Raw genomic sequence first — 144179 nt, 5'->3', positions numbered from 1 at the left:
TTCTATAGGTTTTGACAAATGTAGTATGTCATGCATCCATCATTACAATATCATACAGAATAGTTTCACTGCTCTAAAAATCTCATGATCCCCCTACTCATCCCTTTCTACCTCTCCCCCTAAAATCCTGGCAACCACTGACTGGTCTTGTACTTACAGTTTTGACTTTTCCAGAATGTCATAGAGTTGGAATTATACAGTAGGTAGCCTTTCAGATTGGCTACATTCACTGAGTAATATGCATTTAAATTTCCTCCATGTCTTTTCATGGCTTGATAGCTCATTTATTTTATTTAAAAATATATTTTTATATGTGTTTTTTTTTTTATTAATTTCAGAGAGAGGAAGGGAGAGGGAGAGAGAGAGAAACATCAATGATGAGAGAGAATCATCATTGATTGGCTGCCTCCTGCACGCCCTCTACTGGGGATGGAGCCCACAATCCAGGCATGTGCCTTGACCAGGAATTGAACCATGACCTCCTTGTTCATAGGTCAACACTCAACCATTGAGCCACACTGGCTGGGTGGTAGCTCATTTCTTTTAAATCAGTGAATAGTATTCCATTGGCTGGTTGTACCTACTGAAGGACATCTTGGTTGCTTCCATATGTTGGTAATTATGCCACAAACATTCTCGTGCAGGTTTTTGTGCAGACATAATTTTTCAACTCATTTGGATAAATATCAAGGAGCACAATCACTGGATCATACGATAAGAGCATATTTAGCTTTGGAAGAAACTGACAAACTGTGTTTCAGAGTGGCTGCCCCATTTTGCACTCCCACCAGCAATGAATGGAGTTCCTATTGCTCCACATCCTTGCCAGCATTTGGTGGTGTCAGTGCCCTTGGGGACATGTGTGCTGTTTCCTAGAAAGGTGTTTGTTTTGTTTTTAAATATATTTTTATTGACTTCAGAGAGGAAGGGAAAGGAGGAGAAAGAGATAGAAACATCAATGATGAGAGAAAATCATTGATTAGCTGCCTCCTGCACGCCCCACACTGGGGATTGAGTCCACAACCTGGGCATGTTCCCCTGACTGGAACTGAACCTGGGACCCTTCAATCCGCAGGCCGACGCTCTATCCACTGAGCAAAAACAGGTAGGGCTCCTAGAGAGGTTTTATCTTGCAACTAACCCATGCTATTCCCCCATCCTATTTTTACTTATTTATTTTTTAAAGAAACACCAAGATGAGTGGTTTTAAGCCTCTAAATTTAGGAGAAATTTGTTATGCAGCAGTAGGTAGCTGATACAAGAGCCATAGGTCAACCATAAGCCATCAGCCGACACTAACTTGTCAGGCATGTGAGTCAGCCATGCTTGATCCTCCAGCCTCAGTCAGGCCTTCAGATGGCGGCAGTCCTAGCTGAGATGTGACTGCAATTGCATCAGAGACGCCAAGTACGTACTGCCCAACCAAGACATGCTTGAATTCCAGACCTAAAGAAACCATTCATTTCCTAGACTTCATTACGACTATGAATAGACGTTCAGGACTCTTAGGTTCCCCTCATTTAGTAGAATTGGATAGAAAAAAGGAACAACCCTGAGTTCCAACCTTGGCTTGCTGCTTGTTGAGTACACATCAGTACAAGGCCCATCACTTTCTGGGCCTCAGTTTCCTGTTAGAAATGCAATAGCACCACCAGCTCTGCCCACCTGTCAGGGTTGACATGAGAATAATTGTGGCAATAAAGTGTCATTTGTTGAATGAATTTCAAATGTTATGCTAGTGGAGGGGACCAGTAGTGAACGTTTCAAAGAGATGTCCATCTGACTTTGGACCATTGTGTAGGATTTCCTTTCTTAGCAGAGACACCACCCTAACTACATGGGGCTCTCCTGCAGCTGAGACTGGGTCCTCTGGGTGTACTCCTAATGGCCTGGTGAGAGGTCAGCCAAAACCTTTAAATTTGCAACATAATCCACGATGTGTATAATGTACTTGAACATAACTGCCCTCAACAAAATAGAATTTCGATATAATCCTTAACCAACCAGTTTGGGTCTACCTTAGACCAGTAAAAAGTAAAACAATAACCATAGTACTAACAATTTATTGGGCACATATGTACTAGGTACTGTGTGCTGGGTATTTTACATGCATTATCTCAATTATTTCCCAATCCCATAGGTAAATATTTTTTATTCCTTTAAAAAAATATATTTTACTTTATTTTTTTCAATTACTATTTACATTTAATACTATTTTGTATTAGTGTCAAGTGTACAGGATAGTGGTTAGAGCATCATATACTTTACAAAGTGGCCCCCCTGATATTTCCAGCACCCACCTGGCACCATCCATAGTTATTACACTACTTGAAGCCCGATGCGCAAAATCGTGCAAGAGTAGGCCTTCCTTCCCCCAGCTGCTGGCACCAGCTTCCCTCTGGCACGTGGGACCTGGGCTTCCCTCACAGCCCTGGCTTCATCCGGAAGGACATTCGGTCTAATTAGCATATTATGCTTTTATTATAGACTAGAGGCCTGGTGCATGAAAATCCATGCACTGGAGGTGGATCCCTCAGCCCGGCCTGCCCCCTCTCACAGTCCGGGAGCCCTCAGGGGCAGAAGGCGACCCAGCAATCAGGGGAAGGCAACACCCCATCACACCTCTGCTGCTGCCACTGCCGGCAGCACAAGCCTCTGCCGGCCCTGGTTACCTGAGCCTCGGGCAGCCCTGGGCGGCTGGGCAGCCACCACCTGAGGCTTGCCTGCACCTTGGGCTGGCCCTGGGCGGCTGGGGGCTGAGGGGACTGGGGGACTTCGGAGGCAGGTGCACGGAGTGGCTGGGTTCGCCTGGGGGCAGGCCCAGCTTTGCCGCACACCTGCCACCCTGGTGGGGCTGCGGGTACTGGGCGCTGCCATCTTGTGGCTGTGGGTGCTGCCATCTTTGAGGGTGTGGCAGTCAATTAGCATATTCCCTCCTTATTGGCTGTTGGCACAGCCACCTTTGTGATGGCGTGAGGGTCAATTAGCATATTCCCTCTTTATTTAGATAGGATTATTGACTATATTCCCTATGCTGTACTCTATATCCCTATGAATATTTTGTAACTAATAATCTGTACTTCTCAATCCCTTCACCTTTTTATTATTCCCTTTTTAACTGATAAAGAGAGAGAAAGAGAGAGAGATTTTGACTTCCAGGTAAGGATGGAAGGTTGAGTATATGTAAATGTGTTTGCTCCTATCCAAAACTCCATTATAAGAGTAAATTGATGTTTTAAAAAGCCAAACAATGGTACATAGTGCAGGCTCATAAATATTTGTTTAATATGAACATAAAGCAATGAATGAAAAAATTAATAAGGCTACAAGATAAAGAAAGTAGATATTGAACTCACACCAACAAAATTTGGGACACTAGAATGAATATTACCGGACTTTGCAGACCTGAGAAAGCTGAATCCTAAGTTATCTGTGAGGAAAGCCAAGGAGCAGCTGGATTATAGCTCAGGCGACCTCCAAGGGCTTGGGATAGGGAGCAGTTATTTCCGAACGTGGGGCTGGGTGGAGCTGAAAACAGGGCCTGGTTAAAACTTCATTTAAGAACTGGTGGTCCCCACTCCAGTCAGTCATAGTATTCCCTCTTCCTCATCCCAGCGAGGATGAGGGTACCACGGGAAAACAGGAATCAAGTAACATTGGCATACTGAATGCTGAGACCCCCCCAGCCCTCTTTCCTACCTTGGTTCCCAGAATGTGGGCAGCCAGCTGTCCTCTCCTGGCAGGAGACTTGAAATCCCTTCTCTGGGGTATTTGACTGCCTAAGAGGAAAGATATAGAATACTAAAATCAGGAGTTTCCCAATGGAGGAGCTGGCCAGATCAACATACAGCAAAAATCACCGTCAATAAGCCCCACATAACTCAGAGCTTTCCAAAGGTGCCTCCTTTTAAAATATGAATAAACAAGGGTCATTTAAACATTTGAGGAAAGCCAATGGAAAGGCAGAGGCTGAAACAAACGTAACAAAGCATTTTGGAGGAAGCAGAAATAGTGCATGAAGAAGAAATATCTTTTAAAAACCCATTTCTATTTCCAGAGATTTTTGCATCTGTGAAAAAAGAACAGTATTCTACAAAAAAGGAATACTCAGAGAATAAAAAAACAACTTCTAGAAGTTCTAAATAGGTAGCATAAATTATAAACTCTATAGAACTGTTGACAGGTAAAACTGAGTAATTCTCCTAGAAAGTAGAATAAAAAGACAAAGAGGGGGGAAATAAGAGAGAAATGATAAAAGTCCAGGAGGTCAATCTTCAGTTAACAGGGTTGCCAGAAGGAAAGAATAGAGAAAGTGTCCCTGGCCCATGTGGTTCAGTTGGTTGAGTGTCCTCCTGTGCACCAAAAGGTTGCAGGTTTGATTCCCGGTCAGGGCACATACCCAGGTAAATGATAAAGCTGAGTTTTGAGCCCAGGTTCATCTGAGTGTCTAACATTGGCTATAAACCACTACATAACATCACGTGGGTCCCTCAAGGTCTTCTTTTGGTCTATACTGGGCCCAAATGTCTGGTGGGTGCTAAGGTACCTCAGGCAGATAGAGGGGAGAAGGGCACAGTTACTGAAAGGCTGTAGAGACATAGGTGGTCTGGTAAACCAATGGTTAATCAGAGAAACATGAGGGTGTCTCCTGAACTGAGCCGGGCACTGGGGGAGTTCAGAGGGGTGGCCTGCGTGGGTGAGGGTTGGGAGCACAGGGAAAGAGGCGCCCAAAGGACAGAAGTTTGGACTCCCTCTGCAGATGCCGGGAGGAGAGGAAGGAAGGGCGGACCGAGGAGGAAAGGGACGCTCCTTGGACAGGAATGGGAGCACAGCCCAGGACAAAGCCCAGGGCAGCTGCAGGTTTTCATTCTTGATGAGTGCTTCCAGAGAGAGCAAACAGCAGGAGCTCAGGAATATCTGCTGGACGCATGACTGCATGAGCAAGAGTCAGGGGCTCTTCAGTGGTTCGGAGTCACCTTCCTGAACCCTAAGCAGCGGGAAGCTGGATGTTTCTGAGTCTCTTATTAGGCAAAGAATGCTCGAGTCTCAGGTCTCTTACCAAGACCTACGTGGAGTGGTGTGCTGGACCCGCTCCTACCAGCTCTCAAGAGCAGAATGCTACATTTTCAGGAAATTTGTAAGCCAGTTGTCATCATGCTCGTAGCTTGAAATTGGCCATGGTGGGAGTAGTAACACCACAGAAATCAGTAAAAACTAGGACTTAGGGCTTTGTTTTAATTTTAGAAAGCTAGCTGTCGAACATTTACCAGCACGCCACTGCCTACAATGTGTTAAAGAGGGGAAAAATAGACACAGATTGAGTGAGTAGGGAAAATATAGTGATCGTGTTAATTACAAGAGATAACATTTATGGAGTAGTACTATATACACACACTGTATTAGGTGCTTTCATAAGCTTTTCATATACTGTCTCGCTTAATCTTGCAAAAGACCTCTAAGGGTAGGTATTTATTTTTACCCATTTTACACGCACTGGGATTGAGATCCAAAGAGAATGGGGGCTTTGTAGGAATAGCCAGTGAAGTAGAATCAAGCCTCCAGATTTAACGCCCAAGCTCTGAACAACACCACAGGGAGGCAACCTTGCAAAGTGGTTAAGTGAGAGATGCAGAAGCCAGTGTGTCTGGATTCAAACCTCGTTCCAGCACTCACAGTCATGTGACCTGGAGTGAGATATTCAGTCACTTTGTCTCTGTTTCCTCATCTATACAATGGGGTGAATAACAATATCTTCCACGAGAAGTGCGTGGTACTAACAAGGAAGTTAGATATCATTACCTTATTGACAAAGTTTGATGGTTTCTATCTTATTCTGTATTTGGTGAGACTAACTCAAAAAATGCACTTGATCGCTGAAGGATACACAAGAAACTGGCTCGTTGGGAGCCTCCAGGGAGAAGTGGGAAGGAGGCTGAATCAGCCAAGGTCTACCCAGAAGGCAGCAACCATAGTAGTCATATGACCAGAGAAAACGTAACATACCGAAGTGTTAATGCAATGTAAAATCGTTAAGCAGGGAACTGAAGGGATCAACACTCCAAGGTTTCATGGAAGTCATAATTACAGGAAGCTGCTACCACCTGTTGGGGTGGGGAAAACACAGGGAAGCAGGGCTGGAGTGGCTCAGTGGTTGAGTGTCAACCTATGAACCAGGGGGGTGGTCACAGTTCAATTCCGGTCAAGGGCACATGCCCAGGTTACAGGCTTGATCCCCAGTGTAGGGTGTGCAGGAGGCAACCAATCAATGATTCTCTCTCATCACTGATGTTTCTCTCTTCCTCTTTGAAATCAATGAAAAATATATTTAGGGGAGAGTCGCCATGAAATTAATTATTAAAACTTAGTGTTCGAGGACAGGGGACCTCTGAGGAAGTGGGCACCGATGGCTGGAGCTGGTGTCTTGAGGGGGTGCACTGAAGCTGTAGTGTTAGAGGAAGTACACACTGAACTTAGCGGCTGCTTCAGGAGGCGGGATGAAGAAGCGATGCTCGGGTGGTGTCCATACCACAGCCCTCAGAAGAGCCAGTTTCTCTTCCTCCCCTGGCTTCACTATCCCCCTGCCACTGTTATGGGGAATCGTCTCACAGGAGGCAGCTGACAAAGCAGAAACGTACTCTGCAGAGCCCCAGGTGCAGCATCCAAAAGCTGAGTGAAAAGGATGGGTTTGGACCTGCCAGACAATAACTTAATAACTGGCACAGAGTCTTCAACTGAGTAGCTGGATTACCTTTGGAATTGTGTTCCATTGAAAGCATTACCTAATTTTTAAAATACATAAAGTTTAAGTTTAAAAGAAAAGAAAACCTGATATTTGTCACTGAGCGTGACTGTGTTATATATTTGGCACAAAAAAATAAGTGCTTAATATGCATTTATTGAGTGGCTGAGTGAACGGAAAGAAGCAATTTATGCACGGGTGCCTTTACAATCATTTCTCAAGAGGAAACAGTGGGAGACAAAACAAGTCCAGTCCCTACTTCCATGGTGAGGGGAGGGAACAGGCTTACAAGTTAACAAATGAGTGAATTGCAAACTGTGACAGAGGGTATGAAGGGAACAAACCGGTGAGAGTATGGTTAGTACAAGGGTGTGGTTGGAGAGCCTTTTAGATGGGGCAGGGAGTCCTTTCTGTGATGGTAACATTTAAACTGAGACCTAAAGGATGATAAATGACCAACCCCACAAGATTTGAGGGGAAAGAACCTTAGGCAGAGAGAATGGCACTTACAAAGACCCCGAGGCAGGAGAGAGCTTGGTGTGCTTCAGACTGTGGCTGATGGCCTGGGGACAGGAGTGTGCTAACTGAGGGAGAGGGCTGTATGAACAGGGGTCAGGGCTGAGAGGCAGCAGGGGCTGGCTCCTCTGGGCTTTGTAGGGTATGGAAAGGGGGTTGTTTCTTATTCTAAATCCAATTTTTAAAATAAATGTAGTATTTAACCTGGCTGGTGTGGCTCAGATGGTTGGGCGTGGTCCTGTGCACCAAAGGGTTGCTGGTTCGATTCCCAGTCAGGGCACATGCTGAGGTTGCGGGCTTGATGTATACAGGAAGCAGCCAATTGATGTTGCACTCTCACATCAATGTTTCTCTCTCTCTCTCTCCCTCTCCCTTCCTCTCTCTCTAAAAGTCAATAAAAATATATTATTTAAAATTATAGTATTTTAGTGGACATTATCATCGGGCTTGTATTACTTAAAGACCACTGTGCCTGGTAGAGAATGGGTCGCAGTGGTCAAGAGGGGAAGGAGGGGTCTGTATTGGTTTCCCGAGGCTGCCAACTTGGTGGCCTAAAACAACAGATACTGATTTTCTCACAGTGCTGGAGGGCAAAAGTCCAAAACCAAAGTGTCAGTAAGGCCATACTTCCTCTGGCGTCTCCAGGGAAGAACCTCGTTTCTTCAGCATCTGGTGGCTCCAGGTAGGTGTTCCTTGGCTGGTGGTAGCATAAAGCCAATCTCTGCTTCTGTCTTCACATGGTCTCCTTTCTGTGTCTTCTCCCCGTGTGTCTCTGTTTCTCCTTTTCTTATCATGGCACTTGTTGGATTTAGGGCCCATCCAGTTAGTCTAGGATGATCTCAAGATGAGATCCTTAACTTAATTACATCTGCAAAGACCTGTTTTCCAAATAAGGTGACAATCAGGGGGGCGGGGGCACAATTCAACCCACCACAGAGATCAATGAGGAGATTAAAGCGATTATTATGCAGGTGAGGGGCAATGGTGGCTTAGGGTAGGGAGGTGACTACAGAGATGGAGAAAAGTGGATGGGTTGGATGGGTGGTGTACTTGTCAGCGTTCTCCAGAGAAGCAGAATCCATGGGATGTATATACTATATAGAGAAAGAGATTTAATATAAGGGATTGGTTCACATGAGAAGTCCCAAGATCTGTAGTCACTAAGCTGGTGATCAGGAGAGTAACTGTGCAGTTCCAGTATGAGGGTGAAGGCCTGAGAACCAGACTGATCATGTAAATTCCAGGCCCAAAGCTGGCAGGCTTGAGACTCAAGAAGAGCCAGTGTTTTTTCCAAGTCTGAGACTGAAAAAGAGCAATATCCCAGCCCAGCAGTCAGGCAGGAGTAGTTCTTTCTTACAACACTTCTTTGTTCTACTTAGGTCTTCAACGGACTAGATGAAGCTCATCCACATTAAGGAAGACAATCTGTTTTACTCTATGGATTGAAATGTTAATCTCGTTCAGAAACTTCATCATAGACAAGCCCTGAATAATGCTTGGCCAATGTCTGGTAATACCATAGCCCAGTCAAGTTGACACATAAAATTTGCCATCCCTGATGGGAAGTAAGGGATGAAGGAAGGGAATGAGGGGGTGTCTCATGTTCCAGGAAGAGCTATATACTGAGTAGCTTAATTCAGGGCCAAATGGCAGAGGTGGAGAGGAGAGACGGTGGAGAAATCAGAGGCTGGTGGACAATGTCGTGTTGGAGAAGAAAGCTGAGCCACCGCCTCAGCACTGATCACTCTCCTGCAGCTTTTACCATCCCCCATCCCTAGAAAAGTATTTTCCTACCAACTATTGAGGCAAATTGCTTCCTTTATGAAGGAGTCCTTTGGCTGTGATGGCAATATCACCAAGCACATGGATCAGTGCAAAGCTGGATTACACTGAGCGCCATCTTCTGACATGGATATGGAATCTTTTAAAACCTTTCCTCTAAATCTCCAGCTCATTCAGGACTGCTCAGGAATATACAATTAATATCAATCTACTGTGCTGCACAAATTCCATACATTCTGGTTTCAATTTGAGTGGATGATTCCCATACCAGTGAAATTATGAGACCCATGGCCACACTCAGCAGCTTCCAGCATTTTGTACCTTACTGTTTTTTCCTTATATTAAGATAGAAATCCACTGAGATTTTAACATATAAATAACTCTACAGCCTGGCTCAGTGGCTGAGTGTCGACCTATGAACCAGGAGGTCACGATTCGATTCCTGGCCCAGCATGGAGCTGCCCACCTCCCCTCAGTCAGGAACCTATCCCTGGATCCCTATCAGTGACCAGGGGGCACTGTCACAAGGAGCAGAATGTGTTGTCCACCAGCAGGGGCTACAGACACAGAACCCTCCTTTAGAAGAGAGTGCAGCAGGGCAGGAGCCAGACTTAGCTAAATCAACAACTTGCAAGGGACCCGATCTTTTCTTAATGTCAAAGAGAATTCATATAGCTCCTATCCACAACATTGATCAGAAAGCCAAAATCTGAATGACCAACATGGCGCCTCGAAGAAGAGCCCAACTGGAGTTGGCGGATGATATAAGTCAGCTGAGGACCAAACTGAGATGAGAGGATCAACCATAGCAGTTGGTGAGATGTCAGGAGCCACGGCCTGGCCTCTCTGGATGGGCAGGAGAAGAAGGGGCAGAAAGACATTCAGCCTGGCGGGCCTGGTCTTGGTTCTACCACAAGCGAAGTGAGGGATGATGAGTGAGGATGAGCATATTACTTTCCTTCCTCCCAGCACCCCCTAGGCCTCAGTTTACCCACCAATCAAATGACTGGGTTTATTAGACCAGTGGTTCAAACTGTACCCTGCATTAGAATAACCTGGAGGACTTGGAGAAAACAGGCGCCTAGATTCCATCCCCAGGGTATCTGAGTCAGCAGGTCTGGGATGGGGTCGGAGAATTTGCACTTCTAACAAGTTCCCAGATGATGCTGTGGCTACTGACCTCGGACCACACTCTGAGAACCGCTGGTCCAGGCCATCACTAAGACTCCTTCCACAGCTAACACGCAGGAGTCTAGTCTACTCCTACGTCAGGTTGGATGGACAGCTTGGACGGCGAGCCAGGGAAACCTCTTGCTTGGGGAAGGAGGTCGTTCCTAAGCCTCGCTGAGATCAGACAGTGCCCCCCTCCACCACCACCACCTTTTCTGCTTCTCATCACCACAAGGACCATTTTTCCAGGGAGTCCTGGGCTCCAGAAATACCCAGCCGCTTCCAGCCTGCTGGAAAATGTTGACTTTTTATTTCTTTCTTGGCCAAATTCTGTGGGTAGCATGGCTCCCTGACACGTAGGCCACACAATCGGCTCTCACAACCCACTTCCTCAAGGTGATCCCATGTCATTCTGCTGTCCATGATAAACAGCTCCAGACTGGGCAGCCCAAACCCAGGGGAAGTCGGCCTGCTGTGGATCTGGAAAGTTCCCCACAGGCAGATAGATGGCAGCTGCTTCTCTGGCCCAGGCTGAGGCCAAGCCACAAGCTGGGAGAACAACTTGGGCCCAGGACTCCAACCAGTGATGCAAATTGCTCCTGCAGGGCCTGGCCAGGTCGGAAGGGGCCAGGGGAGCTGGAACTCGGAGCAACAGCTGAGCGGGAGACACCCTTCATCATCCTGCTAAGTCACTAAGAGGTTTCTGAAACAGGTGGCTCAAATTTCCTTGAAAACCCAGAATAATCCCCCATTTGAAGTGTGCGCGAATCTTGTTGTCACCACCTAGTATTAATGGGCAGGCACCGCAGAAGGAAAAAGGGGTTTTCGGCTGCATTTTTGCACACTGACTTGCCTGACAAGCTCAATAAAAGCTTAAGCAAATATTAAAAAACACACAGAGAGTCAGGCTGGTTTAAATTAACTTCCCAAGCACTTCACCTACTGTAGGAAGAAATTATAATAAAATGTCAGAGCAAAAATAAACCGTGCGTGGAAATAAAAATAAAACATAAAATGACCTCTTACAACCAACTGCTCAGTACGATTTAGTTCATAACAGCCTATCATTGTACATGAAGTTTTCATAGTCCTGACGTGTATTTGGGCATGAGGAACGTTGACTCTGAAAAATTCGTAGTTCACATGTTGGGAAACTGTCCCTTTCCCAGAAATCTTATGGATATAAGCCACTCAAACACTCACACACAACTTTTCTGCTAACTCTGACACAGTAATTCTTCCAAACGGAATATGCCGCGAGGCAGATGACCCCAAATTCCATTTCTCTCAGGCATCCCCATCCTTGGGCTGCTGCTGGGGCTCCCAGATGCCCTGTCATCACTGCCGGAGAAGGGAAGAGTTGGAGGCTGAGATAGGACAGGTTCAACTCCGGCCGCCCTGAAGGCTCCCCAGAGGTGGAGTCTGTGAGGGGAAAGACTTGGTAATCTTTGGGTCCAAGGCCTGGGGCTCCTCACATCCTCCTACCTGGTGCTCACACTGAGCCAGATGTGCTGAGAGATTAAAGGGGGGTGTGTTTGGTCCTCTCTCTCCAGGAGAAGGAGAGAGAAAGGAGAAAGGGAAGGGGGAGGAGGAAGGGGGGGAGGAAGGAGGGGAGGGAAGGAGAAAGCCTGGCAAGTGAGTACCTCCTGCTCAATGCGTTCATCTTGTAAAATTCCTTTCTTTTCCAAGTTACCAGCCGGTTCCTCCCCCTCGGGCTGTTCAGCCAAGCTGATATACCCTCACTTTCCAACCAGAGCGAGTGCGGGGGCTGAGAAGGCCTTGTGGGCCGCCGCCCCTCCTTCCCCTCCCGGCCAGGTTTCTGTCACACCTTGGAGGTGATTTTCTGGGAAAGGGTTTTCCTGGCAGGGCCTGGGTGGAGCTGCCTGGTACAGCCCTCGGTGTCTGGCTCCCAGGGAGACTTTCCAGGGGGGACCCGTGCTGGCCTCCCCTTCCTCCAGGTCCCGGCCAGGACTCCCACAGAGCCCTCCTGCCTCGGAGAGTGAGCCAGAGGCCACGGGGCAGCTATGGAAGGGAAACAAGTGGCTGCCTGACAGGCTCAGTTGCACACACACGTGTACGTCTGTAAGTGGGTATCTCCATATGTACACATGTGTAGGGATGCATGTACATCTTTCCCAATGCGTTAATTACGCCCTTCCCATGAGAAGGGGAGGTGACTCAGCAGCTGGCAGAGGTGGGACAGCCACGCAGGGACATCAGAGTGGACTGGTGGCCGTGGAGGGCCACCCCGATGGAGCGTGGTAAGGTCCTGTCCAGAGGGCGAGCGCAGACGCAAAAAAAAAATGCAACTTATTTCTCTAATCTGCTGGTGCTGATTGTGCCAGAAACAAATACCAGCAGGCCTGGAAAAATGTTTTCTGTTCGTTCGCCTCGGCTCTGAGCCATCTGCCTCACAGTGGAAGGAAAAAGAGGCGGAACAGATTCCGGGGCTGTTTTGTCTGGCTCATTGGACCCCCTGCCCCCTTCACCTCTGGCAGAGAGGGATGGGGGTGATCTGGAGCCCCCCACCTTGAGGACCTGAAACAGCCCCTTCGGTTTCCCACAAACAAGCTTCAGAAGCGGAAACTGGGCCTTGGCTCCCCAGGGCAGAAATTGAGAGCTCAACTCCGAGACACTTCCTTTGCCTGGTAACAATGCGCGGAGGAATTTCCACAAATCCCCTTAGCTGTCAGGGCTTCCGTTCCCCAACTTGGGAAAAGACAGCCTGGGACATTCCAGTCCCCCACCCCCACCTTCACCTCGTTTGATCTGTTTGGCTGCTAGACAGGGTTGGGAGAACCACGACATACATTTCCCTTCCCGATTTTTCCTCTCGGAGATGAGAAACATCCAAGCCTGACCAGGCTGTGGGAAGAGGCCCGGCCCGCCCAGCAGCATCACCAAGAGGCTGTGCCCTGGCCTCGGGGAAGAGAGGAGCTCAAAGGGAGGGCCTGGGAGGGCCAGGCAGTGGAGCACAGCGTCAGGGAGTGGATTTTGGAGCCAAACAGTTCTAGCCTGTACCTGGGCCCCCCCACCTCTTAGCCGTGTCTCTTACATAAGCTCCTGTTTCCGGCGGTGGTCATGGGGGTCCTGCCATGTAGGTTTGTAAAGGTTGATAAATGCTTTATCAAGTCACCAGGTGGCAAGAACTTGATAGATGTGGGCTGCTATAGCCAATCCAAAGGCCTGCTACCTTGAGACTCCCCTGCCTTACAATCGCAGGACCTCAGGGCCCCGCTGCACCCCCAGCGTTCCCTAATCCCACGTGCACAGACTGCTGTCACCACGCGGGGTCTGCTCAGCTCTGTGCTCTAGCTCACAGTGTTGGAAAAAATGCCCAACATTCATGCCAGTGTCTAGGCCAGCAGTGCTTCCCACAGGTGCTTCTGGAGCTTCCCACCTATCTCGGGCCACAGATGGAGTGGTGGGTCCTAAGCAGAGGCCCGGAGGCCCTTGCCAAGCCCTGGACCTCACTCAGCCACTGAGTCACCAGAGCAGCTGAGCTTGTGACCAGAACTGCACAGAGTCTCTGGTCCAACCTCAGATCCTAATTTTCAAAGTGTGCTGGGAAGAATCTTCTACCTTTGAGGAGCCTCCGTTTCTCTGTCTGGAAAATGCGAGGGTGTTATGAACTCAATTTATTCCCCCAAAATTCTATGTTGAAGCCCTAACCACCAATTTGACTGTTTTTGGAGACAGGGCCTATATGGAGATAACTAATAAAGGTTAAGTGAGTTCACATGGGTGGGGCCTTGCTTCAGTAAAATTAGGGTCCTTATAAGAAGAGACACCAGAGCTCAATCATTCTTTGCACACACACAAAGAGGAGACCATGTGAAGACACAGCAAGAAGGCAGCTATCTACAAGCCAGAGAGAGAGGCTTCACCAGAAACCAACCCTGCTGGCATCTTGATCTTGGACTTCCAGCCTCTGGAACTGAGAAAAAGTCTGTTATTTCAGCCACCCAGTCCATGGTATTTTGTAATGCAGCCTGAGCAGACTAATACAGAGGTGGTGGACAGAGCAGGGCTCTGTGGAGTCAGGGGGGACAGTAGAAGTGGCTCAGACGCTGGGAGTTGTGTGAGGTAAGGCAAGAGGGAGGGTGGGCAAAAGGAGGTTGGGGAGATGAGGCTCCTGATCCTTCATACCTCACTTCACTGGAAAAGCTCCTATTTTAGCTGTTTTTTTAAAATTTGATTCAGAGAGGAAGGGAGAGGGAGAGAGAGACAGAAACATCAATGATGAGAGAGAATCATTGATTGGCTGCCTTCTGCATGCCCCCTACTGGGGATAGAGCCCACAGCCCAGGCATGTGCCCTTGACCAGAACCGAACCCAGGACCCTTCAGTCTGCAGGCCAACTGAGCCAAACCAGCTAGGGCTAAGTGCTTTTTTATATATATTTTTTATTTTAAGAAAGTTTCCTTAATGAACAGTTTAGAAATCTCAAGACGAAAGGATTTCTGAAAGCCCATGCCTGCCATCCTAATACTAGTCTATGAGCTGTGCTGAAGGATTAAGAAGTCCCAGGTACGGAGGACCTGCCCGGCTTGATGGGTCCATGTTTGATTGCTAACATTAAAGGTACATTTACTAGGTACCAGATTGTCTACCATACTTTACATTGATTAACCCATTTGATCCTCCCCAAACCCCTATGAGGGATGCTTATCATTACCAGTTTATGAATGAGAAAATGATGGTTCAGACAGGTTAAGCCACTTGCTCAGGGCCACACAGAGTGATCTGTTTGATTCCAAACCCCATGCCCATCCTCCACCGTCCTAGAAGGAAGGAGAAGTTTTGAGGTAGTCATTCTGTCAGCAAGTGTCACCCCAAGCTCAGGACAGCAGAGACCTGTCATATATAGTGAGGAATCTGTCCCTACAACCGCAGCACCTAAGTCAACGGGCCATTTCATAATTCTCAGAATCCTGTGGACCTCATTAACTGGCATGCAGATCTGCTGCTTCAACTGATTCTTGCATCGTATACCACAAGTTAGATTAGGACCTCTTAAACACTGAGGTGAATCTTATAAAATAGGCAAATGATCATTTTGAATTCAGTAAGTATTACTTAATGTGCTCTTACTGGACCTGCAGGACTAACAATGTCTCATTAAATATTCCAGACATTTAAGAAAGGATGAGTGGAGTAAAACTGTTATTATTTGCAGGTGAATAATTGGCTACCTAGAAACCTCAAAATAGTATTCAGCTACAGTTTGAACTAATAAGAAAGGTCTGCAAGATTGGTGGATATAAAAATCATTTGCATTTCTATACAGCAGTTAGAAAATGTAATTTTCTTAAAAAGATACCCATTTCTAAAGGCCACCAAAAATTTTAAAGTACCTAGGAATAAATCTAGAAAAGATATGTAAATCCTTTGTGGAAATGATCAAACTTTAAATGACACTTAAAAAGATCTAAATAATGAAATACATTATTCTTAGATAAGAAAATTCAAAATCATAATCACATCAATTCTAGCAAAATTTATTCTACACCTTTAATGCAATGCCTATAAAAATCTCAACAGATGTTTTCAAGGGACTTTGAAAACTGTTTCAAAAATGTTTATGATAGAGCAACTATCCAAGAAAGCCAGGACACTTCTGAAAAAGAATAAGTTGGAGTGAACCTACCCAAACAGATACCATGACTTACTGTGAAAGCTGGAGTAATAAAGAAGACAGTGTTCATTGGAACAAGGACAGACAAATGGACCAATGGAACAGAAGAGAACCTAGAACAATATCCATGTACATGTGGAAGCTTTGTGACCAAATGGACCTTTCAGATAGTGGATAAAGCCTGGACTATTTAACAAGTGGTACCGAGACAATTAGTTAATTAAATACAAATAAATGAAATTGCATCCCTGCCTCACGCCATGTACCAAAAGACCCATTCCAGGATTTGAATAGAAAGATAAAACTATAAAATCTTAAAAAGTAACACAGGAAACTATTTTTATACGCTTAAGGGTAGAAAGGAAGTCTTAATCAAGAACAAAAAGCCCAAATGACAAGGAAACAATAAATTCAACTACATTTTTAAAAGGAGAGAGTAGAAAGGCAACTTTCTGTGAACAGATATGTGGAACACATTTAACTAACCAAGGATTAAGTTAGAGAATATATGAAACACTCCTATAAATCAAAAAGGAGAAGCAATAAAAAAATTGTAAACACATGCAAAAGCCTTAAGAAAGCATTTCACAAAAGAGGAAACACAAATGGCCCGTTAACATGTGAAAATATGCTTGACCCTCATGAGTCACCAGAAATGTACAGAACAATCTTGCTGAGAAACTCGTTCACACCTAGTCTTTCGGCACCTACTCCTTCACACCGCCCAGACTGACTATGATTAGAAAGTTGGTCAGCCCAGGTCCTAGAGAAGAAATGGAGCATCAGGAACTGCCACTCGCTACTGGTGGTAGCAGAAATGGGTACAATCGCTTTGAAAACAGTTTGGCCTGCCCAGCCGGTGTGGCTCAGTGGTTGAGCATCGACCTATGAACCAGGAGGCCATGGTTCGATTCCCGGTCAGAGCATATGCTCAGGTGGCGGGCTCGATCCCCAATGTGGGGCGTGCAGGAGGCAGCCAGTCAATGATTCTCTTTCATCATTGATGTTTCTATCTCTCTCTCCCTCTCCCTTCCTCTCTGAAATCAATAAAAATATAATTTAAAAAAATAAAATATAAAAAATAAGAAAAAAGTTTGGCCTTACCTAATAAAGATTAATATGCATTTTCTACCCCCCAGCAGTTCCACTCCTGTGCTATGTACTTTAGACAAACTCCTGTCCAAGGGCTCCAGGCGACATGCACAGATGCTCATAGCAGGGCCAAGGGAAGAAGAGAGGCTCCTGGGCACCAAAGGGACGGTGCCCCTGTCACCCCCACCCCTGAAGAGAAGTGCATGTCCCGAAACCTGTGGATGTGACCTTATTTGAAAAAGGGGTCTTCAAGGACGTAATTAAGTTCAGGATCTGGAGATGAGATCATTCAGGATATTCTAGGTGGGCCCGAAATTCAATGGCAAGTGTCCTTACATGAGACGCACAGAGGAGAGACACAGGGAGAAGAGGGGAAGGTCCTGTGGAGATGGAGACAGGGATTGGAGCTATGCTGCCACAAGCCGTAAACCAGGCAAACCTTGGAGTCACCAGGAGCTAGAAGAGGCTTGGAAGGGTTCTCTCCTAGGCCCTCTAAAGGGAGCAGGGCCCTGCCCACTCCTGATTGCAGACTTCTGCCCTCCAGAACTGGGAGAGAATCAATTCCCGTTGTTTTAAGCCACCACTTGTATGGTCGTTTGTTCCAGCAGCCGCAAGAAACTTAATCAGGGTCTCTCTTTCTTCACCGTAGTCCCAGCTTTGTGGTTCAGAAGAGTGAAAAAAGGAAACAATCCTAGTGTTCATCACCAATAGGAGACACAAATAGATTGTGGTGTCAGGTCATAATGGAACATTATAGCTGAATGAACAAACTGTAGCTACCTGGGCCAATTTGAATGAATCTCATAAAAAAAAGTGTTGAGTAAAAGAAGAAAATCAGAGAAAACTACAAGTATATGATACCATTCATATAAATTTCAAAAATAGATAAAAGGAATGCATGTATTGTTTAGGTTTCCATGGCCAGGGAGTAAAGCGCCGAAGAAAATCAGTGACTGATTACCACAGAGTAGTGATGGGGAGGAGGCACTCAGGGCTCGGAAGGTGGTGGGGGGTAAGCTGGATGCTCAGGACAGCGGCATCTCTTCTATTACATAATCTCTTTTATGGACTTTTGTGATATCTTCAATATCATTTAAAATAAAAAGTAACAAAGAAAGTATAGGCTTATGGAATATAACCTTGCCACAGTGCCAGTGTCTCTTCTCAGATGAAAGATTCCGTAAGACATGGACCAGCTAGGGTGCAAGTCATTCAGTGAGTCACCCAGCACATATGCAGGAAGCTCTGAGGAACATTTGTGGGGAAAGATGGTGGGAGCTGAGAGAAGAGAAAGAATACACACTGATTTATCTGCAAAGTTAATTTGAAAATTGAAATGTGCTTAAGGGCCATGACTTACAACGTTTTTTGATACCCAAAGCCTGAAAGCTTTAAGTGATCGATAAAGGGATGAACCAAGTGACTGGCTACAATTCCATCCAGTTAAAGATGGAAGATTAAGCACATACATTTAACATTTCAAAGCCCACTAAAATGAGATGAAGGGATTTCTTCCCCTTCTCCCCTCGAAAGACATAAACCCAGAAGGACAACATGAGCAGGAGAAGAGACAGCAGCAAAAAACAAAACAAATAAAAACCCAGCAACAACAAGAGAAAGAAAGCTGGAGAGCAGATGGACGAGTGGTCACCAATTAGCAGGCCTTGCAAAGCTGACTCCTGAGCCAGCTGCTGGGCAGCAGCCATGTGATTTGTGCATGATCCCTGCAAAGGGCTCGGGGAGGACAGCACCAAGTAGTTCTAGAAGTAGGGGTGGGGGGGGGGGTTGGGGGTTGGGGGTTGGAGCCTAAGAGCCGAGATGGGTTGACAGCCTATTTAAAATGTGGCCAGCCCTAGTCGATTTTGCTCTGTGGATAGAGCATCATCCTGCAGGCTGAAGGGTCCTGGGTTCGATTCTGGTCAAGGGCATGTGCCTTGGTTGCAGACTCAATTCCAGGCCCTGGTCAGTTTGCGTGCGGGAGGCAACCAGTCTATGTGTCTCTCTCACATCTATGTTTCTCTCTCTCTCTCTCTCCCTCTCTCTCTCTCTCTCTCTCTCTCTCTCCATCTCTTCCACTCTCTAAAAAATAAAATAAAATAAAATATCTGGCCAGACATTAACTCCCTGTCTCCATGCAGTATCGGTTGCCCCACCCTGATGCTGGTGGACACGGGAGCTTTAGTCTCTGAAGAGGGGAACTCGGAGGGTCCTTTCCTGGGGGCAGCAGCTCAGTTGATAACAGTGGGTTACGTGACTATTTATACACTGTGTGCGGAGACACCCCCAGCCCTCTGCCCCACCATGTTCCCCAGAAGGGTGGCAACAGGTGAGCTAAGTATGGTGATTAGGTCCCTAAAGAGCTCACTACTCTCAGGTCTCATCACTGAGTCATTAGCGTGTCTCCTTCCTCTGGTTCCACAGCTGAGCGGCTGGACTGGAACCCAGACATCCACCCAGGCCTTCCAAGCCCATGTTCTTTTATACTTTTCCACTGGCTCCCCCACCTCCACTCCCACCCCACTGTCCCCAATTCCAACCCCATACTGGCCACCTTCCCTGCCCTTGGTAAGCTCAACACTCAGACTCCCACACCCATGCTACTCTGAGCCACCATGGATTTCTCCTTCACCTTCTTCTAGCCTTAGAGATCAGTAGGGGGAAGCTTTCTGAAAGTCTGAAGATCTAAAAAGTTCCCAAGGGTCTTCAGCCCAGGAGTAAGGTGTATCAGAGAGCGGAATCTGGTCCTCCGATGGATGGGCTGTTTTTGAGAGCTTCCACCCCATAGCTTGTGGGTGAATGGAGGCCCTCTCCCAGGCAAGTGTGTGTGGGGATGGGGGCGGGGGCGGGGGTCAGGGCCATGGGGCAGGAAGGGAGGTGTTAAACATCTGCTTTGAGACCATCACATGTGGGGAAAGAGGAGAAGCAGCAGTTTGAGTGTCTTCCAAACCTGAAATGAAAATCCCAATTTCCCCCCTCTGCCACCCCATTGGTGCCAACACCGGCAGAGATTAGGGGTACACCATGTCTGCCTAAGGGCCTCTGAGAGGTGTGGCAATGAAGCCATTTCCATACAAAATGCAGTGGCCTCTGGACTATTGGGAGGCCAGGAGTAAAGAGCTCAGCCGATTTGTATCTCCGCCCAGGGTGGGAGGCACCCAGGCACAGCTAACCTGTGTCAAAGGGCATGGCTGGGGCTGTTGGCCCTGACCCTCTGACTCACAGACCCACCTGAGTGGTCTGCTTCAGAAGTCAGCCAAGGTCTCACAACACAGACCCCATAATAAGTCCGGAAAAAAGAGCAGAAGTACTTGCTAGAAACCCAAGAAGAATTTTGAAAAGATCCTCCACACCCACCCCCTCCCTGCTCCAACCCCAATTGTCATCAGCTCAAGCCACAAAGCCTTCCATCCCTGGGGAGCCTCTAGCGCCATTCTTCCCTGTGGGTACCACACAGCCAGGACAAGAAAGCATTCCTTTCAGTGGAGCAAGGAGGAAGTGGGCCCGGCCCTGCCAAGCGGGAGGAGAAGAAGGATTCCATTCCCATTGTTCTCACTCAGACAGCTGGACAATGGGAGAAGGAGTAGGAGGAAGGAGGTGCTTTAGAGTTTGTCTGACCTCTTGGGGCAGTAATAACGGGGGCCTTCCAACCGCCCTACTGCTCTTGTGCTTTCTCCCTCCCCCCTAGATTCCTCGCACCCGTTCTTTTTCCTCCTCCCCACCCCAGTGTCTTGTCTGCTGGAAGCTCAGGGCAGAGGGGGCTAAGCCCAGATGCCTGTCACCTGCTGCCAGCCCTACTTGTCTTGTAGAGCTCTCTGCGGCATTCCTTCTTGAATACCTTAGTCACCATCCACAGTTAAAATCCAACACGTCTCCAGTCCGTGGACCCCATCCCACAACTCCCAAAGCCACAGCCACGTTGGGTAGAGTTTGCTAATCAAAATCGGTTTTTCCATTGTAAGTTATCACCCACACACTCACAGGCTAGGAATGTGATGGCTAAGGTTAGGTGACAAATTTCTGATGATAATTTGTTCTTTCATTGCTTTGAACAAACATTTGCCAGGCACTGTTCTAGGTGCTAAGAATATGACAGTGAACTAGACAAAGATTCCTGTCCTTGTGAAGCTTATTTCCTAACAGGCGGGTCTCTCCTTGTTTTCTGCTCTCACCTGTATGCCAGGTCTATGTGGCAAGAAAATGCCTCTCGGTAACACGGCCAGGAGGTTGGCAGTGTGACAGCGGTTAGGAGTAGGTTTTTGAAACTAACAGACCTGGGTTCAAGGCCTGCTCCTACCCATTTACAAATTCTATAAGCTTAGGAGAATTTTTCTTAGCCTCCTAAGTCTGTTTCATTACTGAGATAAAGCATTGTTGTTAAGGGTAACAATTATCACAGGGGTTGTTGTGAGGATCCAACGAGAAGATGCATGTCAAGGGCTTGGCCCAGTGTCAGGCATGTAATAAATACATGCTCAGTAGACACTAGGTGTCCTCCTGGAAGCTCTCCTGCTGGGGACGCTGTCGGCAGGGAGGAATCTTCTCTGGCTTACTGTGTGCTTTCAAAACGTCCCCTTGTCCTGACTGCTCCCTTTTCTGCAACAACTTATCGTGAACCGGCTCCCAAGCCAGAAATTCCTTGGGCCGCTGGTTTTCCATTTGTCCGTCTGCTCACCACAGCCTCAGAAAAGTCGCTGGGCAAGGCTTCTACTTAGGAGCTGTAATCGCAACCTTGCAGCCAACGCATGGAGCAGGGGATGGGACCCAAGTGCAAGCAGACTCTCCATATGGTTCAGCTTTCTGGGGTCCTCGAGAAGCACAGCCCAGGGAGGTTTTTCATTATGTCATTGGGCTACACGAGAGAAAACCCCTCCCTCTGAGAGCACCCTTTATGAGCTACCAAAACAGACGATGACTCAAGTCTCAATAGCTCTCTCCTTGGTGTTTGGACAAAAAGTCAGGTCCCATCGTGAGGACCTTCCCGACAGAGAGAAAAGGGGTGTCATTGAGTGAACACAGCAGGGACATGGCCAGGGTGGGGCCTGTTTACCATATTGCTGCAAAGAAACTTGCCCACAAATGATGTGCACCTCTTCGTGTTTGCAGTGGGAGTGGGAAAACCATTCTCGGATGAGATATAAAAACAAGGCCCCAAGTTCATAAATCCCAACTTCCCCAAAGATGTTAAGGCCTCGTTTCATTTCGGGGGCATTTATACAGATATTGAAAGACTCAAGGAAACATCTGAGGAGAACATAATCCAATCCTATTGTTTTAGACAAATGTGCTTTCTGAGTTCTCACCATGAACTTGATTGAATTAAAGCCTCACGCTGCACACAGCATCCTGCTGAGTGTTACCACATTTGTTTGCCTGGTGTCATTTAATGAGGTTCCACTGAGCTCTTCGGCTCCTAGACAAACAGTGTAGAGAGAAAGGGGGTGCAGCCAACCTTTCTCTCTGTTAGTTGATCTAAAGATGTGGGCCGGGCCAAGATACCCCGGGACACAAGCCGGATTTCTCTGTCTGTGTGCTGGGGGTGGAGGCAGGGAAGGGCACTGGCTTGTGTAAGCTAGTCCATTGGATCAGGGAACTCAGTCCCAGCTCGGAAATCCCCAGGGGCACAGGCCTGGTGTGAAGACAAATAAGCCCCAGAAGGAATAGGACTCCCTCTGTTTACTAATGGTGATATCCCTCGGGGCCTGGCAAAATGGTTAGCTCATGGCAGCCCCTGCGTCTGTCAGAGTTCTGGTGGCAGGAAATAGGGGGTATACTCCAACTGGATCAATGGTCAGTTTAACAAAGGTTCTAGTTACAAACTTGCAGAAAAGCCACAGGGACCGTGCAGTGTCCCCAGGAGAGCCACAGTGAGCGGTGTGTGTGTGTGTGTGTGTGTGTGTGTGTGTGTGTGTGTGTGTTGAAGGGGGTGGGGTGGGGAGTGGAGGGGCAGTAGAGGAACTTCCTAATACTAGGTCTGAAAGGAGAAAATGGTGCCCACCCAAGGCAGCCTACTTCACTTTCCTTCCTCCCTCCAGTCTCCGGCTGGTGCTTCCCATTGGCCAAACCCAACCAGAAACCGGAGGAAAGTGAGCCCAAGGTACACTCCACCCCGGTCTGCCCGCCAGGTCATAGAGCAGGGTAGAGAAGGGAAATATTAGATCTGGAGGAGCAAGCAGCAGACAGCCACGCCAGCCTTCATAAAGATTTGCTGGCTGACCAAGGAAGAAGCTAACAGGGCAGGAAGCCACATGGCATTCCTCTGTGTTGTTTCTGGATAAAGTGAACTCACTAACACACTATGGGCCAAGCACGGTGTTAAAGGCATTACATACATGATCTTATTTCGTCTTCACAACAGCCCTATGAGGTAAGCACTATTATTATCCCCACTTTATTTTTTATTTTTTAAATATATTTTTATTGATTCAGAGAAGGGAGAGAGAGATAGAAATATCAATGATGAGAGAGAATCATTGATTGGCTGTCTCCTGCATGCCCCACACTAGGGATCAAGCCTGAAACCACCCGGGCATGTGCCCTGACCGGGAATCACCCCGTGACCTCCTGGTTCATAGGTCAACGCTCAACCACTGAGCCATGCCAGCTGGGCTATTATCCCCACTTTATAGGGAAGACAACTGAGTCCCAAAAGGCTTGTGTAATTGGCTCAAGGCCCACACTTAGTATATGGAGGAATCAGATTCAAGTCTAATCTTTCTCATTTCCCAGCTTTTCATTATGAAAAATTTTAAATGTAAGCAAAGTTTTTAAAAAAATTAAAACAATGAACATCCTTATAACAAACACCTAGATCCAACAATTGTAAATATTTGGTCTTATTTCCTCTTTCTATATGTATACACAAATATGTAGATTTTTATTAGAAGGAAATGTAAAATAAGGGGTAAATACTCCCTCATGCAATTTCCAAAATAATAATATTCTCCTCATAATCAGCTTACAACTATCACACCTAAGAGCATTAACACCCATTTTCCCAATATCAAGCAAACTAGAGTAAAATTTCTTAGTATTTCCTAAAACAGCTTTTTATTTATTAATTTAAACCAGGAGCCAATTAAAGTTTGTACACTACATGTACTTGTGTATTTTTAGCCTCTTTTAACCTAGACTGTTCCCCCAACTTTTTTTATTAAATGGCATTGGCTTTGTGAAGGGTCTTGGCCTGCTAACTTATTGAACACTCTATATTCTCTATTTGTCTGATTTTTGCTTCATAGTGTCATTTAAATTGTTCCCGTATTTCTCTCATTTCTGTAAACTACATCGAGGCTGGATTGCATTCAGGTTATACACTTTTGGTAAGGATGCTTTACAGGCGATGCTGTCCCTCCTGCTACATGTCCTCGGGAGGCTTTTGATGCCAAGAGCGCCTTGGATGGAACCTGCCCGTTCACCTGCCAATCAGGGGCCTGGTCCCAGCCAGGGAGGAAGGGAGGAGAAGGGCTGGAGATGAGCTTGCTGACCCTTAGAAAAGTCCAGACTGGGGAATTCCTTACTGAGAATTGTCTGGATGGGAGAATGGAAAATCCGTGGGAAAGAACAAGACAGAGGGGAGGACAGATGACCCACACAGTCACAGCACATCTCATTTTACAACCACTCTGAGAAGGACCACTCCCCGCTGTGAAGACCAACATACAGACTTGGGCCTCATTCAGGGGCAAACTGTGCCCCCCGCTCTACCCTCCAAACCCCAACAAGCCCCTATTCACAACCAAGGATGTTAGCCTTTTTTTATGTGGCCGCCTTTGCCCATCAAGTTATGTTCTTTTTTTGGTTAAGGATTGTCTTGTTATAAGAAATAAAAATCCACTCTAAGTCACTTACGTGAAAAAGGATATCTAATCTAATAATAGACAAATATGCAAATTGACCGCACCTTCGCTACACCTAAGCCACGCCCACCAGCCAGGCCACGCCCACCAGCCAATCAGGACGAGTATGCAAATTACCCCAACAAAGATGGTGGCTAATTTGCATATCAAGACAGCTTTGAAAGAAGCCAAGAGCTGCAGAAGGGAGTAAAGCTTCGAAGAAGCAAGCAAGCCCGGGAGGGGGGGGGGGGGGGAGGAGAAGGGAGGAGCGAAGTCAGGGCCGGGGGCGAAGGGGAAAGCAGGCGGGCTGGAGGAGAAGGCGGGGCAGGCGACAAGGGCGGAGCAGAGGCGGGGCCGGGGGCGAACGGAAAAGCAGGCGGGCTGGCAGAGAAGGCGGGGCGGGCGACAAGGGCGGAGCAGAGGCGGGGTAGAGTGCAGCAGGAAATCCTATTGCAGGATTTTTCCTGCAACGGGAACGCTAGTATATCATAAAGAAGCAGGTATATAAAGAAACAGATCATGGGGGTCACAAACCAAGAACTGTCTGGCTCCTCTCAAACTAGACCCAGATGAACACAGAAGACATCTTTTGGGGTGTCTGGCCAGCACACAGCCCCCCATGGGCCCTAACAGTTTTCAGGATGCCCTCCTTTGGCCATTGGATTAGCATTGGTGACCTGATCCACCCGCCTCCAGGAATTTGGAATTGAGCCTAAAAGAGGTAGGTCAGTCTCTTCTGGTTCCTGGAATTGAGGACGTGTCACTGTAGTAAAGCTGAGAAAGCCAGAGAGGGAACACAGGGTCCTGGAGAAAGGAGAGACCCACGTGCCTTACAACACATTTCCTTTTTGTCTTAAGCCCGTTTGTAATGAGTCTGGTAACCTGCCACTAAGTCGCCTTGACCAAACAGGAGCAGTCTGCCCCGATGGGAGGGATATCTGATGGCTGACATTGTTTAGAACTGCTCGTGTATGGCAAGCAGTCCTTTAGGTCGGTTAATTCTCACTTTTCATTCTCTGCAAACAATGTGCCTGCACAGGGGTCAGAAGGGTGGGGAGGAGGCACTCCCAACCAACCCCCTGCTCTTTGGAAACCACTATGACTAAGTCAGTGAGGACCAATCCGGAAGGATTTTGGAAATGGTTTTTAAAGCTTGTGTATGGCACGAGCTTTAATTTATTTCCCTCTGCCTGTGCAGCCCTCATTCAAATGTGCTTCTAGGAGGAGCCCCCAGAAAGAATTCCCAAGGGGCCTGAGTTCTCCTCTTGCCACCGTGAGGAGGGGCAGAGGACCGCGCCTGCCATTCTGCCATTGGGAACAGCCCTGGACTTGAGCAGGGCCAGGGCCCCAGTCTTCGGCCTGTCCCCAGCTCCAGCTAAAGTCACGAAAGAGGCTGGTGCCATCCTCCTCCCCTGAGGGTGGACACTCACTCTTCCGTTAACTCAGTATTTCCAGCTCTTCAAATAAGTGAGGGTCAAAGACGGGAGCCCAGAGGCTTTCTGGTGGAGAAGGCGAACTTGTACACGAGACCTCGAGACACAGCCAGGTGTTGCCCCTTCCCAGGAACACTCGAAGGACGCCTGCTCCTCCCGGCCTGTGTGAGCTTCCTCTGCCAGGCCGCCAGAGCGAGATAACAGTGAAGAATGTGGCGCTGCCTGGAATTCCGGCGGCACTATTTTTTTTTTTTTTCCAGAGAGGTAGAGAGAGAGGAAGAAAGAGATGGAAACATCAATGATGAGAGAGAACCATTGATCAGCTGCCTCTGCACGCCCCCTACTGGGGATCGAACCTGCACCCTGGCATGTGCCCTGAGCGGGAATCAAACCCTGACCTCCTGGTTCATTAGTCCACTATCAACCACTGAGCCACACCAGCTGGGCCTGGCTTCACTATTTAACAGCCATTCCCTTCAGGCAGGTTACGTGACTTAGCCTTGATTTTTTAAAAACAACTTTATTGAAGTATAACTTACATACGATAAAATTCACCAATGTTAAGTGTACAACTTTATACTTTTTTAGTTATGCAACCATCACCATAATCCGGTTTGAGAAGATTCCTGTGATCCCATAGATTGCTTCTGCCCATTTACAGTTAATCCTCATTCCTACCCTCAGCCCTAGGCAACCACAGATTTGCCTTTTCTGGATTTTTCATGTACATGGAATCATACAATGGGGCCTTTAGTGTCTGGCTTCTTTTACTCAGCATAAAATTTTTGAGGTTTACCCATATTATACAATGTATCAGTACAGCATTCCTTTTTTTAAAAAAAAAATATTATTTTTAAAATTGATTTCAGAGAGGAAGGGAGAGGGAGAGGGAGAAAGAGACAGAAACCTCAATGATGAGAATCACTGATCAGCTGTCTCCTGCATGCCCCCTACATGTGCCCTGACCAGGAATTGAACCATGACCTCCTGGTTCATAGGTTGACGTTCAAGCACTGAGCCACATCGGCTGGGCTGCATTCCTTTTTTATTCTTTTTATTGCTGAATTGTATGAATTTTATCCCTTTATCAGTTGATAGGCATTTGAATTGTTTCCAGTTTGGAGGTATTGTAAATAGTGCTGCTAGGAACATTTGTGTCTAAGTTTTTGTGTGGACATGTTTTTAATTCTCTTGGCTATATACCTGGGAGTAGGATGGTAAATTGATGTCTGTCTCTTTAAGACACTGCCACACTGTTTTCCAAAGTGGCTCAACCTTGATTTTATCGTCTGCAAACTTAATATATGTACCAAGTCCCTACCTCACCTGGGTGTAGTGAGGTCTGAATGAGTCAATGCAGGTTAAGCAAAGTGCCTGGCTCCTTGTAAGTGCTCAAAAAAAAAAAAAAAAAAAATGCCACTTCTGATAGCTGGTGATTTTGGCTCCTGATTACTTGACTAGCTTTTCCACCACACCGTAAGCTACTTGAAGGCAGGAACTGTGTCTGAGTTGAGTCTTTAGCCCCAAACCTAGCAGTCTCAGAAACTTGAATGCAGGACTGACTACAGAGCCCCAGGGGCACAACACTGTTGCAGAGGCTGAGATTCCAGCTGAGGGCCTCAGTCAGGCGGGACCTCATGGAGGCAGCAGCCCTTGAGCTGGACCCTGAAGGCTGCCTTCAGCAGGGTCACAGATTCATCCATAAAGAGAGACCCCACTCCTCAAGGTAAAGCATCCCAAATACTTCCCCTTGGACTGAATCCCAGGGCCTTTCCTCTGGCCCTGGGGAGTAATGATGGGGACACTTGCTGCCTACTTTCTTGGTTGCCTGGCAAAAGTTGGGAGAAAGATTTCCAAGGCCATCCAACCTGACAGCTCTGTCCAGCATCAAATACCTCCTTCCGGGGGATTACCATACTGGAGAGAAGATGGCGACCGGCAAGAAGGCAGGGAGGGAGAATGTGTGAGAGAGTGAGGGAGCGATAGAGGAGTGTGTGGACGTGTGTGGTGTGTGTGTGTGTGTGTGTGTGTGTGTGTGTGAGCTAGGGACAGTTAGCTCCTGCGGGTCTTCCAGGGAGCTGCCAGACCAGGCAGTCTTGAACTGCGAAACCCCACTGCCACCGCGGACACTCCGGGGCAGACAGGGCGGGCACAGAGACCATGCCATCGTGAAGAGCAGGACTGCTTGCGGCCAGGACCCTAGCCTTACCACCACCCAATCTGGTCTCAGACGCAAGCCGGGACCCTACAACCACTCGGGACAAAGACCTGCAGACCCACAGACACCTAGACTCCAGACAACCAGGCCGCAGATTACTGTGAGTCACGGAGCCCATCCCCCTCCCTGCCGGCCCGCTGCGGCAGCATAGGACCTGCCAGACCCGCTCCGCACAAGCAGGCTTCCTGCCGACACAGGATGGCTGTGCGACTTAACTTTGACACAGCGTGCACACACACAGGAGTCTGTTTCCCACGGTGCAGGAGTGGGCCTCCCGCCAACATAGGGCAGCTGTGCAACCTGGCCCCCCAAGCAGACCGGGGACCCTGATTCTTCGTGCCAGAGGCAGCACTGAGCACTAGTGATTTGACTCTCAGCGCACACATGTGGGGACTCTGTTTCTCATCCTGCATGCACGGGATCCCTGATTCTCAGTGCACGCACACTGAACGCCTGTGACTGCAATTCTCAGCTTGCGTACACACAGGGACCCTGATTCGTGGCACTGAGGCCTCACCAAGTGACAGAGACTCCGATACTCGATTCTAGGTGCATGCACACGGGGTCTCTGACTCCTGGCATGCACTAGGAAACTCTGATTTTTGACATACACCTGCGGGGACTTTTTTTCAGTGTGGCGCATGCGGGGTCCCTGATTCTAGGTACACTGGTGACTCTGATTCTTGGGGTGTGTGGCTCCCACTGACCCACGGCAGCCACACATCTCAGTGTCGGAGCTCTTCAGTGACACTCGGGTGGTGTGATGCTCCCATTGCACATGGCTCAGGCCCCTGCAACTCGGCGTTTGGACCTTCTGGTGATAGTTAGAATGGGGATACAGAGAAACAATCTCCAGAGGAAAGAAAAAGAGGAATCACCAAGAAAGAAAATAAGTGAAACTGAGGCATGCAACATGACAGAAAAAGAATTCAGCATAATGATCATACAGTTCATAAACCAGATGGATGAGAAAATCAACAACCTATGCAAAAATCAGGAAGAACTCAAAAGTGATATTGCTACAATCAAAAACACTATGGAAGGTTTCAACAGTAGACTAGAAGAAGCAGAGGACCGAATTAGTGAGTTAGAAGATAAGGTAGAGAAGCCCAATCTGAATACCAACTGGAGAAAAAAATTAAAAGGCAGGAGGAGAGCCTAACGGAGCTTTGGGACAACATGAAATGAAGTTACATACATATAATAGGAGTGCCAGAAGGACAAAAAGAGCAGCAAGGATTAGAGAATCTATTTGAAGAAATAATAACAAAACTTCCCTGATATGGGGAAGAAAAAAGTCCCACAAGTACAGAGAATCCCAAGCAAGATGAATCCCAAAAGACCCACACCAAGACACATGATAATTACAATGGCAAATGTTAACAACAAGGAGAGAATCTTAAAGGCTGCAAGAGAGAGACAGAGAGTTGCCTACAAAGGATCCCACACCAGATTATCAAATGATTTCTCAACAAAAACACACCAAGCTAGAAGGGAATGGAATGAAGTATACAAAGTGATGCAAAGCAAAGGATTGAATCCAAGAATACTCTATCCAGCAAGACTATCAATCAAAATTGAAGGGGAAATCAGGAGCTTCGCAAACAAAAAAATGCTAAGGGAATTTATCACTACCAAGCCAGCAATGCAAGAAATGCTAAAGGGAATGCTGTAAAAAAGAAGAAATAGAAAGGGAGGAAAGAACACAGGCATAAAGCACAGAAATGGCTACAAACAAGTTTCTATCAATAATAACATTAAACATAAATGGATTAAATGCTCCAATCAAAAGACATCGAGTGACTGAATGAATAAGAAAACATGACCCAGCCGAAACCGGTTTGGCTCAGTGGATAGAGCGTCGGCCTGCGGACTGAAGGGTCCCGGGTTCGATTCCAGTCAAGGGCATGTACCTTGGTTACGGGAACATCCCCAGTGGGGGTTGTGCAGGAGGCGGCTGATCGATGTTTCTCTCTCATCGATGTTTCTAGCTCTCTATCCCTCTCCCTTCCTCTCTGTAAAAAATCAATAAAATATTTTTTAAAAAAGAAAAGAAAAGAAAACATGACCCATATATATGCTGTCTACAGGAGACCCACCCCAGAACAAGGGACTCACACAGACTGAAAATGAAGGGATGGAAAAATATCTATCAGGCAAGTGGAAATTTAAAAAAAGCTGGGGTAGCAACACTTATATCTGACAAAACAGACCTCAAAGTGAAGACCATAACAAGAGACAAGGAAGGCCACTTCATAATTCTAAAGGGATCGATACAACAGAGGATATAACTCTGGTAAACATATATGCACCCAATGCAGGAGCACCCAAATACATAAAAAAAAACTTCTGGAAGATATCAGGGGAGAGATTGACAGCAATACAATCATAGTAGGAGACTTTAATATCCATTAACATCACTGGATAAATCCTCTAGACAAAAAAATGAGCAAAGAAATAGCAATCCAAAACGACTCACTAGATCAGATGGATTTAATCAACATCTTTAGAACATTCCACCCCAAAACTACAGAATATACATTCTTCTCAAGTGCACATGGGACATTTTCAAAGATAGACCACATATTGGGACACAGGCAAAGTCTCTTCAAATTCAAGAAGATTGAAATCATATCAAGCATCTTCTCAGACCACAATGGCATAAAATTAGAAATCAACTACAATAAAAACAATCACAAAAATTCAAACACTTGGAGGCTGAATAGCATACTATTAAACAATGAGTGGGTTACCAAAGAGATAAAAGAAGAAATAAAAAACATCCTGGAAACAAACAACAGTGAAAACACAACAATCCAAAATCTTTGGGACACAGTGAAAGCAGTCCTGAGAGGGAAGTTTATAGCATTACAGGCCTACCTCAAAAAACAAGAAAAACTGGTAATAAACCATCTAAATCTGCAACTTGAAGAATTAGTGAGAGAGAGAGCAACAAGAAAAGCTCAGAGTGAGCAGAAGGAAGGAAATAATAAAGATCAGAGCAGAAATAAATGACATAGAGACAAAAAAAAAACAAAAAACAAACAAAAAAACAACAATACAAAAGATCAATGAAACCAAGAACTGGTTCTTTGAAAGGATAAGCAAGATCAATGAACCTCTAGCCAGGCTCACCAAGAAGCAAAGAGAGAGGACCCAAATAAACAAAATCAGAAATGAAAGAGGCGAAATAACAACAGACCCTACAGAAATACGAAGAATCGTAAAAAAATACTATGAGAAACTCTATTCCAATAAACAGGTCAACCTAGAAGAAATGGACATATTCCTAGAAAAATACGACCTTCCAAAACTCAACAAGGAGGAATCAAAAAATCTGAATAGGCCGTATCTATGGAGGAAATTGAAGCAGTAATCAAAAAACTTCCAACAAACAAAAGCCCTGGACCAGATGGCTTCACAGCGGAGTTTTATCAAACATTCAAAGAAGAAATAAAATCTATTTTCCTCAGACTATTCCAAAAAATTCAAGAGGAAGAAACACTTCCAAGCTCTTTCTACGAAGCCAGCATTACCCTAATCCCAAAACCAGATAAAGACAATACAAAGAAAGAGAATTACAGGTCAATATCCCTCATGAACATAAACACCAAAATTCTCAACAAAATTCTAGCAAATCGAATCCAGCACTACATTAGAAAGATCATACACCATGACCAACTGGGATTTATTCCAGGGATGCAAGGATGGAACAATATCTGCAAATCAATAAACATGATACACCACATAAACAAACGAAGAGATAAAAACCATATAATCATATCCATTGATGCAGAAAGAGCATATGACAAAATCCAACACCCTTTCTTGATAAAAACTCTCAGCAAGGTGGGAATAGAAGGATCACACCTCAACATAATAAAAGCCATATATGACAAACCCACAGCCAACATCATACTCAATGGGCAAAAACGAAAACCATTTCCCCTAAGACAGGAACAAGACAGGGATGCCCACTCTCACAACTCCTGTTTGACATAGTACTGGAAGTACTAGCCATTGTGATCAGACAAGAAGAAGAAATAAAAGGCATCCAAATTGGAAAAGAAGTAAAACTATCCTTATTCGTTGATGACATGATATTGTACATAGAAAACCCCAAAGACTCCATCAAAAAACTACTAGACTTAATAAATGAATTTGGCAATGTAGCAGAATAAAAAATTAACACCCAGAAGTCTATGGCTTTTCTATACACCAATAATGAACTCACAGAAAGAGAAACTAAAAAAGCAGTCCCACTTACTATTGCAACAAAAACATTAAGATACCTAGGAATAAATTTAACCAAGGAGATAAAGGACCTATACTCAGAAAATTTCAGGTGCTGAAAAAAGAGATAGAAGAAGACATGAACAAATGAAAGAATATACAATGTTCATGGATTGGTAGAATCAAAATAATTAAAATGTCCATACTACCCAAAGCAATCTATAAATTCAATGCAATCCCCATTAAAATACCAATGGCATACTTCAAAGACCTAGAACAAACTTTCCAAAAATTCATCTGGAATAAAAAAAAAGACCCTGAATAGCTTCAGCAATCTTGAGAAAGAAGAACCATTTTGGAGGGATCACAATACCAGATATCAAGCTATACTACAAAGCCACTGTTCTCAGAACTGCCTGGTACTGGCACAAGAACAGACATATAGACCAGTGGAATAGAACAGAGAACACAGAAATCAACCCAAGCGATTATGCTCAATTAATATTTGACAAAGGAGGTACGAGCATACAATGGAGTCAAAACAGTCTCTTCAATAAATGGTGTTGGGAAAATTGAACAGATACATGCAAAAAAAAAAAAAAAAAAAAGAAGAAGAAGAAGAAGAAGAAAGAAACTAGACCACCAACTTACACCATACACAAAAATAAACTCAAAATGGATAAAGGACTTAAACATAAGATGGGAAACCATAAAAATCTTAGAAGAAGCCATAGGCACTAAAATAGCAGACATTTGTCATAGCAATATCTTTACCAATGCAGCTCCTAGGGCAATGGAAACTAAGGAGAAAATAAACAAATGGGACTTCATCAAAATAAAAAGCTTCTGCACAGCAAAAGAAAGCATCAACAAAACAACAAGAAAGCCTACTACATGGGAGAACATATTTGCCAATGTTATCTTCGATAAGGGTTTAATCTCCAACATTTACAGGGAACTCATACAACTTAACAAAAGGAAGATAAACAATCCAATAAAAAAATAGGCAAAGGACCTACACTAGCAGTCAGCAGCTGTGCGTCGATGCAGGTTGCCCAGGACCAAACCAGAGAGGGTCGGACCTGCATTGCCACCATCTGTCCATCATCCAGATATCATTGCTGACATGTACACATAAGGAACTATTTGACATTGAAACTGGGTCTCAGAACTGTTGGACATTGAAATTGGGACTCAAACATTTTTTTGTTATTATATGTTTATTTCTAGTCTGCAGTTGCAAGATTTTTTAAAGAAAAGAAATGGGGAAAAAATAGATATAGAGGTAAAGAACCATTGAACAGACTGTCAAACTACAGCGGGAAGGCAGAGGAGGTTGGGGGGTGGGGGGGCGGGCTGTAAGAGATCAACCGAAGGACTTGTATGCATGCATATAAACATAACCAATGGATACAAGACATTGGGCGGGGGGGGTGGCAGGCAGGTGAAAGCATATGCTGGGGGGTAGGGGAGGCTGGGAGGAGGTCAAGGGGGGAAAAAAGGAGACATATGTACTACTATTTGTAATACTTCAAAGAATTAAAAAAAATATATAGGCAAAGGACCTAAATAAATACTTTTCGAAAGAGAACATACAGAAAGCCAAGAGACATATGAAAACATGCTCAAAGTCACTAATCATCCAAGAAATGCAAACCAAAACAACAATGAGGTACCATCTCACACCTGTCAGAATGGCTATCATCAACAAATCAACAAATGACAAGTGCTGGCGAAGATGTGGAGAAAAAGGAACCCTACTTCACTGCTGGTGGGAATGCAGACTGGTGCAGCCACTGTGGAAAACAGTATGGCATTTCCTCAAAAAAATTAAAAACGGCCCTAACCGGTTTGGCTCAGTGGATAGAGCATCGGCCTGTGGACTGAAAGGTCCCAGGTTAAATTCCGGTCAAGGGCATGTACCTTGGTTGTGGGCACATCCCCAGTTGGAGGTGTGCAGGAGGCAACTAATCGATGTTTCTCTCTCATTGATGTTTCTGACTTTCTATCCCTCTCCCTTCCTCTCTGTAAAAAAATCAATAAAATATATATATATTTTTTTTAATTAAAAATGGAACTGCCATTTGACCCAGTAATATCACTTCTAGGAATATATTCCAAGAAAACAGAAACACCAATCAGAAAGGATATATGCACCCCTATGTTCATAGCAGCACAATTTACAATAGCTAAGATTTGGAAACAGCCTAAATGCCCATCAGCAGATGAGTGGATTAGAAAACTGTGGTACATCTACACAATGGAATACTAAGCTGCTATAAAAAAGAAGGAATTCTTACCATTTGCAACAGCATGATGGAACTGGAGAACATTATGCCAAGTGAAATAAGACAGGCAATGAAAGAAAAATACCACATGATCTCACTCATTTATGGAAAATAAAGAACATTATAACCTGATGAACAAAAAGATAGCTACAGAGGCAAAGAAGCATCGACAGACTGTCAAACTACAGCGGGAAGGCTGGGGAGGGTGGGGTCGGGAGCTAAGAGATCAACCAAAGGACTTGTATGCATGCATATAAGCATAACCAATGGACGCAAGACAGTGGAGGGGGGTGTGAGGGCATGTGTGTGGGGGGTAGGGGAGGCCGGGGGAAGGTCAATGGGGAAAAAAAGGAGACATATGTACTACTATTTGTAATACTTTAAACAATAAAATAAAATATTTTAAAAAAGAGAACAGATGGTGGGCCAGATTGTGCCAATAGGTACAGTTTGCTAACTCCTGCACTAAAGAAACACTTAGTCTTATACACAAAGATAAATGTACAAGAATGTTCATAACAGCATTGTGGTATTAAAAAATTAGAAACAACCTAAAGTCCATCAGTAGAAGAATGAATTGTTATATATATATGTGCAATATAATATTACAAGAGGACCGGTGCACGAAATTCGTGCACAGGGGGTTGGGAGGTGTCCCTCTGTCCAGCCTGCACCCTCTCTAATCTGGAACCCCTCGAGGGATCGGGCCTAAATGGGCAGTCGAACATCCCTCTCACAATCCAGGACTGCTGCCTCCCAACCGCTTGCCTGCCTGCCTGCCTGATTGCCCCTAACCACTTCTGCCTGCCAGCCTGATCACCCCCTAACCACTCTCCTGCCAGCCTGATCAACGCCTAACTACTCCCCTGCTGGCCTGATTGTCCCTAACTGCCCTCCCCTGCCAACCTGGTCGCCCCTAACTGCCCTCCCTTGACAGCCTGGTTGCCCCTAACTGCCCTCCTCTGCCGGCCCGGTCACCCCTAACTGCCCTCCCCTGCAGGCTTGATCACCCCCAACTGCCCTCCCTTGCAGGCCTGGTCCCTCCCAACTGCTCTCCCCTGCTGGCCATCTTGTGTGTTGGAGTGATGGTCAATTTGCATATTACCTCTTTATTATATAGAATAGCAGAATAAATGAATAAATGAGAAAAAAAAAATCTCCTTCCACCCTCTGCCCTTGACCACCAAGGCCTGGAACAGGTTCTGGGATGCCCCTCCCTGGGGCTGAGCCACAGAGCTCAGAACTCACTGCTCCCCCCTTAGGATACCCCTCCAGCTCGGCTGCCTGATCCTCCATGCCCCAGGCCCAGGCTCTGTCCCACTCATTTGTCTTCTGGTGAAGGCCCCCACAACCACCTCTGTCCCCAGGAATCCTTTTCTAACCAGGCCAGTATATGACAGAGAGCTGTGTGTGTGTGTGTGTGTGTGTGTGTGTGTGTGTGTGTGTGTGTGTTGGCAGAGCAGCCAGAAGCATCAGAGTTCACTGGGGTGCCTACTCTCTGCCAGCCACCCCTCCACTTTCCTCCCATGGAAAGAACAGAGGTAGAGCCAACGTTGATATGCGGAAGCCTGTGACCCTGGGGAAGCTCTCATGGAGGAGGGACACAGCAGCAGTCACACCAGCTGCTCACCTCCACTCTCATATCTTCTGGAAGGCCACTCCCCACCACCAGGAAGGCTGCTCTGACTGGGGGAGGGGGAGGGGGAGAGGGAACACTTCCCGTCCCAGAGGGCAATTTCAAAATTAACGCATTGCGGACCCAACAGCAAGCCGATTGCACGGTTAAGAAAATCAGTGGAATGTATGCAATTAATTAAAGGACATGTCTCAAGGCAGACTAAATACGAAAAATCAGGAACCGGAGTCCCTTCATGATCGGAAGGGGGAACTTCCCGATTTGATTGCAGAAGGCAATTTACTTCAATTAGCAGTGACATAAACAGGGTGATTGCTTAATAGGAGGACCAACTCTCTGAAAAATAAACAGCCTGGATTGCATCCCTTCCCATTATGTTAGCAGAATGGGACTGCTTTTCCCAAGACAGGTTTGATTAACCCTTTAGGAGCCACCCCACTCCCGAGGGCAGAGCTTCAAATCTCCTGCAAGGTCTCCACACGGTGGTCCTAACATTTGTTGTGCATTTTAATAAGTGTTCATCAATTTGCTTGTTGCTTTCATGTCTGTCATTTCCCCTCAGTAATCCTGGGAGATATGTTTTATTATGCCCATTTTAACAGATGGGGGAAATGAAGCTCAGGAAGTTTGAAACTTCTATGGGGGGTGATATTTTCAAATGCAAATCCAATCATGGCATTCCCCTGCCGAACTTAAAACCCACCCATGGCTTCCAAACTCTCTATCTTGGCCTGGAAAGCCCTGCAAGGCCTGTCTCCTGCCTCCCTCTCCCACCTCCACTCAAACCATTTTCCCACATGCTCCCTACATTTGCAGTCTGTGGCCATGGCCTGTTCCTCAGACATATCAAGATCATTCCTGCCAAAACCGGTTTGGCTCAGTGGATAGAGCGTCGGCCTGCGGACTGAAGGGTCCTGGGTTCGATTCTGGTCAAGGGCATGTACCTTGGTTGCAGGCACATCCTCAGTGGGGGGTGTGCAGGAGGCAGCTGGTCGATGTTTCTCTCTCATCAATATTTCTAACTCTCTGTCCCTCTCTCTTCCTCTCTGTAAAAAATCAATCAATCAATCAATCAATCAATCAATAAAAAGATCATTCCCACTTCGCCCTAGCCAGTTTGGCTCAGTGGATAGATCATTGGCCTGTGGACTGAATGGTCCCAGGTTTGATTCCAGGGAAGGGCACATGCCTGGGTTGTGGGCTCGATCCCCAGTAGGGGGCATGCAGGAGGCAGCCGATCAATGATTCTCTCTCATCATTGCTGATTCCATCTCTCTCTCCCTCTCCCTTCCTCTCTGAAATCAATCCTATCTAATAAAAGAGTAATATGCAAATTGACCATCACTCCAACACTAGATGGCTGCCCCCATGTGGTCAAAGATGGCTGCCCCCATGTGGACACAAGATAGCCACCACAACATGGCCAGCAGGGGAGGGCAGTTGGGAGGGACCAGGCCTGCAAGGGAGGGCAGTTGGGGGCAATCAAGCCAGCATGGGAGGGCAGTTAGGGGTTACCAGGCCGGCAGAGGAGGGAAGTTGGGGGTGATCGGGCCTGCAGGGAAGGGCAGTTGGGGAGGGGACCCAGGCCTGCAGGGGAGAGCAGTTGGGGGAGACCAGGTTTGCAGAGGAGGGCAGTTAGGGGTGACCAGGCCTTCAGGGGAGGGCAATTAGGGGTGACCAGGCCTGCAGGGGAGGACAGTTAGGGGTGACCAGGCCTGCAGGGGAGGACAGTTAGGGGCAATCAGGCTGGCAGGGGAGCGGTTAGGCATCAATCAGGCTGGCAGGGGAGTGGTTAGGGGGTGATCAGGCTGGCAGGCAGAAGTGGTTAGGGGCAATCAGGAAGGCAGGCAGGTGAGCAGTTGGGAGCCAGCAGTCCTGGATTGTGAGAGGGATGTCCGGCTGCCCGTTTAGGTCCGATCCTACCGGGATCGGGCTTAAACGGGCAGCCGGACATCCCTCGAGGGGTCCCAGATTGGAGAGGGTGCAGACTGGGCTGAGGGATACACCCCCCCATGCATGAATTTTGTGCACTGGGCCTCTAGTTAAAAAATAAGAAAAGATCATTCCTAGCTCAAAGCCTTTGCACTTGCTGTTCCCTCTGCCTGGAATGCTGTTCCTCCATTTCTGGTAGAACTGACTTCTTAACTCCAGATCTCAGGTCAAATATTGCCTCCTCAGAGAGGCCTTGCTCTCTCTGCCCCATCGTTCCTGACCCCTGTTGGCTTTTGACCTAAGACTTATCTTGTTTGCTTATTGTTGGTGTATTTCCTGTTTGTTCTCCTCTCCCCCCAAGTTCCATGAGAGCACAGATTCTGGCTTCTGTCTGTCTTGTTCACTGCACAGGGTCAAGCACACAGTAGGCAGACAGAAAATATTTTGCTTAATAAAGGAAGTATTATCCCTCCTTTTATATAGATGAGGAAACTGAGGTTCAGAGAAGTTAAGTCACTTCACAAGGTCAAACAGCCAGTAAACAGCAGAGCTGGGGTTCACATAGCTTCCTCCGTGTAGCCACACTACACAGCCCTCCATCCATCCCCACCCCCACCTTCTCACCATCCCCAGCCCAGCCCCAAGAAGCAGGCACCCATCCAACCAGCTGGGAGAGCATTAAAACCATACCCCAGAGCATAATCTCTTCTCCCTGATTCTCCCTCCATACTTGGTATCCTTGATATTGTTGTGTCTCAGCTGGGCAGGGTCCTCATTCCAAGAAGGCAAATTCCAGAAGTTAAAAGACCTTAACTTTCTCCCTCTGGCTCCTCACCTGGAAGGATTTAGGTACTGAACTGGGCTCCTCTTAGGAAATGCATCCTTGCCCTGGGAATGTGGAGGCCGTGGAAAAGCTGTTTGAAGAAACTTAAGCTGCCCTGTGACTCCCACCCAACCCACAGCCAGCCCCCCAACATACACAGCCCAGTGCGCGGGGGCTATCTGGGCCCTATCTCAGGTTGGCTGTAAACTGGGAAGGGAAGGATGGGGAAGCCAAGATCAGTGTCAGGGGAAGCAGCCTGGTGAAGATCAGGGAGAAGTGAGAGTTGTGAAATAATGGGCCTGAGAGCTCCAGGTATAGGAGAGGATGACTGAGAGAACACTAGAGATTGAAAACGCTTTGCAAAGGAGTAAAGCAAAAATCCGGAGCTTCCTTCTTGCTGGGGACATTTACAAGATTTAAGGAGATCCCAAATCTAGCAGATGAACATGGAGAAACTTTTGAAAACAATATCATGTATGCCCTCGGGGAACAGGGATGTATGGCACCTTTTAGCCAATTGGGGAGAGCCATTGCCTCTTTCTTTAATTAAGCACCTCTCCAACGCCCTTCACTGTGAGCTCCTGAGTGGGACAGGACCCTTACTCTCAAGATTCTGGCCCAGGGCCGTCTTCAGAAATGCCTTCATGTGGCTTTATTTAGCCTTTGGCCCCAGCTTGGGAGTCAGAGCTTCAAATTCCCCTGTGACAGTTGGGAGGAAGACCTGAGTCCCATTGGAGGTCATACACTGTCTTCAAAGGAGCTCAGATGTCCTCTCCTCCATGAGGCCTGCCCTGACTGCACTAAGATGGGAATTCTGCCTCTGTTATTCTCCAGCTCTGTTCCCAGGGCTCTTTTTTTTTTTTTTTTTTTGCATGTCACTAACCCAGAGCTCTTTTCATTCATAATGATTATCACAATTTATAATTAACCATGACTCATTTGATTACCTTCTGCCATCCTTTCCACACCAGGCTGGGCCCTCTCTGGGGACAGGGAACATCTCTCTCTTCAAGCTGCATCTGCAGCCCCCAAGCACACTGCAGGCACCTAGTAAGTGCTTTGTAAATAGTTACCCACTAAATTCAAGGCACTTGACCAGGGCTTTGAAAGCTCCCACCAAGCCTTCCCTCTTTGCTGTCTCCCTCAGGCCCTAGAGTGCTGACTGCCAAAGTCTGTCCCCAACACAGATTCCTCCTTTCTCCTCACCTGCCCCACTCTTTGTTCCCTGAGGACTAATCAGCCCAGTGGCTGCCACGTGCATCGTGTCACTGAGGTCAAAGAGGTTACTGACAACAGAAAGAGAAGCCAGTCTCCACTTGTTAAAAATGATGGTGCCCAAAGGATCATTGCAGGTGTAAGTTGTCCAGACAAGGACTCTGAGGGCTGGCCATATGCCAGGCACAGTGCTCAGAGCTGGGACATGGTGGACAAGACCAACATAGTCCCTAGCCCTCTTGGAGCTCAGGATCTAGTGGGTTCCTCAAGTCTTTTCCAAGAACCATTCGCCCCCAAGGCAGACGTCCATGGCAGGGAATCATGCTCTTCCCCACACCCAGCCTTGCATGCGGCAGCTTCCAAGTTCCCCAAGGAAAGAATCATGCAGTAAACCCCACCACCCCTGACTCCAGGCCCAGGGGACACCAGGAATGAAGCTTTCATATCCCAGCCCTTTGACTCATGAGCTACATGACCTTGAGCACGTGACCTCTCTAAGACTCATTTCTTCCCCCACAAAACAAGATCAAGAGTCCTCACCCCACAGGGTTTTTAGGAGGATTAGATTAGATGGTAATAATAATTGCTAACATTTTCTGAATTCTTTGCCAGACACTGTGCTAAGAGTTTTGTCCTCATTATCAAGTTTAATCTTCCCAACAACCCCATAAGGAGGGCTATTATCACCCTCGTTTTTTAAATGTTTTTATTGATTTTAGAGAGAGAGAGGAAGGGAGAGGGATAGAGAGATAGAAACATCAATGAGAGAGAATCAATGATCAGCTGCCTCCTGCACAATCCCTACTGGGGATCGAGCTCACAACCCAGGCATGTGCCTGACTGGAAATTGAACCAGCAACCTCATGGTTCATGGATCAATGTTCAACCACTGAGCCACACTGGCCAGGCCACCGCCACCTCGCTCCCACAGACAATGTCACCTAGGCAGCAAGTGGTAGAGCTGGGACACAGAGCCAGCCACTCTCACTACCATCTTCCCTCCAACCCGAAGCCTTAAGCACCTCCCTGTGAATGCAGGCAACGTGCTTAGCTTGGTCCTTGGTTTGCAGTGAGTGCTGGGTAAGTGGAACCTCTAATTCAACAGCTGGAGGCTCCCAGCACAAGGCTGCCCCAGCTCTGACAGTTCTTCAGGATTGGCCTGTGATCTCCCAGCAGTCAGAACCCCCAGACTCGCTCCTATTCCAAGGCCCCAATCTGCCTCCTTACAAACGCTCAGATTGGAGCAGACAGTGGCTAGAAGCTCTCCCAGCAGCCCAATCACGGTGGGCCACCCAGAGCCTCAGCCCTGGCTGAGCTGAAGACCCAGATCTGAGCCTCCTTGAAGAAGCTGAATGACCAAGATGCCTCTAGGGACTCATTTTTGCTCTCCTTGTCCCCTTCACCCCAGCCACAGGTACTGGCCTGAATCAAAATAGCAGGGGCCTGGGAGGTAGCTCCGGGTACCACTGGGACAAGTATGACTTGGTTCCAAAGAAAATGATAGTATGAGATCATTCATTATAATATTTAGCTCCCAGAAGAAACCGCTGCAAGCGCCATCCAAACCACAGACAGCTTTGGCAGCCTCAGTATCCTCTTACGGTTACATAAGCTTTGGAGAGAAATAAATACCAACTCATCTCGGAGGAATTTTAAGGGCTAATAAACCTTAACCAGTCTGTGCAGAGAGGGCTCCCTTCCGAGGGAGGGACTGCGGTTTCAGAGAGGAAGGACTGAGAGGGCTCTGGGGCAGGTCTGAGAGGGAGACCTTGCAGGCCTGGCTTCGGGGATGTTCCTCAGAGAGGCTCAATCCCGCAGCCTCGCCCATGGGTCAGGCATCTACAGGGCCGGCTGTGTCCCTGGCCACGCCCCCCTTGTACACCCAGCAGGCACTCTCCAGTTGACTCTGCTAGGTAGTGAGTTCTCCATCACTGGAGGTGTTCAAGCATATTCAAACAAAATGCATGGCTCTCAGGGGCATTCTGGTTTCAGGATTTTATTGTTATATTATGGTTTTGGGGTCTAGGAAATTACCTTTGGCATCAACAAAAGGCAGGATAATATAGGAGAAGCAATTTGCACCTAGAGACTGAAGACCTATACTTTGGTTCTATCTGGGTGACCTTGGGCAAGTTGCTTCACCTCTTTCAGCCTCAGGAAAATAGAAATAACAATTAGTCTTCTTCTGCCTGCCCCAACTGATGGCTGGAAGGGGCAGACAAATTGCAGGTGTGTGAAAAACACCTGGCAAATCACTTTGCAACAGTGAAATGCTGCAGGCACACCAGACATGAAGCAGAGATACCAGACATTAAGCAGAGATGGTGGCTTCCTGCCTAGGCTGATGGGAAAGCACTGAAAGCCCAGCCTGACCATCCTCCATGCATGTCTAAGGCGCACTCTCCCACTGCTCCAGGTTTTCCGGAGGAAGCAAATCCAGTGTGTCAAGGTTAAGACTGGAGATTCTGGAGCCAGACTCCCTGGGTCTGAATCCTGGATCTGCTACTCACTAGCTATGTACCCACATGCAAATCACTTGACCTTTCTGTGCCTTGATTTCCTCATTTTAAGTGGGTATAATAACAGCACCTATCCTAGAGATATGTTAGGAGGATTAAGTAAATAATATATATCAAGTGCTTAGAAAAGTGCCTGCCACAATGAAAGAGCTCTGAGGATTTACTGTTGCTATTATTATTAATATTTTAATCAGCTAATTAAGTTAATTCTCTACTAGCCACTGTCACTGAGCAGGAAGATCAGTCCTAAGGAGTAGAACACAAGATGGGTAAATTTTTTAAAAAATCTTCACCCAAGGATATTTTTCCATTGATTTTAGAGAGAGTGAAAGGGAGGGGGAGAAACAGAGAGAGAGAAACATTGATGTAAGAAAGACACATTAATTGGTTGCCTCCCACACACGCCCAGACCAGGGACGGGGAACAAGCCTGCAACCAAGGCACATGCCCCAGACTGGAATCGAACCCGGAACCCTTCTACAACACTCTATCCACTGAGCCAAACCAGCTAGAGCAGGTAATTTTTTAAAAATATGTGTTATTTGGGGGGTGGGATGAGGGGGTAGGGAAGGATGGGGGAAAGTCAACGGGGGGAAAAAAGGAGATATATGTACTACTATATGTAATACTTTAAACAATAAAAAAATAAAAAATAAATAAGCAAATAAAAAGAGAAAAAAAATTTAAAAAAATTATATGTGTTATTGCCCTAGCCTGTTTGGCTCAGTGGATAGAGCATTGGCCTGCGAACTGAAAGGTCCCGGGTTTGATTCAGTCAAGGGTACATGCCCAGGTTGCAGGCTTGATCCCCAGTGGGGGGCATGCAGGAGGCAGCTGATCAATGATTCTCTCATCATTGATGTTTCTATCTCTCTCTCCCTCTCCCTTCCTCTCTGATTAAAAAAATAATAATAAATTTAAAAAATGTGTTATTGATTTTTAGAGAAAGGAGAAGGAAGAAGGGGGGAGAGAGAGAGAGAATTATCAACGTGAGAGCAAACATTGATCAGTTGCCTCCTGGATGCCCCCCACTGGGGATCGAGCCCACAACCAGGGACTTGGAATCAAACCAGCAACCCCTTGGTGGATGGCATGATGCCTAACCAACTGAGCCATACCAACTGGGGCAAGATGGGTAAATTTTGAAAGGGATGACTACTATTTAATGAGCACTTACTATGTTCTAGACAATGTGCTAAGCATTTTACATTATTACCCTCTCTAATCTCCATAATAGTCCTTTGAAGTAGAAATGTGTTATTATCCCCATTATATAGGAGACTAAGCCTCAGCAAAGTCATGTGATTAGTCTAATATCAAAGATCAGGTAAGTAATGGCATCAGGGTTTGCACCCAGGCATCTGGCCCTATGGCCAATTCCCTTGAGCTTGGGGTGTTACCTAGCCCTCCGGGAGGTGCACCAGGGTCTCTGTAATGAGGGCCTAAAAGGAAATGGGTAGGTGATGTGTCATGAACACAATGGGTGACCTGTAGGCCACACCCTAGTCCCTGACCTTCCTCAGGGATCCTGGTGTCTGGTTTCCAGGGAGGAGAAGGGCCTGCCTTCAGAGCCAGACAAGATAGCCAGGTACTAGGGAACAAATATCAACTCCGAGGGAAGTGTCAAGTGCAATTAGAGACTGAGTCCCATCCCAGACCAAGTGACCAACCGCCCCTCTCCCCCCTCCCATTGGCTATGGGCAGAGTTGGGGACACACCCCCAGAGGAGTGAGTCTGACTGGGCAGACCAAATGCCAAGAGGCAAGGCTGCCTACTCATGTCAGGCCAAGCCCAGGGAGAGGTAATGAGTAACTGGGCTCACTGAGATTCAGCCTGTGTAACCAAGCAACCTCGGGGTTAAGTCATCCGGAGACCACGGAGCTGGAGTAGCAGCCCCAGCCCCAGGGCTGGCAGGCCACATTCTCAGAGTGCCAGGCCCACGGAGCTTGGACTCCATGTTCTCCCCCCACCAGCAATGGGAGGCCCCGCCAGGTCCTCCAGAAAGATCAGATCGCCCTCGGATATTAAAAGCAACATTTTCTGTCTCTGCCCAAAAGTTCTTACTGGCTGACAATGCCCATAGGAGGGGAAAAAAACAAACCTGCTCAGTCCGACCTCCCCACACTTCTGTTTCTCCCAAAACACATGTATGCTGAGAATGCCCTGGGAAGGTGCAGGCTCGCCCCTGTGTGCAGGCCTGCTAAATGCCGCCAGGCTTCTGGGGATCTGCGTGCTGAAGGGTAGGCCCAGGGAAAAGGAGACAGAGTGAAGGATGCAGAACTCGGAGGACCTCTGAGAATCCTGAGACACCCTGTGGAATCCTGTCTACTACTCCATCGCCAGAAGGCCCGAGGTGGCAGTTTGGGTCTCCCTCCCCGGCCTGGTGAAGCACTCCAGGGCTCACAGGCAGCTGTGCTGGGCCCCTCCAGCCCACTTCACTCTCAGAAAGGCGCTCATCCCGCAGAGCCTCACCCACGTGGCAGGCAGGCAGATGGCAGCTTGTTTTATGAACATCCAAAGTCCAAGGGAACCACAAAACCACACTGGGCTGTAGACACTGGGGATGCCCCTGTATCCTCCTCTGGGGCTGGGTTCTGCTGGGCCCTGCCTGATCCACCCGGCCCCACTGTCTCCTAGTCTAGCCATTCAGCTCCATGAGCTGGGAACACCTGAGTTCTCCCCAGGTAGCCCTGAGAATGGGGAGTGGGGGAAGGTGCAGGTGGGAGGTCTGTGACAGAGCTCAGAGGTTCGGTAACCAATAGAGACTACTAGGAACCCTCTCAAGTATCTGGAGCCTTATCACTCACTGCCCATTATAACTTCCGACCAAGGAGAAGAAATCAGGGGTTTGCAGAACTCTGGCGGCTAAAAGATGATATGGGGAGGGGCAGCAGGGAAAAGCGACAATTTCCTGAAACTGTCTTTTTTCACTGAGCAATATGTGGAGGATATATTTCCATGTCAGGAGGTATATTGTACTGTATTCATTTTTTATATTATTATGAAAAATGATAAATATTTTCGAGAGCCTTCTTCAGCTGTGAGAGTTGAAAGGTATAGAGATGGACAGATAACTGGACCAACAAAGAGTTAGGGCTTCTCCCCATCCCTCTTGCTTCCTGGCAGTCACAATGATATCACAGATCTTAAGACCTTAGCTTAGGCACAACCTTCTTCTCCCTAACCAGGTGGATGGTCCTCCCTGGCCATTGGTCTTTATCTCCGTAAGGTTTTCTTTTCCTTCTCAGCACTTCATCACAATGTTATCTTTTTTTTGTTTGTTTATTGTCTTTCTCCTCCACTAGGTTATTAGCTCCATGAGAACAGAAGTAATCTAAGCACCTAGCATCATTCTGGCACATAATGAGTAATCAATTACTATTTGTCAAATGAATGAATTCTAGGTTCAGAGGTAGATGCCAAGAAACATAAGCTGTGGTCCCTACTTTTGGTCTTACTATTTAAGTAGTGAAAAAAGTGACTGTGTTAAAAAAAAAAAAAGTAATGGATAAATGAGAGCATTCAACAAAGTCTTAGAATAATCATTTAAGGCATTCATAAGCAAAAAGATACTCATGCTACATCTCACACCTTATTAAAAAATAATTTAAAAAAGATCATTGAACTAAATGTAAAATATAAAGCTTTTAGAAGGAAACATGAGAGAAAATTCTTCATGAAGACTTTAGGTGAAGAGTTCTTAGACCTGACACCAAAAATCACAATCCATGACAGACAACTGATAAATTGGATTTCATCAAAACTTAAAATTTTTGCTTTGTGAAAGACTCTATTAAGAGATGAGAAGACAAGCCACAGATTGGGAGAAAATATTTGCAAAACACATTTCTAACAAAGGGCTTGTATCCAGCCAGAATATAAAAAGAACTCTTAAAACTCAACAGTAAAAATATAAACAATCCAATTAGAAAATAGGCAAAGACTTCAACAGACACTCCACCAAAGAGAACAGGAGGATGGAAATAAGCATATAAACATATGTTCAACATCATTAGCCGACTGGGAAATGCAAATTAAAATAATAATGACAAACACTACAGAAGTATTAGTACAGCTAAAAACCAAATACTGAGTCTACCAAGTGGATGGTCCGCCCTGGCCACTGGCTGTTTATCTAGTCATCCAAAACCCTCACCCATGAATGGTGGAAATGTAAAATGGCCCCGCCACTCTAGAAAACAGGTTAGCAGCTTCTCATAATATTAAACACACGTATCATGTGACCTAGCAATCACACTTCTGGGTATTTATCCTAGAGCAGTGGTCGGCAAACTGCGGCTCACGAGCCGCGCCGCGGTTTGCCGCTCTGTTGACTAATGAGTTTGCCAACCACAGTCCTAGAGAAATAAAAACTATGTTCACACAAAGACCTATCCATGAATGTTCAAAGTAGCTTTATTTGAACAGCAGGTTAAAGCAAAGTTAAAGTTAACCTGGAATTGTCAAAAAGCAGCAACAACCCAAATGTCCTTCAATGGATGACTAGATAAACAGCCTGTGGTATATCCATACACTGGAGTACCATTCAGCAATGAAAAGGAACAGATGCAATAACCTGGGTACAACTCAAGGGCATAACTCCATCCCTTCCTCAGGAATGATGTGCTACTGTCAGAGGCATGAGGAAGCTTGTGCTGGTTCCTTTGTGGGAGAGGACTTGTTGGACAATAAAGCAGAGCAATAAAGCATGTGACCCTGGGCTCTCTGCCAACCATGGAAATTGTTCTGTCCTGCAGACCCTCTCTTTGACTCTGGGACTACAGATTTTGTTCACAAGGAAACACTAAGATAATGAGTTCCTTGTTTTCCTCTACATGGTTCATCCTGGATCGGTACTTTCCAGAGAGAATTCCATACAACATTAATACCATGATATGCTCATTAAAAAATAAGTTTGGGCCCGGCTGATATGGCTGTGTGATTGAGTGTAGTCGATCTATGAATCAGGAGGTCACGGTTTGATTCTTGGTTCCGGGTTGTGGGCTCGATCCCCAGTAGGGGGTATGCAGGAGGCATCCGATCGATGATTCTCTTTTATCATTCATGTTTTTGTCTCTCTCTCCCTCTCCCTTCCTCTCTGAATTCAATAAAAATATATTTTTATAAAATAAGTTTGGGTAATACTATCCCCAGTAGCCCATCCTAGGATTAATGCAATGGTGTGAACTGTGAAGGGGGTGAGAAATCCAGTAGATAAGAAGCCTGGTTAACTTGAACTTTGCTTTAACCTGCTGCCCAAGCCTATTTGACCCTGGAACACGCACCTCCGGCCATTGCTCCTTCTTTAGTAACATCAGCTCTAAGGTCACATTTCAGGAAATGGCACTCCTGGCCAACTTGTCCAGGTGGTGTAGAATTCAGATTCACTACACAGGGCACCATAAAATGTTGGCATCTCTAGTCCCATCCATGAATCGGGAATATTTTGCTCCTGAAAATATAGCTCTCTTATATGTATGTGGCCTCTGCATCTCAATAAAGATGAATGTATAAGTATTTGAAAGATTAAATGAGTTGTTGTTTTTATGCTTTTCTTGATTTGAGAGGAAGAGAGAGGGATAGATAGAAACTTTGATGAGAGAGAAACATTGATTGGCTGCCTCCTGTACACCCCCTACTGGGGACTGAGCCCACAATCTGGGCATGTGCCCTGGCTAAGAATCAAACCATGACCTCCTGGTTCATGGGTCGACCCTCAACCACTGAGCCACACCAGCCAGGTGGGATTTACGACCACTTTAAAGGCCCGCTGTGTGGTGACTGGTTTGTAGGTGGCAATGACCCCAACACCCAGGACTTGGGTGGATTCTAATGAGGAAGTCAGGCCTGGCATCTGTGCAGTGTACCTGCCACAGGCACAGCCACCTTACCAGACTGATTCAGACGCCACTGAGATCAGGGGTGGGGAGTTGTTTAGAGAGAGAAGTGGGTTAGGCAGACCGGGTAGTTTTGCTTTGTGTTGAGTGAGGGTAATCTACTTTTGCTGCCAATCCCCTCCCAGCAGGAAAAATAAAGTTTTTAACAAAACACCCTCCCACCAACCACAACAAAACCCAAACTATATAGACCCCCACTGCTCAGGAGCCGAGGTCTTGTGAAAACAGTGAACCCCAACCTTCTTTTAAAGGTCATTTGAAGGTCTAACCCACCTAAAATGACTCTTACTTTTTAAGAGCATTGCTTTTTGTTTTAGCATCTTTCTGTGAGTTTTTTGATCATCCCCACCCCCACCCCAGGAGGGCGAGGGTCTAGGAGTTGGGTCCAGGCCACAGCTTCCTGCTCTGACTTCCTACCAGAACACCAGGCTGGCTTTGAAGGGCCTCAGGCAGAGGACTGCGGCCTCCTGAACGGCTGTGAGAATGGCCGCTGGTGCCCGTGCGGGAGGGCTTCCAGCTGGACATGGCCCACGTGGCCTGGGCGGGTACGTTTAGCATCAGAGTGGCAATGCCCGGGAAGCAGACTGGCCCTGGTGGCTCCCTGGGGGGAAGTCAGACTGGCCCCTTGCTCACTTTAGGGATGCATCAAAGGAAAAGACTGGAGCAGTTAGAACAATCCTTCTCTGGAGAAAATGATTGGTGTGCTGAGGCATCTCTCACTGCCGTTGGCCATTAGGACTTAACTATGAGGTTGGAGTTGGGAAAACAAACAGAATGTCGAGGAAGGAAAAGAGACCACCCTTCCTGTCCAAAAGAGGGTGGGGAACAGATGGCAAGCAGAAGAGTCGAGAAGTTGACATGCATGTGTGTAAGCCCCAGTTTTCTCTCAGAGAGGCACCAGGAGCTAGATCAGGTGAGGAGAACATGGTGATCAGAGAGGGTTCTAGCAACACAGCACAAGGCCGAGGAGGACAGTGGGCCCAGCAGCATGGCCAGGAGGAGAGGGTCTGGGCTGCCGGTGGAGACTTCTCCAGTTCCTGCGTGGTGGGCACACTGAGTTAGGAGCCAGAAGCTGAGGATGAAACTCCTGCCAGGGACCAAGATGGAGGGCCAGACAGAGACACGGTAGAATTCAAATCAGCAAGGATGATGTCCTACCAGGCACTGTCTGAGCTGGGAAGGAATGGACTCGGACATAGAGCAGACACTAGGATGGCCCAGGGACAGGACTAGTCCTCTCTGACACTGGTCAGCTCACACCCAAGGACAAGAACCAAGACAGAGGGACTCTCGCCCCAGATTGTGAATTCTCCCACACCCCTCCCCACACACCCTCTCAGATCAGGAAGAGACTGAGTGAAATCTCAAGAGACTGTTTAAAAAAATCAGATTCCATTATAAGTTGCCTTTTTTCCTGCTCCCCTTCCCACCCCCCCCCCCACCCCCCAGTACACAGAGGTGGGGTGGGGCTCCTACCAGTTATAGTTTTAAATAAAGACCTTATACTTTCTCTGCACATCTGAGAGTGGTGTGAACAAAATTCATGGAGCTGTTTCGTTTTGTTAAATAATGATGTTACCTCATGCTGGAACACAAATCCAGCTCAGTGGTACTAGTAAGAACCTGTCTACTGGGAATCAAGGATTTCTTCAAGAAATTGCTTACTTCAAAAAATACTTTCACTTCATCACAAATTGCCAAAGGCTGGGTGGGTGGCTTCCCAGTACCAGGTGGGCAGTGGTTTGCACAAGGCCTAAGGCATGGGCACAGGCTCAGAAGGATATGGCGTGAAGGCTGCTTCCACTGAGCCTGAACTTTGTGACCTGGAGCTGCCGACTTCCTCTCTCTGAGGCCAAGGGCTCCTGTGTGAAATGAGCTTAACACTCAGCCCACCTGAGGGCTCTCTTGAGATAAAGCTTAGAACAGTGGTTCTCAACCTTTCTAATGCCGCGACCCTTTAATACAGTTCCTCATGTTGTGGTGACCCCCAACCATAAAATTATTTTCCTTGCTACTTCATAACTGTAATTTTGCTACTGTTATGAATCGTAATGTAAATATCTGTGTTTTCCGATGGTCTCAGGCTCTACAGCAGCGGTTCTCAACCTGTGGGTCTCAACCCAAAGGTTGAGAACTGCTAGCAGGGTTGCCTAAGACCATCGGAAAACACAGATATTTACATTATGATTCATTAACAGTAGCAAAATTACAGTTATGAAGTAGCAACGAAAATAATTTTATGGTTGGGGGTCACCACAACATGAGGAACTGTATTAAAGGGTCGCTGCATTAGAAAGGTTGAGAACCACTGGCTTAGAAGAACTTGGGCCCTAGCCGGTTTGGCTCAGTGGATAGAGCATTGCCTGCAGACCAAAGGGTCCCAGGTTCAATTCCGGTCAAGGGTACATACCTGGATCCTCCCTGCTTCGGGCCCTGGTCAGGGCTCCTACAGGAGGCAACCAATCAGTGTGTTTCTCTCACATCAATGTTTCTCTCTGTCTTTCCCTCTCCCACACTCCCTAAAATCAATGGAAAAATATTCTCAGGTGAGGATTAAAAAAAACAAACAACAGAACAAAAAATAGAAGAATTTGGGATGGAGCCTGATCCCTGTGCACAGCAATTATTTCTGCTCATCAGTAAGTGAGGAGTATGACCAGTATTATTATTTCCACATCCCTCTGTCTGCTGCATTGTAGGGGACCAGAGAATGAATTTATTTTTTTTTAGACAAACACAGCAGAACTTTTATGTCTAAAATGAGTGTGGATCATTCATGGGCACCTCCACGGGACTGAGACCCACATGCGGGCACTGAGTAATCTTGGCACAGCAGCACCGGGCGGTTCCCAGGGCTACAGCAAGCTACTTGAGGAAAAGGAGTGTGCGTTCTTCATCACTTCAGCCCCAGGGCCCCTCGCAAGCCTGGGACACAGCGGGGCTACGTCGTGCTCCCCGGGGAGCCTTGCCCTTGTTTGAGAAGGTTTTTGGGCTCTGCTTTCAGAAACGCCCTCAGTTTCTGAGCCAGCAGCTTTGGCGCGCCCTCGAGGTGACAAGTCTCGAACTTGAGGATGGGCTTTATCTTTTGAAACTGTGGGACCCAGACAACCAATACGGCGAGAGCGAGTTTGTCCAATAACGCCGAGGGAAACCATTGTTGGTGAGACGTGCTGGGAAGCAGCTCAGGGCGCAGGCCCTGTGCATGGGGAGCACAGCGGGAAGAGAACCCACAAATGGGGATAAACCTCGGGAACCAGGGAGCATTCAGGAGAGGTCAGCAGGTTAGCTGCCTGGAGGCGAGGTCTGATTTGTTTCTTTAACTCTGTGGCCTTAACTCGGAGGCTTTAAAGTCAGTGCGATGGAAAATTCTATTTATTTTAAAGAACAAACTGTCATTCAGTAATGTGCATGTGGTCCATTTTTCTATGAAAAAGTGGTAGTGTGTGGACTCTCTTGGGAAGGATGCAATGGAAATTGGTCATCGGACTGGCTCTGGGGGGTGGGGGTGAGGGGTGGGGACAGGGGTTCCAGAGGCAAACACTTTTCCCACATAGCATTGTGTACCTTGCAGATTGTACGCTATTTGCATGCTACTGCCGGTGACACAGCGAACAGCAACAAGGTGGGAGAAGCCGGAGGAGGCAGCAGCATTCCTTTCCCCCACAACAAATATTTAACCTGAGTTTTCTCTAAAAAACAAAAACTAAAAAGCAAACCATAAAAGGTTAACAGGAGGCTAATGATCCCGTTGGGCCTGTTAGCACACCCCCGGGCTGTTCACCCAGCCTGGCAAAGGACATTTCACTTCTCCAAACTAGTTGGGTCTGTGGTTGAAGAAAATATATACCCTTGACCTAAACCCGCACAGATAATTTGCAATAGAGATTATCAATTTTACAAACACGAATCCTGTCACTGACTTTTGAAAAGAAGCCCTCGATCTCAGCCAGCTCCAACCTCTCCCTCCCTTCTTGGCCTCCCCACCACTCAGACACCTCCCTTAGGCAGAGGGCAGAGAAGGCAGCACATCTGGGCTCTTCCTCACCCGCTCAGCGAAGGCGGGTAAACAGACCACCACCCGGCACGAAAGCCAGGGGTCCTGAGTAATTGTTCTGAGACTACCTGCATTTTCTTGTTTGTTGCCGCTGGTCCCGGAATGAAATGCATTAGCTTTACCTGAGAATTGGTTGGATCCACAAACTCCTCCCATTGTAGTTTATATCCTAATTGAATGACCTTGTGAGGTGCACTATGTAGGAACCAAGGATTCCCACCCCCACCCCCACCCCCCGCAAAGTTTCTTTTCACTTTTTTATTCACTTATTATTTTATCTCAGAAGAAGGGAGAGAATCATTGATCGATGCCTCCTGCATGCCCCCTACTGGGGATCAAGCCCGAAACCCGGGCATATGCCCTGACCAGGAATCGAACCGGTGACCTCTTGGTGCATGGGTCAACTCTCAACCACATCAGCTGGGCGGAACTAAGGACTTTTGATCTTGACAGCCCGATGTTCGTTCTTCTGCCTTCAGGAAACAGCTCCCAGGGCTTGTTTGGGGTCCATCTCTCCTCCATGCTCAAGTCAGGGAGGAACCCACGTCCTAGCCTAAGCCCATCACTGTGCCAGATCCCCGGGGGCCACGGGGCTGGCAGCAAGGATGGAAAAGTGGCCCTGGGGAGCCAGAGCCCATGGGCTTCAGGGACCTTTGCTGGGAACGCAGAAACGGGCCCTCTCTCAGTCTGGACTTAACCCCTCAAGGATAAGGGGCCATACACAGGTCACCACCACCTTGCTCACAAGGAGTCTAAGGAGAGAAGGGGAGATCCAAGAGACAGAGTCCAGGGATGGCGGGTGTCATTTCTGAGCCCTGAATCCAATCCATTCCCATGCCCACCCTCAGACATCCTGGTATATGATCCAATAAATATCTTGCGTTTTTTCCTGCTTAAGCCAGAGTGTAGGTTGGATTTTCTGTCTCTTATAACCAAGCCGTCTGACATGCTAGTTAGAGTGCAAAGTCTGGGAGCTAAAGCTTGTATCTAGAGCTGGAAAAGCAGTGGGACCAGCCTTGGCCACTGAGTGTCTTTGAATTAAGCCGTGGACTAATCTATCAAAGTCATCATTGCCTATAGCCTCTTACCTTTTTTTTTTTTTTTTTTGGTGTGTGTGGGGGTTGGGTGGGGGAGATGCAAATACAAGAGAGGAAAAGCCTGCAAAGTTTGTTAACAGGAGGGCATTAATAGGAGGTTTTCATCCCCCGACCTCACTGCCCTCTTCATTCCTAACCGTCTAACCATGCTTGTGCAGCCCCTGGCCCTGGGCTCAGGGTTCAGACCAGGTCTCACAATTCCCGGTGAAATGCAGAACATTCTTTTCCTGGGTATTACAGGGCCCTCCGAAACAGCGTTCCAAGTAAGTAATGAGCCTGAGGACAGTACAAGGTTAATAATTTGCTCAGCAACATTGTGAAACCCTCTCAAAGGCAGGCAGCAAGCAGTGTGAGGAGGCCCTGATTCAGAGTCCTCTTAGGGGGTCTTCACTCCCCCCAAACCCCCAAGTCACCTCCCTGTTTCTTTGATGCTGCCTGAAATATAGGAAACTCATGGTTGTATCCCACATTAATCTCTCAAGTGTAAAGAAGAATGAAGCATTATAAAGATGTTCAGTAGCACTAATGGTAAAAACAAGATGCCGTTTTGCACCCATCAGATCGACAGAGATGAAGACAATGGATGGTATCTGTTAGAGTCCCCGAAGGAGGAACAAGGCCAAAAGGGGTAAAGAATTATGAAGTAGGTGATGTGGGAAACCAGATGGGCTGAGCCCCAAAATGGCACCAGCACCCTGGGATGGGGAGTCAGAGATTTTAAAGGACCACCTAGGTGGTGTCCAAGTGGCAGCCAGCCTGGTGCTGACTCTGGACTCCACGTTAAGCATGAAGCCAAGTGAGCAGGTGGTGAGGACTCAGCCGCCTGGCTCTCTGGACGCCCTCCACAACAGGACCTCCTTCTCACCAGACTCTGTTTTGGAGCCCCGGGTGTCCGGTCACTCTGACACAGATTCCTTCTCCCAAGTAATGTCACCTCTCAGTTGTCTGGGGTCCCCAAATGCCCTTCCCGTGCAGAAGCTCTCAGAAAACTCCAGGGGCCTCTTGGAAGAATCACACATTCCCAAACGAAAGCAGGATCAGGTCCACGTTCCCCTCGGCCTACATACTGTCACTAGTAAGGACATCTCGGTCAGCACCGTGGGAGAAGAAAACCCTGTCACACTAACTGCAGCCTCGGTCCGTCACCCCAGCTTCCGGAGAGGGAGGAGACGCTTCCCCACGGAGCCTTTGAAGAACCCGAAGGAAAAGCACGCCCGGCAGGTAACGGATCTTCGAGCGTATTATGGATCAGAAATAAATAGCTTGAAACAGAAGCTGGAGGCAGCCTAACCGGTTTGGCTCAGTGGATAGAGCATCAGCCTGCGGACTGAAGGGTCCCAGGTTCGATTCCGGTCAAGGGCATGTACCTTGGTTGCAGGCACATCCCCAGTGGGGGGTGTGCAGGAGGCAGCTGATCCGATGTTTCTCTCTCATCGATGATTCTAACTCTCTCTCCCTCTCCCTTCCTCTCTGTAAAAAATCAATAAAATATATTTTTTAAAAAAAAAGAAGCTGGAGGCAAAAGAGATTTCTGCAGTTGAAGACTGAAAGAAAACCAATCAAATTCTCAGAGACAGATGCGGCCCATTAGATGGTGCTCTGATTGAAGCCACTAGTCGTGTGAAGACATTTGAAAATAAGAATAACCTACGAGAAAGAGAAGTGAGCGATTTCAGAGAATGCCCCGGTGCAGCCAGCTGTGCCTCCACAATTCTGCAGGAACGCCTCGAGGAAATGAGAGCAGGTAACAGAGAAAAAGACAGCACCAGCATTGGACTGAAGTCCAGCTGCAGGAGCTGGAGGAAGCGCTTTGAGAATGCATACAAACTCTCAGATGACAAGGCGTCAGACTGAAACAAGAAAACAAAACGTTTCATCTTTTCGGAGAGGATGAGTCCCTTGGAAGAGAACACGAAAGAGGGAAGCACACATTAAATACAACCGAGACCATTGCTTGATGCACAGACTCAGATTACTGATTTGAAAAGAACCATCTCAAAACTTGAAGCTCAGGTCAAGCAAGTGGAACATGGAAATGTTCTCTTCCTCATAATTCTAGAGCTCCCACAGGACCCTCACGTGCCAACACACTGGCCAGCTCTGACGTCAGCAGGCGGAAGTGGCTGATCCCTGGGGCGGAATATTCGGTCTTCACGGGCCAGCCCTTGGCATGCCTTCCTGGGTGCCATTCTCCTTCGGAAAAGGCTTCTTCACCTGGAAGTTCACCAACAAACTTACTGATAAAAAAACTGAGACTTCAGACACACCAATCATGAGCGCTTTAAAAGAACTTGAGGAAGAAAAAAATATTTAAAAATTGGGGTACACAGGCAGAGAAAGAGGGCACTTCAAACAAATTAGCGAATCCTCGGCAAACTGAAACAACCGTGGGTGCGAATCGGTCCCCAGAGAAATGCGCCCCGCAGACACAGGAGGTTTACTAACTGTGCTGCGCAGAGGGCGCCATCCCTGCCACCTCCACCCGCACATCCTGCACTCCACCGAAGAGAGAGAGATGTCAGCACCAGTGACTGTGGCTTACAGTCCAAAGAGGCCTCCTAAGGAAACTTCGTCCCCAAGATTTAGTCATCTACCTAGCAAAATCGAAAGCAGGCCAACTGGATTTGATAGACTTTTGGATGACTTAGATACTGTTCCTGTGTCTACGTTACAACGTACCAACCCAAGAAAAACAACTCCAGTTTCTTCCTCTAGGATAGATGATTCGGAAGAAAAAAGAAAATATTCGGAAGAAAAAAGAAAATATTCAGAAAAAGCCACCGGCACCCATGCAAGTCATAACTCTTCCCCAGAACGGCTGCCTCGGGGAGCCCCGCCGGCGGGGCGGACTGTCGAGCCCGGCTGGGTGCCCGCGAAAATCAGGACCCTGGCAGACACGGAACAGTTTTTTGATGAACTTACAAAAGAAAAAGACCAGATTGAGGCTGCCCTCAGTCGGATGCTTCAACCGGAGGATGCGTCATTTTGCAGATGAGATTAAATCAGGAAGCCTTGCAGGACCATTTGGAAAGGATGAACCCAAACTGGGCTCAGGGCGAAGGGCGCCGAAGAAGCTGCACGTCCTGCGCACCTGCGCGCCCTCTGGAACGTGTGGCCATTAAACGGGTGTGTAGTTACACACTCAGGAAAGGCAGAGCGTTTTATACTGTTCCTAACCCTTCACACCATAATTTTACAATCATACCACTTGCTCTTTTATACTGCAAATGGCCACATATTTCCAATATATTTTTGTTATGCTCAGGAATCTCTTATATATTTTACTATTTAAAAACTGTTATTTTTAAATAGTATATGTCTCCAGTTTATATCAAGAATAAGGAAGTGTGACTGGGAGGCAGCTATTCTCTAAACAAATAGTGTTCATCCTTTTACAGGTACCTGTGCACCAGTTTTGTAAATTTGTTCAACGTTGTGAGTATGATTCTTCTTTAAAAAAAAAATTAAATAAATGCTTCAGAACAAAAATATATTTAACTCATTTTCCAATTACAGCTGACATACTATATTATATTAGTTTCAGGTGTACCACATAGTGATTAGACATTTGTAGGCATTACAAAGTGATCATCCCAATAAATCCAGTATTCATATGATAGCACACACAGTTATTACAATATTATAACTATACTAGAGGCCTGGTGCATGGATTCATGCACTGGTGGAGGGCGTGGCCTGCAGGGATCGGCCTGCTGTGGGAGCACACTGACCACCAGGGGGCAGCTCCTGCATTGAGCGTCTGCCCCCTGTTCTTCAGTGTGTGTCATAGCAACTGGTCAACAGATCGTTCTGGTCATTCTGCCATCCGGTCCCTGGACTTTTTTATATATATATAGACTAGAGGCCCAGTGCACGAAATTCGTGCACGGGGGAGTGTGTCCCTCAGCCCAGCCTGCACCCTTTCCAATCTGGGACCCCTCGAGGGATGTCCAACTGCCCATTTAGGATCCTCCCAGTAGGATCGGGCCTAAATGAGCAGTCAGACATCCCTCTCACAATCTAGGACTGCTGGCTCCCAACTGCTTGCCTGCCTGCCTGCCTTCCTGATTGCCCCTAATCGCTTCTGCCTGCCAGCCTGATCACCCCCTAACCACTCCCCTGCCAGCCTGTTTGCCCCTAACTGCCCCCCCCCCCAGCCTGATTGATGCCTAACTGCTCCCCTGCCAGCCTGTTTGCCCCTAACTGCCCCCCCCCCCCGGAGGCCTGTTCACTCCTAACTACCCTCCCCTGCAGGCCTGGTCACCCCTAACTGCCCTCCCCTGCAGGCCTGGTCACCCCCCAACTGCTCTCCCCTGCAGGCCTGGTCACCCCCAACTGCTCTCCCCTGCAGGCCTGGATCCCCCCCAACTGCCCTTCCCTGCAGGCCCGGTTGTCCCCAACTTCCCTCCTCTGCCGGCCTGGTCACCCCCAACTGCCCTCCCTTGCAGGCCTGGTCCCTCCCAACTGCCCTCCCCTGCTGGCCATCTTGTGGTGGCCATCTTATGTCCACGTGGGGGCAGTCATCTTTGACCACATGGGGGCAGCCATCTTGTGTGTTGGAGTGACAGTCAATTTGCATATTATTCTTTTATTAGATAGGATTAGATAGGATAGAGGCCTGGTGCATGGGTGGGGGCTGGCTGGTTTGCCCTGAAGGGTCTCCAAGATCAGGGTGGGGGTTCCCTTGGGGCATGGGGCAGCCTGGGTGAGGGGCCTGTGGTGGTTTGCAGGCTGGCCACCCCGCCCTCACCCCCCCCACCCCTGCCGGCTACCCAAGCGGAGGCCCTGGTATCTGGGATTTATTTATCTTCTATAATTGAAACTTTGTAGCCTTGAGCAGAGCCAAGCCTCCTGCTTGCTCCGTGGCCGCAGCCATTTTTGCTGGGATTTATTTATCTCCTATAATTGAAACTTTGTAGCCTTAAGCAGAGGCCAAGGCAGGCCAGGGCAGGTGGAAAGCTTGGCTTCCTCCACTGCCGGGGAAACCCAAGCCTCCTGCTCTCTCCATGGCCACAGCCATCTTGGTTGGGTTAATTTGCATACTCACTCCTGATTGGCTGGTGGGCTAGGCTTGTGGGTGCAGCGAATGTGTGGTCAATTTGCATATTAGTCTTTTATTAGATAGGATGCCCTATGCTGCACTTTACATCCTCTAGACTATTTTTATAACTTGCAATTTGTGCTCTGTAATCCCTTTCACCTTTTCATCTAGCCCCCAACCCCCTCCCATCTAGAAATGTGTATCCCTTAAGCTAACAACTCCCTTCTAGGAATTAAGCTACAAAAATAATCCCACCTATTTACAAAGATATGTGAAGAATAAGAACACACACACACACACACACACACACACACACACATATACACACAGTAGGCAAAAGTAGGTTGACCATTGTAAGTAAGCAAAAGAGTTTATTCTTATATTATTATTTATTAATTATTGTATTATTTTCCATATGAACAACAGTAAACCTACTCTTGCTCCAACCTGTATTTATATTTAAATATTTATAGGAGCCAGTCTCCAACAGGTCAATTCCCCTCCCTGCATGGGCACACATGCCCCTCCCACATCAAGAGGTGGAGCTTGTCTCTCATCCCCTTGAATCTGGACTTGCCCTGTGACTGCATTTGATCAATAGTACATGGCAGGGGACTCTTTTCTCTTCCCACGTGGGAGTCTGTACTTGTTCTTCAAGAAATTTCCAAGTTTTCTATACCCCCCCCCAAAAAAAATAGTACATGGCAGAATTGACATTCTGGAACCCAGCCCCATGTTGTGAGAAACCCAAGCCATGGGTAGAGACCAGGTAGTGGGGAGCCAAGGTGCTCCTGGTAACAGCCCTAGTCAGTATCAGCTGCCAGCCATGACAGTTCATTTTGGATTCTCTATCTTTGCCAACACCATGGGCAGAAGAACCACTAAGGCAGCGATTTTCCACGGGTGTGCCACAGCAGGCATGTGGGTGTGTCACAAGAATTTTATATATATATATACACACACACACACACACACACACACACATACACACACACACACACACTAGTGGCACAGTGCACAAAATTTGTGCACAGGTGTAGGGGGTGGTTCCCTCAGCCCAGCATGCACCCTCTACAATAGGGGACCCCTTGGGGGATGTCCAACTGCTGGTTTAAACCGGCAGTCGGATATCCCTCTCACAATCTGGGACCACTGGCTCCTAATTGCTCACATGCCTGCCTGCCTGCCTGATCACCCCTAACTGCCTCTGCCTGCCTGATCACCCCTAACTGCCCTCCCCTGCCAGCCTTGTTGCCCCCAACTGCTCTCCCCTGCTGGCCTGATCTTACCCCTAACTGCCTCTGCCTGCCTGATTGCCCCTAACTGCCCTCCCCTGCCAGCCTGATCTTGCCCCCAACTGCCCTCCCCTGCTGGCCTGTCGCTCTTAACTGCCTCTGTTTCGGCCCCCACCACCATGGCTTTGTCTGGAAGGAAGTCAGATGTCTGGAAGATGGCCGGTCGACCCAGTCTAATTAGCATATTACCCTTTTATTAGTATAGATAGATTATATAGGATAGGATTGCTTAAATGGTGGGGAAAAGGCCTTTTTCAGCAGGAGGAGATGCTCTTGGCAGACAAAAATACATAATCCCTATATCTAGACTGATAGCCAGCCATATGTACTATACTGCCAAACCAGTCATTAAAAAATTGAACCGCTTGCTTACACCTTACACCAAACAGCTGTTGCCCTTAAAACCCCTCCTCAGCCCCCACCTTAGGTTCTGTCTTCACAGATCACCCAGATTAGGTTCTGATTGGTCGGTTTCTATGCCAGTCAACGTCAAAAGCTCCTCCTCCTAGGCAGCCATTGGATCCTCACAGTTCACCCAGATTTGGTTCTGATTGGTCAGTTTCTATGCCAGTCAGTGTCTCCGGGCCTGATCAGAGAGACGGGGCTGATCAACAGCCACCCCAGGCTGCTGGCAAGCGGGCTGAACTGCTGATCTCTCAGGGAGAGAGAGGCACGGCTTCTGGTGAGGCCCGGAGAGAGAGAGAAGCAGGGTCTGATCCGCAGTTTCTCTCTGGGCCTCGCCAGCAGCTGCGGTAGCCACTGATCAGCCCCGCCTCTCTCTCCCCCCGAGAGGTCAGCAGTTCAGCGCTCGCCAGTGCCTGCCCACTGGAGCCTGCTGCGCGCGTGCAGCCTGGCGTTCGGTCAAGCCTTCAGTCATTTTGGACGTAACATACCTTGGGTTTTTATATATTAGGATTATTTTTTTTAAATTGATTTCAGAGAGGGAGAGAGAGAGAGAGAACATCAATGATGAGAGAGAATCACTAATCGGCTGCCTCCAGCACACACCCCACCGGGGGTCAAGGCAACAACCCCGGGCATGTGCCCTTGACCAGAATCGAACCTGGGACCCTTCAGTCTGCAGGCCGACACTCTATCCACTGAGCAAAACTGGCTAGCGCTGTCACAAGAATTTTTAAAACATGCAATACCTGACTATTTAGTCAGGGGCACTGATGTCTTTTCCCTTAGATTGTCAAATTAAAAAATGACAGCTGGTGTGGCTCAGTGGTTGAGCATCAACATATGAACCAGGCGGCTCTGGAGTGGCCAACGACAAGACAGAGCAAGGCAAACACGCTCAGCACCCTGCTAAGGCAGTTAGTTAGGGCCTTATCGCAGAGAGGAGCTGGGCCTGACACTGTGTGGGGGCTGACCCAGGGCCCTGCCGAGAAACCAGACTCAGAACAGGCCTGCGCTGCCACCACGGGGAGGCTGGGGGGCGGGGGGGGAGGGGGGCTCAGGAAGGCCTGGGGGAGCACGGGCTATTTGTTATGGGGTGAAGAGGAAGCTATAAGTGGTCCTCTGTCCTCCATTAACAGCAGGATGGAGTCAGGCTGGAGCCACTGGCTGCGGAATCAGCCTTGTTTTTTAAACACACATGGCTGGCCCAGGCCTTTTAACCCCCAAACACCCCAGGGTTCCTGCAGGAAGAAAACAGTAGCCTTTGGTCTAGAAACTCTACAGCCCGGGTGTAGCTTAGGGCATTTCTGTTCGGCTCAGAAACAAACAGAAGATAAGAACATTGTGATAAAAGGAACTGTACTCTTATAATGGATTATTCAAAGTCAGGGCGTCTGGGCTGGCTGTAATTCTTTATACGAGAGACTCCTCCTGTGTATCCTCGCAGCTAAGAGCAAATAATAAAAATGGATTGCTCATGTCTGAAAAGAAATACGAACTATTTGTCTCTACCTCATCTACCTTCTAAGAGTATCCCCCTCCCATCACCAAAAATTAATTGAAAGTATGAGATGGAGAAGTGCTTGGACCTGCCCATATCCCCTCTGTGCCCTCTGAACGTCACCATATTCTGTGGGACCTTTTTCTACAGCACGCTTTGGTGAGGGGAGGAAGTGATTAGAGCGATGATTCTCAACTTTTTAAAGAAGCCCCAGACCCCTTGGGAATTTCGTGAAAGCCATGACCCTCTCCCTAAAAAATGCAAGTGTGCACCATGCAGAACTGTGCAGGGTCAGGGTCCAAGCCTCCCCCTCGGCCCCCCAAGCACATTCTAAGGCTCCAAGGACCCCAGGTCCCGTCCCTCTCAGATCAGACCGACTGGTGAGCGTCCTTCCAACTCTCATTCTACAATTCCTTTGTTTTCATTCTATACATGAGATAATCCTTAGCAATCAGAGCTCAACCGGATTCCCACCTGCCTCACCAGACCCCCTCCTCGGCTGAGGAGGAACTGATGAGAAGGCGGAGCTTCCCCGTCCCCAGGGCCATCATTCTCTCTCATGAGGCCTCAACCCCACACTCCATGATGGGGTCTGTAGGGCTATGCTCTGAGCCGCCTGGGAGTCCAGGCTGGATGTTTGGGCCCCAGACCTCAGAGGAGGTCCGAGAGTGAACACAGAATGCGCATCATGACTCTCTCCAGCCTTGAGGAGGAACCAAGGTCTGGTGCTGACCACCCAGCTGACCACCAGTGGGGGTTATCTTTCCCAGGGCACTCAGCCTTTATACTAACCCCTCGTCAGGGTGCCATGCTACCCCTCCCCATACAAGAACCACCCCAGGCCTCCCAGAAAGCAACCTGCAAGGCAAAACCACTGCCCCGAAGGCAGTCCCTTCAGAAACCGGGTGGTCAGGACAAAGTAACTACACGAGGCGGGAAGATTGGGCTTCACAAGCCTTTGGTGGGTCTCAGTGGGAGCAAGCCAACCCCCAAAAGCAGGAATGATTACTAACAGACCGTGTCCCAACCTTACACGTGTTCCACATCCACAAACTGGAAAAAATGCCGAATTAAATATGAAACAGGAAATGGAGATAAAGAGCTATGCACACAAACACGCACACACTCTTCTAGTTAGCACGGGGATGAAAGCCAGGGGTGGCGATTTTTAATTAGAAAGGAGGACTAATAGCCGCCTCCCAAGGCCAAGGCATCTCGGAAGCACCCGGCCAGAGTTAACCCTTTCAGCAGCAGGGTGGACGCCTTGCTACAAATAGCCTCACTGCTAGAGAAAGCGCATGGAGTTTTCTTCGCTTGTTTTTTTAATTGAATTTTAGAGAGAGAAGAAAGGAGAGAGAGAGAGAGAGAGAGAGAGAGAGAGAGAGAGAGAGAGAGAGAGAGAAACACTTCGATTGATTACTTCCCACATGTGCCCTGACCTGGGATTGAACCCGTAACACTGCAATGCACAGGATGATGCTCCAATCAACTCAACCACACTGGCCAGGGCTCATAAGGGTTTCTAAGCCTGATTTGGTTAACTGAAGAATCATTAAGAAAAGGTCAATGCCCCGGCCGGTGTGGCTCAGTGAATAGAGCGTCGGCCTGCGGACTGAGGGGTCCCGGGTTCGATTCCGGTCAAGGGCATGTGCCTTGGTTGCGAGCACATCCCCAGTGGGGGGCGTGCAGGAGGCAGCTGATCGCTGTTTCTCTCTCATCAATGTTTCTAGCTCTCTATTCCTCTCCCTTCTTCTCTGTAAAAAAAACAAAAAACAAAAGAGAAGGTCAAGTTTACCCCTTGACCAGGGTGACGGCACCTGAAGCCTGAGAGAAATAAGTTCAACTCCCAGCTCTTCTACTTACCAATTCTGTGTCAATGGCCTGGTTACCTACCCAGTCTCTTGGCCTCAATATTTCTTGTCTGTGAAATGGAGATGATAGTACATACACGACAAGGTTGTTGTATGACTAAATGAGATGATGTGTGAAAAGCACCTGTTTGCCTGGAACATTATACTGGTAAGTGCTCAAACATGATGGCTACAGCCACTTTTAAGTTAATCTCATTATTACTCTTTAGTCTGCTCAACATATCTGAGGCAGCGTTTCCTCCAGTGAAATCAAGGGGATAAACTTGGTTCTCTAGAGACTGATTTCAAGTGTATGTGGGGTGAGGGGAGAGCAAGTAGATGCTTTTTACATGAACAGAATGAAACAAAACCCCCCACACACAGTGACATGTGACATCCTGGATGGGAGAGACCCGTATGCTGTCCCTTAAGGAAACACGCTGTCCATAGAGACAGAGCTGTAAGACAGGAGTGGAGACCCTCCTCCTCCCAGCCTTTCCCCACCCATCACTCCCCTGAGGAGCATTTAATTCCAGCACAGACGACAACACAGGTCCATGGGTTTCCCACCTTTCTCTTTCCAAGTCTATTTGACAAGGAAAGAGCTCTCTCCATATCTCAAAGACCATTTAAAGAGCCAGTATTTAGAAGAGTGTTAGGCACATAGTAGGTGCTCAATAAATATCTGTCGGGCAACCAAATGGACACGTGACCTGGTCTCCACAGTTAAACTCATGAGGCACTCACCCTCCAATAAAAGACACACGTTGGGAGACATCTTTTTCTCCCCTTCACCAGGCTTCCAGCTACAGGGTAACAAAAAGCAGCGAAATTATGGTTTCCAGATAACTTCTGATTTGATAAACTCAGATTTGGAGAGAACTGAGCTTTTTCTCTCCTCTCTCTGCCTCTTCATCATATTCTTCTCAGACATTGGACCCAGGATCTGACACATAACAGGTTCACAATAAATATTCATAGAATAAAATGTAATTAATAAATGCATTCACTGATGTCAAGATCCACACTGCTGCCGGATACAACTGTCAGAGAAAGATGGCAACAGATCCGCAAGCCAGCCAGTCATCTGAGTGTTCTTCCATTCACATCCTGCACCAGATAGCATCTTCCCAAATGAAATCAGGCCAGACCTGCTTTGGGAGTGGATCACTGCCAGCTCACTGCAGTGACTCAAGCCATATGTTTTGGAAAAGAAGAGCCCACTTTTATTAGTAGTAGCAGAAACTGTGCCATGATTTACATTTTGTTAGCATGTACAGTAGTATATGCCAGACACCATGCTGGCTGAGTTACATCCCATATATCCTTTAATTCCCACAAACCCTGTGAAGTAGGTCATATTATTCCCATTATACGGATAAATAAACCATGGCTGAGAGAAGTGAAATAACTTGGCCACTCAGCCAGTCTGTGAGACTCCAGAGGGCTTTCTTACCCACCTCGCAGCACGGACTCTCCAGCCTGCACCAGCTCCCAATCCCACCCACTGTATCTATTTCTCAGACACCTCGAACGTTTGCTGAAGCCCTTTCCTTGGCCTGGAAAGCCCTTCCCATCTTGCCCACCAGGGAAAGGCTGCTTCATCCTAGGACTGTGCTCCCAGGCTGCTTCTCTCTGCAGCGCTCCCCTCCCCTGCCCCCCACCAGTGAAGGCAGAACATCCACTCCTTCTCTGTGTCCTCCGCTCAGAACACTGTGCCACAAACCCACCACACCCACAGGAATGGCCAGGACCCAGTGCCCAGTGCTTCCAGCATCTAGCATGGTCACATGCCACATAACGACATTCCGTCAACAATGGACCACATACTGTATATACGATGGTGGTCCCGTAAGATTACAATGGAGATGAAAAATCCCTATTGCCTAGTGACGTCTCAGCCCTCAGCACATCGTAGTGCAATGCGTTACTCACGGGTCTGTGGTGATCTGGTGTGAACAAGCCCACTGCGCTGCCAGGCATAGAAAAGCACAGCACAGACAACTGCATACAGCACATAACACTCGCTAATGATAATAACTATGTCACTGGTTTATGTATTTACTGTATGTTCCTCATTGTAATATACTCTTTCTACTTATAAAAAAAAGGTTGTGCCGATACCGGTTTGGCTCAGTGGATAGAGCGTCGGCCTGCGGACTAGAAGGTTCCAGGTTCGATTCTGGTCAAGGGCATATACCTTGGTTGTGGGCACATCCCCAGTGGGGGGTGTGCGGGAGGCAGCTGGTCGATGTTTCTCTCTCATCGACATTTCTAGCTCTCTGTCCCTCTCCCTTCCTCCCTGTAAAAATCAATAAAATATATTTTTAAAAAAAAGTTTGCTGTAAGACTAACTGTATGCCGTTATGCCAGCTCCAACCTCATGCATCTCATGTTTACCGCGTCTCCTGATTGCATATTTCTCTTGTGTTTGATTTCATCTCTGTTGTTTCATATAGTGTAGCTTAAGTGTACAGTGTTTATAAGGTGTACAGTTGTGTACACCATGTCCTAGGCCTTCACCTTCACTCACTGAAGCACTAGAACAGCTTCCAGTCCTGCAGCTACACTCATGGTGAGTGCCCTTTACAGGTGGACCATCTTTATCTTTTACCAGAAGCCTGGTGTACGAATTGGTACACAGGTGGGGTCCGGCTGGCCCCCCCCCCACCCCAGGCCGCCCCCCGCTCCCCCATCGGGGCCAATCTGGCCTGGGCGGCCGGGGGGAGGGGACCAGGAGGTTGGCTGGCTGGCCCGCCCCCTGGTCAAACTCCAGGTCGAGGGGACAATTTGCATATTAGCCTTTTATTATACTAGTATAGGATACCATTTTTTTTATTGTCTAAAGTTTTAAATATGTCTCCTTTTTCCCCAATTGACTGCCCCCCCAGCCATTCCCACCCTGGGCAAGCCCCCACTGCCCCAGTATCTGTGTCCATTGGTTATGCTAATTATATAGGATGCCATTTTTTACTACCTTTTCTAAACAAACACTTACATGGTGTTACAATTGCCTACAGTATTCAGTACAGTAACATGCTGCTCAGGCGTTAGCCTAGGAGCAACGGGCTGTACCATATAGCCTAGGTGCACAGCAGGCTACACCGTCTATCTGACAGGGGCAGGGGCAGGGGTTGGATGTGGGGTTTTGAGTTCTGCTTGTTGCTTCCCAGCAACATAATGAACTAAAAGACTTCTGGAAATCCCCGCCAGTCCCCCAATTCTATGTTCTTTCTGGAGACTGGTCACATGTCCCTGTGGGTAGTGTGACCAGAATTTAGTGCCCAAACCAAGTTACTTTGAAAAAGGAAAGGGGTCAGACAGGCATAATCTGGGCCCACTCCCGGCTAATGAGGGTGTCCAACCTACTTGTGCCCACAGGGCTGAGGACAGCAAAGCTTTCCCGAAGTTCAAGTGTGCACGGCTCCAAACCTGCAACCTGTTCGCTTTCCTAAAAGAGATGGCCACTTATCAAAGAAATTTTGGCAACCACTTCTCTGAGTAACATAATAAATCATAATGTAATCTGTTTTGCCTGACATCCTCTGGTTTGTCCTGTAGATGCTCTGCACAGAGGTGCACGCCAGGGGCCTTCTCTGAGGAGCAGACGCTCCCAGGGGAGAGGAGGAGATAACACAAAGTGGCTGCTCTCCTGAATGGTTCCCATCAGTGCCACTCCTTCTGAGGGGTGAGGGCCCCGGGGGCGGGGGTTGAAGAATTGGGGGTGGGGGGAGGCAGGGCCTTTAACCAACTTTCCCAGGTGGGAAAGGAGAGGGTGTCCAGCTACTGATCACCAGGTAGAGCTGTGTAGCATCCTTTGGGATGTCCCCACAAGCCAAGGAGGTGGGAGATGGAGTAAGGAGATGGTACTTCTCATCCTCCCTCTACACCTGGATGTGGGCCCAGCCTGGCTCTTCCGTCCCTCTGGCTCTGCTGTGGGAGGCACTTCAGCCCAGGGCCAGGCTTTAGGGCTGCGGGACTTAGGGGTAGCCCAGCAGCATTTGGGGCACTGCTCAATGAGCACAAGCAGACACGGGGCTCCCTTCCTGGCTCCGCTATTAGTTAGATGAGAGGAAATGTGAATGGGGCTCAGCAACCTTCCGTTGCATTCCTGCATCCCCTTTGTAATCTTGGGAAATCAGGAACAAGTGACCATTGCTGACCAGGAATTGGCCCAAGAATGACATTGGCATCCCAGGATAGTTATCTCAGGGTGTGCGCGTGCGTGTGCGTGTGCGTGTGTGTGTGTGTGTGTGTGTGTGTGTGTGTGTGTGTACACACGAGATCAAAGGATCAGATGCTGTAGGGAAGTCCCTGTAGGGGAGCCCATTTCCCCAAACTCCATGTCTCCATACCATGTATTCTTTCATTCTATGGAGTCCACCAAACCAAGTCCATTTTAAAAAATTAAATATACAGTTTAGCCTTATACAAAACAAGAAAAAAATCTGTGAAGCCCTGGCTGGTATGGCCCAGTTGGTTTGGCATCATCCCATGCACAGAGAGGTTGCCAGTTCAACACCTGGTCAGGGCACTTGCCCGGGTTGTGGACTCGATCCCCGGTAGGGGGCATGAAAGGAGGCAGCCGATTGAAGTTTCTCTCTCACATCGATGTTTCTCTCTCTCTCATTCTCCCTTCTGCTCTCTAAAAATCAATAAAAAACATTTTTTTTAAATCTGTGAAATAATGGATCTTATATGTTATTACATACATAAATATAAGCATTTAATGTGTGTGCATATTTTAATACATGACTATTAAACTTTGAAAAATCTTGATCCACAAACCTCCTAAAATCATCTCACAATTTGGGAAGTGCATGTTTGGGGTCAGTGCTGGGAGCTCCAGGCACCAGCAAGAGAGGGGAGGGAGAGAGAAGAGTGAGGGTGGGGTGTCTATTCTGGCTCCCTCCCTGTAGAGTCATGTTGGGCTGGCCGGGTCCCTCCATCAAAGCCACAGTTCCTGTCAGGGAGCCCCCTTCAGACCCCAACTCTTATGGGGGCTGGTACCTGCTCCCTTTTTGCTTCTTGAGGCATTGGGTGGTCAGGGCAGGCTGTTCACCCAGAGGGCTGCTCCATCCTCATTGGTTCCATAAACCTCGCCCACATAGCTATAAACTGTCCCTTTATTCAACTCTCTGTAAACTACCCAGCTGAGTGTGCCATATACGCAAATATGTCATATAAAACATAAGCTATTACCAAGGCCCCAAGAAATGAATGAACAAAGCTTGGAACACACAATTCATACAGAAAAAAAAAAAAGCAGAATAGTAAACAAATGGTGGGAAGTGTTGAAGCTACCTAGGCATCAAAACTACGTACATTAAAAACTCCAAGGGACCATGTTACACCTTTTAAATCAGTAGAGAGGCGCCCTAACCAGTTTGGCTCAGTGGATAGAGTGTCGGCCTGCAGACTCAAGGGTCCCAGGTTCAATTCCAGTCAAGGGCATGTACCTTGGTTGCGGGCACATGCCCAGTGGGGAGTGTGCAGGAGGCAGCTGATTGATGTTTCTCTCTATCCCTCTCCCTTCCTCTCTGTAAAAAATCAATAAAATGTATTTTAAAATAAATAAATCAGCAGAGAGGAATACACATGCTGGCAAGGCTGGGGGGAAATTGGCACCTCGTCCATTGCTGATGGGAAGGAATGGTGTATGGTCCTTCTGCAGAGCCCTTCAGCAAAACAGGTCAAGTGCCCCAAAAGGTTCAGATCTTTGGACCAGGTAACCGAGTCCTGGGAATTTTCTTTCTTTTTCTTTTTTCTTTTTTTTTTAATATGTATTTTATTGATTTTTTACAGAGAGGAAGGGAGAGGGATAGAGAGTTAGAAACATTGATGAGAAAGAAACATCAGCTGCTTCCTGCACACCTCCTACTGGGGATGTGCATGCAACCAAGGTACATGCCCTTGTCCAGAATTGAACCTGGGACCTTTCAGTCCATAGGTCGACGCTCTATCCACTGAGCCAAAGTGGTTAGGGCCCTGGGAATTTTCTTAAGGAAATAATTCACAAGAGGATAAAAAGAAAATGCAGAGAATCTCACTTCAGCTTTTTTAAAATATAAAAACTAGAAAGTGTCCAATGAGACCCAAAAGAGTAGGTTGGTTAAGTAAATTATGCTTTATCCCCTCAATGGAATATTATCCAGTCTTTAAAATGATAAAGACTTAATAAAAATGTTTACAATGTATATAAAACCAAACTAGAAAACATGAAATAATGTATGCACTATGTAGAAATAGCAACACCCATGGGCAAAGATTGGAAGGACATATGTAAAAATAATGGCACTTACCAGATTAAGATGGTGAGATTATGGGCATATTTCTTCCTATGAAAATGTTCTTTACCGCCATATATATTTAATACATTGCTAGCACAATATTATTTTGACAATTATACATAAAAGAGAACAGTTTAAATTTCCAAATTAATAAGTATCTTGTGGATAATAATTATGGTTAGTTTCCCACCTCTCTACATTCCTGTGTCTTTTAACATCTGGTAACAAAACACCATGGTGTGGTCAGTGAGCTGGGCTTTGAGACAGAGAGAGTTGAACTCCTGGATTTAAGAGCTGGCTGGCCTTGGATAAGTTATTGGAACCTCTCTGAGCTTTGCCTTCCTCATCTGAAATATAGGCTGATACTACCTACCTATCTTCCAGGGGGGTTTTAAAAAGTGCCTACTATGCAATAAGTGTGCAATAGATTATTGCCATCAGGCCAGACAAGCTATTGGCGCTTATTCCTGCAAGTCTCTTTGGGCTGACATTTCTCTCTACTCCACTTCCTGTGTGTATATGTCTTTCCTCCAAAGTAGACAGCAAGCTCCTCAGGGGTCCTCCTCTGTAGACAGCCCAAGGACAATGCTCACAGATGATGCTCCATAAATATTAAGTGAATGATGGATGCACACCCATTTGGCCCATTATTAATCATATGAAGAAGGGCAAAAATAAAGACTAGAAACCACCGGCCATTCAGGAAAAGGCTAGTGAAATCTATAACCTCCCACAAGGCGAGAGCCAGGATGGATAACGCCTGAGAAAAAAAATGACACTATCCCCCCTCCAAAGGCCTGCCCAGCTCATCCCCAAAATGGAAGCACCACAGGAACTAGAGGTGAACCTCACAGTTCTCTCCACCCTCTCCCTCCGCCACTCCCCCAGGGTATACAACATTGTGCATGTCCTTAATGCCACTGAACTGCACACTTAAAATGGTTAAAATGATAGGTATACTTTACCACAATAAAAAACCCTTAGGGAGGAACCAAGACGGCGGCAAAGTTAAACAACTAAACTGCAGCCTCGCAAAACAATTTCAAAACGACAACTAAAAGACAAAACGTCTACCACCCAGGACCACGGGAAAGCTGGCTGAATGGAAGTTTTACAACTAAGAAGGAAAGAGAAGGGAGCACAAACGCTGAAAAGCTGAGGTACGGAGGCGCGCGAAGCGGGCTGGTGGCGGGCAACTGGGCGCGCGGCTTTTTTTCAACCCAAAGGGAGACAAGCTCCCAATCACTCTGAAATCCAGTTTCTGGGGACACACGGGGGACCCAGACGCCTACGGGGAGAAGCTGGACTCTCGGCCATCAGGTCGGAAAGTCAGAGTGACTTTTTTGCAGAGGTGCGCCCAGCATTCATTGTTTACTGCGCGGGACGCGGGGACTTGGAAACACGGAAAGGCAGAGACGGCTGACGGCAGCCATTGCCATTTGCCACGCCCTAGCCTAGTGATGCCCTGAGACCCCGCCCTGCCCTGAGACCCCGCCCCACACATTCTACAAACCCGCCCAGGCTCCACACAGCGGCTTTTGCATATAAATGGCCTGTTCTGTGGAAGCTTAACCAAAAAAACTGCAGCTCCAGTCAGACTGCTCCAAAACTGCCAAAGCCCAAGCAAAGAGGAGAAAACTGTAGTTCTTGCTGTAGCTCCTGCTGGGTGGCCTCAGACAATAGCTGACCTGCACCCCATTGGAGATCCAGAAACTAGTGTATCTAGTGGTCGGTGTGAAATGACACCAGATTTCAACCACTCTCATAAGGGACACATTCAAGAGGCAGACTCAGTGAGCACCAAAGCCCTACTGGAACAAGTCCTACCCCATAAACGTGTCTCCAGCACAGCAATTCTTCCGTTGTAGACACAGCGGGTCCTCACACCCAATTGGCCTGGAGGTCAATTCCTCCCAGTGACACCAACAACAATCAAGACTTAACTACAACAAGGCTGTATACACAGTACACAAAGGGGTGCACCAAGAGTGTCCACCTCAGGTAACTGGGAGGCTGACCCGTTGAACCAATAGGACACCTAGTACACAAAGCTACCCTACCAATTCAGGGAAGCAGCGAAAATGAGGAGGCAAGGAAACAGATCACAAACGAAAGAAATGGAGGAGAACAAACGAATGGACATAGAGTTCAAAACCACAGTTATAAGGTTTTTCAAGAATTTCATGGAAAAGGCCGATAAATTTAATGAGACCCTTGAGGATATGAAAAAAGACCAACTATAAATTAAACATACACTGACTAAAATAAAAAATATTATACAAAGACCCAACAGCAGACTAGAGGAACACAAGAATCAAGTCAAAGATTTGGAATACAAAGAGGCCAAGGACACTCCACCAGAGAAGCAAGAAGAGAAGAGAATTCAGAAAGTTGAAGATAGTGTAAGAAGCCTCTGGGACAACTTCAAGCGTATCAACACCAGAAGAAGAGAGAGAGCAAGACACTGAAAACCTATTTGAAGAAATAATGACCGAAAACTTCCCCCACCTAGTGAAAGAAATAGACTTACAAGTCCAGGAAGCGCACAGAACCCCAAACAAAAGGAATCCAAAGAGGACCACACAAGACACATCATAATTAAAGTGCCAAGGGCAAAAGACAAAGAGAGAATCTTACAAGCAGCAAGAGGAAAACAGTTAGTTACCTACAAGGGAGCACCCATATGATTGTCAGCTGATTTCTCAACAGAAACTATGCAGGCCAGATGGGAGTGGCAAGAAATATTCAAAGTGATGAATAGCAAGAACATACAACCAAGATTACTCTACCCAGCAAAGTTATCATTCATAATTGAAGTGCAGATAAAGAGCTTCACAGATAAGAAAAAGCTAAAGGAGTTCATCAACACCAAACCAGTATTATATGAAATGCTGAAAGGTATTATTTAAAAAGAGGAAAAAGAAGAAAAAAGTAAAGATAAAAATTATGAACAACAAATATATATCTATCAACAAGTGAATCTAAAAGTCAAGTGAATTAAAAATCTGAGGAACAGAATAAACTAATGAACATAATAGAATCAGGGGCATAGAATGGGAGTGGATTGATAATTCTCAGGGGGAAAGGGATGTCTGTGTGAGGGGTATGGGAAGAGACTGGACAAAAATCAGACACCTGTGGATGAGGACAGCGTGGGGGAGGTAAGGGCAGAGTGGGGGGTGGGAACCAGGTGGAGGGGAGGTATGGGGGGAAAAAAGGAGAAACAATTGTAATAATCTGAACAATAAAGATTTATTAAATTAAAAAAAACAAAAACCTTAGGTGGTGGGTGTTCGTTATACTTTTACTATTCTTTCTACTTTTCTGTTGTTTTGAAACTGCATAATAAATAATTCTTATTTAAATATTTTTATTGATTTCAGAGAAGAAGGGAGAGGGAGAGAGAGAGAGAAACATCAATGATGAGAGAGAATCATTGATCAGCTGTCTCCTGCATGCCACCTACTGGGGATTGAGCCCACAACCCGGGCATGTGCCCCCCCCCCCCCCCCCCGTACATGAATTTCATGCACCAGGCCTCTAGTGGAACATAAAAAAGGGTTCTCTACCTGTGCAGGCTAGTGACGATTGGCTCCATCGGCTACATGCTGCTGGCACAGAGAGGGTGTGGGCCATACTGGATGCAGGTGGGAAAGAGAGTGACTAGGTGTGCAGAGATCATCCAATTCCCCATCTATTGGCCGGGCTGGGTCCTGGGAACCAATCACACGCTGTCCTGATCCCCTTGCTGCCCTCCCCACAGCCCAATCATTCTGAATCCTATGGGTGGCCTGGGTTCCCTTGACTTCCTCTCCAGCTGTGGAGGGGGTACTGCTACTTCTGACAGAGCCTCATACACAGATGCTAAGGGCCCTACTGGAACCAAAGGCCCCTCCAGGTCCTGAGCCCCGCCTGGCTCTTCCATCCTTAGGCAGCTGGGTATCTTATTAGTGCTGGTCCCTATTTGCCCAGCCCCTGGCTTCAAGGCCATCGAGTTTTCTCCTTGGGTAATGGGGGACTCACTAGGCAGATGGGATCTGCTGCCTCCAATCCAGTCCTGAGACCTGGGCGGGGGAGAGGGGGTAGAGAGGCCACGGGAGGGCCCCCAAATCAAGAGAAAGCCTTATCTGTGTGCACAGCGGTGCTGCTGTCCCCTGGGTCAGGCCTGCTGCCTCAGCAGGACCTCTGGGCTCTGGTGGGACGAGAGCATGACAGCTGTGCCACCGTGTCATGGGTTTCCCGAAGTGTACCTGTAGGCAAATAATGCCACACAGACCCGGTGCAGCCATTTTTCTGACTGAGGGGACAGGTGGCCAAAGTGGAATCTTAGCAACAGCAGCCACTCCCCAGGAAATTCGGGCTGGGATTTCATACTCCGTGTGGGCAGGCGGCTCAGTGCCACAATTTGCTCCTTCTGTCCTGGGGATGGCGCTGCAGATGCATGATTTCCAGGCCCCCACGTGGCTGTAATGACGACTATTTTCTTCACTGTATACTGTTCACGGACACAGTTTTTAGATCCTATGACATGCACATACTGCCAAGTATATTCTGGCCTCTTGGGACCTTTTTTCATTTTGGTCCATTATGTCAAAATGATTAGTATCACAGACAAAATCTGAAGGCTGAAAACAATTCTGAAAAGCACACAACTGGAATTCTGGCCCTGTTTGTTTTTTAAAACTACCCTCCAACTTTTGGAATGCATACTCAAAGTTTAGATTGAACAATCTGAGGTTACCTGTTTATATTAGTAACTTCAAGATATTCAAGCTCTAAGAAATTTAGGTCAAAGCAGTAAACACTTGAAGCTGTCTCCTACCCCAAGATACAAACACTCCATGTAGCCCCATCGGTCCGGCTTCCTGTTGTGACAACTTAATACAAAACCATGCAGACAAGATGCTTCCAGGATCCACCCTCTCCCCCCACCCCTTCCCTAAATACCAGTGAACAATGGCATTTTTTACAATGACCTTGGTTTGTCCTGTTACCTGTAATTAAGTCATGTATATAAACCTGCCTGGGTAGGAAGCCTTTTGTAAATGCTTCATCATGAGACACCACGGTTTGGGTCAGGTTCTGGAGTCAGACCTGAGACGAAATCCCATCTCCACCTTCCCAGCTGTAGGGCCCCGGGCTGATGACCCAACATTCCTGGGCATACGGTTCGTTTCCTGGAACATGAGGATGGCAACATGCACCGGCCTGACACATAGTAGGTGCTCGTACGTGCTCACCGCTCGTTTTGCTCTGCTTGTCCTGTCTTTGCAGTTTTCCTTAATTGCAATCCCCTGCTGCAAAGGTCACAGCCAGAGAACACAGGGTGGGAGAGGGGGAACGTGCAGGTAAACAAACCTTGGGGGCCAAGTTCACTACCGGTGACCCAGCTATATTTTAGCATCAAGCCCCTCGGTCTGGTATGGACCCACCACTGGAACTCAGAGGACCACAGACACCCAGGAAGAGAGTGAAGACTTCTTGTTCTTTAAAGCTCTCCTGCCGTTTTACATTTCACTGCCCTTGGCAAACCACCGCCCCGCCCCCCCACCTCCAAAGCCTTGTCATCCTGCATTAACCTCCATGTCTCCTGCAGCCCACATCCCCTCAGCACCAGGGAGGGACCTGCTTGACCCTTACCCCTGGGGTTGCTCTCTGGTTGTCCTCAAGATACACAGGGCTCGCCCAGGGAGAGTCCAACCATCTCTGAGAAGCCCAAAGTCTCCTCCCCTCCCTGCTGCTGAGCTCACTTGGGCAGGCTCAAACCAGCTGACACCTGCTCTTTCAGCCCAAAACCCAATAGTCAGGATGTTTCCACAACATAGCTTCATTGGGGAGGGTGTGTGTGGGGGGGGGGAGAGGGGGAGGAGAGGAGGGATGGGAATTGGGACACAACTTAAACATTCAATAACAGGAGATTATTAAAGTAAATTCTGATAGGTGACAGAATACCACTCAGCCACTTAAAACGATGTGACGCCAGACTAGGACAAACGATACAAGGTAGATTGAAACGAAAGGCAGGCTGAAAGTACTTCTCACAGTCTAATGCAGCTTGAAAGTTTTGAGAAAACTCTCCTGTGCGTATGTGTGTGTGTTTTACACCCGTGTACGTGTGCAGGCACCAAAAACAGACTGGAAGACGAACCAAGGCGATCGATCACAGGGACAATCACCCTGTGGCGGAATTAGGGGCAATTACTTCATCCTTTGTTTTGCTTCTCACTAGTATTTTCAATAATGGCCAGGCCTTACTTTTGGAAAGAGGTAAAAAACAATAAATTTAAAAGAATGCTAAGAATTGCCTTACCTCTAGTCTTCCCGGCTGAGTCACACCTGAAAGGGAGAAGGGACGAAGGCACAGGGTACCAGCAGGCACCCTGACTCGGTTCCACCTGCACCTCTCCTCAGGGGGAGGGAACCGGTTCTCCGCGGCACAGCGGCCCACCCCAGGGCCAGCACGGTCCTGGCAGGAGTCCCTTTCTAACACGTCCCGACATGTGTTTCCAGTCACGCTGTTCGTGGCCGCTTTCTTCTCTTATCGCTCCTCTGTGACCTTTGCTGGTTACAGACTCCTGGCTGGAGCCAGGTGGATTTGTTTGATTTCTGTTGATGGTTATTAGGAAGAGGAAGTGCCAGAAGGGATTACCTCAAGTTTAAACCTATTTCCAGCAGAGTCCCGGGGCCTTTAATTACACATCTCAGTCTGTTTGGTAAAGAAGTGGTCAAAGATGTGCTTTTCATCTCTCGGGATCTCCTGCAACTGGCAGCATTCCGTCTGCGCCGGGTGTTTCTGTCAACTCCAGCCACGGGCTCCCGGGGGAGGAGGGGCAGCTGGAGAATGGGGTACGGAGTTAAAAGCTGGCAACAGACATTTTCAAAAGCACCGTACCTGTGAGTCCTTGGTCAGGCCAGGCCATGGTGGGGGCCAGACAGGAGAGGAAGCCTAGGAACCGCACCCCCACGAGTTAGAATTCTGTTTCGGGACCAGAACGGCTGCAGTTCCCAGAGGCGTCTCCCGGGTCAGCTACTGCTGACCCACAAGGATGAGGAAGGTCAGAATGAGACGTGCCCAGGCCAACCCAAGAGCAGACTTTTCTTTTTTACAGATGTTTTGTCACATCTTCATCCAGGCGCTCGCCAGACACTGCAGGTTCCGGTTTTAGGCCACTGCCGTAAAGCAAGCCTTGGGGTCAAGCGAATCTTGCGGTAAAGCAAGACTTGCAGTAAAGCGGTCCATCTTTTATCTGGTGGAGGGTCTTGTGTTCAATTTGTAAGACAGGCAACACCTGCGAAGCACTATAAAGCAAAGCGCAGTGAAAGGAAGCATGCCCGTACGGAAACAGTAACAGCCAGAACCGCCGTGGACAGGCAATCACCGTCTGAAATGATCAAGATACCAGAGCAGTTGGGGGGAGACAAATGTCACTTTTCTGCCGCAGCTGGGCCTGGTCAGAGAGCCGAGGACCAGCTGGTCCCCAAGAGAACCTTTCCCACATGCTGACCTCTCCAGGCTGTGAGAGATGGAAAACTCCAGCCCCCCCCCCCCCCCCCGGCCCCGCCCCGCTCCCCTTCCCCTTCCCACACGGCTATGCTGCCACCCTCTCTCACTTGCAGGACTGCCAAATTACAAAGTTACGAAAGTGGAACTTTAAGCGGGGTGGGTGCGCAGATGAAGATGAGGTTGCTGGATTACTGAGGGGCTTAGTACATTTTGGGGTAAGAGCGAAGTCAGGAAGGAAATTAGGAATTCTTTTTTTTTTTTTAAATCTTTATTGTTGAAAGTATTACAGATGTTCCCCCCACCCTTCCCTCTGAAACACCACGTCAGTCTGCTGCAGGAATTCTTCTTTAGCTGCTTGTAAGACACAGCAATGAAGCTCAGGTGCACACACAATGTCAGACCATAGGACTTCAAATTTCCCTTTAATTTCTGCCCCAGAGGGGATGGAATTCAGGGAGAAGCAGTTGGTTGGTACAGAAATGGGCACAAATGGAGTTTAGTTAGAGGCCTCTTTCAGCCCAGGCTGAGACCCCTTACCACCCAGATTCTGCCCCTGGCAGGGCCATTTCTTCCATCAGCCCAGGCTGAGACCCCTTACCACCCAGATTCTGCCCCTGGCAGGGCCATTTCTTCCATCACCCCAGGCCCCAGCAATGCTCTTCAGCGGGAGCACACAGCACCTGAAGACCCCGCAGAGCAAGCTAAGTAATATTCTTTTTCTTGGCACCACTGTCTCATTAGAGCGGTGAAAACAGGCCCTGAAGGATACAAAGCGTGGTCTCCACCAAGGGCGTCTTCTCTGGAGTCAACCCAGCCACCTCTCGGGCTCCCGGCATCACACTCCGTGTGGTGGCGGGGCCTGGGCGGGACAGGCTGCCTGGGGTTGGGGGTAGAAAGGCTATTGTAGTTCACCCACAGTCCTGCTGCAACATGGACATGCAGCCTTCACATCTGACATCAGAATTGCTCAAAGTGCAGCACCCATACACTGACATAAGTGATGTTAGGTGGGACATAACATTTTTTATTTGAATGGTTATATAGTTATTTCAGTGTGAATTCAAGAAAAATAAAACCACATCAGTGGTTATTTCATGGACGTTGTTTAGGATGATGCTAAGGAGTAACAAATTTAATAACATTTAATAACAAAAGTTTTAATTAAATAGTAATTTAATAATATAGGCAGTATATAAATTAGGCAGCCTGGCTGGTGTGGCTCAGTGGTTGAGCATCGACCCATGAGCATCGACCAAGAGGTCCCCAGTTCGATTTCTGGTCAGGACACATGCCTGAGTTTTGAGCTCCAGGCCCAGCAGGGGGCATGCAGGAGGCAGCCAATCAATGTTTCACTCTCATATCAATGTTTCTATCTCTCTCCTTTCTTCTCTAAAATCAATAAAAAACATATTAAACAATAATAAATAGGACAAAATTCAGGAAGCTAATTTTTAGATGGCTAAAGTTTGGGACAATTTTGTGCCAGTTAAACAAACTAACCAGTGCATAAATATATATGAGAAGCTCGAACAAGTATGTTAAAACATTAGACAAAACTTCCATGGTGCTGCCCAGCCGGTGTGGCGCAGTGGTTGAGTGTCAACCTGTGAACCAGGTCAGAGCACATGCCCGGGTTTCGGGCTTGACCTCCAGTAGGGAGTGTGCAGGAGGCAGCCAATCAGTGATTCTCTCTCATCACTGATGTTTCTATCTCTCTTTCCCTTTCACTTCCTCTCTGAAATCAATTTTAAAAATATTAAAAACAACAACAACAACAATAAAAAAACAACTTCCATGGTGCTAAGAGCTATGGAATCAGGCAGCCCAGGTTCAGATGCTAGCTCTACTGTTTACTTAGCTCTGTGACCTTGGACAAATCACTCTTTATAAAAAATATATATATATCCTCATCCACGGGCATTTGCATTGATTTTTAGAGAGAGGAGAAGGGAGAGAAACATCAATGTGAGAGAGAAATACCGAGATCCGTTGCTTCCTGCACATACCCTGACCAGGGCAGAGGATCAAACCCACAACCTGGATATATGCCTGTCTGGGAATCGAACCTGTGACTTTTCAGTATACAGGGGGACGCTCCTACCAACTGAGCCACACTGGCCAGGGCAAGTCACAACTCTTTAAACCTCAGTTCCTTCAGTTACAAAATAGAAATAGCCCTAGCTGGTTCGGCTCAGTGGATAGAGCGTTGGCCTGCAGACCAAAGGGTCCCGGGTTCGATTCCAGTCAAGGGCATGTACCTTGGCTGCAGGCTCCTTCCTGGCCTGGGGCCTGGTCAGGGCCATGTGCAGGAGGCAACCAGTCGGTGTGTTTCTCTTGTGTCGATGTTTCTGTCTTTCCCCTCTCTCTTCCACTCTCCCTGAAAATCAATGGAAAAATGTCCTCGGGTGAGGATTAACAAACAAACAAACATACATACATAAATAAATAAATAAATAAATAAATATTCCAATTTCATAAGATTGTTCTGAGAATTAAATGGGGCAATGCTCATGAAGTGCTTTGCACAGCACCTGGCATACAGCAAGTGCTTAGACAGTAGGAGTGATGATTGTAAATGGAAAGGACTCATTTTAAAACAGGCTACCCATCTATCTGTCCTGAAAATTTCCTTCCAAGAAGACGCAGCCCAAATAGTGCAGGACCATTTAGCCCTGTGGGCCCTGGATCCACTCCCAGAGAAATATGTGTGCAGACACACTGGCAAATGCCAAAATTGCATACAGTTTTAAAGTGTTCACAGTTGACACCTCCTGTAACCACTTCCTGAGCTGACTGCAGACCTGGTAAACTAAGATGGAGAGCCAGGGTACCAAGAGATAGCTCCTCCTCCTTCCGCCCCACAAAAGGCCTGGAGTCAGCCCACCTTCTGGATGCATTCCTAAACCAGACTTGGTTCTCTCTGGGTGCCTCTTAACACGCAGGCCACCACAGCTCGATTCTCTACATGGGCGGAATGCAAATGGGATCTCGAGGACCCACACACCCCTACCCTCACTAACTGGCCTGTTCTCCCTGGCCTATCTCGGTGCAGTACAGCCTGGCCTTGCAATTTTTAACTCAGTGCTGATGGAGCTGGATAAACTCAAGGGACTAGCAATGTACCTGGAAAACCCTGGGCCCGATAAGCTGCTGATACCGTGTGCCTGAGCTTCCGCTGGTTCTGTTTAAACACTGATAGACTCTTGGGCAAACAAGAAACCTTTTGTGCTCTGAGCATCCACAACTGCCATCCGGAGTCCATTCTAGACAAGGCCAAGGCTCTGGGTAGGTGAACTTAGGGTGGGAGAGAGACACACTTTTCTCGATCCACACTGGGGATTGAGCTCACAGCCCAGGCATATGCCCTGACTGGGAACCAAACCATGACCTCCAGGTTCATAGGTCGACGCTCAACCACCAAGCCACACCGGCCGGGCTGAAGGTATTTTTAGAAGATAAAATTCCAACCAAAATCCTAGTGTTTCTTGGAAGATAGTTCAGAAACATTGACAGAATTATGAAAATTGGGGCTAGCCCACTGCCTGGTGCTTTTCCATAGAGACCCAAGGCTTGCCATGGATTCATGCACAAGTCCTTTGTGTTCATGTAACAGGGCGAAGAACAGTGAGCAGAGGACACCCCAATGTCTTCTGTTCAATGAGCAACTCAGACTAACACAGAGGGACATGGAGAAGTGGCAAGCCTGGGGACACTTGCCAGGCAAAGGCCACATCTGTGAAAAGCTCTGGATCCCAAATGAAAGGAGAGTGCAGGCAAGCGCACCTGGGCGGGCATAGATTCGTGGGGTGGAGGCAGACACACATCTACCAGGAGCATTCAGGAATGGGATCCGGAGGGCTTCAGGAAGGAAAGGACAGCCTGTGATTTTCTTGATGGGTGGGGCTTAGTGGATTGGGGAAGGAAGGCAAAAAGTAAGGAGGGTTGACATGGCTCAGGCAAGATGCGGAGAAAGGAAGGGAGAGGGGCCACTGAGAAAATGGCCCTCTCTGCAGTCATAGGAAAGAGGTGTGCAGGAGTTTAGGGCAGGAAAAGGCAAAGAAATAGAGTGTCTAAGAAGCACGGGAAACCTTGTCGGGAGGCACAGAGAGGCTGGCTAAGAGGCCAGGTAAAGAAGGAGCAAAGAATTGAAGGCAGCCGAAACCGGTTTGGCTCAGTGGATAGAGCGTCGGCCTGCGGACTGAAGGGTCCCAGGTTCGAGGGCATGTACATTGGTTGCGGGCACATCCCCAGTAGGGGGTGTGCAGGAGGCAGCTGGTCGATGTTTCTCTCTCATCGATGTTTCTAGCTCTCTATCCCTCTCCCTTCCTCTCTGTTAAAAAAATCAATAAAATATATCTAAAAAAAAAAAAAAAAGAATTGAAGGCAAATGCAGAAAGAAACAAGGAAAGGATGGGAAGTTCAAAGGAGGCTTTGAAGACCTAAATCCACATGATGATAGTGTTGGGCTGATTTTGTAATATAATACGAATGGCCCAAGAAAAAAGGAGGCCAGAATTTCAGGCTATAGAACTCAGGACAGGACATGAGAGACAGTTGATTGGATTTATAGAGTTTCTGATGTGATGAGTGTTGAAAAATTATTTGCCTTAAATTATCCGGGGAGGAAGGCTTTGGTTGCCTGCTGGTAAAGAATGTGTAATGATCCCTTTTATAGTAATCTGTGAGGATCAGACAAACATGTATACAAATAGTAGGCCTCCATAAATGCATGATGGCATTACCAGAAAAGCAAGAGGAAGAAATATTCTCTCGTGGGCTTCAGAAATGTAGGAGGAAGCATGGTCTGATTCATCAGGGTGGTCTAGTGGCAGCCTTGAGGAAAGGAGGACTGAGGAAAGGCAGGACTTGAGAAAGCTACGAGGTCCTGAGGAGGAAATGAATGCCCTTGGGGAGCGGGGCGGGGCAAGGGGGGGGGCTGGAGTTTTCCAATGGCAGGTTTGGGCTTAGCACTGTCTTTTATGTGCCAGGCACTTTACCTACGTTATCCTGTTTAGAACTAAAGACAGCCCTGGGAGAGGATATTCTGGTACACAGGTTAGGAAACCAGAGCTTGGAGAGTATAAGCAAATGACCCAATATTACACGGCGAGTCAGAACTGGATGGAGTGCTCAAGCCCTAGGCTAGTCCACTCGCTCACCTCTCCCCGCTGCAGCTGGTTTTCCAGGTCCCAGACCCGCAGCACCTTGAGATGCTCCCCCTTCACCCTCCCAGGCCTCAGGAGTGGCTTCCCCAAGTGGCAGTCATCTTTCCTTCTTTGGGGGGGTATTTGGTTTTATGAAGATCTTTAGTCCCCTTCTGGTGAAAACGAGAGGCAGACCATCATAACTTGAAAAGTATAAAAAGCTTCTTCCACCACAACACAAATAAGGCAGATACAATTACGATGTATTAAGATTTCTTGGCCCTAGCCGTTGGGCTCAGTGGATAGAGCATTGGCCTGCAGACCAAAGTGTCCCGGGTTTGATTCCGGTCAAGGGCATGTACCTTGGTTGCAGGCTTCTCCCCGGCCTGGACCTGGTTGGGGTTCGTGCAGGAGGCAACCAGTCAATGTGTTTCTCTCACATTGATGTTTCTCTCTTCCACTCTCCTTAAAAATCAATGGAGCCCGAGCTGGTTTGGCTCAGTGGATAGAGCATCAGCCTGGGGATTGAAGGGTTCCAGGTTCGATTCCGGTCAAGGGCACATGCCTGGGTTGTGGGCTCAATCCCCAGTAGGGGGTGTACAGGAGACAGCCAATCAATGATTCTCTCTCATCACTGATGTTTCTATCTCTTTCTCCCTTCCTCTCTGAAATCAATAAAAATATATATTAAAAAAAAAAAAAAGATTTCTTGGACAAGAAAGTCTTCAGTCCTGCCCAACCCCTTCCCTAGAACAGAACCTCCTGTGGCCAGGGGCTGTCTGTACAAATCTTGCATACACTATAGCCAGCACAAGGTCATCTACATCATAATCAGCTAATACAAATGAAAATTTATTAAATGAAGGCCTAAACAACTATATGCAAGAAGCCAGAGCATTTCACCTATGCAAGCTACTATACACATAGTACCCAGTTATCAGTACTGTATTGTATACTTAAAATTTTGCAAAGAGGGTAGATCTTACGTTAAATGCTCTTATCACCAAAAAAAGGTAATCTCTCTCTATATATAAAAGCCTAAGCGACCTTACGACCGAACGACTGGAGCGACGGGTCGACCAGTTGCTATGATGTGCACTGACCAGCGGGGCAGACACTCAATGTAGGAGCTACCCCCTGGTGGTCAGTGTGCTCTCACAGCCAACCTCCCATGGCCGGCCAACCTCCCCTGGTCCCTCCCCGTGGCCAGCCAATCTCCCACAGTCCCTCCCCCCGACCAGTCCCTTCCCCCTTCCCTCCCCCAGGCCAGCAGGCCCTGATCAGCCCGGCCCCAATCAGGACTGGGCAAGATGGCTCCAATAGGCCCTGATTGCTGGCCAGGCCTAGGGACCCCACCCATGCACAAATCTGTGCACCGGGCGTCTAGTGATCATAATAAATAAAGAGGGTGGGAGAAACTTTTGGAGGGGACAGATATGTTCATGGCATGGTTTCACAGACAGATATATATCTACCTCCAAAACTCATCAAGTTGTAGGCATTAAATATGTACAGCTTTTTAAAATATATATTTTTTAAATTGATTTCAGAGAGGAAGGGAGGGGAAAGAGAGAGAAAGAAACATCAATGATGAGAATCATTGACCGGCTGCCTCCTGCACGCCCCCTACTGGGGATTGAGCTCACAACCTAAACATGTGTGTTTGACTAGAATCAAACCTGGGACCCTTCAGTCCACAGGCTGATGCTATCCACTGAGCCAAACCAGCTAGGGCTGTATAGCTTTTTATGTCCATCATATCTCCAAAAAGTGGCTTTAAATTAAACAAAAATAAAAAAGGAGCCAGATCATGAGTATTTTGAACATATAGAAACTATATTTTTCAAAAGTACATATTTATTACTCCTAACACAGGTGATTTCCCAAATTTCATCTGTACGTCTTCCCGAGAGGAATGAAACACTGTCCTGGGAGGTACAGCCAAGGCAGCTGGAGTCTGAAGACAGAGGGAGGTGCCCTGGCTTCGCGGCAGCTGTCTGAGGTCACCACGCAGTGCTCTCGAGGGCCAGCTGGGATAAATGTATGACCTCTGCTTGGCCCTGTGTTCCTAAGAATGTTATGGAAGGTCACTAATAAACTAAGTGTGTAAATGCTCCACCGTCCAGTTAAGAAATAACAACCTGACTGCTACCGGAGCTGACTTACACTACATATTTTCCGCAAAACACATTTATTTACCTTTCCTTCTAATAAAATGCACCCGGCAATAAATAAGAGGCAGTAAAAGTATCCATGGCTCACTCTTAAAACTTGATATGTTTTTAATGACAATTTTTAGTATACCGTTTTTTGGACGGATCAGGCATTACTTAAAAATAAGCACCCAGCGAGGACACGATTGAGACTGGCAGTAAGGTACCAACAGAATAATTTGTCCTAAGTACCGTGTCTATACTCGGAATTTAAACGTCTCCCCCTGAAAGATCAGGTTGCACTTTAAAATGGTCCATATACTTCCACCAATGAGTCACTTGTGTAAAAATGCCACCATAAAGCACATTAGCCTGTTGGGATTGTTTTTAAGTTTAATCCACAGCCTAGAGATTTTAGTTCATCACACCCTTACATAAATGCTACAATGGAGGGTGAAGAGTCTTTGGAATTTCAGATTTTTTTTTTTCTTTTTTGTAAAGAAAGTCTCTCAATAGGGTATCGGACCACTTCTTGGAGATATAATCATATGTAAAGAAAAGTGACCCTAATAAAGGAGGAATTAAAAAAATTTTTTTAGTCGCTCTTTAAATTTATTCTTCAGTTTAGGCCAATCCTTGTATAGGGGCTCTTAGCAACAGCTGGCAATATTGTCCTGAGTCTATAGGATTAGAGCAGGAGAACAGAACAAAAGGCCCGAGGTGCTGTCTTCATCAGTCCTCCTTTCTTAACAAACAGACCTCATTTCCTCCAGGCCCTCTTCACCCACCTCATCTTCTTTCTTCCCTTCCACCCATGGTCCCTAAGAAAAGGGATTCTTAAAGATAATATTAGCTGTCCTAGCTGGTTTGGCTCAGTAGATAGAGCTTCAGCCTGTGGACTGAAGGGTCCTGAGTTTGATTCTGGTCAAAGGGCACATGCCCGGGTTGCGGGCTCAATCCCCAGTAGGAGGCGTGCAGGAGGCAGACAATCAATGATTCTGTCTCATCATTGATGCTTCTATCTGTACCTTCCTCTCTGAAATCAATAAAAAATATATTAAAAAAACAAAGAATGAAAACTCTCAAAATAGAATTTAAAAGAAGATAATAGTAGGCTGCCGGAAGCCAGTTGTAGCATGTCATAATTGCAAGAGTTTCATCGAAAGGTTGATGGAACTTGGGGACTCAACAAGGGCTGAGTCACATATGTTGTCACCTGTTGGGAATGGCTAAAGGCATTTCCCCAAACCTGAAAAGGATGATTGTTTGCTGCCAGACAGCTCAGGGCATCTTAATCTACATGTTAATGCCTCCTACTGGCTAAACACCTGAATAGCCGTAGGCTATTCCCCATACTTACTATGGACTCTGTAGAAGAAACCCTACCCTTTGAAGTGTATATCTCCACCTTGCCTTAGGACAATTTGTTAATAAAAAGCAAGGGGTCCTGAGACAAGGAGAACTTGATTTCTTTAGCCAGGCTCCTCTTGACCCCCCAATGCCTTTCAAAATTATCTTTCATCTCTGGATTCTTACTTCAGTTACACACAGCCTTTCTCCAGATTGCTGAACCTTTCTTAATGCCAGAACAAGAACCCCGGCAGTAGGCAATGCCACCTAAACAAAATCCCTACAGAATATACAAAAGGATACCTGGTTAGCCTTCAAAATGGCCTTCCAGGGACTGCACAGGCCCCTCTGGACCTCTTGCATGGACTCTGGACGGGCCACTGCTCTCCTGTCTCCTTTTCAATATCAGTTGTCACAGTCCAAGCAGCAAAGAGATGGCACGTGCAAACAATTTTCTGGAAGGACTTGGCAGAGGGACTGTTGACAGGTGTGAGAGTAGGGGCAGACAGCCAACCAAGGAGGTGGCAACCAGAAATAGAGACCATCCAAGGTCTCAAGGGGGCGGGTCCACGTGATCACGTGAGAATGGGCACGTGAACAAGGGGGCAGGGCCACATGATCACTCTTGAGGGGGACGGAGTGCCCACCTGGTGTCTGCACCTCTCTAAGTGGTCAAACCTCTCAGACTGGTTTGAGGACCCTGGGGGTGCAGGCAGGACCTGGGGGACTAGTGACAGGCTGGGGCCCTGGGTTCAGCAGGTCCCTGGAGCTGCAGGGGAGCGCTGAGGGTGCTGTTCACTGAATGGGGCTCTAGGGGAGGAGAGATGCTGCCATGGAGGTGGGGTGGCATTAGGGACTTGGACCAGGTGGCACTGGGGCAGAGCCAGGTCTCACAGAGCGAATGCAGGAAGTTAGCCGATTTGCAGACCCCAAACCAATTTCTTTTTGAGGTAAAACAAAATCTGCCAGGGGCGGCAGAAGGCGGAAGCCAGACACAGGAAAAATAATGGTACTTTGCAATATAAGCCACAGATGGCGAGGGGAGGTGCAGCATTCTCTACACAAGGCCCTCGCCCCAATGCTGTGGGACTCCACCGAGGTTACCAGCTGGGAGGGACTGTGGGACAAAGAGAGTAGCTGTCCAGAGGCACTGGTGCAATGACAGGACCCCTGTCTGCTGGGGATGGAGGAGGGTGGGGGGAAGTATAAAGCCCATCAGAGCAAATGGCCACAGGGTGCGGGGCCGCTGACCCAGAGGTCACAGATGAAGGAGACACAGGCTGTGGGCAGCCCAGGGTTCCATTTTTAACTCTGCCCTTTTGCTGCTGTGTGTCCTCGAGGAAGTCGCTTGCCCTCTGTGCTGCAGTAGCCTCACCTGTACAGTGGGCCACAGCTGCTCCTCACTGGAGTGTGGGGTGATTGTGTGTGTTTGTGTGCGCGCACACACACACACACACACACACACACACACACACACACACACGTGCAGGCACTTGCCCTGAGGGCAATTCCATTCCCTAATCAGCACCCCCGTCTCACCAGCCTTCCCTCCCCTGGCCTTCCAGGGACTGCACAGGCCCCTCTGGACATCTTGCACAGACTCTGGATGGGCCACTGCTCTCCTGTCTCCTTTTCAATCCCAGCTGTCACAGTCCCAGCAGGAAGGAGATGGCACGCACAAACAATCTTCTGGAAGGACTTTGGCAGAGAGATTGTTGACAGGTGTGAGAGCAGGGGCAGACAGCCAACCAGGGAGGTGGTACCTGGAAACAGAGACCATCCAAGGCCTCAAGGGGGTGGGGCCACGTGAATATAGGAGCTTAGGAACCTAAATAAGGGGGCGGGGCCACGTGATCAAGTGGGAGTGGGCATGTGATCAAGGGGCCAGGCCACATGTACAAACTTGTGAGGATGGAGGAGGGGCCATGTGAAGACTGAAGGGATGCGGCCTGGGGCCCCAGAAGCTGAAGAGGCAGGAAGGACCCTCCCCTAGAGCCTTTGGAGGAAGCACAGCCCCAGACACCCTGATTTCAGATTCTGGCCCCAGAACAGGGAGAGCACATGTCCTGTTTGTTTAGGCCAGTCTGTGGTCATCAGAGCAGCAGCCTCCGGAAACAGACCCCTCCTTTTGGGGCTCTGACTGGGGTCTGTGCTCCCGCAGGGGAGACCCCCTAGATCTCTCACTGCAGGGCTCACAGGGAGATCCATCCCTGTGTCTGTGCCTCGGCTCCGTCTCCCGCTCCCCGGGGGGCTCCTTGGCAGTGACAGTGCAGTGGGCACACCAGGGCAGGCTGCTTGGTGGGAAGGGCAGGCTATGTGGCTCGGGGATGCCTAGCCGCCTTGCCAAGCCCCCAGCTGCAGGATGATGCAGGGCACTCCCCAGCCCCGCCCTTACCTCCCAGGCCTTCCCCCTAATGAGTCCAGCCTGGGCCTCCGCTTCCTGGAGCATTTGGGTTGACAGGAGCAACTGGGTTGTCATGCCCATATTCTAGATGCCAAGACTGAGACTCAGAGAGGGGGAGCAGAGGTCCCTACCCCCAGCCCACCTCCCTCTCAACCCAGCCCAGCTCACAGGTGGCTCCCCCAGCTGCCACCTGGTTGCCATGGTGTCGGAGGAGGAGATTTCTGGGAAGCAATCCAAAAATATACACCAGCTGGCCCCTCCTTCCTCACTCCCTCTCTCCAGCTTCAAAGCCTCCTTTTGTGCAGGTAGGGGGGTGGGGAGTGGGGGCTCTTCCTGGCCAGGCAGCTGAGAGCAAAAGAGGTCAAGGAGGCAGAGGGTCCAAGTAGTGGGTTCTAGGACCCCAACCCCACGCAGCAGATTTCCTGGACCTCAGCTCCATTGCCCTCCCCACCCCGCCACCCCCATCCAGTTCCCAGACCAGGCGGGCTTATTTCCTGCCTCCCTGCCTTCACACATCCAGTTCCCTCCACCTTGAATGCCCTTCCTCATCCTTCAAATCCCAGCTCGGCTTTAATTCCATTGGAGAACCTTCTCTGAGTCATTTGGGGCTCCCCCTGCATCCTGCACCCACCCCAGTTACAGCGGTTTTCTGGATGATGCTCTCACGGGGTGGTGAGGGCTTGGGGATGCTAGCTTTGCCTTTGTACCCCAGCCCCTGGCACAGACAGGTGCTCAGTAAATCTGGAAGAAAGGGAAGGAGGGAGGGAGGGAAGGGAGCGAAGAAACACCTCTCATAGGATAGCAGAGGATCTGGATCGTGAGCACCTGGCACAGGGCTGGGCACACAGAAAAGCCCACTCCCTTCCTGCCGCCTCCACTTGAGCCTGGGCTCCAGCGCCTTCTGCCTCATCCGATTTGGAGCCGGCTCAGGGGTCATCTCCATACCCGCAGGCCTGTGTCTGTTGCCCGTTTGGATGCAAGGTAATTGCACCAGGATGCAGACGTGCACTTGACTTCATCAGGAGCTAGTGTGTTTGGGAGAAAGGACTCCATTCTCAGAAATCGTGGACTGTGCAAACTTGCAAGGGCCTGAGGGCTGACCTTGAGCAGGGGTTTTCAAAGGGTTTTCACACTGAATACTTTCTGCAAACAAAGCCTTACCTGAAGCCATTATATAAAACAGATGGAAAAAAAAACAACCAAAAACAGATGGAAACTAAGCTGCTTGGGGCGAAGTGGTGGGTGTTGAAAGTGACTGGGAGACAGGACCAGAGTCCCCTCTTCCCTGTAGCTCTGGGTCCCAGGGAGATGGGGGTTGGGGTTGGTCCTGGTGGTGGGATGGGGCAGCCAGGAGAGAGGGAGAGTCCAGTGGTTGATACTTACTAACTGGCACAGAGGGCTTCAGTATTTTCAGAACTGCGTGTTCATGCCAGTGTAGCTGGGCCAGCGAACTCATCTTTCACAGCAAGAAGTCAGTCTATATAAACAAAAATGAAAATATGTCCTTGGAAAAAATCATAATGACTTAGAAAAAAAGAATATACAAAGGTTTGGAAATGGCCTCAGAAATGAGAAAGTGGTTTTATGTTTTCTCATTTTGGAATTCTGAGCAAAGTGCAACTTTTTTTGATCACTGGATCTTAAAAAAACAAAAAACAAAAATGTAGCAGTAAGTAATAAGCCACCCAAGTTAGGTTTACAAGTTCAGACACACTCCTTTCTCTCCGGCAGACTATTTAGGACAGTGCTCCCAGAGTCGCCACATGAAAGCGAGCACAGCCTGGGAACGGCAGACGTGACATCTGTTGAACTGACTGCTCCATCTGTCACTGACATATAAACCTCTCGAGCTGTTGGGGACGTCTAGGGGCCTGCTAGTCCATTCCTTTTCCTTTACCCTTAAACCATTCCAAACAAGGAGAATCAACTCTATTTTTAAAGACCTCAAGGAAGAGTCCACAATCGTCCTTAGCAAATATTTAGAAATAAATTTTCCTACAGCCTTTCCCCACTGCTCTCACACATCCCTCCTCATGGTCCTATGTAAAGAAGTGGAAACTACTGTAGCCATGAGCTTGAAGAAGATTTACATGAAGACAGAATAATTCTTCCTTTTACTCAACAATCAATGCCCAGCAAATATTCTAATGAAAACCTCAACTCACAGTGTTTAGTGTCGGTAAGTTTCTTCTATTCAACCTTCTTTTAGGGAGATTGAAGATTCAAAATTAGTACTTACCTATTATCCTTACTTGGAAGTTCTGTGGAACCAAGTCTGGCCATTTATCATTCTACAGGATGGGTGTTAGAATAACATTGATTAAGAAAAAAAAAAAAGGTTTGCCCTAGCCGGTTTGGCTCAGTGGATTGAGCGTCAGCCTGCGGACCAAAGGGTTCTGGGTTTAATTCTGGTTAAAGGTACTTGCAGGAGGCAACCAATCAATGTGTTTCTCTCACATCCAGATTTCCCTCTCTTCCACTCTCTCTAAAAAAATCAATGGAAAAATATCCTCAGGCGAGGACTTAAAAAAAAAAGTTTTGATTTATTTTAAGGCAATATAATTATTTTTTTATTGACTTCAGAGAGGGATAGAAACATCAATGATGAGAGAGAATGATCAATGATCAGCTGCCTCCTGCACGCCCCCTACTGGGGATCAAGTAGGCAACCTGGGCATGTGACCTGACGGGGAATCGAACCCTGATCTCCTGGTTCATAGGTTGGCACTCAACCACTGAGCAACACCAGCTGGGCAAAAGATTTTATTTTAATACCTACATCTAGAGAACTGTTAAATCATAGAAGGGCTTAGGGCCCCAAACAATAGGAGACCTAGTATGGATTAAACCCCATTTTACACATATAACCTCAGGAACAACATATAAAACTACCCCAAACAAGGCTTTTCTCACACACATGTGACCATGGGTACAAAGATCTAAGGCTTGAGAGTCACTGAGCCAGACTTGAGAAAAAATGGACTCCTGATTTTGCTTCTTTAGGCCACCAGTGCCCACTTTTTCTTTTTACAACTGTATAGTACCAAGTGGTGCCAGTAATAAAAGGGTTGGTGAAAATATTGATCCACCCGGTGGCTTGCTTACTAATTTATCTGCAATCCCAGTTAAAATGTAAACTGGAAATAACTCACGGATGTAAACATCTTCAGTGTTGATAACCACAGGGGAAAAAACATACTCAAATGACATCTAAACCCAGTGACTGACAAATACAGCCCGTGAGATGTTCTGTCAAAATAAAGACGTGGCATCAGGAAGCAGATGGCAAAATTCTTTCTAAAACCTCATTTAAAGGGAATATTTCAGGTATTTCTGAAGGTTGTGCACATGAAAAGGATGTTTCATCAAGTGTAACTTTAGCCGAGTTACGATGATAGGTGCTGCGATGCGCTCTACCTGGCTCAGGAAGTAGCTGGCTTACACGGGGGAAGCAGCTCTCAGCAGGGGGCATGAATGCAAACTCTCAAGTGCAAGGTGAAAAACCACGGCCGCTCAGGGTGAATTCCCGGAGTCAGGCTGGGTCTCAGAGGCAGAGGCGGCACGTTCTTTAGTCCCACAGTTTAGCTGATCGTGTTTTGTGTCAAGAAATCACCTTCTCTATTTGAGATTTCTTTTAGGTTTTGACCAACTTCTTATTTCCCAGACAGCATATACCACTCATGAACCTTCCAGACAACTAATGAATAACAATGACTGCTGTCTTCTCCTCACATCTCCAGCACTATTCTTGGTAAGATTTAACGGAAACCACTTTCCTCAGTTTTGGTGTCTATAAACCTGCAATCACATATGGACAGGGGTAAAGTTTGCGAGACATTTCATTTCCCACATCCTATCTAATAAAGAGGGAATATGCTAATTAACCATCACTCTGTCACAAGATGGCTACACCCACAGCTGAGGCCAAGTTCCCATAAGGAGCCTTAACGAGCAATCAGCAGGGACCTGAGGCTATGCCCTCCCCCACCCCCGTGGGGCTTGACAGGGGACCTCAGGCTGTGCCCCCCGCCCCAGCACCGGGCCAGGGGACCTGAGGCTGCGCCCTCCTGCCTGGCGGGGCTTGACAGGGGACCTCAGGCTGTGCTCCCCACCCAGCGGGGCTTGACAGGGGACCTGAGGCTGCACCCCCCTGCCGGTGGGGCTTGACAGGGGACCTGAGTCTGTGCCCTCCTCCCGATGCCGGGCCGGGGGACCTGAGGCTGCACACCCCCACCTGGTGGGGCTTGACGGGGGACCTCAGACCATGCCCCCTACCCAGCGGGGCTTGACAGGGGATCTCAGGCCATGTCCCACACCTGGCAGGGCTTGACGGGGGACCTCAAGGCATGCCCCCCGCCCTGGTCTGGGCTGGGGGACCTCAGCCATGCCCCCCGTCCTGGCGCCGGGCCAGGGGACCTGAGGCTACATCCCCTGCCTGGCGGGGCTTGACAAGAGTGGGACTGGCCAGGTCTGGATCTAGCCCAATGAGGGGTGGACGACCGGGTCTGGGTCTCACGTGATTTTGAGGCGAATGTGGGTGGGCAGGGACTTGACTCTGGGTCCTGTGGTGTGCCCCAGACTCTGACAGGAGGAAGGTTTTCATATACATTTTACTAATTTTCTTTCATCTCTGACACTTCTATTATAGAGAAAGGGCAAATAGCAATATTAAAATATTTCCTCTAATTAATCCCCCCTTTTTTTTTTTAAATATATTTTATTGATTTTTTACAGAGAGGAAGAGAGAGGGATAGAGAGTTAGAAACATCGATGATAGAGAAACATCGATCAGCTGCCTCTTGCACACCCCCTACTGGGGATGTGCCCGCAACCAAGGTACATGCCCTTGACCGGAATCGAACCTGGGACCTTTCAGTCCACAGGCCGACGCTCTATCCACTGAGCCAAACCGGTTTCAGCAATTAATCCCCTTTTAATGTGCACAAATTTTGTGCACCAGGCCATGAGTCTATATATATAAGCCCAGCGACCGGAACAGTGGAACAGCCAGAATGACTGAAACGACTGGTGGCTATGATGCACACTGTGGCAGCCAGCCAGCCTGATCCGCACCCCCAGCACCTCCCCGCCGGTCAGCCCTACCCCCCATCAGCCTCCAACACCCTGATCGGGGACGGAGCCAGCAAGCCAACCACCCGTGGCCCCTTCCCCCAGCCGGCCCTGCCCCTGATCGGCCCCCCACCCCGATTGAGGGTGGGGGTGGCCGGCCTACTGCCCACAACCCCTCTCCCCCACTGGCCCGGCCCAATGGGCCCCCATCGGGGCAGGCTGGCCAGACCCCACCTGTGCACGAATTCGTGTACCAGGCCTCTAGTAAATGATAAGAACAACCACTTTTGGAGCAGGATGAACAACATACAAAGCCAGGTTGGGAGATGTCTGTTTCACACAATTGCATCTCAGTTTCTGACCCAGATGGAATCCTGCAGACATGCAAGAGAGTTCTCTATATTTCATATATTCTCTATTCAGGCTTAAGGGGTTTGTTTGCATTTAGGTTTACATCTTACTAATTCACCAACTGATGAATGTAAGAATGAAAACTCAAAATCAGGAAAGATGCTTTTTGGTAAAAAAAAAAAAAAAAAAGACTTTTAAGTAAAAATAGGTATCAAACCAAAACTTGAATGATATCTCTATTCTGCAAGTGACAAATTCTGAGGATAACTGGAGGGCTCGGGGGATCGAAATGCCACGCAGTAGATGGAACAATTCAAATGTTATAGACAGGGAAACTGTCCTCAAGGGGACAGCTCTCCATTCATATTCCGTAAGAGCAGGCTTCTATAGCCATAAAGTTGTAGGTGATACAATGAGCTGGGTTATAAAACAGCCTCGTTTTAGAATGGGGATGATGCAAAACCAGCTTCTGTCACTATCTTTTCCTCCTGAAAACCTTTTACTCTCAACCTAAACATAGTCTCCCTGGTCTATTCCTTTGACATGTCCTTCACTTTGTAGCAGAGCCTACAAACCACCAATATTCAGAGGCTACATATCAAAGAGCACTTTTGGAGGGTGCTCTAAAGGGGTGCAACTGTACACATCTACACAAGCACATAGGTGCACACAAAAGGGAAATCTAAACCAAGAGTACTTTTGTTTTGGTTTAACAAACGCTCTCAATCTACCTTATCTAACTTACAGGCTATAAATATTTAGGCTTAACAATACGCAGAACAAATTTTTAACAATGCACAAAGCATCAATGGAAACATACTTGGCATTTTGTTACAACTCTCATCATCCCTCAAATCTTCAGAAAGCCTGAAAAGATGAAAATCTAAGTAGCTGAAAAACACCAGTAGAATCTGAAAATCATTAAACTACATCTTGTACATGACTTACCTGGATGCATTGTTGAGGCTTCACCTAGAACCAGATTCGGGTAGGTGATAGTTTTCTTTCATAAAACACTCCTTTACACTTTACATAACACTTTACCTAAACGTACAGTTCTGTATCTATTCTTGGCACAAATTAAGAGTTGATTATTGGTATTTACTAGAATCAGAGCCAAGCGATTTTTCAGTATCTACCATGCCAACTCTAACAGGGTCAGACATCAGGAAGAGGTGGCAGGGCTGGGTTCAAAGCTGAGGCCACACTCCATTCACAGATGTTTTTGTTGATCTTCACCTGAGAATCTTGCCACCTCAGGCACCCATTTAAATGATCACTTCTATTGGTCCTGAAACTCCCTTTCATTAGTTATTGCCTTTATGTATTTATATTGATTTGAGAAAGATTGATAAGAAACATCAATATGAGAAACATTGATTGGTTGCCTCCCGTATACACCCCGACCAGGGATTGAACCTAAAACCTAGGTATGTGCCCTGACCGGGAGTCGAACCTGCCAACTTTTGGTGTATGGGAGGGACAACACTCCAACCAACTGAGCCACTCTGGCCAGGGCTATTTCTTCCTTTAAATATAAACATTTTATAGCTAACTGGAGTATATCCTAGTATAAGAATATAGAGAAGGCCAAAAGGAACTTCATCTGTGTTACTATTGATTCATGATGAATCACCCCTCAAGTCAGATAACTTACACTCACCAAGAATGCCAAACTAAAAGTCTTGTTTCTTTAAACTTCTGAACAAAATTGATCCCATTAGTAAAGATATTCATTCTTAACAAGTAAATTTTAGTTAACACCTTTTATTCTCACACAATCTAATTCTCTGAAAAAGAAATGAAATGGCTATGCAGAATCATTTAAACAGTTTGTATGATTCCAAATGGTAACAAGTAAGAAACAAGAGTCCTCTGTGGTCATCTGTGAGCCATGATTGTCCCTTAGCCCAGGGTCAAAGCCAGTTTATTTCATACCAGTGGTTCCTCAATATCTACTTTCAAACAATTTAAAGGTCCATTTTTTATGAAAAGATTATTTAAAAAAATATATTTTTTATTGCTTTCAGAGGGAAGGGAGAGACAGAAACACTGAGAAGGAATCATTGACTGGCTACCTCCTGCACGCCCACACTAGAGATCCAGCCTAGGCATGTGCCCTGGCCAGGAATTGAACCATGATCTCCTGGTTCATAGATCAACACTCAACCACTGAGCCACGCCAGCCAGGCTGAAACAGTTACAAACAGTTACTCTTTACATACACACACACACACACACACACACATATATATTTTAGTGATTTCAGAGAGGACGGGAGTGGGAGAGATAGATAGAAACATCAACAATGAGAGAGACTCATTGATCGTCTGCCTCCTGCACACCCCTATTGGGGATCGAGCCCCCAACCAGGGCATGTGCCCCGACTGGGAATCGAACCATGACCTCCCAGTTCATAGGCCAAAGCTCAACCACTGAGCCACGCCTGCTGGGCTGAGAGGGTTATTCTTAATAATAAGCATACCAAAGGGAGACAGAAAAGAATAAGAAAGAAAAAATGAAAAGTGTGCAGTATAAACATTTCCACCCTGAATAATAAGGACTATAGGTGACATAGGGTACCAACTTTATGCATCTAGAAAGACTTTAATTTTTAGAATATTTAAAAGAAAAAAATCATCCTCCTAAGTACTTTTAAAGCATATCAAACTGTAGATTTACATTTGATTAAGTCTTACAAACCAAATATGTAGAGACAGGAATCCAAATATTTCAATTCTCTGAATAAATAGAACCAAATAAGGCACAGGGACCTAAAGATGAAACACAAAGCAAGTCCACAATGTCTGGGTAACGTGAGTTAGGGCCCTTCTATTTTGTCCTGGAAGGTAATTAGTTCTCTCTGTTGCATGTGTCCACATTTATTCAGATTGTTAGAGATATAGCATTCTGAAACTTAGAACATTATAAGCTACATACTCTTCCAAACTATTGTTGATATAATCTAATTCAAAATAAAAAAATTGTTAAAGAGACTTTCATGAAGCTCCTGCTTACCTACAGCAAAACATAACTTTTGAACAAGAACATACTATCCTATTACTTAAAATATTCAGTAAGTTAGGATGATCATTGCCTTGTCAATCAATCCAGGAGGCTCTCAATTTCCCTGTTTGGCTTTCAAACCACCTGTACGTCTGTGCATTAATCACCGACACCCGAACAGACGTCCCATGCTGATCCCAGTGCTCACCTGCGGCAGAGAACGAACATGCACAGCTATCACACCACGCAGTGCTGGTTTGTCGTTATTTGACCATTTTGCTGCATTTTTTCTTTATATTTTATTTGAGTAAGTGGAAGAAGGAAAAAAATCAAATGGTTGACATTGTAAGAACCATTATCTCTACATTTAACACAACTGAGATAAGAATAGAAATTAAGAGGAACAAGAAATCTTTTGCCTCATAGGGCATAGGACTTAAACCAGTTGGCTGTGTTCAACTGAGAAAAAAAGCAAATGCAGAAATATTGAAAATAAGTTATCTAAGATTATGTCTAAAAAATGAAGCATAATTGGGAATGGCAGGGTGATTTAAAATCTCTACAATTCCTTCCTATTTCAGTCCACTATCTTTTGCAGAACCAATTTTCACATACATTTTTAGGAATGATTTGAGTATGATCTGAAAGAAGGGAACTTCCTGTACTAAAAAAGAAAAAAATTGGCCCAAGACCAATTTGTTTATATTTACTGAATTATTCTATATTAAATCTATATGAATGAAGATTAGAAAAAATTGCCTTAGCAATCAACAAATGCAAAACAAAAAAATAAACACTAATCTACAACAAATTTGCTACACAAGAGACATTTATTAATGTTCTGTTGTATTTACAGTTTTAACATAGCAAACCAAGGTGAATAATCACTTGGCAGAAAGCACATCATTCTACATTTATAACACATCAGTTTCTGCTAACACATTGTAAAAGCAAGTAGTACATACAGTATGTTAGGGATCATCTCAAAAGTTCCAAGCAAATTCTTTGCTCTTAGTAACTAATTCCCTCCCTTCCCCCAGCCCTTGGCCTAATCATCATCAGGAGATAAGAGAAAAAGAAAAAGAAGGGATAGGAGATGCTAATCATACAGAAAGTGTCCAGAATTGCATTTTAATAATTAAGCTGTTTTTATCCCTGTCCTTTCTATTTTATACAGTGACAACACATTTACAATCCCTTAGGCACACAATAAAGAACAACAAGTACTGCAAAATTTAGAATACAAACTATAAAAAAATTAATGCTTATTATTTTCCAATTAAGAACATATTCTTGACCAAACCTCAAATGTATTTGCACTATGGTTTTGCTTTCAGGTGTTCACAATACAATTGCATCAATTTCTAGATTAATTTTCACAGTAACTATGAATTATGTGCAGAAATGAATGCAGTCATAACGAATTTTTAACTTTTGAGAAAACCCCTTTAAAATGGCCAGCATTACACATTATCTTACACTAAAATATTTTATGCCAAAGTCATTTTGAGATGGAGGATGAATAAAGCAAGATTGCCCCCTAGTGACTACAGAGACAAGGCTCATGCTATTTAAAATGACTACAAACCATAGATAAGGCATTATTAATACATCACAGACTTGATTGCGAGAGCTTTTTCAAACATTAACCACTAATGATTCCATGATTACAGAATTCTGCATTAACTACTAAAATTTAACACCTAGGAACAAATAGTGAGACGTGATCTTTTTCAACAGTACTTTATTTTGTTGAAGTAGGTGATTATTCCTGTGTTCTGCATCTTGATTCACTTCCTGCAGGTGTTCTCTTGCTTCTTGAGAGAGAATTCATAAACGCAGGAAGGCCTTTGCCAGAAAACATCTGCCAGAGAAGGATATTGAATATTGAAACTCTAGTTAGTGTGTTATTTTGGCTGAGAGAAGGATGTGGTCACAAAAGAAAGCAGGATGTTTAGAGACACAAGAAATACATTTTAACACAGCTTTAAGATTACTATACACTGACATCAAAGCATTCAATAAACATTAAATTTTCAGTTCTTAAAGTTATCAAGGACGCCAACTAGAAAGAACCTGAATGTTTTCTTGAAAATCCATGAAGTCAGGGGTCTCGCTCTCCAAACTTCCTAACAAAAGAATGAAACTCAAGTAGCAAGTACTTCATCTCACACTTAACCTCAATAGCAATGACTGAAACTTGAAGACAAAGAGACAGTAAGATCCAAGCACATACATAGGTCATTTTCCTAATACATCTAAAGCTACTGTTTACTCTGTCAAGGCTGCCAGGTCTCACACAACCAAGATTTCTAGTAAGGATGCCAATCATGTCATGTTGTCTCAGAGCGTTGCAAAGTTAAAAAACGACTTTTAAACTCAGAGGTATCACAAGCACTTTTAAAAATAAATTAGAAAAATAGGCAATGTTATTTTGGGCATGTGTCTCTGAAGAAAAGATATCTGTAGCCCCAAACTACTTTTTAAAACGGAATGTATAGCCCTGGCCAGGTGGCTCAGTTGGTAGTTGTCCCATACACTAAAAGGTTGAGTTCAATCTCCGGTTGGAGTGTATACGGGACTCAACAGATCCATGTTTTTCTCTCTCTCCCATCCTCTCTCTAAAGTCAATAAACATATCCTCCATGAGAATTTTAGAAAACAAATAAAAATAAAATGGAATATACATGACTGAAATAAATAATGTCCATAAATTTTGTTAAATGCAGTTTTCATCCAATACTTTGAGGCATTTCTGTACTGGCATAATAAATTGTTTTGGTTCTCATGGAAATAATGGGGAAAAGTACAAGTAACTCCCTATATTAATGCTAAAAGAAACATGAAAGAGATACATTAACTACTTAACAAATATTTATTGAGAAAGTACTTTATGCTACTCTGCACCAAGAGAATTGGATGACCTCATATATAGGCAGGCCTTTAGCTTACTTTTCCATCTTTCCAAATTACTATAAAAGCCACAAGCAGCCTTTTTATATCTTTTCTGATTAGACTGCTGTGTACATGTTTAAAAGGCTGACAAAATGCAGAGAAGCTACAACATTGGAGGAAATCCACATATTCTTTATAAACTTAACTAGAGGCCCAGTGCACGCAATTCGTGCATGGGGGGCGAGATGTGTCCCTCAGCCCAGCCTTCACCCTCTCCAATATGGGACGAACCTCTCACAATCCAGGACTGCTGGCTCCCAACCGCTCACCTGCCTGCCTGCTTGATTACCCCTAACCATTTCTGCCTGCCAGCCTGATCACCTCCTAACCATTCTCCTGCCAGCCTGATCGATGCCTAACTGTTCCCGACAACCCAATTGCCCCTAACTGCCCTCCCCTACAGCCTGGTCGCCCCCAACTGCCCTCCCCTGCTGGCCCAGTAACCCCTAACTGCCCTCCCCTGCCAGCCTGGTTGCCGCCAACTGCCCTCCCCTGCAGGCCTGGTCCCACCCAACTGCCCTCCCCTGCTGGCCTGGTCCCCGCCAACTGCCCTCCCCTGCTGGCCTGGTCACCCCCAACTGTCCTCCTCTGCAGGCCTGGGTCCCCCGCAACTGTCCTCCCCTGCAGGCCTGGTCTCCCCCAACTGCCCTCCTCTGCTGGCCCGGTCACCCCTAACTGCCCTCCCCTGCTGGCCTGATCGCCCATAACTGCCCTCCCCTGAAGGCCATCTTGTGGCGGCCATCTTGTGTCCACATGGGGGCAGCCATCTTGTGTTGGAGTGATGGTCAATTTGCATATTACGCTTTTATTAGATAGGATATTTCACCAAACTCCAAATTCAGTTGGTGTTTTGATTTAAAGTAAACCAATGATACTGGCACAAGTGCAACTTTTCTTTAGATTGAAAAACCTTAAAATGTGCAAGAATTTAAGAAATTCTAAAAGCCAAGCAGAAGCAAAAAGAAAATTGGTAGACTGATGTCAAATGGGGATTTTTGCAATGAGTCCAGACTCAATACAAACCTAAGTAACTTCAGTTTTATCAGTTTCCATAAATAGATAAAAACTAATGTAACTATTATTACGTTGAAACACTAGTTTGCAAGAACATATAATACAGTCCAGATGACTACCTAGCTACTTTCCTCACTGCTTCCACAGCAGTTAATTAGCTTTAATAGATCCCTCAAGCCAGAGCCACCCAAAAAAACATTAAAAACCCACTAAGAGGACAACCTACATGGGTTGCTATGGGTGATCTTAATCACCATACAAACTCCACATGAAAAAGACTACTTAAAGAGGCACAGTTGTTACAATAATGGTGGAACACAAACTGGAGGAAAGACAGGTTTTAGGGCCTCGGACATCATGACTAAACTGTACATCATGCTTCAGAAGCAAAAGGAATCCAACAGTCTACGAATCGATTAATTGCAAGAGGAAGACAACCATTTCTTCTTGGACACTGATTTTTTTAAAGGAAAAAATCACACTGGAAACATTTTTACTGTCTTGCTACTTTAAAACACAGTCCAATAAATCAAACTTTAGCTTGAGGTGAATTTTCTCTAATAAGAGAGATATTAAAGGGGAGGGGTTACTATAGAAAAAGGGAAATGAAAGCATTTGGAAGAAGTTAAATCATCATATGGAAAAGGTTAAACTATCTTAAGACTAGCAGGTATAGCTCACCAGTCTTAGCAATCACTATCTAACTACAAAGAGCCCTATTTTCTCATTAATGCCAGAACTTACAAGTTCTCTTTCTTCTTATTTCAGATGTTGTTAAAATAACAGAATTTAAAATCTATTATGCTTCATATGCACAAGTGCTTTTGGAATAGCAGATAGCAGGTAACTGTGCTACCACCTTGCAGCTATTAATTACCCTCAATGACCGGGCAGCACCAGAGTAGTGCTAGTACATAGAAATGTAGTACTGGTAAGAGAAAGTATGAACACCTCACATACTTTAACATTTCAGATAAAGATGTTTCTACAAGGTATCTGTTTCTTTTTTTACAACACAGAAGGAACATTCTGTCTTTTCTGCTTCCTCACAGTCACACTTCTTGATGCCCATGTGCCACCTCCAGCAGTTCCTTCTGGCTTTTCCGGCTGTGAGTAGGAAACCAGATTTCCTCTTTTACCCTTAAATGGGCTTTCAAAAGGGAACCTGAGAGCTGCCCCTATGCTAGTAACACATAAGCTTTAGTGCTCGGCTTTTGTAACATCTACTTTGGCTCATTACTAGTAAAAAGACGCCCCTGGGGTCATTTCAAGGAGTGTGTGTGTGTGTGTGTGTGTGTGTGTGTGTGTGTGTGTGTATAAAATGTTAGATCTTAGTACAGCATGGGAATTAAGTTATTTTGTTTTAGCAAAGTTATTTTTAAAATTCCCTACCTGTGTCTTTCTGGCAAAAAGTAAGCCTCTAGCTAGCTTTTAACTAGTGACATCTCCATTAAAGAAAGTAAGAAAAAGAAGTCTCAATAAAAGAAAAGAAAATATTTACTTTTCACATAATGGTTTTCTAGCACATATTTAAACTTAATTAAAACTAAATTTCCTCTGAACTAGAGAAAGAAAATATTCTATATTTGGATCTAGATGGACAGTTCTTCTCCCTATCAATTGTCAAAAGAAATTCAGTCTCATGGGATATTATAGCTTACCCCTCTGGGGATACTGAAAATTAGTAAGGAAGTCATTAGAATTCCAATTGCTGCTCTAAGTCCCCAAACCCTTAATTTAGAGCTCTGAATCCTCTAGGTATGTCAGGAATAATTTAGATCAACTAGAATAGTACAGTCAGACAAAAGAGCAAAGAAACCCTACCCTGCACTCCAATGGGGGGAAGCTCGCAAACCTCAGAGTTTTTGAGAACTCCTAAAACTCCAATCTAAGGCTTCTGACTCCCAAATTCAGACAAGCAGGCCTATAAACCAACCTCACAGATCCAATAGCATTATTACCAAGAACTGCCTCGTTCAAACCGTAACCCTAAAGATGCTTCATTTTACACTTAGGATACATCCATGAAACATTTCAGAGATTTCAGAAAATCACAACAAATCAAAATCAGCCTGGCCAAAGTGACTCAACTGGTTGAGTGTAGTCCTGTGCCTTGAAAGACTGCCAGGTCAATTCCCAGTCAGGGAATGTGCTATGTACCAAACCAAAGGCAGCTGATACATGTTTCTCTCTCACATTGCTGTTAATTTCTCTCCCTCCTCTCTCCTCCCTCACTCTCTCTCTTAGCATGTCTTCCGGTGAGGATTTAAAAAAAATAATCAGCCTTGGCCGGTGTATCCCAATGGTTGGAGTGTCAGCCAGCACACCAAAGGGTTGAAGGTTCAATTCTGCTCAAAGGTAGGTATCTAGGTTTCGGGTTTGTTCCCTGGCCCTGGCTGGGGCAAGTACAGGAGGCAATCAATCAATGTGTCTCTTTCACATCCATGTTTCTGTCTCTCCCCCTCCCTTCCACTCTCTCTAAAAATCAATGGAAAAAATATCCTCTGGTGAGGATTAACAAAAAAGAAAAAAGAAAAAAAAATCAACAAATTTACAGAACTTTAAATAAAGTCTCTAACAATCCAGTAAAACTGAAAAGTTCACGCTTTCTCTCCACCTGGTCATTTGTTAGGTATTAGAAGCAAGATGAAGGTGTGCAGTTCCCTAATAAAGACTGAAATTCTAACAGAAGAATGAAGAGAACAGACAGAGCTGTGATCTCAATCCACTTAAAAATTCAAAGCTACCTTTTGACTAGACTTAGAGAAATTATTATTTAAAGAAAATCTGTCCCCTCAGTATACTTTTGTTTAGGGAAAATCCAAATCTGCAGGTGATTTTAATGCCCTTTGTAAGAATGTGAGCTATGGTACCTCCAAAGGATTAATTAACTTCTGAACCTGTGGTAGGTAAGAGTTAAATCCAAAGCATGGAAGTGACTATAAAATATAGTAAGACAGAAAAAAGAAAAAAAGATGACAATGGTAATTACATAAAAATTACATAAAACTACACAGAACATCTACGGTAATAAGCCTCTTAGAGTTAAGATGTCCTAGACCAGTGGTTCTCAACCTTTCTAATGCCGCGACCCTTTAATACAGTTCCTCATGTTGTGGTGACCCCCAACCATAAAATTATTTTCGTTGCTACTTCATAATTGTAATTTTGCTACTGTTATGAATCGGAATGTAAATATCTGTGTTTTCCGATGGCCTTAGGCGACCCTAAGAGGTTGAGAACCGCGGCATTAGAAAGGGTGAGAACCACTTTCCTAGACACAAAGAAAGACCCATCATAGGCATCAAGGCCTAGGCCAGTGTTGTCAATGTCCATGTGTACTCAGACTTTGTAACCTAATTCAAACTCAGGGCATGCCTGAATTTAAACACACAATAAACATAACCTTTCTTTTAAAAAAAAATCATAAACACACAGTTATTATTTTGTTGTTGTTGTTGTTAATCCTCACCAGAGGTTATTTTTCCATTGATTTTTTTTTTTTTTTTTTTTTTTTAAGGGCGAATGGGAGAGAGAGGGAAAGACAGAGAGAAATATCGATGTGAAAGAAACACATTGATTTGTTGCCTCTGACCAGGGCCAGGGCCCGAGGAGCCTGCAACCAAGGTACATGCCCTTGACCGGGATGGAACCTGGGACCCTTTGGTCCACAGGCCGACGCTCTATCCACTGAGCCAAACCGGCTAGGGCCACACTGGTATTCTTAATGACTAAAATTTTACTTCAAATAAAAGTGCATAGTCCCTTGAAGAAAACAACTTTAACCAACACAAGACTTAAGTTCTTTGTATGCTTGAATTTTTATAAGAAACGCTATGAATACACTCCACCTGCATGTATCTGAGCTTATCTAGCACTAAAGCCTTCTGTTACTTGCATAAAAGTACACATGTAAAGTGTTTAATACAATATCTGATATATGGAAAAGTTGGTGTTAGTTTTTATTATGCATGCTTGAAACAAATTTTGGCACACTCAAGTTCTCATCATATTTTGCTGCTTAAAACTTTCAATGCTATCCCACCAACTGGCAAATTAAATACTTTCTTTTCTAGAAACATTAGAGGCCCGGTGCACGAATTCGTGCACATTGAAAGGAAATCAATTAGAAGCAATATTTTAGAGGCCAGGGAGGGGCCGAGGAAGATTGGCTCCAGGGTGTGTCCAGCCTGCCTCGCTCAGTCCCAATCGGCTGGACCCCCAGCAGCAAGCTAACCTACTGGTTGGAGTATCTGCCCCTGGTGGTCAGTGTGCGTCATAGCGACGGGTAGAGCAGTTGACCGAAGGTCAGACACTTAGCATATTGGGCTTTTATATAGATACATTCTGAGACCTACACAAATCTTCAACACTGAAAACTCCACCCTTAGCATATGATTAGCTAAATAAACTATGATAGCCCAACAGCAAATACTGAACAAACTGATTGATGTTCAGATGGAGTTAGCCTTGAATTGAGCCAACATGTCACGAAGTTTAAAGTGCTGCTCTATGTATTCAAGATATTGAAGGGCTTAGTATTCAAGATATTAGTATTCAGGACAGCTATTTGTTCAAACTGTGGTCCCTTGGGCAAGCTTCATACTTCTCATCCTGTATTTCTGCTCTCCACTCCGCCTCGAGTGATTCTGAAATTCTTCCCCACCCAGCTAATTTCCACTAATATAAATGCTACCTATCATTTAAAGCTTATCTCAATTGCTACACCCTTTACAAAGCCTTGCCTGAGACTTTAACTGTCCTGGCCCCTAGATGTTGCTCAAGATACCTAGGGGCCAGGCCAGGGCTGACCCACCATCCTCAAGAGTGTTAAGGAACAAAGAGTGAAGTCCAAGGAGGAGTATTAGATTTGGTACCAGAGAAACCTCGCTGGTGTAATTACCATCTCTTCTCTTTTAAATCAAAGAGCCTCTACAGGGCTTAGTCCTCCTATTCTAGGTAGGAGAAAAAAACCTTTTCTCCTCTTCCTTTCCTTTGACAACCTCCGCCCCTCCCCACCCCCGCCAGAATGGTAAAATCAGCATGCAACCCTGAAACAAGGCACCAAGAAAGCAACTGACTAATTTTTAAGGAATGGAAGCCTTGGTGGGCTTGTTAGAAGTCCAGGCAAAAGGAGTTCCTAAAGAACACATGGTCTCTCTCAGCTTGGGGGTTTAGGGTACTACATAATTAGAGCTGATAGGACCCTTCCCAGTATTGTCTTCTGGAACTGATACTACAGTAAGCAGTGACTTCGAGACTGGAGATCCAAAGATCTAAATCCCAAGACCCAGCCAAGTATCCCAGCTCCCTGATGACCAACTACTAAGACCCCGGCCTTTTCTGCACTATCAGAACATGAGATAATGTCTCCTCCTATGGCAGTTTTCTAACTTACCTTTTCCCACAGCTTTTTGTAGAAACACCCCTCATGAAACCAGAAGCTGCTAAAAGGCAAGGACTGTCGTTTCATTACCTGCTCCATATCCCCTACCACAGGAGGTACGCTCCACTCTGAACCTGAATAGAAATCTGCAATTATCACATCATTACACTGGGATTAGAGTAAAGTTTGATTTTTCTTTAATACCTTTAATAAATAAAGAGAACTCTGGTCCTGGGGAGATTTGAGAAAGTTTCTGGCATCTTCCGAACCTTTGCATAATTGATAAATCCTCTGAGAAACAGGAGAAAGCCTAATTTAAAAAAGAAAAATCAGAAATAAATTTATAACTTCTGCATTAAGTCTCCTCCCCAGAAATGTCCCTCTTGATAGCACTAATTCATCGGTTTTCTACTAAAGGCTATTAAGACATGAGCAACTTCCTCCAAAGCTTTCAAAGAATTTCCACACCAAATTTTCCATTTCTCATTAAAAAAACATAATCTCAAAAGCCAAATAAAAGCCTTTTGCACATTCAGAATCTAATTGGTCTAAAAAGGAAATAAAAAAAGATGGGGCTAAACATCTACATTTGAAAGCCTCAGTAAGAAACATTATCAAAATCTACCTTCTGAGTTCCAAAAAAGCATTCCAAGATAATTAACTCAAAACAAAAAAAAAGAGAGAGAGGTGATAAACTGGTTTTCTCAAGCGAAAACAAGTTTCATCCTTTTTTGTCATGGGGTTTTTTTTCTTGTCAACAGTACATATTGTTGACCACTAGATGTCAGGATCCCCTTACCTATTATAGCGATTCTTTTATTTTCAACTCTAAACTCTATTTCTTCATTCTTAAAAAATACATACAAATAGGGCACTCTGCCATTTACTTACCAGGCAGGTAGGTAATAAGACTGATTTGTATGGCTACACCAGATTCTACACATTCACGTAGTCTGCACCTCTTGGAAGAGTGAGCTGGAAGGCGGTGTGCCCTCTAATGGGAGCTCAGACACTCTCAGCCCTCCTCCTTCAGAGATGGCCCCTAAGTCTTAGACACATTTTTAAACACCTTTAGACCTGGTCCTTATAGAAAAAACTCCAAAAAGGTTGGTTCTCTCTGCAAGAGAAGTTCCAAAAATGACCCAAACATTGGATCCAGATGCACTTTATATACATCCAAAGTCTCACCATTTTTTGCTCACTACTAAGCAGCAAGATAGCAAGAATGACCAATTATAAGGTATTATAAATTTATATCTCATATATCTTCAATATAAAGAAGGAAATCAGCCCATTAAATTTCTCTAAATTGTCTACTGTCAATAATCAACATGAAAATATGCTTAATGGCTCTTCTTTGGTTCCTTCAGTATTTGCTTGGACTTGCGGCTTGGGGGAAGAAGGGGAGTCAGCTTTTCTCTTAAAGACAGTTTAAGAATAAGAAAGGCAAGGAACTATTCCTCCAAAGTAACTCTCTGGCAGGTCATTTTTATTATTAAGCTTCTCAATAATCATGGGGGAGGGGATCATATTTCTCTTTCCTTGGAATTACAATGACTACTGGTAAAGTAGGAAGGTGAGTAATGGCATGATGGATGACTTGTATTTTCTAAATATAATTTAGGGTCAGCAATGCATGAGACAAAGGTAAGTCCTGAATGTATTAAGTACCTGCTGGGCATAGTGCTACACTGTGCTAGCCAGACCCATTAGTAGCACTGCCATCAGGGGTCTAAATTAAGGAGGCAGCAAAAAGGCCCAAACTAGGAAATAGGAGAAAGAGATGTCACAGAAGCAGAGCAAGGCAATTATACCATCTTTAATAGACACATGGATATAATGGCCCTGCTATCATTTTATAGAAATGGTAGTGGTCTGTTATTATCAAAAATATTTTCTTTACAAAGAATGAAGAAGCCAACAATATTTACCTCAATGTTCATTTCTTTGCTTTAAAATATCTTAGAAAAAAATTTTAAATAGATATTTAGAGTAAAAAATAAAACCTTAAGACCAACCTGAAATGTCTGGTATTTTTTAAAAAGAAACCTCTGCCCAACACAAAAGAAATTCTTATTTTAATAACAAACTAAAGAATTCTGGAAACCCAATAGTGGTTCTTCCAGAAATTATGTCCAACAGGGCTATATATTTTCTGTTTTCTACTGACAGATCCAACACACATACTCATGAGTTCAACTGGTTACAATATGCGTATAAGCAATTTGGGGTTAAGTCTATGACTTTAAGCAATAATTCACAAGGGGGGGAAAAAAATCCAGACTATAAAGTCTTCTTATCAGTGTCCCACTGGTCACGGGAACCTGAGAAGTGAATACAAATGAGTTAGGAAAAACCTACAACTACTAACATACATTTTATTAACATTCATTTTATTCAGATGGTGAAAGCCTAATTTTTAAGAGAGAAATATTTTTAAAATTATACTTATTGTTGATTAATCTACCACTGAATAATATGATGAGGGTTTACTAAAAGTAATCTCACTTCTAAAATTTAACATAATCTTTTCTCTCCTTTGTCTATGTTAAAAGCACTTACCTAAAACCAGGAACACCCACCAGAGCCAATACTGACCATCAAAGTATCCAGGGAAATAAGTGGAAAACTGAAAAAAAACAAAACAAAAACATTTCATAGCAGCTTAGCAGATATAATTTCACATTTCAACTTATAGGCACACAAAACATAAAACTTTGTTTTGTGTATGAATGCTGTCCTTTAGCTCTTAAAAATAAATGTAAGTGCCCTAGGAGGTTTGGCTCAGTGGATACAGTGTCGGCCTGTGAAGGTTTGATTCACATGCCCGGGCTGCAGGCTTGATCCCCAGTAGGGGGTGTGCAGGAGGCTGCCAATCAATGATTCTCTCTCATCATTGGTATTTCTCCCTCTCTCTCTCTCCCTCCCTTTCTCCCTTCCTCTCTGAAACCAATAAAAATATCTTTAAAAATAATAAATAAATAAAGGTATTTTATATATTACTGGTTTGAAGTGCTTACAACATAAATAAATATATTTATTTTCATGGAAAAACAGTGTTGTCCTCCATCCATGCCTAGATCTTGAAAACTTTCTCATGTGCATAATGATAACCACATTCCTTTCACAGGATGTTATTCTAGACAATGAGAACTGAAGTCTGCTGAGAAGATTTCCCTGCTCTTAAAGGGAAAAGGAAAAGAACCAATAGTTCCCTTTTTTCTGTTGAGCACTGTGGATTTGTGACAATGCCTTAACCTTCAGGGAGGAGCAGCTATACCAACATGCTGAACAGTTGTCTCTGATGATGTCAATAAAACACTGATTTAACTAATCTCCATGTCAAGACTTGTTTTCTTAGATAATAATTTTTCCCACTGTTTTCCAAGCCATTTTGAACCAAGTTTTTGTTACCTGCATACAAAGCCATCCTAACTGACAGAAATTGATTCATTAAATTCAGTTTTTAAATTTAGTTTAAAAAAAATACAACAACAAAAAAAAAACTGGTAACTAATTTTATGTTTCCTATTGGAGGCTTTGATGTTCAAAAATTTAACACAGTTTGTCTATGTTAAAACCTGAGTATTAAAATATAGTATTTTATTTCTTAATAAAATAACAATGAAGATTTAGAGAAAGAATGAGAAACCTCTTTAGGGCTTGGGTTCTTAACCTCAAATCCATGTTTTAGATGAGTACATATTAGCTGTCTGGGGGAAAAGCCCGTAACTTTTATCAGATTCTCAAAGGAACTTGGGCTCTAGCCCGTTTTGAATATATTATTCTATTTTTTGTGGATGAAGTGTCGGCCTGCGGACCAAAGGGTCCCTGGTTTGATTCCAGTCAAGGGTATATACCTTGGTTGCAGGCTCCTCCCCACCCAGGCCCTAGTCAGGGTGCGTGCAAGAGGCAATCAATTGATATGTTTCTCTCTCTTCCACTCTCTCTAAAAGATCAATGGAAAAATATCCTCGGGTGAGGATTAACAAAACAAAAAAAAAAAAGGATCTTGGAATCCTAAAAAATGATAACTTCTTTAGAATAAATAAGTTTGAAAAACCCCAGTGGTCAGTCAACACCCATTAATTAGTTAATAATGCCAAATTATGATAACTTGTTTTATTTATTTATAAAGTTGTCAATAGCAATAAACTTACTTGAAATCAGAAGACACTTGAAGAGACTAGATCTTTTATAACTTTAAATTACTTCATGCAATTCTAACTTCCAAATCACTGAAGATATCTCTAATTTACTTTATAGATAAGAACCCCTAATGGAGCAGCACTTGTTAAACAGCTAAAGATAAATAAAAAATAAAATAAAGAGAGAGAGAGAGAAAGTAGGTCGTGAAAACCTGTTGGATAGATGCCCCAATATTCACTAGATTTGACTACAAAACTTGTATGCGTGAACCAATTGCAACTGACTTAGGTTCAACTTCATGATACCAGATCAAAGACAAACCAAAAATCATTTTAAATGTTGACATAATGCAAATAAAGCAAATGAAAAAAATAAAATATTCAAAATTATTCTATTTTTTGTTTCTCTACAGAGTGTATCATCTCTGGTGTACGACTTACCCTGACAATCAAGATCCACTTAATTAGGGAGAGACCAAATCCTGAAATGGCCCCATACCTTCCTGCAGCTGAAGTGGTCAGGCAAAAAGACAGGAAAAACCCAATCCAGTTAAAGAGGAATGCCACTGTAAAAGCAGAAAGAAAAAAGATGTCAGACATGTCCTATTACCCTAGAGCAAGAGTGTGCCCTCTGACTTGCTTTTGCTTAAATGGCTTTCCCAAGGATAAAAGAGAGCCCAACCTGCCCTCCACAACCCTTACCCACTCTCCACAGCAACCAAGAAAACATCCTCTCTGAATATCAGATGATACACTATTATAGCTACTGCTGTTCACTTTCAAAAATGCCTTAACTGTATACTTATGACGTTGCTATATGTGTTAGACTTCAGTAAATAAAATAAATGCCTTAAACATTAAATTAATGCTCCCAAATAATTTGATTCAAGTCATTCATCTTCCTGCTTCTATAAATTTTGATAGTTTACATAACATCACTTCTAAAAGCATTGCATTTCCTTCATATATTTTTAATACAACAAATAAAAGAAATAAGGTCGCTCACTTTAAGTGAGGCACATGGAAAGATAAATGCAAAACATTAAGAGGACAAAAATCAAGCTGACTTAGATCTGTTAGAAAATAAAAGCTCACAAAAAAACAAAATTCATCAAAGGCACAGGTCAGGTACAAGTAAGAGCAAGGCTTAGGAGCCCTGCAGACAGGAAAGATGAGCTTGGCTCATGTATAAATGCAACAGCCCCGTAACCACTTTAATTATTTTAATATTTTCCATAGAAATTCATAAAAGTAGAAGACAAAGAGAAAGGATATTAATATAAAAGTGTACTAGCTCTGACATTTCAGTAAAAGGCACCAAATAAATTAGTTCCACTAATTATTTTAATTCAGTCAGATTCACCCATAATCCAAAGTACTCCGTCGTCTGTGGGAAGTGGCTCTGCTCTGTGTATGTACTTACTGAAAAATGTTAACATAAAAATCCCATCGTTTCCTATCCTCAGCTGGTCAGCATCATCAAAATCATCCCGACCCACAAAATCCTCATCCTACATGAAAAGAAAAAGAATAAGGTAAATTCACAATGAATTATTTCTAGACAAAGGAAAGACATCTAGAAAAAGAGAGAGGGACAAAAGTAGTACTAAGGAGAAAACTTACTGCTTTGGCTCAATTCAAAACTATGAGCATTAAGGATCAGTATAATTTTTAAATGTCATTTTGCACCTGAAACTTATATAATGTTATAAACTGATGCTACTGCAATAAAACTAAATTTTAAAAAGAGTAAGATATAATTAAAGAACAAATCTTTCTTCCATCTCCAGTTTTCTAAGTGATTTTTTTTTCATTTTATAACCCAAGTTCTTTAACAATATACTTCAAAAATTAAGTTATATATATATATATATATATATATATATATATATATATATATATATATATATAATCTTTTAAAAAGAGAACATTTACTTATATATCTGGATTAAATTCTAGAATGTCAGTAATCCAGGGCCCATTTATGAGACTGACATAGGGGAAAAAGGATGGCATCATCATACATGAAGAGTCTATAGGGCTGCCCGTTGCTCAGCTCCATAATCATTTGTTTATGTGGGAATCTAGGTCTGAAACAACCTCACTTCCAATTTTATTGGCAGATCAGATATCTTCCATCCTAACATGAAAACATAATATTGCAGGTCTAGAAGGAACATAATCTTGATCAACATTGACACCAACATACTCTAGCCTACCTTTTCAACTGAGGTAGTATGTGTTGAGACATTGAAAAATAAGTGAATATATGCTTAACAATAAAAGTGATGGACTTGTACACAGCCCAGTAAGGGTTCCTCAAATTAAACAAACAAAAAAACTTGAGGGGCAATCAAAACTTTCCCTACACAGAAAAGGAGCTTGGAAATCCACAACAAGCTGTTAACAGTGCTTCCCTTGGGGAGATGGAACTAAAGAAAAGGGAAGGATCAGTGGCAGCTTCCATTTCTAACTTAACACGTTTCCTCTATTGTTTAAAATTTTTCTAAGATTGTGTTTTTGTGGGTTTTTTTAAATACTAAATACCCAGTATTCTGACTTCACATTAGCAGGATAAATAAAGGCTTTGCCAAATTAGAAACTAATTGTTTTTTGCATAATTACTCAAAGATATACATGCTATAAAAATACATGGAAGTGAAACTAACTTATGATGGTCTGACTTTCAATTTTCAACCATACGGTGGTGTGAAAGCGATATGCATTAATAGAAACTGGCTAGGCTAAACTAGGATGTTCATTCATAGTTTAAGTGTGTTAAATGTATTTTCAACTTACAATATTTTCAACCATCAATGGGTTTATCAGGATGTAACCCCACTGACTGTTGCCAGGATAATGTTTCTAAAACACCATATAGGTCTTATCATAACCCTGCTCAAAACTATAAAGGATTCTGTGTGACCTGCACATAAGTCTACATGCCTCAGCCTAGTATTCAGGAGATTCTACAACCTACAAATCTTTCTCAAGCAAAACCAATGACTAAATCCACAGAACCTGCCCTGTACCTGGCTGAATTTACACCTGCTTCCTAGGCTTTTCCTTCTGGAATGCCTTCCTTAAAACTCAAGGCACATTTCAAATTCCATCTTCCCCATAATCACACAATAAAAAGGCACAGTTCTTATGCTCACTGCTCCTGTGCTGCTGCTTAGATATGGGTATTGGGGGGGAGCGGGGGGGAGGGTGCCTTTTCCCCAGATGGATTTATAGCTCTTGGCAGGGACACTGCTTTATACAAAGCTTTCTATCTACCCATCTCAAAATACACAGCAAGTACATTGTATAAAAAAAGTGCTCTATATAGGTTTGCTGAATAAGAAAACCCTTTAAGATGTTCCTTGCCCAGCCAGCGTTGCTCAGTGGTTGAGCATCGACTTATGAACCAGGAGAATGCCATTGTAAAAGCAGAGAGATGGGATCTGAATTCACAGTTCAATTCCCCATCAGGGCACATGCCCGGATTGCAGGCTCGATCCCCAGTGTGGGGTGTGTAGGAGGCAGCTGATCAATGATTCTCTCTCATCATTGATGTTTCTATCTCTCTCTCCTTCTCCCTTCCTCTCTGAAATCAATAAAATCATATTTTTTTTAAAAAGATGTTCCTAAATATGTATGTACACTTGTGAAATAAAAGTATTCTAAAGAGTTCTGTGATTAGTCAGATCTAATCTCTTGGTCTATTTCCACAGGACAGTTACCATATATTCCAGCAGGTCTACAGCATACATACAAGGACTTTGGCGTCTAGAATATCTGCGTTTGGCTCTCATCTATGTTACTTATTAGCTACATGACTTTGGGCAAACTACTTAACCTCTCTGGTACTCAAGTTTTTATATCTGCAAAGTAGAGATAATACACTAGTAATCCCTACTCTGTGATGTTACTGAGAGGACTGGAAACAATATACAAAATACTATATGAAAGCACCAAACATAGGATCAATCATGTTGTTTGTTTCCAATACATAGAAGTTACATTAAGATTGTTTTGTCCTCAAGATAGTAAGCTCCAGGAGGTTTTTAGTTTTTCCCTGAACCAACAAGAACTGAATGCACATCACCATGCAGAATCAGCCTAATTAGGCTTATAAACTATTATTCCTGCCAAGTAGTGGTTTTAGGAAGCCCATCCCTAAAGATGTGGTCTGTAAACAGTTTCCTACCCTAAGGCCTGAACTTCTAGGGGTTGTGCCATTGTTACCCAGACTGAACTTCCCTTCTTTCTTATCTTTCACTCTGGTTTCCTGCCAGAACTAGAGTCTAAAGTCCTGATCACCCCACATTCCTGGAGACTGGATCCTGCTTCCCATTGTCTCAATATCCCAAAGCCCTACCTGTATCGGCTTCAACCTGGATGGAGATTTAAACCACATCTACATCATGTACAAGTCTGACCTCAAGAACCAACAGTGCCCCCAAACCTCGGGCTGGCTTTTATCGCACGCCACCTGCCCTCTTGTTAATTAACAACAGGTCAGATGGGATCTGAATTCACTACTGCCCTACAGATGATGTAATCTGCACTGGTGGCACAAGGGTCATCTCAGATGATTGTCAGGACCCTTTAATGAGTTTAATTTCATAAAGTTGCACTTACTCATTATCTCCATAGATCTCCCCAACAGCTACCTACCTAACACCAAAAACTGAAGTGTGCAGAAGCAAGGGGAAGTCAGTATATTTCCTAAAACAGCTCCTGCTCCAAGACACTTCAGCCATGCCAGGAGAATTGAGAAAGTGGTGATAATAGTAAAGATACAGGGAAAATGAGCTGGCTTAACTAGTAGCTTTTTTGGAGAATTGAGAAAGTGGTGATAATAGTAAAGATACAGGGAAAATGAGCTGGCTTAACTAGTAATTTTCTTTTCATTTGTACCTTTTACCTTACCATTTTCAGGAAGAGATAAGAGTTTATTATCCCCAAAGAAAATATGCTTGTTTTTAAAAGTTAGTTGTACTTTTACTAATCAATACAATTGTAAGAATAAATCAAAGTGGATAATAATGAAAATAACTTGATTCCCATGGACTTACTCTTCCAGGAACCAAAGGAATAGTAGCTTCAGCCTTGGTTCTCTCGGCTTCATCATAACTGGGCAGTGTGGTAGCCACATTGTAAGATGGGGGCTTTGGAAACCCAGACTCGTCTTTGTAGTCAAAATACACTGCAGAATTAAAAGGAAGTTACAATTATCTGATGATTAGCTGAACAGAGGAAAAAAAAGATTTCCACTAACTCTGGCAAACAAAAACCAGAAACTCCTCTAAGAGCACATGTACATAACTGAATCAAGAGATGGTTATAGATCAGGCGTCCTCAAACTACGGCCCACGGGCCACATGCGGGTGTTTTTGCCGTTTTGTTTTTTACTTCAAAATAAGATATGTGCAGTGTGCATAGGAATTTGTTCATAGTTTTTTTTTAACTACAGTCCGGCCCTCCAACGGTCTGAGGGACAGTGAACTGGCCCCCTGTTTAAAAAGTTGAGGACCCCTGTTATAGATGAATATAAGAGAGTGGGAATGATTTTTAAATTTATCTACTTCTCGCCCAATCGGTGTGGCTCAGTGGTTGATTGTCAACCTATGAAACAGGAGATCACCACTGGGATTCCTGGTCAAGGCATATGTAGGGGGCATACAAAAGGCAGCCAAACAATGATTCTGTCTCATTATTAATGTTTCTATCTCTCTCTCTCCCCCTACCTCTCTAAAATCAATAAAAATATGTTTAAAGAAAGAAAGAAAAAACAACTTCAGGTGAAATGCAGATGTAAATGGGAAAGGTAAAATATCAAATCTTTTAGAAATAAATACAGGAAAATTTGTTAAACTAAATCTGTCACCTAAGAAACTTGGGTGTTTTTTTTCCCCCAAGTCAAAATAACTATTTAACATACATACATAGATATACATATACTAGAGGCCCAGTGCACAGATTCATGCACCAATGGGATCCCTCGGCCTGGCCTGCGGGGATCAGGCCGAAACTGGCAGTCCGACATCCCCCGAGGGGTCCCGGATTTCGAGAGGGCATAGGCCTCTAGTATGCATATAAGATCTTTGATTAATCTCTTTCCACCCTCTCCACTTCTCTCTGAAATTCATCAGTCTGTTCCATGTTTCCATGCCTGTGGTTTCCACTCCTGTGTTGAGCGTCTGCCCCCTGGTGGTCAGTGTCATAGCTACTGCACTGTCGGCAGATCACTTAGGCTTTTATATAGATAGATAGATAGATAGATAGATATAGATAGATAGATATATGCATGTATACATATACACATGTGTATGTATATATTATAAAATATTCCATACAACTTCCTATCAAATTTCTTTTTACTTTTAAATCAAATCATACTAAAGTCACATCACAAACAGAAATGGACAGTTTGAATTAGCCACTGCCAGAGTAATTTTTAATACAAAAATAATATTGATATCTACTATTTAAGTTGAGGAAAAACAATAACATTTTAATTTCCCTATTTCAAAAGATTTTTTAAAAATGGAATCCATCCATATAGATCTCATACAATTTTAAGTTTCCATGAAAAATTTAATGGCAATCTTTTCAAGTTTATTTAGTACAAAAAATCCAGTATTTTTTACTGTTAAATTTTATATATCACAAATTAAAATGGGTAAAGTGAATATACAAAACATTGATTTGTTATTTTTCCCTCCACCAAAATGGGTGTTGCTTTCTGTTTCTTTTTTCTCATAAATGGACTAATAAGTCCACACAGTTAACACTTATCTTAAAAATAAGCCATGTTAATTTAACAAAGGATGGAAGGCCATTTAAGCCATTAATGAGATTTCCTTTAAAAAAAGAGAGAGAGAGAGAGAAAAAGAAAAACCCTAGTTCATAAATAATAAAAAAATGAATGGTCTTGAGTAACTTATGATCTCTAAAAACTATTTCCCTAACCTGGAACTAAAAGAGTTCATAGAGACCTAGGAACTTAAGTGTTTGTTTTGTTTTTTAAGGCCTCTGTAGTTGGATAAAATGCCACAAAACCCAAAAACCTGATTCAAGAGAGATCTCTTCAGGCCTTATTCCACAGTTTCTTTCCTTTATACCCAATCTTAGAAACTTTGGTTATTTGCTATTGAGGCCCACAGCAAGATTAACAAAAACAAGAGAAAGAGGTAGAGGACCTTGTGCTGAAAGCAAAAGGAGATGATATCTGACAAACCAGGGAGGAATTTGGTTCTTGAGTCAAAAGTTCTACAAATCTCAATGAATAAAGGAATCACCACTATAGTATAGAACAGAATACCTTCCAGAGATTGTTTCTGTTGTAATCCCTAAATCATAAAGAAATTTTTAAACAGCCCTAGTGGTTTGGCTCACGGATAGAGCATCAACCTGAGGACTGAAGGCTCCCAGGTTCAATTCCAGTCAAGGGCACATGCCCAGGTAGCGGGCTTGATCCACAGTAGGGGACATGCAGGAGGCATCCAATCAATGATTCTCTCTCATCATTGATGTTTCTCTCTCTCTCTCCCTTTTCCCTTCCTCTCTGAAATCATAAAGATAATATATTTTTTTTAAAAAAAGAATATGAAATGTCAGTGAATTAGGGAAAGAAGTGTTTGAGAAAGATTTCTATCTAAAATGGTTATGAGGGGAAATGGGAGACATCTGTAATACTATCAACAATAAAAAGTATACAAAATAGAAACTAACATACTCAGGAAAAATTATCTCCTATAAAATAAAGGACTTTTATCATTAATAAACAGAAATCCAATTTCTTATTTATCAGTTGGAATTTTCATGAATGTATTTAATGGAAGACCAGTACTGATAGTCTAGGCCAGCGGTCACCAACTGGTGGTCCACGGACAACTGGTGGTCCGTGAGGCCCGAAAGGTTGGCGGCTGCTGGACTAGGCAGAGATGAGTGAATAGGACTAGCATTGCAATTCTTTCCCAAGTCTTGCTGTTGTTGTCTTAATTTGATTCCACAAGACACCCTAGAATTCTTGCAAAACCATGTTAGCATTATTAGTTTCAGAAACTTATAAATAAAAATACCTTAACTAATTCAAGTTGATGAGGTTCAGAATCTGAAGCCAGAATAGAGGTGAGAAACTGTCTATGATCCTCTAATTACAATGGCAGCCTCAGGCCACAGAGACTACCAAAAGATTTAATCTCACATCAACTGATGACAACTGCCTGAGGTGCTGTATTGAAAAGGATGCTGAGGCTGTTTGGTATGAAAGCTGTCTTCAACTTGCCTATCCACCCTGAGAGAGGGTTGGGTTGAGTTGTGGCACCATGGGCCATGTACTTGCCTCAGTTCTATTTTAGAGAATATGGAAAAGGTTTCATTAAAAGTGGTCAACTTTCAGCAATAAAAGCAGAACTGGTTATCAGAAAGCTCTAGTTACCTACCAAAAGTCCTCAACTAACGAGATTTTTTTCTTCCTCCCTATCCCTTCTACACATACACATGAAAATTAAAAAGATAATCTGACATAATGTGGGAAGATGAAAGGTTAATCAAGGAAGGTGGAAACTATGAGGAACATTTAAAACAAGAAGAACAGAATGAAAGAGTTAGGAGACTTCTAGTTGTTTTGTTTTTAAATAAGAAATTTACTAGCATAAAAGAATGTAACACACTATATTCCACACCATAGGTACTACAGTCACAAAGAGCAAAATAGCTAATAAGGAAACTACAAAAAGAACAAAAATTAGGTAATGTACCTGGTTCCTAAATTTCTACTTCTTTTATATTAAGAGTCTGTTGGAATGAAATTGAGTTCCAAAATAAAATGGGGTTTGACCTGTTTTTCAGAACAGTAACATTAGTATTTTTCCACCTCAAGCTACGAACTAAATATAATTTCAAAGACTATTTAAGGAAAGCTGAAGCAAAGGTAAACACCAATACACATACTAGACAAGTCTATGGCTAAGTGCACTTCAAGAGCTCAGTGGTCATCTGGCCCATTACCTACCTACTGCACTCTCTGGAGAGATGCTGCTGTAAGGAGGAGGAGCGTCACATGCAACCTGTTCCAGCTGTACAGGCTCTTCCACATTCTGCAACTAAATAAAAATTTCACATTTTAATTCAAGTATAAAACCAGTAAGATAGAGAAGAACCTAAAAACTGGAATAGCCTTTCTGGAAAGCTAGTTGGCAATTTGTTTCAAAAGTCTTAAAATGTGCAAATCCTTTACAAAGTATTCCACTCCCAGAAATTTATCCTAAGGAAATAGACAGAGGCAAAAAGATATGTATACAGGGTAGGGCAAAAATAGGTTTATAGTTGTGAGTATGCAAAACACAAGAGTTTATTCTTGTATCATTATTTATTAATTGTCTTATTTTCCATACAAACAACTATAAACCTACTTCTGCCCAACCCTGTAAATGTCATTGCAGCAAAAATTAGGAACAACCTAAATTCCACTCATGGGAAACTTATTAAATAAATTACAGTTCATCTCACAAAAGCCTACTAAGCAGCTATAAAAATGAAAATGAAAATTTGATGGCTCAAACAGATATTCACTCTAAATACTATTATATAAAAGAAACTAAATTTACCAAATAGTATACATCATACAATTTGGCTTTGAAAGACAGTTAATAGAAAAGAGGTCTAGAATGATAGACATCTACAGCTTACACTGTTTATCTCCAAGTGATGTGATCACAGGAATATTTTTTATACATACATCTAACTTTTTGTAATGAACATTTGTCACTTGTATAATTTTCTAAGTGACAAAAATAATCCTATATAATAAAAGGGTAATATGCAAAATGACCGATCGGCAGAACGACCAGTCGCTATGACGCATATGATCACCAGGGGGCAGATGCTCAACTCAGGAGCTTCCCCTTGGTTGTCAGTGCGCTCCCACAGGGGGAGCTCTGCTCAGCCAGAAGCTGGGCTGATGGCTAGCAAGTGCAGCGGAGATGGCAGGAGTTTCTCCCGCCTCCACTGCAGTGCTAAGGATGTCTGACTTAAGCCATCAGTTGGACACCGCCCCCCCCCCCCCCCCCCCCCCCGCCCAAGGGCTCCCGGACTGCAAACGGGCACAGGCCTGGCTGAGAGACACCCCCCACCTCCGAGTGCACAAATGTCGTGCACCAAGCCGCTAGTATAAAAATAATCTGTTAAGACAAAGACAAATCACACAAACCAAGGTTTACCATTATATTCAGTTTGGGCATGGAAATTAGATCTTAAATTAAAATATAAAATTCTACCTAATTATACATATAACCTCTGTCAATTCATCTAACCAACTTCCTCACTAGTCAAATCTACAGCTGCAGTTACTTTAACTTACACTGAAAGTGTGAATTCCTGCCACTGCCATATGGATAGTTTATCCAATTCATCTTCATTGAACAAAGACATTTGTTTTAATTTTTCCAGTGTGACAATAGACTACAGCTCATTTAAAAGATAAACTGGCTGAGAATGGGAATCAATCTGTAAAGTAATAACAGAGTACTCACTGGGGGTTCTGCATCCGGGCTGCATATCATCATAATCCATACTGCCAACTAAGCCACTCGTAAAATACACAGCTTCTAAACCAACTGCTACAAAGAACTCTATCTTGACTTTAGAGAGAAAAACAGAGAGTCTGACCTGTCATAACATGAAGTAGAGCTCCTTAATTCATTACATTTTAACCATCTCAGTCTCTAATCCCTATACTATTCAAAATCAGAAGACAACAAAACTTTTCTAATTCTACAAAGCATTCAATTTCAAATGAATTCCTGTATCAAATTTCCATCAACATCTACCATCTGATCACATTTTTTAAACCCCTGTAATCTAATGTTAAACTTAAAGCATTCCCAAAGTAATTACATTGTAACCTAAGATAAATTTTCCTTTTGTCACTTGTGTAATTTTCTAAGTGACAAAAATAATCCTATATAATAAAAGGGTAATATGCAAATTGACCAATCGGCAGAACGACCGGTCGCTATGACGCATAAAGGAAGACATATGGGCAAAATAGCTATAGTAATGCCAATATTCCTAGGACACCAAATCAGTAAATTCTTTAAATAGAGTTCCTGGGGCCATGGTTCACTTGTTATACTATTTCTACCCACCCCCCCACACCCAGAGAGGAAGGGAGAGGGAGAAAGAGATAGAAACAGCAATGATGAGGGAGAATCACTGATCGGCTGCCTCCTGCACTCCCCCTAACTAGGGATCAAGCCTGCAACCCAGGACTCTAATCATGATCACAGAGCCACAGGCAGGGCTCACTTGAAATACTTTTAACATTATCTGAAGCTCTACACAGGGTATTCTCAGCCAACTCCTAACCACACTTTGTGTCCTAGGAATGTTGCAAAAGAAGCAAGAGTCTTGCCCTACCCAGTTTGGCTCAGTGGACAGAGCATCGGCCTGTGGACTGAAGGGTCCCAGGTTCGATTCCAGTCACGAGCACAGGCTGGGTTTGTGGGCTTGATTCCCCCCATGCAGGAGGCAGCCCATCGGTGGTTTCCTCTCATCACTGATGTTTCTATCTCTCTCTCCCTTTCCCTTCCTCTTTGAAATCAATAAAAAAAATATATTTTTTAAAAAACAAGAGTCTGCTGCAAAAACAGAGGTAAATATGGACTTTTCAAGAATATTGCCTTAATATACTGTAGCTAGTAATGTTTTTTACACCTAGTAATGTTCTTTAAACATAGCTTGATATCTTTGATTTGTTTTATACTTCCTGAGCTTGGTCACATAATCATGTTGCCTCTGCATAATTTAGGTTTTAGAAAGGAAGCATGGCAATTCTAAGAAATTACAGAGGTCCAAAGAATAAAGAGGTCTAATATGGCAGTATCTATAAGATAGGTTGCCTGTTTCCTAGCAACCTGGAAATGAGAAATTTGATCATCCCACACCAGAGTAACAGATAACAGAGCAAAGAAATTCCAACCGTCACAGAAACCCCCATTTTCTCTTTGGTGAGCAAAAAAGAAACATTTATAGGTGACGGTTTTTGCTCCATTAAATATCACCACTTTAGAATCATATACTAATATTATTTTCAACTGAAAACAACAAAAAACACCCACTCTGACTACAGAGGCTCCCCATATTGGAAAGATCCAGGACTTAACTGCACCGACATGTTTTCTATAATGCTGGTGATACATTTAGGCTCTGTCAAGAAATGTGTTTAAAATAAAATACTACAGTGTGGGAGGAAAAGAGACAATCATCTTCAACAAGTATTTGGTCACCACCATCTGGGGGAATAATAACTTGCTAAACAACTGAATCCCTAAGTATACATCTTTTTAGACTTTGGGGGCATCTACAGCCATGCATTTATTACTCTCCCAGCTGAACAAGTCAGGCACACTAACATGGGGTGGGGGCACATGTGCACTAGAACTGGAGTGGGACTTACCTCTAAGGCTATACAATTGGTTATTTGGTTCCAAATGTATTTTTGAGGTCCCCTTTTCTGTCCCTGAGAACCCTTCCTGTGTAGTCCTCCCTGCCACATCCCTGGGGCTCAGGGATCTTCAGGTTCTCCCCTGAGCCTCTCTCAGAAAGTAAGCGTCATTGTCACTGTGGGGCTGGTGTTGGAAAGACACCCCGTCTCTTCTATCAACTGGGTCAGTGGGAGCCTGAGTACAACCTACTGTCACAGAATCCTGGTTTGTAGGAGATACTGCGAGAGGCTTTGAAAAGTGGTGGGACCTTCTGCTCTCTTCCTGCTCTGTGCTACTGGGTGGGGGAGATCCTTATTAACTGTGACAGGTAATAAATACATGTTGAGGGCTGGATTCTTTTATGTCATGTATTTTTTAACAAGTTTGATCAATTTTATTGATCTCTAAATAAGTAAAAATGGCTTTTTCCCCAAAAAAGAATTATACAATTACGTACATGCCATATAAAGTACTAAGCTTAGTACAAAACTACCTATAATTACCTATATCTCCATTGCTGAGATAGGAATAATCCAATGATCGTACAATTCCGATGGGCTTTCTCTTTGCCACACCCTAGACTGTGCCTCACTCCCACTTTCCTGATGCCCCTCTCTTTGCTCTGAGCAGACTCTGTCATGACTCCCCAGAAGAACCCTAAAACTTATCCATGTTCCCACAATCTGTTTTTGTCTCTTGGCTTTGATCAACCTCGATTTACTGTTTAATATTTACCTACAAATAGGTGGTAATAATATTTTGCTCTTTAGATTTTGCCTATGAAATATATATAGCACATCTAAAATAATGGATGTTTTCCTCCTTACTACATTCCTCTGTATCCTACCTATACTGTTGCTATTAGAAATAAATATATGATGTTTTAGCTACACAACAGTTTAAAGAATCCCCTGTACAGAAATCATTCACAGCTCTAGCTACTAATAGAAGCAAACTTGAGTTTAACAAGTTTAAAGTCTCACATCCTACAGATTTAAATTCTTATTTGACTTTCCACCCCTGCAAGAAGACTTCCTCACTTCCCTCCCCTAAGTAGTTCTAAAGATAATCTTCAATCTAGAAATGAGCTATTTTTAGGCAATAGCAGAGCCAGGGCTAGGATTAGGCCTAAATAAGGAGTAAAATTTACAATTGTACCAATGGCAGTACCTAAAGGCATTTAAAAGTCTTTAAATTGGATTCTCTCTATTCACAAAGAATGGGATGACCAAACAAACAAACAAACAAAAAAACCCTACTAAACAACAAAGAGAAAAACAAAAAAGACTTACACATAAATCCTTACACACAAGAAAAAGTATCAAAATATACCACATAATTCACATGAACACAAAAACCACGCGGAAAATAATGCTGAACTATCCAAAAATTCCATGAAGTACAAGTATTGTATACCACTCACTTTTTTCTTGGTTGAGTCTTATTTAAACAGCAAGAAAATTCTAAGATTTTTTTAAAGTTGTATTTTTAATTTAATTTATTAAGGTTACATTGGTTAATAAAACCATATAGGTTTCAAGTGTACAAAATTCTCATTAAGTTTTAAATCCCTTCTTTAAGTGATTATCAGTAAATTTCAGAAAATCTTGGACCAATGCCTAAACTCTAGCTTTAAATGTTACTTACCACTTCTAATTTTAGAGTTAATTTATAAAACTTTTACCTTAAAATGCAATTTTTAAACCTCTCATTCCAACCCACTACTTCTGTATACTCTTTTAAATCCTACCAAATGAGACAGTATAATTACCAGAAAGTAAATAAGCACATTTCTTTAGCCCTGGCTCTGCTAGTGCATAAACAACTGAGTATGCTGTTTTACTGTTGTTAAGAAATAGACAAAGTTTGTAAGGACTGCAAATTTCCTATTACATATAGACTGTAGATTTTTTATTGTACATTGACTATAAATTGTGTTATTCTAACCAAGTTATTTACATTCAAGAACAGTTCTATATTACTAATTAGGGGATAATATTTAAAATAAGGTAAATAATTCTGACAAAGAGAATCTCAATAATGGAAAGACAATCTAATTTTTAAAAGGATACAAAATTTAATAGAAGATATATAAGTGGCCAATATACACAAGATCCTCAATTATCATTAGACATCAGAGAAATGCAAATCAAATCCATGAGATACCGCTTCACATCCACTAATATGGCCATAAAAAATTGAAAAGGAAAATAACAAGCACTGTTGAGTGTGCACAGAAAGTGGGAACACTTACGCACTACTGGTGGGAACCATACTTCACTAACAACACAGGAAGGGGAAAAGGAGCTGTCGGAGGGTTTGAGACGTAGACTATGAGCTCTTGTACGCTGGGACCTTTGCATGGTTTATGGCTGCATTCACCCAGCACTTAACAGTGAGTGGCACATCATGTTCACAAAGCCCGATGTGGAGCTCTAACAGAAAATTACGGTGAAGAAATGGCAGCTAATCTTAACTACCAGTTCACATTTATTAAAAACAATCAAGTAGCATATCCAAAAAGTGAAATAGTCTACACTAAAAGGACAGTGAAGTCAAATACACAGACACTGAAAGTGACAAGGACATGCCTACAACCCAGGGACATGTGCTGGATGCATGCAGCCTGCTTGGCTTTGCTAGCCCATGAGCTACTGAGCTCTCCGTCAGGCTGAGAAGTTCCAAAGCTATGCTTGCTTATGATTATGATGATGATGATGATAATGACACCGATGCCACCACCACAACTACCTGATGTCCAGCATGCTAGGGCAGAGATTACGGTGGGACAAGGTATTCTATTCAAAAGAGCCTGCCTTAGTTTAGGCCTAATCATGAGGACCCTTCTCTTGCAAAAGAGTCAAGAGGGAAATGTAGCAGGCATTTCATATTGTTCCCTCTACCCCATCATCACAGAACTTGCATTATACAAGTGTTTAACTGATACATTAACTTAACACCATTCAATGATCACGTCAGGCCATGACGGGTGTGCAGTCTGAGGACACAACAGTGAACATGACTAGTGTTTTTTACCTCACTAAGTCTGTAATTTAGTAAAAAAAGAACAATCAAAAGAAGTAATTACGATTATAATGTTCCAGTTAAAGATTAAACACACACATTTGCCTCTTATCCCATTCTCAAATGTAAATGTTAAAATTTTATTAATTTTAAGGCAAAAGGTAAGTAATAATGGAGGAAGCAGCAATAAAATCCTGAAAGCTAGAAGCAGTAACTCACATAGTAGACCCAGGAAACGGAATCCTAAACCAGAAAGCAGAAAAACAGCCTCTCTTGCACTACACCCTCAAGAATCAGTGGCACCACATGAAATACTATTCAGTTGAAAAAAAAAAAAAGAAGAAGAAGGATCTCTTACCCTTTGAGACAGCATGGAGGGATCTGGAGAGTATTATGCTAAGCGCAATAGGCCAGTCAGAGAAAAACAAGTATCATAGGATCTGCCTCATATGTAGAATCTAATGAATAAAATAAACTGATGAACAAAATAGATCTAGAGACATAGAAGTATGGAACAGCCTGGTGAATCTCAGAGGGAAGGCAGGGGTGGGTGGTGAGAGATTAGCCAAAGAACTTATATGCATATATGCATAACCCATGGACACAGACGATAGTGTGGTGAAGGACTGGGTGGGAGAGGGGAGACATGGGTGCAGGAAGAAGGGGGTCAATAGTGGAAAAAAAGGGGACATCTGTAATACTGTCAACAATAAAGATAAATTTTAAAAAGAAAAAAGGAATGGGTAGCACCAGGTACTGGTGCAAGTATGAGTGAAAATGAGATTTAAAAGCAGAAAGAAAGGTTAGAGATACAGTTAAACACACACAGCTCCCGGAATCCCCATTAGAAGATTAGAGGTTTATTCTCTGGTCAATGTAAAGCAGAGATTTCTGGGCTGGAGACACAGAGTTTTAGGAGAAAGAGTAGCAAATCAGAAAAAAGCGATTGAGAGACTTATGTACTAAATGCTGAGATTTCCCAGCCTTCTTCCCCCAATCAAATCCCAGAATACTAGCCTGTTCTTTGGGGAAATGACCAGCCGTAGTAAAGACCTGAAGACACAATCACTCAAAGAAAAAGCCTAGTCAGGTCACGCTAGGTACAGACCTCAATGAGAAACTCCATCAAGCATTCTGAGCAACTTCCAAACTGCTGTACAGACCATGCACTCTTAACCAAGCAGGCAAAGATCACCAAGCACCAAAAGCAAGCTTCTAACACAAAAGGTCATAAAAGGTCAAAGCAAAGAGAGTAAAGGCAATGCAGAGTAAACAACTATGCTGAAGATGAAAACTTTTAAAAGAGAAGAAAAAAATTCAATACTCTCAGAAAAACAAGAGAAAAAAATAGAACCATATAACAAGGGTGCTATTTTAAAAAAGAAGAAGAAGGGGAACAATTAGAGGAGAGTTTTAAAAATTCAACAGACTGGGATGATGAACACACAATACAATAAATAGATGATGTATTACAGAACTGTACACCTATAACCTATATAATTTTGTTAGCCAATGTTATGTCAATAAATTCAATAAAATTAAGGAGACAATTGGAGGGATTTTTGGATTAGACATAACTACAGAGATTCACTCTAGACTTAAGTAGGATTGCAGATATAGATACAGATTTATATATATATGTTTATATATATTCAATTGGCAAATACCAGAATTATTTTAATACTTACACAATCGAGCTAATATGTATTAGAAATATGGTCATAAAATTAATGGGCCCACAATGTCTCATCTCAAAGATACTAGAAAAATATCTTGGTAAAACATAAAATATCAAGTAAAGGAACTACTGACATTTTTAAAAAATGACAACAACCCAGCCAATGTGGCTCAGTGGTTGAACATCAACCTATGAACCAAGAGGTCACTGGTTTGATGCTCAGTTAGGACACGTACCTGGGATTGTGGGCTCAATACCCAGTAGAGGGCGTGCAGGAGGCAGCCAATTGATGATGTTTCTCTCTCATCGATGTTTCTATCTTTCTCCCTTCCTCTCTCTCTAAAAATCAATAAACACATATTAAAAAATAAATAGCAAAAATATTAAATGACAACAGAAATTAAAATTGTATTAAAGAGAATATAAAATTGAGAAAGGCTCAGAGAAAGTAGAGAAAAAGACAGAGGTGAAATATATGAGATTTTTATAATGTAAAGAATCTGTACAAGAAATCCAAATTGCAAAGAGAAAAGGAAAAAAAATCAAATCAAATACATACTTTAAACATTTTTTCAGAACTGACAGACATAAGCTTCCAGACCAAAAAAAAACCCACTAAGTAACTGGCACAATGGATGAAAATAGATCTGCACCAAGCTACAACAGAGTGAAATTTAAGAACACTGATGATAAAAGGAGGCTCCTCAGGGCTGAGAAAGTAGGCCACATCTAAGAATCAGTCATCATAATTGGCTTCAGGCTTCTTAATAGCAACAGTGGAACCTAGAAGGCAATTGAACAAATGCCTTCAAAATTCTAGAGGAAAATGCTTCCAACACAGAAATCTAAGTTAAGTGTGAAGATAAGTTAACCGCCCATGCATTCTTCCGCAGAAAGATACTGGAGGTATGTTCCATGAAAATGAAGCAGTAAACCAAGAGAGAAATATGTGACTCAAAGAAAGGCACTTCAATTAAAAGGATTGGGTAAGGAAATCCCCAGGATGACAACTGAAGAGCAACCTTCTAGAACAGGTCAGAGGACCAGGGAAGAGCTCCACACTCCCTAAATGAAGTCAAGAAAATATCTGATATGTTTGAACATAACAAAAAAACTATGAAGATTATTAGGTGAGAGCCTGAGGATGAATTAGTACTATTGGCAAATTTATGATATGTACATAGAAATTTAAGCAAACAAAAAAATAACTTTAGGGAAAATCAAGTACTGTTCAAAGAAAAGTAACCACAGTATACTACATATTTTCAACTATTAAAATGCTGAATATCAATCTAACCACATATAGATATAATTGTATTAGAAAAATGGAGAAACAGGAAGTGTTGTGTGAGTGGTAAAAGAGAGCTAAATCCTTATATCCCATACTGATGTCAATTTTAAAAATACAGAAAACCGCCCTAGCCGGTTTGGCTCAGTGGATAGAGCATTGGCCTGCAGACCAAAGGGTCCCGGGTTCTATTCCGTCAAGGGCATGTACCTTGGTTGCAGGTTCCTCCCCAGCCCAGGCCCTGGTCTGTGCAGGAGGCAATCATCGATGTGTTTCTCTCACATCAATGTTTCTCTCTGTCTTTCCCTCTCTTCCACTCTCTCTAAAAGATCAATGAAAAAATATCCTCAGGTAAGGATTAACTCTCCCCTTCTCCCCCGCCCCCCTCCCACCAAAAAAAAAAAAAAAGGGCAGAAAACTGTCCAGGCCAGTGTGGTTCAGCTGGTTGAGTGTCATCCATGCACCAAGAGGTCACCGGTTCAATTCCCAGTCAGGGCACATACCCAGGTTGTGGGCTCCATCCCCAGTAGGGGGCATGCAGGAGGAAGCCAACTGATGTTTCTCTCTCCCTTTCTCTCCACTCCCCCTCTTAAATCAATACAAACATTTATCTTAAAATGCTGAAAACAGAAAAATTAAGATGTATATTGTAAATGTTATTTAACTACAAGGATAATCGCAAAGCAGCAAAAGAAACAGCTAAAAGAACTAAGGAGAAGGTGGGGTAAGCAGAAGACCGCTGTTGTTGTTAATAGCCTAAAAGATCTACTTGATTCTAACCTTTATGTGTGTACACTTTTGATATAAAAACAAAATAGAAAGTAAAAAGAAAAGATAAAAATGTGATTACAAAATGTGTCACAAAAGGGGAATGCCTTGCTCAGGGGAAACTAACCTAATTAAGGGAAGGGGAAGATACTCAAACTCCCCTTAGGACGGACTACCAAAATTAAGAGGGGGTCTGGGGAGAGGGGGCATTCCAGGTAGAGGAAATAGAGTGCAGAGAGTCTCCAGGCCAGAGAGGATGATGCATTCTAGGAACTGAACAAGTTCCCCATGGCAAACAGATCACGAGAATCCACCATTTCCCCCAAAAGTCCTTGTCTCCCTCATGTCCATCTTAACCATCCTTCAAGATCAGGTTCAAGTTTCATCTCATAAGCTTCCCAGAAGTTTCTGGAACCAAGTGACTTCTTCTATCTCAAAATGATACCTTTTATCTACTATCCCATTCTCTAAATTATCAACTATCTCATTCTCTGAATTACTATAATTAATATTATATAATACCATAATATAGTCTCATTGATTAGAGTCACTCAACAGGAATTTAGTGAGTACTTAATCTAATACTAATAAAAGGGTAATATGGGAATTAGACCAGACGTCTTCCGGACGTCCTTCTGGATAAAGCCACAGTGGCGGGGACCAAGTCAGAGGTGGTTAGGGGCGATCAGGCCAGCAGGGCAGAGCAGGTAGGGGTGATCAGACCAGCAGGGGAGCAGTTAGGGAGTGATCAGGCCAGCAGGGGAGCAGTTACGGGGCAATCAGGACAGCAGGCAAAGGCAGTTAGGGGCAATCAGGCAGGGGAGCAGTTAGGGACATCAGGCAGGCAGGCAGGCAGGTGAGCAGTTAGAAGCCAGTGGTCCCAGATTGCGAGAGGGATGTCTGAGGTGTCCTGGATTGGAGAGGGTGCAGGAGGCCAGGCTGAGGCACCCCTACCCCCGATGCACGAATTTCGTGCACCAGGCCTCTAGTATGTGCATAAAATTGTGCAGGGTACCATTAAGTAAGGGAAAGAAGAAAAAAAAGGGGAGAGAGAGAAAAAAGAAAAAAGGAAGGGAGGAAAAGGCAGAAAGACAACAAACAAAGCAGCAATCCATGGGTACTTAGTAAACTTATAACCAGGAACACCTGTGGCGCATCCTTGTGCACTCCATAATAACATTTAAACATGTAACTTGGCACTTCATAAATGCCACTTAAATTACAAATGAAAAATCTTTGGTGAATGGTAGCCTGACATTTTGAAAACCAAGATACAAATTGTGGGAGGAATATACATTGTACTCTAAACATATTCTAAGACAAGCACAAAAATAACATTTTTACAATCATGAAAAAAGAACAGAGGGATTTTTAAAAATACTTTTTTCTTCTTGATTACAAAATGTGTACATTCACAAGGAGAAAACCTGATAAACATATAGAGAAGAAAATAAAAATCACCATGATCCCATCTTTCAGATATCCTTCTAGCCTTTGGGGTAGAATAAAAATAATCTTATAACCTTTTTACTCACTACATGGTGGAATTTTCCTTCATCATTAACTATTTTTTGGTACTATCACTGCATTTGAAAGTCAGTCCATATTTTTTAAGAGAAAAAGAGTTCATTTCTCAGAAATAACTAAAGCATTAACTAGGGACAGCTAAATAATAATTTAAGCAACCTAATGCTGCTCCTAAACATGCATGACTGAGAACTGACTGTAAGCACTCTTTAAAATACTATATCTGAAAATGCAATTCAGCAACACAAGGACAAGTGTTGAAAACAATCTCCTATCAACCTTCTTCAACCATGTATAAGATCTCCGAGGCTGCAGATAACTCTATCATACTTCTTAGGCTGTTTCTATAGTAATATGAGCAGGTTTTCAAAACTTCTGAAAATGCACCTACTAAAAGCAACGAATAATACTAGAAATCAAAGAGCCAGCTTCTTTTTTTAAAAGTTAAAACTTTTAAAATTAATATTTCCTTGCTTTTAAAAGATTGACTTTATTGTAAACCTAAAATTGCTCTAAAAATAATTTATTTGAACATTTTAAAAGTTATTAATTTTTCTGATATATAAAAGCATTATTAATTTTTTGCCATGATATACAATGTTTGTTCGAAGCTGACCAGAAGGGTAAGACAAACAGAATGTTTTTACTACTGCAAAATTACAAAACAATATTCTGTATTTTTTATCAGTGACTCATTCTTTTAAAATGTACTATTAAGGAGATACTTTCTATATCTTGAAATCATGCATAACTTTTTTCTTTTGGCATAAATTCACCTATCTGCTTTTAAAAATAATTATGTATTACAAAAGAAATTGCCTAAATCATCAATAGAGTGGCGTCTCTCTGGATCCAAGCCACCAGCTTCTACACACACACACACTTTAAAGCTGCAAATAGTCAAAATTATCTAGTCCAACTACATTTTACATAAGAAAATGAAAGCTAGAAGGAGGTTAAAGTTCTTGCCCACAGTCACACAACTACTTACTTCATGACGGAGGCTGGACTATTAGTGATTAAATGTTTTAATAAAGTCCTTTTATGTTCTCCCGAATCAGTCTCTACTTAGGGCCCAAGGTGAACCTTCCAAATACTGAAGTCTACATTACAAGCTTCAAAACTGCTTATTAATACAAAGCTATATGAAAAGTTTGGATGCTATAACATAAAGCTCCTAAAATGAAAGCTTGAGAATACTAAGGAAACGATATACCTGATTCCCCAATCTACAGAATTTCATCTAAATTTAATGAGGACAAAGTAAATTAAAAATAATTGAATAACAAAGTAAATAGCAAAATAACCACTGAATCCTATAGAAAAAGGATTATGGTGAGTAAAAGTACTTAGATTTTACTTGTAACTCATTCAGTTTTTATAGGATTGTATCCATTGCTAAGCAAACCTTAATGTTTAAGATAAATATGGGCAATAGATATGGGTGTTATTTTATATTATTCTTGAAATTTTCTGTAAGTTTGAAATTACTTCCATTCAAGTTTTTAAAAAAGAATTTTTAATAGGAAATTTTGGAAAATAAAAAAGGGCTCACTCCAACCATTTTTCTTAAAAAGTATTGTTTAAAATGCAAGGAAAAAATGATGCTATGCATTGGTCAAAACCTACAGAACTTTACAGCACAAAGAGTGAACTTGAATGTATGCAAAATTTTTTTAAAACACCATTTAAGTTGGTGGTGGTTTCCAGTATGGTGTGCACAATGTGACAAAATTAAAAGAAGTACAGCATGAAAAGGTGGGGAGAGGGAGACTAATTTTACAGTAGAGAAACCTGAAAAACACTACTTCAATCAAGTGATCAAGGTCGAATCAACAGTGGTAAGTCATGTTGATAGTATACATTCTTGATATAATGTGATGAAAATGGCACTTTGCTTATATGGTCTTCTTCCCTCAGAATCCATAACCCCAGTCTAATCATGAGAAAAGCATCAGACAAATCCCAATTGAGGGACACTCAATAAATACATTGCCAATATTCCTGTAAACTGTCACCAAAAACAAGAAAATTCTGAGAAACTATCACAGCCAAGAGGAGCCCAAAGAGACATGATAATCAAATGTAGTATGGTAACCTGTATGGGATCCTGAACAGGAAAAGGAGGTTAGATAAACTAAAAATCTAAATAAAGTATGGACTTTAGTTAATAACTAGAGGCCCGGTACACGAATTCATGCATGGTGGGGTCTGGCCTGCCCCCTCGCCCTGATTGGGATGGGGCGGGCTGGTGGGGGAGTGGGGACACAGGCGATTGGCCGGCCCCACCCCGCCCCCAGTGGAACTCCCTATCGAGGGGACAATTTGCCGCCGCTATTAGCCTTTTATTATGTAGGATAATACATCAATATTGGTTCATTAATTGTCTTAAATGTACCATATGAATGTAAAATGTTAACAGGGGAAACTGAGTCTGGGGATATATGAAAACTGTATAATCTTCTCAATGTTTCTGAAATTCTAAAAATGTTACAAAAAGTAAAGCTTATCCCTGGCAGATGTGGCTCAGAGGATAGAGTGTCGGTCTGCAGACCAAAGGGTCCCTGGTTCAATTCCAGTCAAGTGCACATGCCTGGGTTGTGGGCTCGATCCCCCGTAGGGGCCATGCATCAGACAGGCGATCAATGATTCTCCCACATCACTGATGTTTCTGTCTTTCTCTCTCCCTCTCCCTTCCTCTCTGTGAAAAATCAATAAAAATATATTTTTTTAAAAAGTAAAGCTTATTTTTTAAAAATTTTAAATACATTTTTAAAGCAAAGAAAAAAATAAGAAAAAAAGCCTGAAGAATGCATACCAAACTTGAGGTAAGGTTTTCCTTTACAAAGTAACTGTTCGACTCTAATATATGAAGAATATATCTGTGTACTACTGTACAACAAAAAATGTTTAATTTTATATACCACAGTTAAGCTCTGATAAAAATGAAATTAAACAGAATCCACTTCTTAACCCCTTGTACTGTAATTCTATTCATAAACCATCCTACCTCCAAAAGACCTCCAAATCACATTCTAGTCTCTGATTACTAATATTACTGCAATATACGAACTTAAAAGAAAAGCTGTCAAAGATTGTACTAAATTGTTGGGGGGTGGTATATACACAAATATGCATGTTAAAGGAACTTCTTTAATCAGTAAGGAAATATTCCACTAGAAACATTCTTAAATTCTATCAGTATTTAGAGCTAGTATTTAGAACTTTTAACATAAATTGTGCTATTCAGAAAGTCAGGTTAATTTAATGACAGGATGTACTACACTTGCTTGGCACACAGCTGTCCTGGCTGGTTGCTCAATGGTTAGAGCGTCATCCCTCAGACCGAAGGGTCACAGGTTGGATTCCCAGTCAAGGGCCCAGGTTGCAGTTTCCCCAGCCCTGGTGGGGACGCGTGTAGTAGGCAATCAATCAATGTATCTCTCACATGGATGTTTTTCTTTCTCTCCCTCCCTCGCTGCCTACCTCCCTCCCTTCTACTCTCTAGAAATCAACTGAAAAAATATCCTCTCTGGTGAGGATTTGAATGAATGAATGAATGAATGAATAAAGTGGTACACTGCTATGGAAAACAGTATGGCAGGTCTCAAAAAATAGCATTACCATATGAACCAGCAATTCCACTTGAGTATATATCCAAAAGACTTTAAAGCAGGCACTCAAGAGATAATTATATGCCCATATTCACAGCAGCATTATTTACAATGATCAAAAGGTGAAAGCCCCCCAGTGTCCATCTGTAGAAGAATGGATAAACAAAATATGACATATACATACAACAGAATATTATTCAGCCTTAAAACAGAAGGAAATTCTGATATAGGCGACAATATGGATCAACCTTGAGAACATTATGCTAATGAAATAAGCAGTCACAAAAAAACAAATACTTATATATGAGGTACTTAGAGTAATCAAATTCATAGACAGAAAATAGAATGATGGCTGTCAGGGTTGGAGAAAGAAATGGGAAGTTATTATTTAATGTGTATGGAGTTTCAGTTGGGAAAAGATGAAAAAGTTCTGGAAATGGATGGTGGTTATGGTTGCTCAACAATGTGAATGTATTTAATGCCACTAAACAGACTATACCCTTAAAAATGGTTAAAATTGTAAATTTTATATCTCAAAATATTTCAGAAAGCATTTGGCAAAATTCATGATATAGGCAAAGATCTATTCCAGTGACACAAAGAGGGCTTGGAATGGATGAACAGGAATACTTAACAGGTATCTCAACAATGGTCCTACCGAGACCTTTCTCAAACAGTGCTTCAGAATGTTTGGACACACACTCTCAGTTTTAAAATGCAAAAAAAAAAAAAAAAAAGGCAGAGAGGGATAAAGCTGCTAGGAAGCTATGAGCCCAGTCTTTCTGGATAGTCTGTCATGATGCTAAATTAAGTTGTGCATATACTGCACTACCAATAAAAAGACCTTTAAAGGCAAAACTGTGTTTGCATTTATGAAATAATCATATGGTTTTCATTACATTTACTTCAATAGAAGACAAACTCAATTTGATTAAACAGATCAAACAGAAGTCAGAATGGCCTTTTGTAGCAACGAAAGAGTATCATGCTCATATCTAGTTGCCTGGATAATTCACCAACATTCTATAATTCAGAAATCTTTTAAATATGCATATTCTCTGACCAAGCATTTCCACATCTAGAAACTTATACCAAGGAAATAGATGAAGATGCATGAAAAGAAACTTCAGTGAATGAAAAATTTAAACATCCTTGGTGATCAACAATGAGCAACTGGTTAAATTATGGTGCAGCCATACAATTACATGCTGTACACACATAAAAATGTGAACTCATCTTATTATATAGCTATATTGCATGCCTTTGCATGCATGTGAATGTATACATTTTCATGAATATACATGAAAATTTGCAAATGCACGTGTCTGTGAACATGATACACACATGCACATATGGGCATATAAACGTGTACATGTGTACAAAGTGTGTGTAAAGTATAATCAGTAAAATTGCACTTGTGTGTACAAAGTTGTGCCTGTATATGTATGTATGTATGAGTGCATATGCCTATATTTGGACCAGAAGCCTGTGTTTTAAGTAGGTGAGTATGTGTTTATCCTTATAATCACTACTTAGAAGCTGTGACCTTGAGCAAGTTACTGAGCCTCTTGGAGTCTTCACTGTCATCTATACCAGTGGTCGCCAACCTTTTGAACCTCGCGGACCACTGGCTGGCAACCGCTGATACATTACCAAGCCCTGCCTCATAGGGGTTTTGTGAGGATTAAGTGAAAAAAATGGATGTAAAGCAGTTAGTGCAGTGATTGGAGCATAGTAAATGCTCATAGTAAATCAATATTAGCTTTCCTTATCTGTACACATATACACTCATCTATACTTGTATTTACACAGCTATAAATCCAGAGATATACACCAAAATATTAACTTTGGTTATCTATGGGTGATAGGTTTTTGTTGTGGGGTTGTTGTTTTTCTTGGCTTTCATATTTTCCAATTTTTCTAAGATCATTTCTTTTTCACTCTCTTTTGAAGCTTATTTCTTCGAAATAATGATGGGCTCTCCCTGACATACCTCAATTTTGTGCATTTAAAGCTATTAAATACTACACCAAGGAATGCATAATTTTGATACTCCACCAAGGTTTTTTGTATTCTAGCAGTGTGTGAGCACTACCTAATAGCTCAAGAAGATGGCAGTACAAAGAAAAGCCACAGCATTCTGCTCGCTTACCTTACCCAAGGCAAGATGAAAAGAATGAATTAAATCACACTGGGGTGGGGGTGGGGGGGTACAGGTGATTTGCAAACACCTTGGTGACAGTTAGGTGACGCCTGCCATTGGTATTTTGTTAGTGGAGAGGAACCCAGAGCCTTGCCCAAGGTCATATAAAAAAGCATGTGCCAGAACCCAGGCTGTGAGGGATCTACGGACTAGACTGCTTTGCCACAATTTGGGCGTGTTTATGAAACCAAGAAGCTAAATTCTTCACCAGTCATTTCAGGAGTCCGGCTGGAGGAAGGAGGAAATTACAACACAGGGCAGATGACAGAAAAACAAAAAAGTCAGTAACTGGCCACACCAGGGTTACTTCCAATGTATTCATCGTACTGTCTTTCCTTATTTCTCAAGTACAGATAGGACAGTTCATTTCGTAGAAGCACGACTGACATTTTACGCACATTATATACTGAAAGCATTTGAAACACGACAAAACGCAAGCAGTTATTTGCGGTCCCCATCAGCATCAGTGACTCCCTGGCTGGATTCCCAGTCACGGTGGGTTCAAGGCCGCTAAAACCCCTGCAGAAGGGCTCCCTGAGTTTCCGAGGGAAACCCGGCCTGCAGAGAGGGGTGAGTGACACAAACAGCTCTCCCCCCTGGGGCCCCAATTCATAAATCACACCCTAGATAATAACCCAATCATCCCCCATACATTTCCTCCCCGGCTATGCTATTAAGCCTCGTTAAATGTCATTTCCAAGCTATTAAAACATACCCAGGCACACGCCCTGCAGCCTTCCACGTAGCTCGACATTTTGGGATACCATCAAAGTTGAACAGCGCCTTTTCCAAATTTACTGCAAAATGCAGGCTTGTCTCTCGCCTCGGGTTTTTTGTTTTTTTTTTTTTTGGGGGGGGGGGGGTGTTGTTTTTTACTTTTGTCTTAAAACGGAGGCGTGGGGGATGGCTCTGAAACCCTGAGTAATCGCACCTCGCACGGGGAGCGGGCGGCGGCGGCTCCGGCGATGTTAATCTCCTCTCTCCGCCCAGTTTCCTTTCCGAGTCACGCTCGCTTTCCCCCTTCCCAGTGACATCAAACCCAAGGTGGGGAAGGGAGAACCGAAGGCCTCCAGGTCCAGGTCTCCGGGCGGCGGCAGGTTCTGCCTCGGGGACCCGCCCGCCCAGGGAAACGCAGGGAAGGCGCGGGCAGAGGTTCTCCCACCGCCCGGGCCCCGCCCGAGGTCGCGGAGAGCCCGGCCCGGCCCGGCCCGGCCCGGCCCGCGGCGGCCTCGACGCCGAGCGCGGTCCCGCCCGGCCGCCCGGGCCCAGCGCGGCCTGCCAAGCCGCGGCGTCCAGTTGGCCACGGGCCGGGCTGGAGAGGCCTGACGCGGCCGGCAGCGAGGCCAGGGCCGGGGTCCCGGGCCCGGGGCGGGACGCGGCGCCGCTCACCTGCTGGTACCCAACGCCGCAGGTCGGCTCCACCGCAGCCAGAGCCGCCAACGCCAACGCCATGGCGCAGCCGGCGCAGGGACGAGGGCGGGCGAGCGAGAGAGAGGAAGCGACGCGGGCGCGGCGGCTGGGAGCGCCGGGAGGCCGAGGGGTCGCGCCTCGGGTGGGTCTCGATGGCCGCCGCCGCTACCAGGCGAACCGCTCTCCTCGGGCTGTGCGCGCCGCCGCGGAGGCTCCGGCTCGGCCCCGGGGAGGAGGCGGGACCAGGACGGCGACGCCGCGCCGCCCCGCCCCGCCCCGCCCCGCCCCCGGCGCGCGCAGCCGGCCCTGCCCGGCCGGCCCGAACCTCCCGGCCCTGCCCTGCCCGGCCTGCCCGCCCCTCCCGGCCCTGCCCTGCCCTCCCTGCCAGGCCTGCCCGCCCCTCCCGGCCCTGCCCGGCCGGCCAGCCCGAACCTCCCGGCCCTGCCCTGCCCTGTCCGTCCCTCCCGGCCCTGCCCGCCCTGCCCGCCCCGCCCGGCCCTGCCCGGCCAGCCCGAACCTCCCGGCCCTGCCCTGCCCGCCCCTCCCGGCCCTGCCCTCCCTGCCCGACCTCAGCTCGCGCCGCCGCCCTGGTCCCGGGTGCGGCCTCGGCCCGGGTCCGCCTCTCCTCCCGCCTCCCAGGCGGAAGCGCCGGGTTGGAGTCCATCGAAAGCGAATTGCTGCCACTGGCCACGCTGGTGATGAGCACCTCGTGCCCAGCCGTGAGCCTCCCCTACATGTTCTCACTGGCCCCCATCACACACACACACACACACACACACACACACACGCACACACGGGGCCACAGCCCCGTAAGACAGAGGTCGGGTATCCGGCTGCAGAACCTCGGTTCTGATCCACGCACTCCCTTGCCCTCTGCCATCCTCGTAGGCCAGGGGTCAGTCAACGCAGGGCAGAGGCCCGATCGGGCCCAGTGACGGTGGGAAATATCTGACACTCAAGTGTCAGTGTCCGTAAAGTAAGTTTGAACTTAACACGGCCGCCCCCACGTGTTTAGTATGACCTGCAAACCCTAAGTTACTTGCTGTTGGGCCCTTTGCAGAAAAAAAAAAGTTTGCTGACCCTAAATCTTCGAAAACTTCTTAGATCTCAAAGCCTCTTTAGGGGTGGGTGATGATAATAACATCCTCATTTCTACGCAGTCCTTTAAGCATTTTAACAGCCTCACCCATGGATATAGATACGATCTTTTTCTGAACCAAAGCTCTCTGAGGAGCTGATATGAAAGGCAAAAAACTTCAGAGTGAGCCAGGCTACAAGCTTTCCAGGCAGCAGGACCAAGGGCAGAGGTGGTGAGGGAAGTGAGAGTCTGCCTTGTGGAAGAGCTGAAAGGAGGCAGGCATACCTGTCATATAAGAGATAATTCTTACTGTTTCGCAGATAAAGAAATTATGCTGGAAGAGATTAAATATTTGACCCAATAACACAGAGCTAGTAAGGGGGTAAAGCTGGAATGAAACCCATTAAGCCAGCTTTTAAAACCATTATTATGCAGATAAATTATAAACTTTGTGGACAAGAGTATGGGTCTTTTAAATATTTTGATATCTCCCGTAGCATGTAGCACAATATAGCCTATCTAGCATGCTTTTGAGGTGTCTTGTTTCTTTCTATCACACCCAGCCATCTGGGATTGCTTCCACCCATATCTCCAACACAGAAGAAAACTTGATCTTTGAGGCTTGTTGCAATTTCTTCCTGATTTCCTTTCCACATTGGTGGTCTAGGGTTGGCATTAATATGATTATTGGTATAGCTTCTAATTTTCACATTTTGTTAAAATATTACACATTTTAAAACTTAGCTGTGTTTTGAAACTACCCTGAGGTTCCTGCACATAGGAGCCAACTGTAATCAATAAGAATTCTGGATGTTCAGCTTCCTCACTTTGAGTTCTCTGCTAGTATCCCAACTCCTACAGGTCTGTCCCTTTTCCAGCAACATGCCAATCTGAGAGTCTTAAAATGGTACGCTCCTGACTCTGTCCTTCGGTTGTTTTTAATCCAGAAAAAGAAAACTTTAATATATATTTTTATTGATTTCAGAGAGGAAGGGAGAGGAAAAGAGAGAAACATCAATGGTGAGAGAGAATCATCGATTGGCTGCCTTTTACACACCTTCCACTGGGGATCGAGCCTGAGCATGTGCCCTGACTGGGAATCGAATTGTGATCTCCTGGTTCATAGGTTGATGCTCAACCACTAAGCCACACTGGACGGGCCAGAAAAAGAAAACTTTAAATGTAATACAGTATAATGAATTATCCCAAACATAATGTCCTACCTTGTGGTCTTGTATATTGGGGGGGGGGGGGGGGAGGAAACTTAGTTGAAATTTTTAAAAATCTCATCAATAGAAAGTAGAAATCCAGACTTCTTTGCTCAGATATTCTAAACTTACATGTAAGAAGGAGTAAAAAAGAAGCTGTCTGTGCTGCCACATATGGCTACTGGAACTGCAGCTGCCATCTTTATGCATGTCTGCTGCTCTGTGGCTTTTGTGGGAAAGTTGTTACCCTTCCCATCTACTTCTTTCCTAAACTACTAGAACCTTCTCTTTCAATAACTATACACTCCCTGCATATGGACATAAATATTTATCACACTCTAAATACTGGGCTTTCTTACAGGAATATTTCCTCTCAAAAGAAAAACAAAATTGATCTCCAGTTTCCAATCTCCCTTTCCTTCTCCTTTTCTTTTTTCTTTTTTCATACTATAAGAGAAGGTTTATTTGGAAAGTCACAGCTAAGTGTTCAGGAAACAAGTTACAGAAGCAAAAGAAGGGCCTTTGGAGCTTAGGCGAGAGAAGGGTAAAGGCAGCACAGCTTGAGGGAAGAGGGGGAGGGGAGGGAAGGGGAAGGAAGAGGCTCCAGCAAGCTCCGAAAGGGAGAGCATCACTCCTTCTCTGATGTCCTGAACCAAAATGCTTTGTGATCACTGTAAAGACTAAGCCTTTTTTTTTTTTCCTTCTGTGATTTTCCCCAAAAGCCTTTAATAAGTAAATTGAGATGATTTGTGTTGATTCAATGGATGGATATATTGGGGGATTGAGAAATTGAGTCTCCGCTGTATATGGTCTCCAGTTGGCAAGCAAACTGTACAGGGAAAGGGAAAAACTCTGAATCTCTGACTCATGGACCCATGCCTGCTGCAAGCCAGGCAGACAGAGAAGACAATCCAAGGCTGTAGAAACTGCACTCCTTGGCTTCATCTCGAGATGTTGTCAAGAGAGTTTCCACCAAGTTATTCATTTCAGATTGCTGCACTTATAAACTTATTTCCCCACAGAATAGCAGTAATACTTTCCATGTGCAATACTTTTTATGTGAATTGCTGACTCTGAATCATCCATCCTGAGAGAGAAGAGAAATATTATGGACAAGTAAGAGCACAGCTCACGCCTGTTTTTCTTCATTCCCCTAGTTTAGAGAAAAAATTCCTCCAAGGTGGATGAGGTCTTCTTTCACATCCACCTAAGTCCTACGCAGCCCTGAGCTCAATGAGTAACCAAGAAGGGTTTGTTAAATTTTAAACAAAGGCTCACTGGCCTAATATCTCATTTCAGGCCTTAATGTCTCCAGCTAATCTTCACAGGCCTCCCGCTGAACCATGGAATTCCATTTTTACTGACTTACTACTCGTTTCATTAAGGGCAAAAGGTAATATCTTCCCATTACAAATAAAGGAAGTGTCCTCTGGTGATTACTGTTTGTGGAACCTCCTGGGTCTTCGGCCCAAGTATTAAAGTGTAATACATCACCTCCTCCGTCTCACGACAAATCCATTCTGCTCAGCTAGTGAGTGGTCAAACCACAATTCAAACTCAGATCTGTTTGACTACAAATCTTGAGCACTGCTCTGGGTGTGGAGGGAATTACAGGACATAAAAGGGCCAGGTCCATCTGAGGAGAAAGGGCCGTGAATGAGAAAAAGGCTTTGTTGTGATGGAAAAAGGGAAGGCATACCAAGCCATGATTATGCTTGTACGAAAACCCAGAACAAGGGTCAGCAAGCTTTTATATAAAGAGGTAAACAGTAAATATTTTGTACTCCGTGGACCACAGCTCTCTGTCACAACTACTCTATTTTGCCATCGTATTGTAAGCACAGCTATAAACAATACCAAACAAATTAGCATAGTTGTGTTCCAGTAAAACTTTATTTATGGGAACCGAAATTTAGATTTTCTATTATTTTCACATGTCATGAAATATTACTATTTTGATTTTTTTAATTATTTAAAAATGTTAAAACTATTCTTCACTCTCAGATCATACAAAAACAGGCAGTGGCCTGGATTTGGTACCCAGGCAGTAGTCCACCAACCCCTTAGCTTAGTAACAGGAAAAAAAACTTTATGTGCTAAGAGATTGGTAGGAAGTTTAAACCACAAAGTAATGCACAAGGCCTAAGGGAAAGGGAAGGAAAAAAAGAGAAGGGGATGAGAATTTATTAAAGATCTTAAAACATAAATGGCATGTGCAAAAGTGTGAGAGGATAAGGATAACATGGACTCCTGATTCCTTGGTTTATCTTCTTGCCACTGGAACACCATTCATTCATTCAACAAATAATTAATTTAGCACCAATATGGGCAAGCAGAATATGTGACCAAGAAGCTGAAACTATTAAAAAATCGTTTCCCATATAAGAAATGCTAAGAAATGAAATTAAGAAATGCTAAGGGTGGTTATTTACTTATTTTAGTTGCTATCACAAGTTTTGGTATGCTATGTCTTTATTTTCACTCATCTCAAAGTATTTTCTAATTTCCCTCCTAATTTCTTTTTTGACTGGTTATTTAGCAGTGTGTGATTTAATTTCCACATATCTCTGCATTTCCAAAAGTTTTGGGAATCTCCCCAGCCAGGAATGATGCTACAGCTGCCCATGTATTGACTGCCACATTTGGTTGTGCAATTGTGCACTGCCACACTCCAGGAATAGCCATCCCATTACAATCTATGCAAATGACACCCCCCACCCTGTATGTTGCCATCTTATAGACGGTGACCCCATAAGCTCTTTGAATGATTCCTCAATACATTTAGGGGTATTGTGGGTGGCGAAGGAATGAGGAACAGCTATGTGTCCACAAGGAAATCAACTGTCCGATCCTCATCTTTGGACACAGTGTACCAACCAATTGTGATAACTAATTGCCTTGAAAAAAAAAAAAAGAACAAG

General features: G+C 44.7%; 1 protein-coding gene and 1 pseudogene across 6 annotated transcripts; one reads left to right on the top strand and one right to left on the bottom strand.

The window, feature by feature from the left end:
• Positions 1-54656: 54656 nt before the first annotated feature.
• Positions 54657-57239, top strand: LOC103289662 (M-phase phosphoprotein 9-like; annotated as a pseudogene).
• Positions 57240-98289: 41050 nt separating this feature from the next.
• Positions 98290-139234, bottom strand: NDFIP1 (Nedd4 family interacting protein 1). 6 transcript variants are annotated; one of them, XM_054717997.1, is made up of 8 exons: positions 138952-139234; positions 119989-120079; positions 116045-116175; positions 112405-112492; positions 111423-111547; positions 109396-109462; positions 107038-107143; positions 99206-99342 (listed from the first exon to the last, which is right to left on the bottom strand). In XM_054717997.1, exons 1-7 carry the CDS (start codon positions 139012-139014, stop codon positions 107040-107042), a joined length of 669 nt encoding a protein of 222 aa, XP_054573972.1. In that variant the 5' UTR covers positions 139015-139234; the 3' UTR covers positions 99206-99342; positions 107038-107039. The 6 variants fall into 6 exon arrangements, with proteins under 6 accessions (XP_054573967.1, XP_054573972.1, XP_054573968.1 ...); XM_054717993.1 differs by lacking the exon at positions 138952-139234 and adding an exon at positions 128722-128766; XM_054717995.1 differs by lacking the exon at positions 99206-99342 and adding an exon at positions 108765-108795 and having other exon boundaries at positions 107079-107143; positions 138952-139118.
• Positions 139235-144179: the final 4945 nt, after the last annotated feature.

The sequence above is a fragment of the Eptesicus fuscus genome, chromosome 6 (genome assembly GCF_027574615.1).
Source record: "Eptesicus fuscus isolate TK198812 chromosome 6, DD_ASM_mEF_20220401, whole genome shotgun sequence".
NCBI classification, from domain to species: domain Eukaryota; kingdom Metazoa; phylum Chordata; class Mammalia; order Chiroptera; family Vespertilionidae; genus Eptesicus; species Eptesicus fuscus.
Note: the sequence above shows the minus strand (reverse complement) of the source record. Positions and strands in the feature narration are given on the sequence as shown.

What these genes read in the sequence shown, in the direction of transcription:
- NDFIP1 (XM_054717997.1), bottom strand. Translation starts at nt 139,014, where the DNA reads ATGGCGTTGGCGTTGGCGGCTCTGGCTGCGGTGGAGCCGACCTGCGGC. An exon ending in CTCTCCAGAGAGTGCAGTAG is followed by an intron (nt 116,176 to 119,988) that starts GTAGGTAATGGG and finishes TTAATTCTGCAG; the next exon opens with TGTATTTTGACTACAAAGAC. An exon ending in GTGGGTGTTCCTGGTTTTAG is followed by an intron (nt 107,144 to 109,395) that starts GTAAGTGCTTTT and finishes TTTTTAAATTAG; the next exon opens with GCTTTCTCCTGTTTCTCAGA.